The 113,211-nt window shown below is 34.5% G+C and overlaps 6 protein-coding genes across 6 annotated transcripts; all 6 read left to right on the forward strand.

Moving 5' to 3' along the window:
• Window positions 1-11,226: 11,226 nt before the first annotated feature.
• Window positions 11,227-11,717, forward strand: LOC101263986 (14 kDa proline-rich protein DC2.15-like). The gene has a single exon (XM_004235369.3). It carries the CDS (start codon window positions 11,285-11,287, stop codon window positions 11,612-11,614), a length of 330 nt encoding a protein of 109 aa, XP_004235417.1. The 5' UTR covers window positions 11,227-11,284; the 3' UTR covers window positions 11,615-11,717.
• A 16,255-nt stretch (window positions 11,718-27,972) lies between these two features.
• On the forward strand, window positions 27,973-28,563 carry LOC138347258 (14 kDa proline-rich protein DC2.15-like). The gene has a single exon (XM_069295094.1). The coding sequence runs from the start codon at window positions 28,050-28,052 to the stop codon at window positions 28,377-28,379; it is 330 nt and encodes a 109-aa protein (XP_069151195.1). The 5' UTR covers window positions 27,973-28,049; the 3' UTR covers window positions 28,380-28,563.
• An 11,524-nt stretch (window positions 28,564-40,087) lies between these two features.
• Window positions 40,088-40,678, forward strand: LOC138347259 (14 kDa proline-rich protein DC2.15-like). Its single transcript, XM_069295095.1, has one exon. It carries the CDS (start codon window positions 40,165-40,167, stop codon window positions 40,492-40,494), a length of 330 nt encoding a protein of 109 aa, XP_069151196.1. The 5' UTR covers window positions 40,088-40,164; the 3' UTR covers window positions 40,495-40,678.
• An 11,485-nt stretch (window positions 40,679-52,163) lies between these two features.
• Window positions 52,164-52,754, forward strand: LOC101256854 (14 kDa proline-rich protein DC2.15-like). The gene has a single exon (XM_004235103.4). The coding sequence runs from the start codon at window positions 52,241-52,243 to the stop codon at window positions 52,568-52,570; it is 330 nt and encodes a 109-aa protein (XP_004235151.1). The 5' UTR covers window positions 52,164-52,240; the 3' UTR covers window positions 52,571-52,754.
• Window positions 52,755-73,576: 20,822 nt separating this feature from the next.
• Window positions 73,577-74,166, forward strand: LOC112941086 (14 kDa proline-rich protein DC2.15-like). Its single transcript, XM_026029941.2, has one exon. It carries the CDS (start codon window positions 73,653-73,655, stop codon window positions 73,980-73,982), a length of 330 nt encoding a protein of 109 aa, XP_025885726.1. The 5' UTR covers window positions 73,577-73,652; the 3' UTR covers window positions 73,983-74,166.
• A 20,857-nt stretch (window positions 74,167-95,023) lies between these two features.
• Window positions 95,024-95,613, forward strand: LOC138347260 (14 kDa proline-rich protein DC2.15-like). Its single transcript, XM_069295096.1, has one exon. The coding sequence runs from the start codon at window positions 95,100-95,102 to the stop codon at window positions 95,427-95,429; it is 330 nt and encodes a 109-aa protein (XP_069151197.1). The 5' UTR covers window positions 95,024-95,099; the 3' UTR covers window positions 95,430-95,613.
• Window positions 95,614-113,211: the final 17,598 nt, after the last annotated feature.

Genomic DNA, 113,211 nt, shown 5'->3' on the forward strand with positions numbered 1-113,211 from the left:
CTTCCCCACACCGAAAAGAGGTGGAATCACCGGCCAAAGCGATTCAATAACATGCTAGCGTATATGGGAATTTAACCCCGCCAGATCCCTATAGTGGCAATATAGGTTCAAAGACTAGGAGATGTATGGAGACCCATACCCGGCAAGCCGGACAGTCTCATCTCATGAGAATTACGTGAACCTCCGCCCTTCCCGAAAGAAGGCATCACCACTCATAGCTAGCCTATCGGTGCTCGGTATAAAGTTCCATTACATGCAACTCATACATCATAGAAGTTTGCTTCTAGTATGAAGACATCATAGCTCAATAGATGATTTCTCATCTCATCATTAGTATTAAGTGTTTTAAACTCAATATTTTTATTAGAGTATTCATAGAGACTGGTCTCTTCATTATCTTACACTCTCATTGGTGAGTATGTATCGGTAACATTTACTTAAGCTCATTTAAGATTGCTCTCATCATATGCATTAACCTCACATCATGATTGTCACCACATTCTTCATTTCATTACGTATATCTTAGGTTCACTTATTCTTGAACGTATGTTAAACTTATATATCTATACATACAAGCCATGAGGCTTCATTTATAGTTCGTTAAGTGAATTCTTGTTTTTCTAAGATTATGTATTACAAGACTTATGTATCTTGTATATATGCCAAGATCTTTGATTTTTGATCTAAGTAGATGACATTATTCTTGAATATTTCACTCACGTATGACTTATGTATCAATACGGAGGTTTGGACACGAGAACCCAAATTTTGAATTATTTGGATATCATTTATATTTTTCATTGATTTTTGTTCTAATATTCATAAATTTAGAACTCTAAGTTAAGTCTCAACATTTTCGTGAAATAATAAATTTTCTATTTTAATTAGAATTCTAAATTAAATTTCAATCATTTACATGAAAGAATAATTTTCTAATTTAATTAGAATTCCAATTTAAATCTCAATATTTACATAAAAGAATTAATATTCTATTTTTAATTAAAATTCTAAATTAAATCTCAATGTTTACATAAGAGAATTAATTTTCCAACTTTAATTAGAATTTTAATTTACTATTATTATTATTTTTAATTAAATTCGCTTGAATAGGGAGGTTGTGGGTTCGAACCCCCACAGCCCCCTTATTTTTCCTCTCATTTTCGCTGAAGAGGAGGCTGTGAGGTGGTGGGTTCGAACCCCCACAGCCCCTCTATTTTTTTTATTTTTTTTTATTTAATAGGGGAGTGGCAGTGAGGTCGTGGGATCGAATCCCCACAGCCTCACGCTATTATTTGCGCCCTCCCTTCAGCGCTGAGGTCGTGGGATCGATTCCCACGCCTCGCGTTCCTTTTCTCCCTTTTAATTCGTTCCGCGCAAAGCTGGGGGTCGCGAGTTCGATCCCCGCCCCCAGCATTCCCTCTTTAATCCCTTTTTTTTTTCTTTTTCGCGAATGGGGGTCGCGGGTTCGATCCCCGCCCCCAACATTCCCTTTTTAAATCCTTTTTTTTGTTAAGGCAGCTGCAGGGAGGTCCTGGGTTCGATCCCTGCAGGCCTCAAAACGTTTTTTTTTAATTCTTTGACATTCAAAAATTTCCAGATTCTTTTTAAACCTATTTCTATGTTTTTGGAAATTTATTCCACTATTTTTCTGCACTTTTTCATCAAGTTTCACATTAGTTCTTAGGGAGATTTCATGGTTCATTCACTTCACTATACTTCATCAAAATGAACATCACATTGCACACCCATTTCACACATAAAACACATGATAAATAAACAACTTATATACCCCAAAACAATGCCTAAAACACTGCCCTATACACACCCATACATCAACTTTTTCCGGTCATATTTTGATGATCATTATCGCGATTTCCCGCACATAAACACATTCATATTTAATTTAAACACATCATTCATGCAAAAATATAGCAACACAACATACCCATCCTACAAATTCATTAGGGAGCTAAGGACAAGGACATACGAAGGGGAACAACCTTAGTTTCAAGAGTTTAAGAAACGTCCGAAAGAAAGTACTCTTGGAGAAAGAATTCCATGAGAGAAACTCATACCTTAATCGATGTTCAAACTTTAATGTTGCTGCCCGGAAAACTCCTCCAAACCACTCCCAATTCACTTCAAAGTATACCTCTCTCGACGAACCTCTCTTAGCCTTGACGTTTTGATTACTTTTTCTTTTGCTTAAAAAATTTTTTTGTGAGTTCTTCAAGCATGAAAATTATTGATATTTTGGCAGAAATAATGTGAGGAAGATGGAGAACGTGAGAGAGGGAGTTTAGAAGCGTGAGAGAGAGAGAGGGCTAATTGGATTAGGAGACTAATTCAAGAATTAGTCAAATAACATTAAAATAAATAAATACAAATCTGTTTTATTTATTTATTCATTTAAAACGTGAAAGGATAATTATGCCCTTAAATACCTATTTATTCTTATTTACATAATTCTCTTCTTTTTTTTTGAATCGTTACAGATGCATTTTATGTTTTGACTTGAAAGCGTTGGAGGATGGCTTCAATTTAATAAAAATGTATTATACTTGATGAAAGCGTGGGAATTAAGTTTATATGTGGCCTTGATAATTGGAATTTCTAATTAAATACTAGTTCGATGATGCAACTTTTGTCAGTCTTTAAAATACATACTCATGTGTACCTAACAATTTTAGAGATTATATGAACTTGAATTTAATTAGAACTTGAACTTGAACTCAGAATTTGAATATAACTAATCCTTGGATTAGATGTTTATATATAACTAAGTTTAGCAATTAGTTTGCACTTGAATTTTTTATTGAACTTGAACTTAGAACTCAAATATGACTAGCTAAGTTTTGAATTTGAAGTTTATGTATAAATAGCTTTAGAACTTTATAAAGTTGTGGGAGTTAGAAATTTTGAATAATTGTGGGATTTTAGAACTTTAAGTTGTGAACTTTAGAGAACTTGAAATTTTTTTTGTAACATTTTAGAACATTAGGTTGTGAAACATTAGTAATCTTGAATTATTGTAGAATTTTAGAACTTAAACTTGTTAATTTTAGAGAACTTGATTTTTTTTGTGAGATTTTAGAACTTTATGTTGTAAACTTTAGAGAACATGAATTTTTGTAGGTTTTTAAAGCTTTAGGTTGGGAACTTTAGAAATCTTGAATTATTGTAGGATTTTAGAATTTAAAATTGTGAACTTTCGAGAACTTGAATTTTTATAGGATATTAGATCTTTATAACACAATAGAATTATATTTCACTAAATTGTCTTCGATATATTAGTACTATTAAAGAATTATTAATTTATGATATTAATGAGACCATATATCTATATAGGGTTTACTGGAAATATATTATCTTATTATCTTATCGAAATTGATGATTCTTTTCACTGATCCAAGTCGAGACCGGAGAAAAATATTATTTTAGAGAGATTATTAATTTATCGAGTATTAAATTAGAGAGATTTTACTGTATATTGGTTGTGTCCCATATGTTTAAAAACATAGTTACGTGACTTTTGTGGGGGGAAATGAATGTTCTATGGATGTAACTATCATATATATGGATTAAAAATAGACCAAATTCATCGGTGACCTCCTAAAGTTGTCACTAAAATTCACTTAGACATCTTAACTATGATCTATTCATTTTACACACCTTATGAAGGGTCTCATTGTGACTTAGTGCCATTTTGACATTTATTTTACTATCACCCAAATATACAGTAGTGTGCAATACACTCGTTGATTACGTGTCAAAGTGACGAATCAAATAAAGATATGTGGTATATATAAAAGAAATATTTTTGTAATATCTATCATTTGTAATGACTACTTTACCCTTAATTTATCATGTTATGCCTATTTCAAGGTGGCAGGATATGAAAGTATTCAGCTTGCCTACTAGGTAATCCCCGAGGAAGCTGCATATAAACCTCATCATGGAGATCACTCTGAAGAAATGCATTATACACATCCAACTAGCGAACAAGCCAATTATGTTGTGCAGTGATGAAATAAAACAACTCTCACGGTGGAAATTTTGAACATTGGAGAGAGAATGTTTTATGGTAATCAAGACCCTCCTGTTGGTTGTAGACTTATTCCATCAACCTGGCCTTGAACCTCTCCACCTCACCAAAAGCTTTCACATTTACCTTATAAACTCATCTACACACAATAGCAGCCTATTTGGGGGTAAATGATCTAGGTCCCAAGTGTGAATAAGCTCAAGCGCTTTGTAAATTAGAATTCATGGCTTCAACCCATCTATTACGTTGAATAGCCTCCCGATAGGGCATTGGTTCTTGTATATTAGATAAGGAGCTGAGATATACTTGATGAGCAGGAGAAATAGATTATGAAAACGGTATTTATACATTTAATGGATAGGAAACATTAGTAGCAGACTGTTTAGTAATGTAATCAACATGCCAAAGAGGAGACTTTATCACTCTGTGTGATTTTCTTGGATGCGAAGGATCAGGAATAAATATGGGAACATAAATAGTGGTAGGTGACTGGTGAAGTACATCTTCAGAGGTTGCAGTAATTGGCACTAGACTCACAGGATCAGGTACCAACGGAACAGGAGGTTATGGAGTAGGAGGCTCATCCATTGGAGAATTGTAACTCGATAATAAAGGTTCAGTAGACCAGGAAAATTAATTATCCTGACATCCATATTAACATAAAATTTCTCCCTTGCAAGGTCAAACAATATGTAGCCCTTGGTGGTTGTAGAATAACCTATGAACACTGAGGGCACTGCTCTTGAAGCAATTTGTCCACTCTAGGAAAGGCACTGCCATAGCACAAGCATTCAAAAGTCTTGAGATGACTAAGAATAGGTTTCATTCCAAAGAACAACTCATAAGGAGATTTTCCACCAAGGACTGCTGAGGGCAATCTATTAATTACATAAGTTGCAGTAAGAATTCATTGATCTCCGAATTATAAGGGGATATGTCATTGAAATATGAGGAATCGAGCTACTTCAAGCAAATTTAGATGCTTCCTCTCAGCTACACCATTTTGCTGAGGGTATGAACACAACTTATCTGGTGCAAAATACCAAGTTCCTTGAAGAGAAACTTCATATCAGCATTCACAAATTCAACAACATTATCCGATCTATTTTTTTAACAACAGTCTGGAATTGAGAATGGATCATAATACTATTATACATCACTCCAAAACTTCAACAAAAAACTCCAAGTGATATGGGAGAAATCATCGACTATATTCCAAAAATGTTTATTCCCATCATATGTTTCTAAGTAGTATGGTCCCCAAACATCTAGGTGCGACAATTCAAACACCTTATTAAAAGTACTAGTCGAATGAGAAATAGAATGTCTAGAGTGCTTAGCTAAAGGACAATCAAGTACAATTGATTTATAGTCATCGCATTAGATGTTACTTTGAGTGCGAGTCATATCTATATTTAAGTATCTTTTAAAACTATAACACTAATATATGTGATCTTGAAAGAAGAACATAAGTTCACATGAACTCGGAACACCCCTAGGTATACCCATGTGTACTTGGTTCCTAGTGGTTAATGTATTCCATGTACTTTAAAGAAGAAAAAGATAGTAGGGACCACAATCCTTAACAAAAGCTATAATATTTTTTTCTCTTTCTCTTTCTACTCACTCAACAATAAAATGGAACCATTACGAAAACAAGTAATGACAATGGTTGTGGATTTATAGTTAAAGTCTGAGGTAAAAAATATATTGTTGATGTTGAAGAGTATCCATTTAATAATTTCGAGAAAAAAGATGAGCTCATTTTGTTCCAATTTACATGTTTTTTTCCATTTGATAATAAATAATTAAGATGAAACAGATAATCATCGGAGTACAATATCATGATGAAGTTTGTCTTGACATGCAACTATGTTTATAGAGTTCAAATTTTGAGATCTCAATTAAGATGATGCATTTTATGTTTTGACTTGAAAGAGTTGGAGGATGGCTTCAATTTAATAAAAATGTATTATACTTGATGATGGCGTGGGAATTAAGTTTATATGTGGCTTTGATAATTGAAATTTCTAATTAAATACTAGTTCCATGATGCAATTTTTGTGAGTCTTTAAAATACATACTCGTGTGTACCTAACAATTTTAGAGATTATATGAACTTGAATTTAATTAGAACTCGAACTTGAACTCAGAATTTTAAGATAACTAATTCTTGGATTAAAAGTTTATATACAACTAAGTTTAGCAATTAGTTTGCACTTGAATTTGTTACTTAACTTGAACTTAGAACTCGAATATGACTAGCTAAGTTTTGAATTTGAAGTTTATATATAAATAGCTTTAGAACTTTATAAAGTTGTGGGAGTTAGAAATTTTGAATTATTGTGGAATTTTAGAACTTTAAGTTGTGAACTTTAGAGAACTTGAAATTTTTTTGTAACATCTTAGAATATTAGGTTGTGAAACGTCAGTAATCTTGAATTATTGTAGAATTTTAGAACTTAAACTTGTTAATTTTAGAGAATAAACTTGTTAATTTTAGAGAACTTGATTTTTTTTTTGTGAGATTTTAGAACTTTAAGTTCTAAACTTTAGATAACTTGAATTTTTGTAGGTTTTTAAAGCTTTAGGTTGTGAACTTTAGAAATCTTGAATTATTGTAGGATTTTAGAATTTAAAATTGTGAACTTTCGCGAACTTGAATTTTTATAGGATTTTAGATCTTTATAAGGTTATGAGCATTAGAAATTTTGAATTATTGTACGATTTTAGAATTTTAAGTTGTGAACTTTAGAGAACTTGAAATTTTGTTTTGTAAGATTTTAGAACTTTAGGTTGTGAAATAATAGTAATCTTGAATTATTGTTGAATTTTAGAACTTGTGAATTTTGGAGAACTTGATATTTTGTGAAATTTTAGAACTTTAAGTTGTAAACTTTAAAGAACTTGAATTTTTTGTAGGCTTTTAGAGCTTAAGGTTGTGAACTTTAGAAATCTTGAATTATTGTAGGATTTTTTAATTTAAATTTGTGAACTTTAGATAACTTGAATATTATAGGATTTTAGAATTTTATAAGGTTGTGAGAGTTTAAAATCTTGAATTATTATAGGATTTTAGAACTTTAAGTTGTGATATTTAGAGAACTTGAAATTTTTTGGTGTAAGATTTTAGAACTTTAAGCTGTGAAACGTTAGTAATCTTGAATTATTGTGGAATTTTAGAACTTTCAGTTGTGAATTTTAGAGAACTTGATTTTTTGTGGGATTTTAGAACTTGAAGTTGTAAACTTTAGAGAACTTGAATTTTTGTAGGTCTTTAGAGCTTTAGGTTGTGAACTTTAGAAATCTTGAATTATTGTAGAATTCTAGAATTTGAATTTGTGAACTTTAGAGAATTTAAATTTTTATAGGATTTTAGAACTTAATAAGGTTTTGAGCGTTAGAAATCTTGAATTATTGTAGAAATCTAGAACTTTAAGTTGTGAACTTTAGAGAACTTGAATTTTTTTGTAGCAATTTAGAAAACTTTAGGTTGTAAAACTTTAGTAATCTTCAATTATTGCGAAATTTTAAAACTTAAGTTGTGAATTTTAGAACTAATTTGTCCTGACCCAAATCGAGCCGTGAGTGGCACCCACATTAATCCTCCTATGTGAGCGAACCAACCAGTCTAAACCCCATCATTTCAAACATAATGAACTAAATACATTGCGGAAGACTTAAAAACTCATTAACAAAATAAATCAAATAACTTCTAAAACTCAAACATTTATTATTATCCCCAAAATTTGGAAGTCATCATCACAAGAACATCTATCCTCAAATTACTAATCTAAAAAGTATCTAAGAAGCTGAAATACATAAAAAGCTAGTCCATGCCGGAACGTCAAGGCATCAAGACATGAAGAGGAAGATCCAGTCCAAGCTAGAAGCATTAGCTCACCCTGAAATCCGGAGTAATGAAGACTGGCTAGAGTTGCGGTTGAGTTGAAGACGACGGCACATTTGCTGCACTCCACAATTTAACAAAAAGAAACATACAAGTAGGGGTCAGTACAAAACACGGGTACTGAGTAGATATCATCGGCCAACTCAAAATAGAAAACAATATATATCAAGTAATAATATAAAATCAACTACATTACTCAACATGTAGCAACAACAAGTACTATGATCGTTAATAAGTACCGCCAAGTTCACACATGAAGACTCAAGCCTCAATACCATACTCATTTGGGAATTAGGTTCATTAGATTGAGTATATTAACATCTTTCAAGATTAGTCACCTTTATTCTTGTGTCGGTACATGACACTCCGCTCCCCTACTACTACGTGTCGGAACGTGACACTCCGATTCCCTAGTTCTACGTGTCGGTTCGTGACACCCGATCCCCTAATTCTACGTGTCGGTTCGTGACACCCGATTCCCTAATTCTACGTGTCGGTTCGTGACACCCGATCCCCTAATTCTACGTGTTGGTTCGTGACACCCGATCCCCTAATTCTACGTGTCGATTCGTGACACCCGATCCCCTAATCTCATTCTATTAATTCATCAAACCTTCTTTTATACCAAGGCATCATCAATATCATTACTTTAGTTCATCAAGCCTTCTTTTATACCAAGGCATCATCATTAACAAGGGGTTTTCAAGATTTGGGATTCAATAGCTTCATCATGCTTATTTCATCACAATTATATAATCACATTCATGCTAGCATACAATTAAGCATATAGGAAACCTTACAATACAACCCAACACATATCATTCGCTATTAAGAGTTAACTACGAATAGTATAAAAACCATAACCTACCTCCACCGAAGATTCGTGATCAAGCAAGCAATTTCCCAAGCCTTTTCGTTTTTCCTTTCGTTCCTCTCTCTCTCTCTCGATTCTCTTTCCCTCTCCTTGTTCTTTCTATTTTTCTTATTCAAACCCTCTTTCTTTTACCCTAATTAACATATGATTAAGTATAAAAGATGGTAAAAGTAGCCCACTAATTAATTTAAGGTTATCTCCTTTAACCCTCAAGAAATTGGATTATTAATATTAACCCACTAAATTTATAATTATAGCAGGAATAGTCCAAAACGCCCCTTAAAACATTTAAAGAAATCCGACCCAGCCTGGGATTACGCAGTCTGTGATGGGCCGTCGTGCCTGCGACGGTCCGTCCTGCTGAGTCGTCACAGAGTTCAGAGACTAGATTTTTACCAAGGATCTATGACGGCCCGTCACGCCTGTGACGGTCCGTCCTGCCACTCCGTCGCGAAGTTTAGAGAGTCGATTTCAGTACCCAAATTTCAGAATTCTAAGTGTTTTGGAATGAGACCCCCACGACGGTCCGTCGTGCCCATGACGGTTCGTCGTGGGATCCGTCGACTTAGCCAGTTTTTCCAGAAATAAAAGCTGCTGCTCAAAACGACTAAACAGGTCGTTACATAATTGAACTTAAAACTTGAAGGTTATATATAACTAATTGAAATTGTGATTTTAAGACTAGTTTGAATTTGAAATTATAACTTGAATTTACTATAAATTGAACTTAATTAGTAATATGAACTTGAAATGTTGTTGACTTTTAAATCCAAAAAGTTGAATTATGTTTGTTTAGCATAAGTAACAACACTAGTTGATCCTATTAATGACCAAGAAAAAATTAATTTTCTTGCAAGGTCGATTTGTGTCCAGTCGTCGACTATGTCAAGGGAGTCCACATTCTTCCGTGATGTTGTGTTCCTTAAGGTTGCCTCCGGAGTAATCTAACAAGTTAAATTATTGTGAAACTCAAATGGCACCAAATGACTCAACCATGGACAGAACCAATTTAAGGGAATACTATTCAATTGTTATCACTTACATTTTGCTCTCTTTTCACATTTGATTTAATTGCTTCTGAGATTAAATATCTTTCTGGACCAAATTATAAAAATAAAAACACATTAAACAAGAGATGTTCCAGCCTTAGGTTCCAAGGATATGACTTTAGATAAGAGGATATGTAGGACATGTATTCAGATAGAGGTTAGAAGGTATAGTGTAGGCCTTGCTTGGGATTGTTGTTGTTTGTCATTGTACTAGTGGCATTATTGTTGTTTAGCGTGTTTCGATTATCACACTATTATATTGTTGTTTTGAGTCTTTTTGGTACACTTTGCGCTACTTACATTTTACGTGCTATACATAGTTTCTTCACTAACTTCTTCTTTGTACATGAATTTGTTGCAGAGTGACTCATGGAAATAACCTTTCTACCTCCACAAATTAGTGGATTAGTGTATGGTCTGCGTATATGTATTTCATATAAGTGCTTTTCATAAAATTGTTTTGTTTCAATAAAACACCTTTTGCTGAAAATCTTGGTCAAACCTTACTCCTCAATTTTAGAATAAGGACTTTTGAAAGGGGAAATATATATCATTTCAATTTGTTTGACCTACTTTCCTATTTAATTTGTTTAAAAAAGAATGACTTCTTTCTTTTTCTTTTTTTCAACAACTCATTAATCTTAATTTTGAACTGACATTTTGATACAGACATATTGTTAATTTTTAACTATTTAATTCAGAAGTTCTTTTTCTTACTTTCATAAACTTCGTGTCAAATAAAAATAAAGCTAAAAGAAATCAAATGAAAACCTCCCCAAAAACTTAACAACCTTGAAGTTAGATAGATTGTTTCTATATATAAAACCCTTAATTCAAGTATATTTAAATGCATGTATACAAGGAGAATATATTAGTGAAGATAATAGAGAAAAAGAATCGCAGCAACTATAAATTTAGTTCGGATGATAAATTAATTAGGTGTCATGCGGAAACTAGCAAATCAAACCTCGAAATATCATGCAAATTATATGTTGACATTAAAACGTGGTAAAAAAAAATGTATAATTGCAGAAAGCTTGGGAATTAAGTTTAGTAAGAAATGTGACGGACAAAAGGGATCTTGTCCATGGGCAGAAGCTAAAGCGTTAAATGAAAACGTGAGTGGATGGCTTGAATTAAAAAAAGAATGTATATGTATAACTGGAATTTGTAATTAAATATATAAACACTAATTACATGCAAGTCTTCTATAATAGATGTAGCATGTGCAGGAAATATGTAATTAAGACACCAAGTATTAATTAAATCAAATCCTAAATATTTTAAAAGCCATGCATTACAAATAGGCAATATTCAACTAGCATAAATAGCCATCGTTACTAGCACATGAATTCAATCATCAATTAAACTGCGTGATTAATTAGGCCTAACCTTAGCTTGTTGACATGGCTTCCAAAAATCAGGCCTCTATTACCCTTTTCTTATCACTTAATCTCCTCTTCTTTGCTCTTGTAAGTGCAGACTGTTCAACTGATATTTTGAAATTTGGGGCATGTACTAATATACTTAATGATTTGGTGGGTGTAATTATCGGGACTACTCCAACTTCGTCATGCTGCAGTTTGATTGGGGGACTGGTGGACCTAGAGGCCGCGGTTTGCTTGTGCACAGCCATAAAAGCAGATATTCTGGGAATTCATTTGGACATACCAATCTCTCTAAACATTCTTCTCAACGTCTGTGGAAAGAATTATCCTACTGGTTACACTTGTTGATTGAAAAATTATTATCTGCTCGATGGACCTCTTGTTCAGAATTTCATGTATCTTTACCTTTTTGGACATGTCAATTCAATAAATGGAAAGTTGTTTTTATTCACATTGTTGTAGCCACTAATTCATTTTATACTTTTTCCGGATAAATTTACATAGAATGTTTACAGTTTTCTAGATACATTTAATCGCAAACAAAAATTGATTTAAAGACATATGACACTTGGGCCTAACTCAACCCCAAAAGCTAGTTCATAACGAGATATTATCCTTCATAGACAACTATGTACTTGATTATCACTCAAACTCCATTAACACTACTCATTGGAGAAACTTAAGCTATGAAGAGAAAAAGAGAGATTGATACAATGCGTGATGATCTTGATTGTCATTATCGTTATGCATAATTTATAGTAAACAGAATAATTAAGATTCCAGCACTAAAAGATAACAATTTCGTGATCGAAAAATATTTTTTTAATATAATAGGTGGGTATTAATGCTGATTTAATTTCTACTTAAAAATATAGTTATTATTTTAATTATTTTTGTAATCAATTCATATAATCAATTCATGTTAAATAAAAATGTAGCGATATGATTACTTTTATTTTTTACCAAAAGATATATCTTTGTGACCTAATATAATTCTTATAACAAATTTAATGCTCTGTACTATTTAAATTTGTACTTAAAACTGTTTGTTGTTAATTACATGTCAATACAATTCCTAAAAGTACACAATGTAAATAAAAAAATCATTTAAAAAAATTGTTTGCTAATTACATTCATAATAATTTGGTGAAAACATTTTGACATGTTATAGCAGTAATATAATATTAATTATTAAAAAATGTTTATTCCCATCAAGTGTTTCTACATAGTATGGTCCCCAAACATCTTGGTGCAACAATTCAAACACCTTATTAGAAGTACTAGTCGAATGAGAAATAGGACGTCTACAAAAGGACAATCATTACAATCAAGTACAACTTATTACGGTCATCGCATTAGATGTTACTTTGATTGTGGGTCATATCCATATTTAAGTATTTTTAAAAAAATATAACTCTATTATATATGATCTTAAAAGAAGAGCACAAATTCACATGAACTCGGGAACACCCCTAGGTACACCCTTGTGTACTTGGTTCCTAGTGGTTAATACATCCCATGTACTTTAAAGAAGAAAAAAATTGTAGTTGACCACAATCCTGATCAAAAACTATAATATTGTTTTTTTCTCTCTTTTTACACACTCATTACGGATGTGCACTATTTGGATTAAACTGAAAAAGCAAATTGAATCGAACCACACTTATTTGGATGGGTTTTTTGGTTTCTTGGTTTGGTTTTGGATTTATAATTTAATTTGTTTAGTTTTTTGTTTTGGTTTCGAATTTAGAAAAATAATAACCGAATATATATATATATATATATATATATATATATATATATATATATATATATATATATATATTTAAAAATACAAATATAACTTTGTTATGTTTCTAATTATTGACATAACCGATTAACTAAACCACAAAAAAAAAGAAGAGAAAAACCAAACCAAACCAAATTTATTTTGATTTGGATTAGGTTACACTTCTTCAAAACAAAAAACCAAAAACCCAAACCAAATAGTATAAAATCGAACCGATAACCGAATTCACACCCCTACTCAACTATAGAATGGAACCATTACGAAATCAAGTAATGACAATGGTTATGGATTTATAGTTAAGGTCTGAAGTAAAAAATAAATCGTTGATGTTGAAGAGAATCCATTTAATAATTTTGAGAAAAAAAGATGAGCTGATTAACTAAAAAAAAAATCTCAAATTGCCAACAATTTTTACTAACAACTTAAGTTTGTTAGTATTCTACAAACAAATTACCAAGATATTTCTAACCGAATAATATTTTAAAACTTAACAACGAAACTCTAACAGATTACCAACATAAATCTTACTAACTAAGTATTTTAGTTGGTAAATACGGCGGAAAAAAATGGTGCCAAATTTAGCAACCTTCTATCAATGGATTTCCAATAGAAATATTACTAACGCACACCTTTTGTTGGTAATATACCAATGAAGTATATATGGATTGATAATTATGACAAAAAATGTTTATATAATTTATTAACATATTAACAATGAATTATTAACCAAACATTTACCAACGACTAGATTGTGTTGCTAAATTTACCAACCAAATATAAATGTGTTGGTAAATTAGTAACGAAATGTAATTTGTTGGTAAAATTGTCAATCAATATCAAATTAGTTGGAAATTTTGCTGATGAAAGAAGATTGTTGTTAGTTAACATCATTAATATAGTTGGTAATATACCAACCGATCACTAATCCATAGGTAAATTCACCAACATATTAATTATTAGTTGGTAATATTATATGTTAATGTTTAGTTGAATGATACTTCTTCATCTTCTCTTTGTAGAGGGCTGAACTTTTTTCATATGCTTTTAGGCGAAACTAATCAGGCTCATTCAATCCATTAAGTCTCTGCTCCAGTGCTTCATTCCGATCCTTCTTCAGTTTCTTCATCGCCCACATGGCCTTGTGCTCTAACTCAACCGGTAGGTGAAAAGCCTTCCCATATACAAGCTGGTAATGGGACATACCTATGGGAGTCTTATATGCTGTCCGGTAAGCCCACAGAGCATCATCAAGCCTCTTTGACCAATCCGTTCTATTAGCATTTACCGTTTTCGACACGATCTGCTTGATTCTCTGTTGGACAACTCAACTTGCCCACTAGTTTGCGGATGGTACGGACTGACTAAATTGTGGCAAACCCCATATTTCTCTAGTAACCCTTTGAACACCTTGTTGCAAAAGTGGGATCGCCCATCACTAATAATGGCCCTAGGTGTGCCAAATCTAGAGAAGATGTTATTTTTCAAGAACACGGTGACACTCGTCCCTTCATTGTTGGCAAGTGCTATGGCTTCCACCCATTTTGACAATAATTCACCTCCACAAGAATATATTTCATCCCATGAGAACTTACAAACGGGCCCATAAAATCAATGCCCCATACATCAAATAACTCGATACTAGAATGGAATTTAAAGGGAGATCTTGCCTTCTCTAAATACCTCCATTTCTTTGGCACCTATCACATGCCTTGGTGAACTCATGAGAATCTTAGTGGATGGTTGACCAATAGTACCCACACTGCAAGATCTTATGGGCAGTCTGAATACCACTATGATGCCTATCCACATGAGAGGAATGACATGCCTCCAAAACACTTAACATCTCAACTTCTGGCACACGTCGGCGAATAAGACCATCAACACAACTCCGGTATAAGTAAGGATCATCCCAAAAGAACTTTTTCACATCATGCATGAACTTATTCCTACGATGAAAGGACAAGTTGATGGGATTATATCACTAGCCAGATAATTCGAAAAATCGGCGAACCATGGAATCAAGTCATGAGAAGCGGCCAATACGTGCTCATTAGGGAAGGTATCATCAATTTCAGCCTTTTCACCCAACTCTCGCATAGCTTCATCCTCTAATCTGGACAAGTGGTCAGCAACTTGATTTTCTGTCCCTTTTCAATCTTTCAATTCAAAATCAAACTCTTGCAATAGTAGTACCCATCTAATCAACCTTGGTTTCACATCCTTATTTGCTATCAAATATCTCAAAGCGGAGTGGTATGTATGCACTATGAATCTCGTGCCAAATAGGAGCAAAATTTTTCGAAAGCAATACCACCGCAAGGAGCTCTTGTTCAGTTACAGTGTACTTCTTTTGTGTTTCATTTAGGGTCTTACTAGCATAACAAATGAGGTGAATGATTTTATCACTTATTTTTCCCAAGGCTACACCAAGAGCAACCCCATTAGCAACACACATCACATCATTATTTGCTATCAAATATCTCAAAGCGGAGTGATCAGTATGCACTATGACTCTCGTGCCAAATAGGAGCAAAATTTTTCGAAACCAATACCACCGCAAGGAGCTCTTGTTAAGTTACAGTGTAGTTTTTTTGTGTTTCATTTAGGGTCTTACTAGCATAACAAATGAGGTGAAGGATTTTATCACTTATTTTTCCCAAGGCTACACCAAGAGCAACCCCACTAGCAGCATACATCACATCAAATGGCTTACTTCAATCCAGGGAAATAATTGTGGTCGCAGACACCAACTTCTCCTTCAACTCTCCAAATGCCTTCACACAAGATTCATCAAAATAAAATTTACATTCCTTCTAAAGTAATTTTCACAGAGGATGTGCAATTTTTGAGAAATCCATAATAAACCTCTAGTAGAAGCCCGCATGCCCAAGAAAACTTCTCACACCTTTTACACAGATGGGTGGAAGAAGTCTCTTTATAACTTCAACTTTGGCTCAATCAACCTCTACCCCCTTCTCTTAAATGCGATGGCCCCAATATAGTACCCTATTTTACCATGAAGTGACATTTTTCCCAATTTAGCACAAGATTGCAATCTTCACATCTTTTGAGAACCTCGGCCAAGTACCTAAAACAATGATCAAAAGAGTAGCCAACAACTGAAAAGGCATCCATAAATACCTCAATATTGTCCTCCACCATATCGGAAGATATCGACAACATACATCTCTGAAAAGTAGCAGGTACATTACACAAAACAAAAGGCATCCTCTTGAATGCGAATGTCCCATAAGGGCAAGCAAATGTGGTTTTCTCTTGATCCTCCAGTGCAATAGAGATTTGATTGTAACCCGAATAACCATCAAGAAAACAGTACCACCCTTTTCCTGCAAGCCTATCTAACATCTGGTCCATCAAGAAAATAGGAAAATGGTCCTTCTCAGTCCATGTATTCAACTTCTGGTAATCCATACAAACTTTTCATCCTGTCACCGGTCTCGTTGGAACAAGCTCATTCTTCTCATTAGGGACCACATTCATTCCCTCATTTTTAGTTACACGCTGAATAGGGCATACCCAACAACTATCTGCGATAGGATATATGACTCCGACATCCAACCACTTAATAATCTCCTTCTTAACTACCTCTTGCAAAGGTGGAATCAAACGTCTTTGGTGCTCAATATTTGGCTTGTGATCGGGCATGAGTTGGATTTTGTGAGAACAAATACTGGGTGGGATCCCAATAATGTTTGCAATAGTCCAACAAATGGCTCATTTGAACCTTTTTAACACTTCTACGAAACACTCTACTTGTTCCACATTCAAATCCGAAGCAATGATTACCGCCAAAGTTTCATCTCTTCCCAAGAATACATACCTCAGATGGAGTGGTAGAGACTTAAGCTCTAATTTTGGGGCCTCATCAATAGATGGTTTCGTGAGTGGAGACTCACGATGCTTCATATCTAACTCCAATTTGTTGGGTTTGAACCAAAAGTCACCTCTATCAAGTTCCACAACCAATGACCCATACTCCTTAATACCATCACTTTCAAAATTCATGATCACCGCCGCTAGTGCCTCAACACCAAAGCACTCTTCGATTTGTACCTCAGACGTACTCTCAACCCTGTAGGATATAGCAGATACGGTTTGGAGCTCACCACTCTAATTCATGGACCTACAAATGTTGAAAGTTGTTTCTTTATTGTTAACCTAAACTTTTTATGCCCTTTTCCATGTCAACCAAGGCGCGACCGGTAGCAAGGAACAACCTCCCAAGCATAATAGGCACCTCCAAATCCACCTCAGAGTCAAGAATCACAAAATTGGACGGAAATATAAATGACTCCACCTTCACTAACACATCATAGAGTATCCCAATAGGCCTCTTCACTGTTCGATCGGCCATCAATAACTGCATCGCAGTGCGGTTTGAGTCACCCAAACCCAACTTCTTGTAAATAGAGAAAGGCATGAGATTTATGCTTGCACCAAGATCACATAGTGCTTTAGAAAAGTGTAACAACCCGATGGTACATGTAATAGTGAAAGAGTCCGGATCTTCTTTCTTTTACACAAGAGATATTATAGCAATAGCACTACAGTGTTGCATTCCGTCATCATCCTTAAAACTTACCGATCTCTTCTTAGTAACCATATCTTTCATAAACTTTGCATAACAAGGCATCTGTTCAAGAGCTTCTATCAAAGGGACATTGATGGAAAGCTATTTCAAAATAGTAATAAAATGTTGGTATTTACCACCCTCAGTCTTCTTTACAATCTTTATGGAAATGGTGGTGGTGGTCTAGGAACAAGGATCACCTTTTGGGGTATCTCTGCTTCTTTCACCGCTTTATCTACCAACTCACCATTATCTTCTATCACCTAATCTTTTCTCACCTCATCTTCCACACTAGACGACATAGGTGGATCTATAATTTGCTTACCTCCTCGAGTAGTAACTGTCATGCAATGTCCATATTTTTCAAATTTTGGACAGTATTGCTAGGAAGAGTACCCGATTGACGTGGGTTCACAGTAGAAGACAATTGGACCATTTGCAACTCAAGATGCTTGATTGAGATTGCATGTGCACTTTCTCCCAATATTAGCCAAATCACCCTCAACTCTTTGGCGTGCTCATTACTAGCACCGAACCTCCTCATCATCTTTTGCAACATATCTTCAACTCGTGCCATAATACCTCTACCATCCCTGGGAGCAACTTTTCAATTTTGAGGTGTAACATAGTACCTACTCCGATCATTTCTATTACCACAGTTACCCCGATTGAAGTTGTTGTCGCAATTGTAGTTTCCATCTCTTTGTTGTAATTCCCATAGTTTCGACCTTGATTTCCTTGATGTTGGCACCAATTCTCCTGATTGAGACTTGGGCGTTCGGTCGAAAACCCCTTGTCTGATCATTCAGTGCATAAGAATCCTCTTCATAGTAGAATTCATCTGCTGGCGGTGGTGGTTTAGTCAAATAATTCACCGCATTTACTTTCTCCACACCTCCAGTGATATGTTTCAATACCAACCCGAACTTAGTTCTCATTTGAGATATCTCTTTAGGAATCTCATTTGAGGCCGAGTTGTGTTGCAAAGGTGTTTCTCCTAGTTTCCGACTTCTTAGTACTCCAAGCCTTATTGTTGCTAGAGATTTTCTCCAACTTCTCCGCGATCTCTACATATGTGAACTCACCATAAGAACAACTCTCAATAGTATCAAGTACTGCCTTATTATTATCATCTTTCCCTCTATAGAAGTACTCTTTTAACGATTCATCATTAATGCGGTGGTTTGGGACACTTCTCACAAATAAGGTGAACCTATCACAAGAGCTACTTACCGATTCCCCAGGCAATGCGACAAAGTTTTTCACTCTATATTTGTGCTTGAGATTTTTAGACACCGGGTAATACTGTGCTAGAACACATCCCTCAACTGCTCCTGGTATGGATCAAATTATAGGGCAACTCAGTAAATCAAATTGTGGCCTCTCCCATTAGTGAGAGAGGGAACACCCTTAATCCGATTACATTTATGTCCAAGTCTAGCCTCCCTACACAAATCTTACACACTGACCTCAGTTTGGTGATGTGAGCATGTGGATTCTCAAATGGTAGCCCCGAACGCAAACCTCTAGCGGTGAGCATCTGCATCAAGATACTAATTACCACGAATGTATGACCCTGTGGTAGATGAGGTAGGACAAAAGGCCCATCAGAGTCACTAATGTTTATGTTGCCCCTATAAAAATCTTGATGGCATGGGACAGGTGGTTGCCTCCTCATAGTACCATCACCAGGATTTTCCACAATCACTTGGTTGTGAGCCTCAACCGGCGGAGGAAGTAGACAGTTTATCCCACCACCAAGATTAGTAGGATTCTGTGGATCGTTTATTTTGCAGAGTGTACGCTTCAGTTCTGGATCAAATGAAAGTATTGATTCTCCTCGACTCCGTATACTTGGCATCCACTAGAGCTTGACTTGAAAGACACAAAAATAAAGACAAAAAGTAAAATTAGGAAATTGTTGACTAAAATTCAGTAATTGATTTTAAAGTTAATCTAAAAGCCACTTTCTCGGTAGCAGCGCCAAAATTTGATACACTCAAATTACACTTTCCTAAAGAAGGATAAGTGGTCATATCAAGTAAAGAACCAACATTAGGTTGGGGTCGATCCCACGAGAAAAATGATTCAGACTTAACTTTAACGTATGATTATCTCTATTTAGTCAAGTCCTTTTCCGAAAGCTAATAATTAAAGGGGGAATTTTGTAAAACAAAAGCGTTGCAATGTTTTAAAATCAAACAAGTAGCAAGAGTAAATTGTTAGTGTTCATCAAGTTGTGAGAGAAACTAGGGTGTAAGTGTTCCCCATAGGTTCATAACGCCATAATCCTAGCTTATAACAATTCTTTCTTAAGGTTTTTCATGCAAAGTCATAAATTTTGTATCTCTAAATCCCTTGTCCAACATTTAGAGAATTTCATCTCATACCTTGGTCCGGCTACGTGTGTTTAAGTTACTAACCCTTGGCTTTACTTCATATTAAGCATAATATTTGATGTTTGACTTAGTTATTACCTCTCACCAATCGAAACTAGCCTATTAGATAGCATCTATTAAATCCCTGTCAATAATTCTTTTCCTATTAACTACCCCCTTAATCCGGCGAAAATCAATAAGGAGAGTTCTAAAGCGTGCACTAGTTAAAAAGACTTCTAGACAAAAGAATTATCGATGCATGTAATAACCTAGTTCAGAATTGTTAATCAGTTAGGATTATTTTGTTAATTACCCATAATTCCCACAACTCTAGTTATGAATTTAGTTACCCATGCTTAGAAGAACACAATTAATATTTGCTGAATAATAAATCATGAACTTACTTTGACAAGTTTGGAGAAAATCCAGAAATTATACTTGAAACAACAAAATTCACATGAAAATCGATTCTGGAAACTTAAATTAATTGTCCAAGTTGCAAAGTTAATTCTCCAAGAACAAAAGCATGAAAAATAATAAAGAATCCAACCCAATAAACGAGGTTTTACACCCTATTTATAAAGACATTATCCTAAAATAAAAGGAAAACAATTAAAGAAAGTTTGTCCAAAAAATGTGGCTTCAATCGACGACCCCTCAGACGGTCCGTCGATAGAACGACAGACCGTCGACTGCCTCAGCCAGTCCAAACTTAGATTTTTCTTCAGCCCTCTCTTTTGCATCTTCTCTGATCCAATCGATGGACCAATAGCACGGTCCGTCAATGCTTCTCATCGTTCTATACTTAGATTTTTTCACCATCGGATACTAGGACATCTCTCTGATCTCATCAACGATTTGCCTTGACAGTCCGTAGATCAGTCGAGGACCGTCGATCCTTCTGTATCCCCACACTTAGTCAGAATTCCCCAAGTTGATTTAAGATGGTTGAACCTCCAGTCGATGATCACCACCTACAGTCCGTCGATGGAATAACAGGCCGTCGATGGAATGACGGTCCGTCGATGACTTTGTGGTCACTTCTGCACTGATTTATGCACATCCTTCTGCGTTTCTGTTTTGGACAACTTTCCTGCAAAACACAGATAAAAATACATTAAAATTACTACAAAAAGGCCCTAGACACACACTAAAATTAAGAAAAAAATCATTGAAAGTACCGTGAAACCACGGTACGTCACCTTCTATCATTGGATTACCAACAGAAGTATTACTAAGGCACACTTTTTGTTGGTAATATTACCAAAGAAGTATATATCGGTTGGTAATTATGACAAAAAAATGTTTATATAATTTATTAACATATTACCAATGATTTACTAACAAAACATTTACCAACGACAAGATTGTGTTGCTAAATTTACCAACCAAATATAAATGGGTTGGTAATTTAGTAACGAAATGTAATTTGTTGGTGAAATAACCAGCCAATATCAAATTAGTTAGAAATTTTGCCGGTGAAAAAAGATTGTAGTTACCTAACATCATTAAAATAGTTGGTAATATACTAAGCGATCACTAATCCATTGGTAAAATTCACCAACATATTAATTATTAGTTGGTAATATTACATATGAATGTTTAGTTGAATAGCAATTATTACCAACTCTAATAAAATTTATTGACAAATTATTACTAACTTATATTTTAATGGTTTGTAAATTACCAAATGAGGTTAAATGTTTTGTAAATAAACGTCTAGTGTTGAGGTTTTCATATTTAGTTTGTGTCATTAGGCGTTTTAACTTTAAAATTTTAACCAAAAATTGACTTTGTTCAATATTGGTAGACGTGCTCAGATTAGAACTCTGTCAATGTCATTCGCTTTGAAAAGTCATTTTTATCTAACGGGAATGTTGAATCATGTTTTGAAACTTTCATTTTTGTTTGTTCCGTTAGGTGTTTTAAATTTTATGTTTAGTCCAAAATCTGACTTTGGTCAATATTTTTGTGAACGTGCTCGATGAGAATTTCGTTAGCATAATTAATTCCAAAGGTAATTTTTTATCTAGTAGGATGGTTGATTTGAGTTTTGCGACTTTCATTTTTACTGTATGTCGTTAGGTGTTTTAACATATAAGTTTTTAGCAAAAATTTAACTTGGGTCATTATTTGATAACGTATAGAAATAAAAACAGTTAGATTGCAAAAGTCATTTTTGATGTAATAAGATAGAGGGTTTGGATTTTGAGGCTTCTGTTTTTAGTTTATGTTGTTAGACATTTTAGCTTTTAAGTTTTGTCCAAAATTTCACTTTAGTCAATATTTTTTGTAATCGTAATCGAATTAAAATTTTGTCACGCAGTTAGCAATATAAGTTAATCTTTGATCTCGTAGGATGGTTGGCTCAGGATTTGAGGCTTATTTTCAGTTTGTGTCATTAAGCGTTTTGACTTATAACTTTTGGCTAATATCTGAATTAGGTCAATTTTTTTAGGAAACATGCTCAAATTTGAATTTCGTCAGTGCGATTATCTATGGAAGGTCATTTTTGCCTTTATAGGTTGACTGGTTTGATTTTGAGGTTTTCATATTCAATTTGTACCTTTAGGCGATTTCACTTTAAACTTTTGGCAAAATTTTGATTTTGCTTAGTATTTTTTGTAAATGGATTCTGTCAGTTCGATTAGCTTCAAAAGGTCATTTTTATATCTAACAAGATGCTTGTGTCATGTTTTGAGACTTTCATTTCAAGTTTGTGTTGTTAGGCGTTTTAACTTTTGGCCAAAATTTAGACTTGGTCAATATTTTTGATAAACGTGCTCAAATTAAATTTTTTGATATAATGATATATAAAGATTAATTTAACTTGTTATCATAGCTTTTGCATTGTTTCATTCAAATATGATTTATAAAATTGATTAATATCTTTGGATTGATATTCGTGTTATTAAAATTTTAAATGCAATAAATTAATAAATATTTTACGATTGAATAATCATTCAGCTAATAATATTTTGAACATATTGTCAATTAGTTACTAAGCTAGCATTGAACTTGAATGATATATTACCAATAAACTAACAATCAATTAGTAAATTTATTAGAAAAATAAATAATCATACTAAGGTATTTAAAATTTATTACAAACAAGGGTTGTGGTGTAGTAGTAAGTACTTCTGCATCTTTAATCAAGAGGTCTCAGGTTCGATTTCCGTTGGGTACATAATAGCTTTGTTAGGGAGTTTTTTACCACCCAATGTGGCACTTTGCGGCGTAAATCCAGATTTAGTCGGGCTCCAGTGTGGGCACCGAAAACCGGATGGAAAACCAAAAAAAATTAAAAAGTATTTAAAATTTATTGGCTAATTATCAACACAATTTTTTTTACTAAAATTACCAACAAATAACCAATGTATAAATCGAAAAATGAAGAAAAAATGTACTAACTCCTTTTCAATTCGTTAGTAAAGGTACTAACGATATACTAAAAAAAAATTGGTTGGTAAATTACCAACGGAAATTTCAGTGCCATATTTCAAAATTTTGTAACAACATCTTTGGATGTTTACCAACTGATTTTTGGTTGGTAAGTTTACCAACAAATTAAAATAAGTTGGTAATATTTACCGAGTAGCTTTTTAGCAACGGACTAATATAAGTTGACATTTGGTTGGTAACTCAATTTGCCAACCGATTGTATCAATTTACCAACGATAATATTATTTTTTCTCTCTCTTTTTACACACTCAACTAGAAGTGTGCAACTATTTGGATTAAATTGAAAAACCAAACTGAATCAAACCAAATTCTAATTTGGATTGATTTTTTGGATTCTTGGTTTGGTTTTGGATTTATATTTATTTTGTTTTATTTTTTTATTTGGTTTCAGATTTAGAAAAATAAAAATAGAAAAAATTAATATATATATATATATATATATATATATATATATATATATATATATATAAATAACAAACAAAAAAGAGAAAAATCAAACCAAACCAAATTTATTTTGGTTTGGATTAGGTTACACTTCTTCAAAATCAAAAACCGAAAACCCAAAACAAATAGTATAAAATCAAAACGAAAAACCGAATGCACACCCCTACTCAACTATAGAATAGAACCATTACGAAAACAATGACAATGGTTGTGGAATTATAATTAAGGTCTGAAGTAAAAAATAAATCGTTGATGTTGAAGAGTATCCATTTAATCATTTTGAGAAAAAAGATGAGCTCATTTTGTTCCAATTTACATGTTTTTTCCATTTGATAATAAATAATTAAGATGAAACAGTTTATAATCGAAATACAATATCATGATGAAGTTTGTCTTGACATGCAGCTATGTTTATAGAGTTCAAATTTTGAGTTCTCAATTAAGATGAAGCATTTTATGTTTTGACTTGAAAGCGTTGGAGGATGGCTTTAATTAAATAAAAGTGTATGATACCATGCAAATTATATGTTATTAAATCGTGGGTGGATGGCACCATTTTTTTATTTTAAAAAAATGTGTACTTGCAGAAAGCTTGAGAATTAAGTTTAGTAAGAATGCACACAGCTTGCCCGAGTTACTTCCAGATGCTTGGACCTCCAGTCGACGATCACCACCTACGGAATCGTCAATGGGACGACGGGCCGTCGATGGCTTCTATGAGTCACCTCTTCTGCATAATCTTCTGCATTTTTGTTTTGGACAACTTTCCTGCAAAACACAAATAAAAACACATTAAAATTACTATAAGAAGGCCCTAGACACACACTAAACTTTGGAAAAAACATTGTAAGTACCGTGAAACCACGATACATCAATATTTCACCTCCCTTTCAAGTTATAAATAATTCCAGTAAATAATATTACGTAAATAACCAAATACAATCCCTTGAATTACGATCACAATTATGTTAAGCAAGTTTGAAAATATCACAATACTTTAACTTCCCAAAATGTGAATAAAATATATTGTAGTAATTAAGCAACGATAAATCGACATGCCACTTTTAATTAATATTTAGGGGTGTTACATGAAGGGAGCCCACATTCTGCCTTGATGTTACATTCCTTGAGGTTGCCACCGGAGCAATCTAACAAATTAAATTATTGCGAGACTAAAATGGCACCAAATGGATCAACCATTGATTGAACCAATTTAAAGAATATTATTCAATTGATATCGATTACTTTTTTCTCTTTTAATATAATGATAACTCACGTTTCTATGTGTTCATATTTGATTTAAGTACTTCTGAGATTGAATATCTTTCTGGATCAAAGATATATAAGAAACGGACATCATGGTTTAGCCCGTTGGTTTTTTGGGTTTTAATTTTTTTTAAAATCAAAAAAAGCGATGGACAACTTCGTTTAGTCTGTCACTTTTCTGAATCTGCAAAAAATAAAATTTTCATAAAAACGACGGACAGAATTCTTTTGTTCGTTGTTTTTTGGGGATTTTCAAAAATCAAATTTCACAAAAAGCAACGGACTGCGTCACATTATGAAAATTAAAAATAAAGAAAATTAAAATAAGCGACCGAGTCTGTCCCTTCTCCTTATTGTCGTAGTCTGTCGCTCCTTAGCAACACTCTCCATCGTTTTTAGAAAAGCATCGAGCTAAAAAGCGACAAACGTGATTACGTCACAGTCGCCGTTTCGTTTGGCCAAAAGCGACGGACAGCGACACTTTTGTCCGTCTCTTTTTGGAATTTTTTAGTAGTGATAAAGACCAGAAATTTCAACTTCAAATCGATAGGTCACTAAATTTCATTTAGACTCCTTAGTTGAGCTTTGTTAATTTTAGACAAGGTAGGGTCTTGTTGTTTTATTTTGACACTTTTAACTATCACCCACATATACAAGTGTGTGTAATACACTCGCTGATTACGTGTCAAAGTGACGAGTCAAATAAAGACATGTGGTATATATATATATATAAAAAAAATTCAAATAATGACTTTTCAGTAGAAAAAATGAACACAGATTTGATGACATGTGGCATTCTAAACGTAAACAATTATTTTTTCTAAAGAAAAACTCAGGTCGCCATATTGCCCACCCGTTCGTCTTCTTCACCCCAACCAACCCCGTTTTCTGTCCACCCTCACCCACCCCAACCCCAACTGCCCTCCACCCCCACCAACCACCAGATATTCCTCCACCCCTATCCACCCCAACCCCAAACCCAATCGCTCTTCCACCCCACCAGCCACAAGATCGTCCTCTCCTCACCCACCCACTCCAAACCTCGACCCCTTTTTCACCCGTATCAAATTTTCATGGAACACTTTTAAAAGAATTTAATTACTTTGGAAAACTTATTTTTCAAAAGTACGATTGTTTCTTCTTAGTTCTAAAAATTAGTTATTAAATAACAATGAACTTTTTTCTTATCTTTTTTTTTTGCAATTCTCGTTTGTGAAAATGATTCAATACACGCGCAGTAACTATGTATCACACTCACTATCTCAATTCTCATGTAAGATAGAAGTGTCAAAAGGGTATAGCGAGAACCGACAAAAGGTGTCTAAAATAAACAAAGCTCAATTAAAGTGTACAAGTAAAAATTGGTAACAACTTTAAGGGGCCAGTAATGAAAATAAAACCAAATTATAAAAATAAAACACATTAAACAAGAGATAACCCAACCTTAGATTCTGAGGACATGATTTTAGATGGGAGGATATACAGGACATGTACTTAGATAGAGGTTAGAAGGTATAGTGCTGGTCTTGCTTTGGGTGGTTGTTGTTTGTCATTGTACTAGTGATATATTGTTGTTTAGTGTGTTTCAATTATCACACTATTATATTGTTATTTTGAGTCTTTTCAGTAAACTTTGCACTACTTACATTATAATTGCTATATAGTTTCTTCACTAACTCCTTTGTACATGAATTTGTTGTCGAGTGTCTTATGGAAATATCCTTTCTACCTGTATAAATTAGTGGACTAGTGTATGGTCTGCGTATATGTATTTCACATAAGTGCTTTTCATAAAATTATTTTTTCAACAACAGACTTTTTGCTATTTTTCTCTAAAAACCTTGGTCAAATATCTCACTCCTAAATTGTAAAATATAGACTTTTGAAAGGGGAAATAAATATCGTTCCAATTTGTTTGGCCAACTTTCATATTTAATCCATTTAAAAAAGAATGACTCCTTCCTTTTTCTTCCAGCAACTCATTAATCTTAATTTTTTACTAACATTTTAAATTCATAAATATAAATAACATTTTGATACATTTGTCATATTGTTAATTTTTAATTAATAAATTCAAAAAAAAAATTCTTACTTTTATAAACTTCGTGTCAAGTAAAATAAAGCTAAAAGAAATGAAATGAAAACCTCCCAAAACCTTATCAAGCTTGAAGTTAGATAGTTTGTTTCCATAAAACCCATGATTCAAGTAAAATATTTAAATGCATGTATACAAGGAGAATATATTAGTGAAGATAATAGAGAAAAAGAATAGCAACAACTATAAATATAGTTCGGATGGTAAATTAATTAGGTGACATACGAAAGCTAGCAAATTAAACCTTCAAATATTATGTAAATTATATGTTATTAAAACGTGGGTGGATGGCACCATTTATTTTATTTTTTAAAAAAAAAAATGTGTACTTGCAGAAAGCTTGGGAATTAAGTTTAGTAAGAATGCACACAGGTCTAGAAATGTGACGGACAAAAGGGATCTTGTCCAGGGGCGGAAGCTAAAGCGTTAAATGAAAACTTGAGTAGATGGCTTGAATAAAAAAGAATGTATGAATTCAATCATCAATTAAACTACCTAATTAATAGATGTAGCATAACTGGAATTCGTAATTAAATATATAAATACTAATTACATGCAATTCTATAATATATGTAGCATGTGCAGGAAACATGTAATTAAGGTACTAAGTATTAATTAAATCAAATCCTAAATATTTTAAAAGCCATGCACTACCAATAGGCAATATTCAACTGTATAAATAGCCGTCGTTACTAGCACATGAATTCAATCATCAATTAAACTGCGTAATTAATTAGGCCTAACCTTAGCTTATTGACATGGCTTCCAAAAATCAGGCCTCTATTACCCTTTTCTTATCACTTAATCTCCTCTTCTTTGCTCTTGTAAGTGCAGACTGTTCAACTGATATTTTGAAATTTGGGGCATGTGCTAATATACTTAATGATTTGGTGGGTGTAATTATCGGGACTACTCCAACTTCGTCATGCTGCAGTTTGATTGACGGACTGGTGGACCTAGACGCCGCGGTTTGCTTGTGCACAGCCCTAAAAGCAGATGTGCTGGGAATTAATTTGGATATATCACTCTCTCTAAACATCCTTCTCAACGTCTGTGGAAAAAAATATCCTACTGGTTACACTTGTTGATTGAAAAATTATTATGTGTTTGTGAACCATCGATCTACCTCTTGTTCAGAATAAGTAAGCTTTGCATACATACATAAATGCAGCTTCATCACTTCACTTTACTTACTTACTAGTTCTGTCATGTTCATGTATCTTTACCTTTTTGGACATGTCAATTCAATAAATGGAATGTTGTTTCTATTCACTTTGTTCGTAACCACAAATTCATTTATACTTTTTCCAGCTAAATTTACATAGAATGTTTTCATTTCTCTAGATTCATTTATTCGCAAACAAAAATTAATTTAATGATATATCATACTTGGGCCTAACTCAACCCCAAAAGCTAGCTCATAACGAGAGATTATCCTTGATAGACGACTCTATACTTGATTATCACTCAAACTCCATTGACACTACTCATTGGAGAAAATCTAAAAAGAGAAAAGAGAGATTTATTGAGTGAATGAAGAAGACAAAATGAACGAGTATTGTTACATCACAATGTATTTATCATTGTTCGTGTCCGTTTCCAGCAATACTAACTAACTAATTGTAATATCTATCATTGCTAATGATTACTTTACCCCTTAAATCATTACATGTTATGCCTATTTCAAGCTGGCAGGTATATGAAAATATTCAGCTTGCCTACTAGGTTATCATGTTGTGGTCGTGACAATCCCTTGGTTGATATATCTGCTAATTGATCCTTGGTACCTGCATGTACTATCTTGATAAGCCCCTTTTGTATATTCTACCTGATGAAGTGACAATCTATCTCGATGTGTTTAGTACGCTCATGAAACACCAAATTTGCTGCAACTTGTAGTGCACCATTCAATTCCTTCAATAAATCAGTCAACCATACTACCTATGAAACTGCTTTGGCCATGCTGATGTATGTACACAGCTTCTGCTGAGCTTCGTAATACAACACTTCATTTCTTTGATTTCAAAGAAATCAATGAGCTTCATGTTGAATTAAGAATTCTAAAATTGACTTTCTAGTATTAGGACAAGAGGACCGTCTGTATCACAAAAAGGTGTTAATGAAGAACTTGGCTACTCAACAAAATCCTCAAATCTTTTTCTCGCTCTCTTGATAAATTTCATGACCCTTATTGTTATATCCCAATGTTATTTTCTAGGTAGTCCTAAGAACTGACAAGTGTTTGTACAAAATAGGTTAGATGAGACCTTGTTAATGTCAAATACAACATTTTGCCAATCAATCTTTGATATTTAATCTTATCTTCTAGCATATCATCATATACTTTCTGCATTAATTTTTCAAAATCCTACGTAGTTAGATTTGTGTTAACCTCCATAAGTGTCCATGCATGTATGGAAAATTCAATTCTCAGCTCTGAGATGATCTCAAGAGCATATTTCTTCCGATCCACTAGGATTTCCTTGAAAGATCAATTGAACTTCATTCCAAGAAAAACTTCAATATTCCTGAATCCTTGCTCTTGAAGGCTTTAAGTAGGGATGCCGTAGTTTACTCAATAACAAATATAATATTACTGGCTAATACTAGCATATAATCTACATAGACCGAAGTGATGATAATATCCTTTTTAAACAATGAGTGATCCAAGCAATTTTGAGTGAATCATACGTAGGCTTTAGACAATTTCAAATTCCATTGTCTGCTAGCTTGTTTTAACCCATATAAGAATTTAACAAGTCTACAAACTTTTATGCTAGACTTCCCGTGACTTGCTAATTCCTGAGGAAGCTGCATATAAACCTCATTATGGAGATCACTCTGAAGAAATGCATTGTACACATCCAAATAGTGAACATGCCAATTATATTGTGCAACCGATGATAAAATTAAACAACTCTCACAGTTACAATTTTGACCACTGGAGAGAGAATGTTTCATGGTAATCAAGACTCTCCTGTTGGTTGTAGACTTATTCCATCAACCTGGCCTTGAACCTCTCCACTTCACTAAAATCATTCAGTTTTACCTTATAAACTCATCCACACCCAATAGCAGCCTTATTTGGGGGTAAAGGTACTAGGTCCCAAGTATGATTAATCTCAAGAGCTTTGTAAATTAGAATTCATGACTTCAACCCATCTACTATGTTGAATAGTCTCCTCATATGTCATTGGTTTCTGTATATTAGATAAGGAGTTGAGATATACTTGATAAGCAAGAGAAATAGATTACGAAGAAAGTATATATCCATTGATTGGATAGGAAACATTTGTAGCATATTGTTTAGTAATGTAATCAACATGCAAAAAATGAGCCTTTATCACTCTGTGTGATTTTCTTGGCTGCGAAGGATCAGGAATAAATATAGGAACATAAAGAGTGGCAGGTGACTGGTGAAGTATATCTTTAGAAATTGTAGGAATTGGTTCTAGACTGACAAGATCAGGTACCAAAGGGCTAGGAGGATATGTAATAGGAGGCTCATCCATAGGAGAAATGTCACTAGATGATAAAAGTTCAGTAGACCAGGAAAATTAATCATCATTACATCTATTTTAATATAAAAATTTTCCCTTGCTAGCTCAAACAATATGTAGCCCTGGTGGTTGTAGAATAATCCATGAAATTGAGGGCACTACTCTTGAAGCAAATTGTCCACTCTACGAAAGACATTGCCATAACACAAACATTCAAAAGTCTTGAGATGACTAAGAATAGGTCTCATTCCAAATAACAACTCATAAGGAGATTTTTCACCAAGGACTGCTAAGGGCAATATGTTAATTAACATAAGTTGTAGTTAGAATTCATTGACCCCAGAATCTTAAAGATGAAAAAGATAGTAGAGACCACAATCCTGATCAAAAACTATAATATTATTCCCTCCCCCCCTCTTTTTACAAACTCAACTAGGGGTGTGCACTATTTGGATTAAACTGAAAAAGCAAACTGAATCGAACCGAATTCTAATTTGGAGTAGTTTTTTGGATTCTTGGTTTGGTTTTGGATTTATAAGTTACTTTGTTTGGATTTTTGGTTTGGTTTCGGATTTAGAAAAATAAAAACCAAAAATCTCTCTCTCTCTCTCTCTCTATATATATATATATATAATTGTTTTGAGAATGAAAATATAACTTTGTTATGTTTCTAATTATTGACATAAACGATTAACCAAATCGAAAACAAAAACAAAAAGAGAAAAACCAAACCAAGGAAAATTCATTTTGGTTTGGATTAGGTTATACTTCTTCAAAACAAAAAACAAAAAACAAAAAACCCAAACCAAATAGTATAAAACCGAACCGAAAAACCGAATGCACAACCTAACTCAACTATAGAATGGATCCATTACGAAAACAAGTAATGCCAATGGTTATGGATTTATAGTTAAGGTCTGAGTAAAAAATAAATCATTGATGTTGAAGAGTATCCATTTAATAATTTTGAAAAAAAGGATGAGCTCATTCACTACAAAAAAAACCTCAAATTGCCAACAGATTTTACTAACAACTTAAGTTGGTTAATATTCTACTAACAAATTGTTGGGATTTAGCAAGTGTGAATGGGAAAAGAAAAGAGAGAATATGAAAAGTGAGGGAACTACTTTGGAAGGAAAATGAAAAGTCATTTGCAAAGTGCAAATGAAAAGTCATTTCTCCCATATCGGCAAAAGAAAGGGAAATTGTTGTCCTTATAGAAGGAAACACTTCCATTACTTCTTAAAGAGCTAAGAAGAAGATGCCCCCTCGCGCCGTCGTCGTCGTTGCTCGCTCGGCTTCGACTTCGGCTTCGGCTTCGGCTTCGGATTTGGCAAATGATGTGATTGATTGATAAATTTTTTGGACAAAATTTATTTAATCAGTTTTTGTTAAATCAAATAAATCCTGTTAAAAATTATCTCTTATAAATTTGCAGGTAACGGTAACATTCCGAAAAGTTGTTACTCTTTCCGAAAAGTCGTTACTTTCCAAAAAGTCATTATTTTCCTAACAGACACAATTTTCGAGAAGTTGTTTTTTTTCCAGAAGTCACAACTTTCTGGATAAAATGGGTCTGAACAGATTTCACTGAACAGACATGTTCCTTGCTGAAAATGGCTATAAAAAGAAGTCAATTTTCGATTTTTAAAACACTGAAAAATTTTTCTTTCTCTGCATTTATTTTCTCTCAAATAAAAAATCAAAGTGTCGATTGACTAAGTCTGTGTGACTTGTTGTTGTTCTTAAGTTCGTTGAACTTAAAGAAGTTTTAGGTACCGCTATTTCTTTAACAGGTTTAATCCATTTTATCTTGGGAGAAATTAATCCATAACCTTGGGTACAATAAGGGGATTAAATTTCTTAAGGACACACAATAGTTTCTGTGGACTCGGATTAATTCTTGTATTTTATATTTTTTCTGCTTCATCTTATTTCTGTTTCTGTTTATTAACCTTATAAATACAGGTTATTGTAAGAATAACACAAATTACCAACATATTTCGAACCAAATAATATTTTAAACCATAACAACGAAATTCTAACAGATTACCAACATAAATCTTACTAAGTATTTTAGTTTGTAAATACAGCGGGAAAAATGGTGCCAAATTTAGAAACCTTCTATCAATGGATTACCAACAAAAACATCACTAACACACCTTTTGTTGGTAATATTACCAATGAAGTATATATCATTTTGTAATTATGACAAAAAATTATTTATATAATTTATTAACATATTAACAATAAATTACTAACCAAACATTTACCAACGACTAGATTGTGTTGCTAAATTTACCAACCAAATATAAATGTGTTGGTAAATTAGTAACGAAATGTAATTTGTTGGTAAAATTGCCAATCAATATCAAATTAGTTGGAAATTTTGCCGATGAAAAAAGATTGTAGTTAGTTAACATCATCAAAATAGTTGGTAATATACCAACCGATCACTAATCCATTGGTAAAATTCACCAACATATTAATTATTAGTTGGTAATATTACATATGAAAGTTGAATAGCAATTATTACCAACTCTAATAAAGTTTATTGACAAATTATTACTAACTTATATTTTAATGGTTTGTAAATTACCAATTGAGGTTAAATGTTTTATAAATAAACATCTAGTGTTGAGGCTTTCATATTTAGTTTGTGTGATTAGGCGTTTTAATTTTAAAATTTTAATCAAAACTTGACTTTGTTCAATATTGATAAACGTGCTCAGATTAGAGCTCTGTCAGTGTCATTCGCTTTGAAAAGTCATTTTTTATCTAACGGGAATGTTGATTCATGTTTTGAGGCTTTCATTTTTGTTTGTTCCTTTAGTTGTTTTAAATTTTATGTTTAGGCCAAAATTTGACTTTGGTCAATATTTTTGTGAACGTGCTCGATGAGAATTTCGTTAGCGTAATTAATTCCAAAGGTCATTTTTTATCTAGTAGAATGGTTGATTTGAGTTTTGCGACTTTCATTTTTATTGTGTGTCGTTAGGTATTTTAACATATAAGTTTTAGCAAAAATTTAACGTGGGTCATTATTTGATAACGTACCAAAATAAAAACAGTTAGATTGCAAAAGTCGTTTTCGATGTAATAAGATAGAGGGTTCGGATTTTGAGGCTTCTGTTTTTAGTTTATGTTGTTAGACATTTCAGCTTTTAAGTTTTGGCCAAAATTTCACTTTAGTCAATATTTTTGGTAATCGTGCTCGAATTGAAATTTGGTCACGCTGTTAGCCGTAGAAATTCACTTTTGATCTAATAGGATGGTTGACTCAGGATTTGAGGCTTATTTTCAGTTTGTATCATTAAGCGTTTTAACTTATAACTTTTGGCTAAAATGTGAATTAGGTCAATTTTTTTTGGGAAACATGCTCAAATTTAAATTTCGTCAGCGCGGTTATCTGTGGAAGGTCATTTTTCCCTTTATAGGATGACTGGTTTGATTTTGAGGTTTTCATATTCAGTTTGTACTGTTAAGCTATTTCACTTTTAACTTTTGGCAAAAATTTGATTTTGCTTAGTATTTTTTGTAAATGGATTTTGTCAGTTCGATTAGCTTCAAAAGGTCATTTTTATATCTAACAAGATGCTTGTTTCAGGTTTTGAGACTTTCATTTCCAATTTGTGTTGTTAGACGTTTTCACTTTTGGCCAAAATTTAGACTTGGTCAATATTTTTGGTAAACGTGCTCAAATTAATTTTTTTTGATATAATGATATATAAATATTAATTTAACTTGTTATCATTGCTTTTGCATTGTTTCATTCATATATGATTTATAAAATTGATTAATATTTTTGGATTGATATTCGTGATCTTAGAATTTTAAATGCAATAAATTAATAAATATTTTACTACTGAATAATCATTCAGTTAATAATATTTTGAACATATTGTCAGTTAGTTACTAAGCTAGCATTGAACTTGAATGATATATTACCAATAAACTAACAATTAGTTAGTAAATTTATTAGAAAAATAAATAATCATACTAAGGTATTTAAAATTTATTACAAACAAGGGTTGTGGTGTAGTAGTAAGTAGTTCTGCATCTTTAATCAAGAGGTCTCAGGTTCGATTTTCGTTGGGTACATAATAGATTTGTTAGAAAGTGTTTTACCACCCAATGTGGGACTTTGCGGCGTAAATCCAGATTTAGTTGGGCTCCAGTGTGGCACCGAACACCGGATGGAAAACCAAAAAAAGATTTAAAAAATTATTTAAAATTTATTGGAAAATTACCAACACAAATTTATTTTTACTAAAATTACAAACCAATTACTAATGTATAAATCGAAAAATGAAGAAAAAATTTACTAACTCCTTTTCAATTCGTTAGTAAAGGTACTAACGATATACTAACAAAAAATTGATTGGTAAATTACCAACGGAAATTTCAGGGCCATATCTTAAAATTTTGTAACAACATCTTTGGATGTCTACCAACTGATTTTTGGTTGGTAATATTTACCGAGTAGCTTTTTAGCAACGGACTAATATAAGTAGACATTTGGTTGGTAACTCAATTTGCCAAATGATTTGTTCAATTTACCAACGATAATATTTTTTTTCTCTTTTTACACACTCAACTAGAAGTGTGCACTATTTGGATTAAATTGAAAAACCAAACTGAATCAAACCAAATTCTAATTTGGATTGGTTTTTTGGATCCTTAGTTTGGTTTTGGATTTATATTTAATTTGTTTCATTTTTTTATTTGGTTTCGGATTCAGAAAAATAAAAATAGAAAAAATCTATATATATATATATATATATATATATATATATATAATTTTAAATTGCAAATTTTGTTATGTTTCTATTTATTGACATAACCGATTAACCAAATCGAAAAAAAATAACAAATCAAAAAGAGAAAAATCAAACCAAACCAAATTTATTTTGATTTGGATTGAGTTACACTTCTTCAAAGTCAAAAACCGAAAACCCAAACCAAATAGTATAAAATCAAAACGAAAAACCGAATGCACACCCCTACTCAACTATAGAATGGAACCATTACGAAAACAATGACAATGGTTGTGGATTTATAATTAAGGTCTGAAGTAAAAAATAAATCATTGATGTTGAAGAGTATCAATTTAATCATTTTGAGAATAAAGATGAGCTCATTTTGTTCCAATTTACATGTTTTTTCCATTTGATAATAAATAATTAAGATGAAACAGTTTATAATCGGAATACAATATCATGATGAAGTTTGTCTTAACATGCACCTATGTTTATAGAGTTCAAATTTTGAGTTCTCAATTAAGATGAAGCATTTTATGTTTTGACTTGAAAGCGTTGGAGGATGGCTTCAATTAAATAAAAGTGTATTATACTTGATGAAAGCGTGGGAATAAAGTTTATATATGGCTTTGATAACTGAAATTTCTAACTAAAAATACTAGTGCAGGCTCACATGCATTTCAATAGATCTAGCATTGAAAAATACTATGCAGGAATCAGTTAATTAAGGTACTTACTCTACCTTTACGTTTTCCTTTAGAAACGTGTCAATTCAAATGTTGTTTTTATTAATTCCCTTTATTGTAAGAGAAATTGATAAGTCGCATTTTAGAAAAAAACTAAAGTTATTATCTTTCTTGATAATTTATGTGACATTTTTATGGTTGTCTGCCATATGTTCAAGACGATGGTAATGTGACTTTTATAAACTTCGTGTCAAGTAAAAATAAAACTAAAAGAAATGAAATGAAACCCTCCCTAAAACCTTATCAACCTTTAAATTAGATAGATTGCTTCCATAAAATCCTTCAAGTAAAATATTTAAATACATGTATGCAAGGAGAATATATTAGTGGAAATAATAGAGAAAAAGAATAGCAGCAACTATAAATATAATTTGGATGTTAAATAATCAGGTGTCATTCGGAAGCTAGCGTATCAAACCTCGAAATACCATGCAAATTATATGTTATTAAAACGTGGGTGGATGGCACCATTTTTTTAATTTTAAAAAAATTGTGTACTTGCAGAAAGCTTGAGAATTAAGTTTAGTAAGAATGCACACAGCGTGCCCGAGTTGCTTCCAGATGCTTGGACCTCCAGTCGACGATCACCACCTACGGAACCGTCGATGGGACGACGGTACATCAATATTTCACCTCCCTTTCAAGTTATAAATAATTCCAGTTATAATATTACGTAAATAACCAAATACAATCCCTTAAATTACGATCACAATTATGTTAAGCAAGTTTGCAAATATCACAATACTTTAACTTCCCAAAATGTGAATAAAACATAGTATAGTAATTAAGCAACGATAAATCGACATGCCACTCTTAATTAATATTTAGGGGTGTTACATGAAGGGAGTCCACATTTTGCCTTGATGTTACATTCCTTGAGGTTGCCAATGGAGCAATCTAACAAATTAAATTATTGCGAGACTCAAATGGCACCAAATGGATCAACCATTGATGGAACCAATTTAAAGAATAATATTCAATGGATATCGATTACTTTTTTCTCTTTCAATATAATGAAAACTAACATTTCTGTGTGTTCATATTTGATTTAAGTACTTCTGAGATTGAATATCTTTCTGGATCAAAGATATATAAGCAACGAACATCGTGGTTTAGTCCGTCGGTTTTTTGGGTTTTAATTTTTTTTAAAATCCAAAAAAGCGATGGACAACTTCGTTTAGTCTGTCACTTTTTTGAATCTGCAGAAAATAAAATTTTCATAAAAACGACGGACAGAATTCTTTTGTTCGTTGTTTTTTGGGGATTTTCAAAAATCAAATTTCACAAAAAGCAACGGACTACGTCACATTATGAAAATTAAAAATAAAGAAAATTAAAATAAGCGACCGAGTCTGTCCCTTCTCCTTATTGTCGTAGTCTGTCGCTCCTTAGCAACACTGTCCATCGTTTTTAGAAAAGCATCGAGCTAAAAAGCGACAAACGTGATTACGTCACAGTCGCCGTTTCTTTTGGCCAAAAGCGACGGACAGCGACACTTTTGTCCGTCTCTTTTTGGAATTTTTTAGTAGTGATAAAGACCAGAAATTTCAACTTCAAATCGATAGGTCACTAAATTTCATTTAGACTCCTTAGTTGAGCTTTGTTAATTTTAGACAAGGTAGGGTCTTGTTGTTTTATTTTGACACTTTTAACTATCACCCACATATACAAGTGTGTGTAATACACTCGCTGATTATGTGTCAAAGTGACGAGTCAAATAAAGACATGTGGTATATATATATATAAAAAAAATTCAAATAATGACTTTTGAGTAAAAAAAAATGAACACAGATTTGATGACATGTGGCATTCTAAACGTAAACAATTATTTTTTCTAAAGAAAAACTCAGGTCGCCATATTGCCCACCCGTTCGTCTTCTTCACCCCAACCAACCCCGTTTTCTGTCCACCCTCACCCACCCCAACCCCAACTGCCCTCCACCCCCACCAACCACCAGATATTCCTCCACCCCTATCCACCCCAACCCCAAACCCAATCGCTCTTCCACCCCACCAGCCACAAGATCGTCCTCTCCTCACCCACCCACTCCAAACCTCGACCCCTTTTTCACCCATATCAAATTTTCATTGAACACTTTTAAACGAATTTAATTACTTTGAAAAACTTATTTTTCAAAAGTACGATTGTTTCTTCTTAGTTCTAAAAATTAGTTATTAAATAACAATGAACTTTTTTCTTATCTTTTTTTTTTTGCAATTCTCGTTTGTGAAAATGATTCAATACACGCGCAGTAACTATGTATCACACTCACTATCTCAATTCTCATGTAAGATAGAAGTGTCAAAAGGGTATAGCGAGAACCGACATAAGGTGTCTAAAATAAACAAAGCTCAATTAAAGTGTACAAGTAAAAATTGGTAACAACTTTAAGGGGCCATTAATGAAAATAAAACCAAATTATAAAAATAAAACACATTAAACAAGAGATAACCCAACCTTAGATTCTGAGGACATGATTTTAGATGGGAGGATATACAGGACATGTACTTAGATAGAGGTTAGAAGGTATAGTGCTGGTCTTGCTTTGGGTGGTTGTTGTTTGTCATTGTACTAGTGATATATTGTTGTTTAGTGTGTTTCAATTATCACACTATTATATTGTTATTTTGAGTCTTTTCAGTAAACTTTGCACTACTTACATTATAATTGCTATATAGTTTCTTCACTAACTCCTTTGTACATGAATTTGTTGTCGAGTGTCTTATGGAAATATCCTTTCTACCTGTATAAATTAGTGGACTAGTGTATGGTCTGCGTATATGTATTTCACATAAGTGCTTTTCATAAAATTATTTTTTCAACAACAGACTTTTTGCTATTTTTCTCTAAAAACCTTGGTCAAATACCTCCCTCCTAAATTGTAAAATATAGACTTTTGAAAGGGGAAATAAATATCGTTCCAATTTGTTTGGCCAACTTTCATATTTAATCCATTTAAAAAAGAATGACTCCTTCCTTTTTCTTCCAGCAACTCATTAATCTTAATTTTTTACTAACATTTTAAATTCATAAATATAAATAACATTTTGATACATTTGTCATATTGTTAATTTTTAATTAATAAATTCAAAAAAAAAATTCTTACTTTTATAAACTTCGTGTCAAGTAAAATAAAGCTAAAAGAAATGAAATGAAAACCTCCCAAAACCTTATCAAGCTTGAAGTTAGATAGTTTGTTTCCATAAAACCCATGATTCAAGTAAAATATTTAAATGCATGTATACAAGGAGAATATATTAGTGAAGATAATAGAGAAAAAGAATAGCAACAACTATAAATATAGTTCGGATGGTAAATTAATTAGGTGACATACGAAAGCTAGCAAATTAAACCTTCAAATATTATGTAAATTATATGTTATTAAAATGTGGGTGGATGGCACCATTTATTTTATTTTTTTTAAAAAAAATGTGTACTTGCAGAAAGCTTGGGAATTAAGTTTAGTAAGAATGCACACAGGTCTAGAAATGTGACGGACAAAAGGGATCTTGTCCAGGGGCGGAAGCTAAAGCGTTAAATGAAAACTTGAGTAGATGGCTTGAATAAAAAAGAATGTATGAATTCAATCATCAATTAAACTACCTAATTAATAGATGTAGCATAACTGGAATTCGTAATTAAATATATAAATACTAATTACATGCAATTCTATAATATATGTAGCATGTGCAGGAAACATGTAATTAAGGTACTAAGTATTAATTAAATCAAATCCTAAATATTTTAAAAGCCATGCACTACCAATAGGCAATATTCAACTGTATAAATAGCCGTCGTTACTAGCACATGAATTCAATCATCAATTAAACTGCGTAATTAATTAGGCCTAACCTTAGCTTATTGACATGGCTTCCAAAAATCAGGCCTCTATTACCCTTTTCTTATCACTTAATCTCCTCTTCTTTGCTCTTGTAAGTGCAGACTGTTCAACTGATATTTTGAAATTTGGGGCATGTGCTAATATACTTAATGATTTGGTGGGTGTAATTATCGGGACTACTCCAACTTCGTCATGCTGCAGTTTGATTGACGGACTGGTGGACCTAGACGCCGCGGTTTGCTTGTGCACAGCCCTAAAAGCAGATGTGCTGGGAATTAATTTGGATATATCACTCTCTCTAAACATCCTTCTCAACGTCTGTGGAAAAAAATATCCTACTGGTTACACTTGTTGATTGAAAAATTATTATGTGTTTGTGAACCATCGATCTACCTCTTGTTCAGAATAAGTAAGCTTTGCATACATACATAAATGCAGCTTCATCACTTCACTTTACTTACTTACTAGTTCTGTCATGTTCATGTATCTTTACCTTTTTGGACATGTCAATTCAATAAATGGAATGTTGTTTCTATTCACTTTGTTCGTAACCACAAATTCATTTATACTTTTTCCAGCTAAATTTACATAGAATGTTTTCATTTCTCTAGATTCATTTATTCGCAAACAAAAATTAATTTAATGATATATCATACTTGGGCCTAACTCAACCCCAAAAGCTAGCTCATAACGAGAGATTATCCTTGATAGACGACTCTATACTTGATTATCACTCAAACTCCATTGACACTACTCATTGGAGAAAATCTAAAAAGAGAAAAGAGAGATTTATTGAGTGAATGAAGAAGACAGAATGAACGAGTATTGTTACATCACAATGTATTTATCATTGTTCGTGTCCGTTTCCAGCAATACTAACTAACTAATTGTAATATCTATCATTGCTAATGATTACTTTACCCCTTAAATCATTACATGTTATGCCTATTTCAAGCTGGCAGGTATATGAAAATATTCAGCTTGCCTACTAGGTTATCATGTTGTGGTCGTGACAATCCCTTGGTTGATATATCTGCTAATTGATCCTTGGTACCTGCATGTACTATCTTGATAAGCCCCTTTTGTATATTCTACCTGATGAAGTGACAATCTATCTCGATGAGTTTAGTACGCTCATGAAACACCAAATTTGCTGCAACTTGTAGTGCACCATTCAATTCCTTCAATAAATCAGTCAACCATACTACCTATGAAATTGCTTTGGCCATGCTGATGTATGTACACAGCTTCTGCTGAGCTTCGTAATACAACACTTCATTTCTTTGATTTCAAAGAAATCAATGAGCTTCATGTTGAATTAAGAATTCTAAAATTGACTTTCTAGTATTAGGACAAGAGGACCGTCTGTATCACAAAAAGGTGTTAATGAAGAACTTGGCTACTCAACAAAATCCTCAAATCTTTTTCTCGCTCTCTTGATAAATTTCATGACCCTTATTGTTATATCCCAATGTGATTTTCTAGGTAGTCCTAAGAACTGACAAGTGTTTGTACAAAATAGGTTAGATGAGACCTTGTTAATGTCAAATACAACATTTTGCCAATCAATCTTTGATATTTAATCTTATCTTCTAGCATATCATCATATACTTTCTGCATTAATTTTTCAAAATCCTACGTAGTTAGATTTGTGTTAACCTCCATAAGTGTCCATGCATGTATGGAAAATTCAATTCTCAGCTCTGAGATGATCTCAAGAGCATATTTCTTCCGATCCACTAGGATTTCCTTGAAAGATCAATTGAACTTCATTCCAAGAAAAACTTCAATATTCCTGAATCCTTGCTCTTGAAGGCTTTAAGTAGGGATGCCGTAGTTTACTCAATAACAAATATAATATTACTGGCTAATACTAGCATATAATCTACATAGACCGAAGTGATGATAATATCCTTTTTAAACAATGAGTGATCCAAGCAATTTTGAGTGAATCATACGTAGGCTTTAGACAATTTCAAATTCCATTGTCTGCTAGCTTGTTTTAACCCATATAAGAATTTAACAAGTCTACAAACTTTTATGCTAGACTTCCCGTGACTTGCTAATTCCTGAGGAAGCTGCATATAAACCTCATTATGGAGATCACTCTGAAGAAATGCATTGTACACATCCAAATAGTGAACATGCCAATTATATTGTGCAACCGATGATAAAATTAAACAACTCTCACAGTTACAATTTTGACCACTGGAGAGAGAATGTTTCATGGTAATCAAGACTCTCCTGTTGGTTGTAGACTTATTCCATCAACCTGGCCTTGAACCTCTCCACTTCACTAAAATCATTCAGTTTTACCTTATAAACTCATCCACACCCAATAGCAGCCTTATTTGGGGGTAAAGGTACTAGGTCCCAAGTATGATTAATCTCAAGAGCTTTGTAAATTAGAATTCATGACTTCAACCCATCTACTATGTTGAATAGTCTCCTCATATGTCATTGGTTTCTGTATATTAGATAAGGAGTTGAGATATACTTGATAAGCAAGAGAAATAGATTACGAAGAAAGTATATATCCATTGATTGGATAGGAAACATTTGTAGCATATTGTTTAGTAATGTAATCAACATGCAAAAAATGAGCCTTTATCACTCTGTGTGATTTTCTTGGCTGCGAAGGATCAGGAATAAATATAGGAACATAAAGAGTGGCAGGTGACTGGTGAAGTATATCTTTAGAAATTGTAGGAATTGGTTCTAGACTGACAAGATCAGGTACCAAAGGGCTAGGAGGATATGTAATAGGAGGCTCATCCATAGGAGAAATGTCACTAGATGATAAAAGTTCAGTAGACCAGGAAAATTAATCATCATTACATCTATTTTAATATAAAAATTTTCCCTTGCTAGCTCAAACAATATGTAGCCCTGGTGGTTGTAGAATAATCCATGAAATTGAGGGCACTACTCTTGAAGCAAATTGTCCACTCTACGAAAGACATTGCCATAACACAAACATTCAAAAGTCTTGAGATGACTAAGAATAGGTCTCATTCCAAATAACAACTCATAAGGAGATTTTTCACCAAGGACTGCTAAGGGCAATATGTTAATTAACATAAGTTGTAGTTAGAATTCATTGACCCCAGAATCTTAAAGATGAAAAAGATAGTAGAGACCACAATCCTGATCAAAAACTATAATATTATTCCCTCCCCCCCTCTTTTTACAAACTCAACTAGGGGTGTGCACTATTTGGATTAAACTGAAAAAGCAAACTGAATCGAACCGAATTCTAATTTGGAGTAGTTTTTTGGATTCTTGGTTTGGTTTTGGATTTATAAGTTACTTTGTTTGGATTTTTGGTTTGGTTTCGGATTTAGAAAAATAAAAACCAAAAATCTCTCTCTCTCTCTCTCTCTATATATATATATATATAATTGTTTTGAGAATGAAAATATAACTTTGTTATGTTTCTAATTATTGACATAAACGATTAACCAAATCGAAAACAAAAACAAAAAGAGAAAAACCAAACCAAGGAAAATTCATTTTGGTTTGGATTAGGTTATACTTCTTCAAAACAAAAAACAAAAAACAAAAAACCCAAACCAAATAGTATAAAACCGAACCGAAAAACCGAATGCACAACCTAACTCAACTATAGAATGGATCCATTACGAAAACAAGTAATGCCAATGGTTATGGATTTATAGTTAAGGTCTGAGTAAAAAATAAATCATTGATGTTGAAGAGTATCCATTTAATAATTTTGAAAAAAAGGATGAGCTCATTCACTACAAAAAAAACCTCAAATTGCCAACAGATTTTACTAACAACTTAAGTTGGTTAATATTCTACTAACAAATTGTTGGGATTTAGCAAGTGTGAATGGGAAAAGAAAAGAGAGAATATGAAAAGTGAGGGAACTACTTTGGAAGGAAAATGAAAAGTCATTTGCAAAGTGCAAATGAAAAGTCATTTCTCCCATATCGGCAAAAGAAAGGGAAATTGTTGTCCTTATAGAAGGAAACACTTCCATTACTTCTTAAAGAGCTAAGAAGAAGATGCCCCCTCGCGCCGTCGTCGTCGTTGCTCGCTCGGCTTCGACTTCGGCTTCGGCTTCGGCTTCGGATTTGGCAAATGATGTGATTGATTGATAAATTTTTTGGACAAAATTTATTTAATCAGTTTTTGTTAAATCAAATAAATCCTGTTAAAAATTATCTCTTATAAATTTGCAGGTAACGGTAACATTCCGAAAAGTTGTTACTCTTTCCGAAAAGTCGTTACTTTCCAAAAAGTCATTATTTTCCTAACAGACACAATTTTCGAGAAGTTGTTTTTTTTCCAGAAGTCACAACTTTCTGGATAAAATGGGTCTGAACAGATTTCACTGAACAGACATGTTCCTTGCTGAAAATGGCTATAAAAAGAAGTCAATTTTCGATTTTTAAAACACTGAAAAAATTTTCTTTCTCTGCATTTATTTTCTCTCAAATAAAAAATCAAAGTGTCGATCGACTAAGTCTGTGTGACTTGTTGTTGTTCTTAAGTTCGTTGAAGTTAAAGAAGTTTTAGGTACCGCTATTTCTTTAACAGGTTTAATCCATTTTATCTTGGGAGAAATTAATCCATAACCTTGGGTACAATAAGGGGATTAAATTTCTTAAGGACACACAATAGTTTCTGTGGACTCGGATTAATTCTTGTATTTTATATTTTTTCTGCTTCATCTTATTTCTGTTTCTGTTTATTAACCTTATAAATACAGGTTATTGTAAGAATAACACAAATTACCAACATATTTCGAACCAAATAATATTTTAAACCATAACAACGAAATTCTAACAGATTACCAACCTAAATCTTACTAAGTATTTTAGTTTGTAAATACAGCGGGAAAAATGGTGCCAAATTTAGAAACCTTCTATCAATGGATTACCAACAAAAACATCACTAACACACCTTTTGTTGGTAATATTACCAATGAAGTATATATCATTTTGTAATTATGACAAAAAATTATTTATATAATTTATTAACATATTAACAATAAATTACTAACCAAACATTTACCAACGACTAGATTGTGTTGCTAAATTTACCAACCAAATATAAATGTGTTGGTAAATTAGTAACGAAATGTAATTTGTTGGTAAAATTGCCAATCAATATTAAATTAGTTGGAAATTTTGCCGATGAAAAAAGATTGTAGTTAGTTAACATCATCAAAATAGTTGGTAATATTACATATGAATTTTTAGTTGAATAGCAATTATTACCAACTCTAATAAAGTTTATTGACAAATTATTACTAACTTATATTTTAATGGTTTGTAAATTACCAATTGAGGTTAAATGTTTTATAAATAAACATCTAGTGTTGAGGCTTTCATATTTAGTTTGTGTGATTAGGCGTTTTAACTTTAAAATTTTAATCAAAACTTGACTTTGTTCAATATTGATAAACTTGCTCAGATTAGAACTCTGTCAGTGTCATTCGCTTTGAAAAGTCATTTTTTATCTAACGGGAATGTTGATTCATGTTTTGAGGCTTTCATTTTTGTTTGTTCCTTTAGTTGTTTTAAATTTTATGTTTAGGCCAAAATTTGACTTTGGTCAATATTTTTGTGAACGTGCTCGATGAGAATTTCGTTAGCGTAATTAATTCCAAAGGTCATTTTTTATCTAGTAGAATGGTTGATTTGAGTTTTGCGACTTTCATTTTTATTGTGTGTCGTTAGGTATTTTAACATATAAGTTTTAGCAAAAATTTAACGTGGGTCATTATTTGATAACGTACCAAAATAAAAACAGTTAGATTGCAAAAGTCGTTTTCGATGTAATAAGATAGAGGGTTCGGATTTTGAGGCTTCTGTTTTTAGTTTATGTTGTTAGACATTTCAGCTTTTAAGTTTTGGCCAAAATTTCACTTTAGTCAATATTTTTGGTAATCGTGCTCGAATTGAAATTTGGTCACGCTGTTAGCCGTAGAAATTCACTTTTGATCTAATAGGATGGTTGACTCAGGATTTGAGGCTTATTTTCAGTTTGTATCATTAAGCGTTTTAACTTATAACTTTTGGCTAAAATGTGAATTAGGTCAATTTTTTTTGGGAAACATGCTCAAATTTAAATTTCGTCAGCGCGGTTATCTGTGGAAGGTCATTTTTCCCTTTATAGGATGACTGGTTTGATTTTGAGGTTTTCATATTCAGTTTGTACTGTTAAGCTATTTCACTTTTAACTTTTGGCAAAAATTTGATTTTGCTTAGTATTTTTTGTAAATGGATTTTGTCAGTTCGATTAGCTTCAAAAGGTCATTTTTATATCTAACAAGATGCTTGTTTCAGGTTTTGAGACTTTCATTTCCAATTTGTGTTGTTAGACGTTTTCACTTTTGGCCAAAATTTAGACTTGGTCAATATTTTTGGTAAACGTGCTCAAATTAATTTTTTTTGATATAATGATATATAAATATTAATTTAACTTGTTATCATTGCTTTTGCATTGTTTCATTCATATATGATTTATAAAATTGATTAATATTTTTGGATTGATATTCGTGATCTTAGAATTTTAAATGCAATAAATTAATAAATATTTTACTACTGAATAATCATTCAGTTAATAATATTTTGAACATATTGTCAGTTAGTTACTAAGCTAGCATTGAACTTGAATGATATATTACCAATAAACTAACAATTAGTTAGTAAATTTATTAGAAAAATAAATAATCATACTAAGGTATTTAAAATTTATTACAAACAAGGGTTGTGGTGTAGTAGTAAGTAGTTCTGCATCTTTAATCAAGAGGTCTCAGGTTCGATTTTCGTTGGGTACATAATAGTTTTGTTAGAAAGTGTTTTACCACCCAATGTGGGACTTTGCGGCGTAAATCCAGATTTAGTTGGGCTCCAGTGTGGCACCGAACACCGGATGGAAAACCAAAAAAAGATTTAAAAAATTATTTAAAATTTATTGGAAAATTACCAACACAAATTTATTTTTACTAAAATTACAAACCAATTACTAATGTATAAATCGAAAAATGAAGAAAAAATTTACTAACTCCTTTTCAATTCGTTAGTAAAGGTACTAACGATATACTAACAAAAAATTGATTGGTAAATTACCAACGGAAATTTCAGGGCCATATCTTAAAATTTTGTAACAACATCTTTGGATGTCTACCAACTGATTTTTGGTTGGTAATATTTACCGAGTAGCTTTTTAGCAACGGACTAATATAAGTAGACATTTGGTTGGTAACTCAATTTGCCAAATGATTTGTTCAATTTACCAACGATAATATTTTTTTTCTCTTTTTACACACTCAACTAGAAGTGTGCACTATTTGGATTAAATTGAAAAACCAAACTGAATCAAACCAAATTCTAATTTGGATTGGTTTTTTGGATCCTTAGTTTGGTTTTGGATTTATATTTAATTTGTTTCATTTTTTTATTTGGTTTCGGATTTAGAAAAATAAAAATAGAAAAAATCTATATATATATATATATATATATATATATATATATATATATATATATATATAATTTTAAATTGCAAATTTTGTTATGTTTCTATTTATTGACATAACCGATTAACCAAATCGAAAAAAAATAACAAATCAAAAAGAGAAAAATCAAACCAAACCAAATTTATTTTGATTTGGATTGAGTTACACTTCTTCAAAGTCAAAAACCGAAAACCCAAACCAAATAGTATAAAATCAAAACGAAAAACCGAATGCACACCCCTACTCAACTATAGAATGGAACCATTACGAAAACAATGACAATGGTTGTGGATTTATAATTAAGGTCTGAAGTAAAAAATAAATCATTGATGTTGAAGAGTATCCATTTAATCATTTTGAGAATAAAGATGAGCTCATTTTGTTCCAATTTACATGTTTTTTCCATTTGATAATAAATAATTAAGATGAAACAGTTTATAATCGGAATACAATATCATGATGAAGTTTGTCTTAACATGCACCTATGTTTATAGAGTTCAAATTTTGAGTTCTCAATTAAGATGAAGCATTTTATGTTTTGACTTGAAAGCGTTGGAGGATGGCTTCAATTAAATAAAAGTGTATTATACTTGATGAAAGCGTGGGAATAAAGTTTATATATGGCTTTGATAACTGAAATTTCTAACTAAAAATACTAGTGCAGGCTCACATGCATTTCAATAGATCTAGCATTGAAAAATACTATGCAGGAATCAGTTAATTAAGGTACTTACTCTACCTTTACGTTTTCCTTTAGAAACGTGTCAATTCAAATGTTGTTTTTATTAATTCCCTTTATTGTAAGAGAAATTGATAAGTCGCATTTTAGAAAAAAACTAAAGTTATTATCTTTCTTGATAATTTATGTGACATTTTTATGGTTGTCTGCCATATGTTCAAGACGATGGTAATGTGACTTTTATAAACTTCGTGTCAAGTAAAAATAAAACTAAAAGAAATGAAATGAAACCCTCCCTAAAACCTTATCAACCTTTAAATTAGATAGATTGCTTCCATAAAATCCTTCAAGTAAAATATTTAAATACATGTATGCAAGGAGAATATATTAGTGGAAATAATAGAGAAAAAGAATAGCAGCAACTATAAATATAATTTGGATGTTAAATAATCAGGTGTCATTCGGAAGCTAGCGTATCAAACCTCGAAATACCATGCAAATTATATGTTATTAAAACGTGGGTGGATGGCACCATTTTTTTAATTTTAAAAAAATTGTGTACTTGCAGAAAGCTTGAGAATTAAGTTTAGTAAGAATGCACACAGCGTGCCCGAGTTGCTTCCAGATGCTTGGACCTCCAGTCGACGATCACCACCTACGGAACCGTCGATGGGACGACGGTACATCAATATTTCACCTCCCTTTCAAGTTATAAATAATTCCAGTTATAATATTACGTAAATAACCAAATACAATCCCTTAAATTACGATCACAATTATGTTAAGCAAGTTTGCAAATATCACAATACTTTAACTTCCCAAAATGTGAATAAAACATAGTATAGTAATTAAGCAACGATAAATCGACATGCCACTCTTAATTAATATTTAGGGGTGTTACATGAAGGGAGTCCACATTTTGCCTTGATGTTACATTCCTTGAGGTTGCCAATGGAGCAATCTAACAAATTAAATTATTGCGAGACTCAAATGGCACCAAATGGATCAACCATTGATGGAACCAATTTAAAGAATAATATTCAATGGATATCGATTACTTTTTTCTCTTTCAATATAATGAAAACTAACATTTCTGTGTGTTCATATTTGATTTAAGTACTTCTGAGATTGAATATCTTTCTGGATCAAAGATATATAAGCAACGAACATCGTGGTTTAGTCCGTCGGTTTTTTGGGTTTTAATTTTTTTTAAAATCCAAAAAAGCGATGGACAACTTCGTTTAGTCTGTCACTTTTTTGAATCTGCAGAAAATAAAATTTTCATAAAAACGACGGACAGAATTCTTTTGTTCGTTGTTTTTTGGGGATTTTCAAAAATCAAATTTCACAAAAAGCAACGGACTACGTCACATTATGAAAATTAAAAATAAAGAAAATTAAAATAAGCGACCGAGTCTGTCCCTTCTCCTTATTGTCGTAGTCTGTCGCTCCTTAGCAACACTGTCCATCGTTTTTAGAAAAGCATCGAGCTAAAAAGCGACAAACGTGATTACGTCACAGTCGCCGTTTCTTTTGGCCAAAAGCGACGGACAGCGACACTTTTGTCCGTCTCTTTTTGGAATTTTTTAGTAGTGATAAAGACCAGAAATTTCAACTTCAAATCGATAGGTCACTAAATTTCATTTAGACTCCTTAGTTGAGCTTTGTTAATTTTAGACAAGGTAGGGTCTTGTTGTTTTATTTTGACACTTTTAACTATCACCCACATATACAAGTGTGTGTAATACACTCGCTGATTATGTGTCAAAGTGACGAGTCAAATAAAGACATGTGGTATATATATATATAAAAAAAATTCAAATAATGACTTTTGAGTAAAAAAAAATGAACACAGATTTGATGACATGTGGCATTCTAAACGTAAACAATTATTTTTTCTAAAGAAAAACTCAGGTCGCCATATTGCCCACCCGTTCGTCTTCTTCACCCCAACCAACCCCGTTTTCTGTCCACCCTCACCCACCCCAACCCCAACTGCCCTCCACCCCCACCAACCACCAGATATTCCTCCACCCCTATCCACCCCAACCCCAAACCCAATCGCTCTTCCACCCCACCAGCCACAAGATCGTCCTCTCCTCACCCACCCACTCCAAACCTCGACCCCTTTTTCACCCATATCAAATTTTCATGGAACACTTTTAAAAGAATTTAATTACTTTGAAAAACTTATTTTTCAAAAGTACGATTGTTTCTTCTTAGTTCTAAAAATTAGTTATTAAATAACAATGAACTTTTTTCTTATCTTTTTTTTTTTGCAATTCTCGTTTGTGAAAATGATTCAATACACGCGCAGTAACTATGTATCACACTCACTATCTCAATTCTCATGTAAGATAGAAGTGTCAAAAGGGTATAGCGAGAACCGACATAAGGTGTCTAAAATAAACAAAGCTCAATTAAAGTGTACAAGTAAAAATTGGTAACAACTTTAAGGGGCCATTAATGAAAATAAAACCAAATTATAAAAATAAAACACATTAAACAAGAGATAACCCAACCTTAGATTCTGAGGACATGATTTTAGATGGGAGGATATACAGGACATGTACTTAGATAGAGGTTAGAAGGTATAGTGCTGGTCTTGCTTTGGGTGGTTGTTGTTTGTCATTGTACTAGTGATATATTGTTGTTTAGTGTGTTTCAATTATCACACTATTGTATTGTTATTTTGAGTCTTTTCAGTAAACTTTGCACTACTTACATTATAATTGCTATATAGTTTCTTCACTAACTCCTTTGTACATGAATTTGTTGTCGAGTGTCTTATGGAAATATCCTTTCTACCTGTATAAATTAGTGGACTAGTGTATGGTCTGCGTATATGTATTTCACATAAGTGCTTTTCATAAAATTATTTTTTCAACAACAGACTTTTTGCTATTTTTCTCTAAAAACCTTGGTCAAATACCTCACTCCTAAATTGTAAAATATAGACTTTTGAAAGGGGAAATAAATATCGTTCCAATTTGTTTGGCCAACTTTCATATTTAATCCATTTAAAAAAGAATGACTCCTTCCTTTTTCTTCCAGCAACTCATTAATCTTAATTTTTTACTAACATTTTAAATTCATAAATATAAATAACATTTTGATACATTTGTCATATTGTTAATTTTTAATTAATAAATTCAAAAAAAAAATTCTTACTTTTATAAACTTCGTGTCAAGTAAAATAAAGCTAAAAGAAATGAAATGAAAACCTCCCAAAACCTTATCAAGCTTGAAGTTAGATAGTTTGTTTCCATAAAACCCATGATTCAAGTAAAATATTTAAATGCATGTATACAAGGAGAATATATTAGTGAAGATAATAGAGAAAAAGAATAGCAACAACTATAAATATAGTTCGGATGGTAAATTAATTAGGTGACATACGAAAGCTAGCAAATTAAACCTTCAAATATTATGTAAATTATATGTTATTAAAATGTGGGTGGATGGCACCATTTATTTTATTTTTTTTAAAAAAAAAATGTGTACTTGCAGAAAGCTTGGGAATTAAGTTTAGTAAGAATGCACACAGGTCTAGAAATGTGACGGACAAAAGGGATCTTGTCCAGGGGCGGAAGCTAAAGCGTTAAATGAAAACTTGAGTAGATGGCTTGAATAAAAAAGAATGTATGAATTCAATCATCAATTAAACTACCTAATTAATAGATGTAGCATAACTGGAATTCGTAATTAAATATATAAATACTAATTACATGCAATTCTATAATATATGTAGCATGTGCAGGAAACATGTAATTAAGGTACTAAGTATTAATTAAATCAAATCCTAAATATTTTAAAAGCCATGCACTACCAATAGGCAATATTCAACTGTATAAATAGCCGTCGTTACTAGCACATGAATTCAATCATCAATTAAACTGCGTAATTAATTAGGCCTAACCTTAGCTTATTGACATGGCTTCCAAAAATCAGGCCTCTATTACCCTTTTCTTATCACTTAATCTCCTCTTCTTTGCTCTTGTAAGTGCAGACTGTTCAACTGATATTTTGAAATTTGGGGCATGTGCTAATATACTTAATGATTTGGTGGGTGTAATTATCGGGACTACTCCAACTTCGTCATGCTGCAGTTTGATTGACGGACTGGTGGACCTAGACGCCGCGGTTTGCTTGTGCACAGCCCTAAAAGCAGATGTGCTGGGAATTAATTTGGATATATCACTCTCTCTAAACATCCTTCTCAACGTCTGTGGAAAAAAATATCCTACTGGTTACACTTGTTGATTGAAAAATTATTATGTGTTTGTGAACCATCGATCTACCTCTTGTTCAGAATAAGTAAGCTTTGCATACATACATAAATGCAGCTTCATCACTTCACTTTACTTACTTACTAGTTCTGTCATGTTCATGTATCTTTACCTTTTTGGACATGTCAATTCAATAAATGGAATGTTGTTTCTATTCACTTTGTTCGTAACCACAAATTCATTTATACTTTTTCCAGCTAAATTTACATAGAATGTTTTCATTTCTCTAGATTCATTTATTCGCAAACAAAAATTAATTTAATGATATATCATACTTGGGCCTAACTCAACCCCAAAAGCTAGCTCATAACGAGAGATTATCCTTGATAGACGACTCTATACTTGATTATCACTCAAACTCCATTGACACTACTCATTGGAGAAAATCTAAAAAGAGAAAAGAGAGATTTATTGAGTGAATGAAGAAGACAGAATGAACGAGTATTGTTACATCACAATGTATTTATCATTGTTCGTGTCCGTTTCCAGCAATACTAACTAACTAATTGTAATATCTATCATTGCTAATGATTACTTTACCCCTTAAATCATTACATGTTATGCCTATTTCAAGCTGGCAGGTATATGAAAATATTCAGCTTGCCTACTAGGTTATCATGTTGTGGTCGTGACAATCCCTTGGTTGATATATCTGCTAATTGATCCTTGGTACCTGCATGTACTATCTTGATAAGCCCTTTTTGTATATTCTACCTGATGAAGTGACAATCTATCTCGATGTGTTTAGTACGCTCATGAAACACCAAATTTGCTGCAACTTGTAGTGCACCATTCAATTCCTTCAATAAATCAGTCAACCATACTACCTATGAAACTGCTTTGGCCATGCTGATGTATGTACACAGCTTCTGCTGAGCTTCGTAATACAACACTTCATTTCTTTGATTTCAAAGAAATCAATGAGCTTCATGTTGAATTAAGAATTCTAAAATTGACTTTCTAGTATTAGGACAAGAGGACCGTCTGTATCACAAAAAGGTGTTAATGAAGAACTTGGCTACTCAACAAAATCCTCAGATCTTTTTCTCGCTCTCTTGATAAATTTCATGACCCTTATTGTTATATCCCAATGTGATTTTCTAGGTAGTCCTAAGAACTGACAAGTGTTTGTACAAAATAGGTTAGATGAGACCTTGTTAATGTCAAATACAACATTTTCCCAATCAATCTTTGATATTTAATCTTATCTTCTAGCATATCATCATATACTTTCTGCATTAATTTTTCAAAATCCTACGTAGTTAGATTTGTGTTAACCTCCATAAGTGTCCATGCATGTATGGAAAATTCAATTCTCAGCTCTGAGATGATCTCAAGAGCATATTTCTTCCGATCCACTAGGATTCCCTTGAAAGATCAATTGAACTTCATTCCAAGAAAAACTTCAATATTCCTGAATCCTTGCTCTTGAAGGCTTTAAGTAGGGATGCCGTAGTTTACTCAATAACAAATATAATATTACTGGCTAATACTAGCATATAATCTACATAGACCGAAGTGATGATAATATCCTTTTTAAACAATGAGTGATCCAAGCAATTTTGAGTGAATCATACGTAGGCTTTAGACAATTTCAAATTCCATTGTCTGCTAGCTTGTTTTAACCCATATAAGAATTTAACAAGTCTACAAACTTTTATGCTAGACTTCCCGTGACTTGCTAATTCCTGAAGAAGCTGCATATAAACCTCATTATGGAGATCACTCTGAAGAAATGCATTGTACACATCCAAATAGTGAACATGCCAATTATATTGTGCAACCGATGATAAAATTAAACAACTCTCACAGTGACAATTTTGACCACTGGAGAGAGAATGTTTCATGGTAATCAAGACTCTCCTGTTGGTTGTAGACTTATTCCATCAACCTGGCCTTGAACCTCTCCACTTCACTAAAATCATTCAGTTTTACCTTATAAACTCATCCACACCCAATAGCAGCCTTATTTGGGGGTAAAGGTACTAGGTCCCAAGTGTGATTAATCTCAAGAGCTTTGTAAATTAGAATTCATGACTTCAACCCATCTACTATGTTGAATAGTCTCCTCATATGTCATTGGTTTCTGTATATTAGATAAGGAGTTGAGATATACTTGATAAGCAAGAGAAATAGATTACGAAGAAAGTATATATCCATTGATTGGATAGGAAACATTTGTAGCATATTGTTTAGTAATGTAATCAACATGCAAAAAATGAGCCTTTATCACTCTGTGTGATTTTCTTGGCTGCGAAGGATCAGGAATAAATATAGGAACATAAAGAGTGGCAGGTGACTGGTGAAGTATATCTTTAGAAATTGTAGGAATTGGTTCTAGACTGACAAGATCAGGTACCAAAGGGCTAGGAGGATATGTAATAGGAGGCTCATCCATAGGAGAAATGTCACTAGATGATAAAAGTTCAGTAGACCAGGAAAATTAATCATCATTACATCTATTTTAATATAAAAATTTTCCCTTGCTAGCTCAAACAATATGTAGCCCTGGTGGTTGTAGAATAATCCATGAAATTGAGGGCACTACTCTTGAAGCAAATTGTCCACTCTACGAAAGACATTGCCATAACACAAACATTCAAAAGTCTTGAGATGACTAAGAATAGGTCTCATTCCAAATAACAACTCATAAGGAGATTTTTCACCAAGGACTGCTAAGGGCAATATGTTAATTAACATAAGTTGTAGTTAGAATTCATTGACCCCAGAATCTTAAAGATGAAAAAGATAGTAGAGACCACAATCCTGATCAAAAACTATAATATTATTCCCTCCCCCCCTCTTTTTACAAACTCAACTAGGGGTGTGCACTATTTGGATTAAACTGAAAAAGCAAACTGAATCGAACCGAATTCTAATTTGGAGTAGTTTTTTGGATTCTTGGTTTGGTTTTGGATTTATAAGTTACTTTGTTTGGATTTTTGGTTTGGTTTCGGATTTAGAAAAATAAAAACCAAAAATCTCTCTTTCTCTCTCTCTCTCTCTCTCTATATATATATATATATATAATTGTTTTGAGAATGAAAATATAACTTTGTTATGTTTCTAATTATTGACATAAACGATTAACCAAATCGAAAACAAAAACAAAAAGAGAAAAACCAAACCAAGGAAAATTCATTTTGGTTTGGATTAGGTTATACTTCTTCAAAAAAAAAAACAAAAAACCCAAACCAAATATTATAAAACCGAACCGAAAAACCGAATGCACAACCTAACTCAACTATAGAATGGATCCATTACGAAAACAAGTGATGCCAATGGTTATGGATTTATAGTTAAGGTCTGAGTAAATAATAAATCATTGATGTTGAAGAGTATCCATTTAATAATTTTGAAAAAAAGGATGAGCTCATTCACTACAAAAAAAACCTCAAATTGCCAACAGATTTTACTAACAACTTAAGTTGGTTAATATTCTACTAACAAATTGTTGGGATTTAGCAAGTGTGAATGGGAAAAGAAAAGAGAGAATATGAAAAGTGAGGGAACTACTTTGGAAGGAAAATGAAAAGTCATTTGCAAAGTGCAAATGAAAAGTCATTTCTCCCATATCGGCAAAAGAAAGGGAAATTGTTGTCCTTATAGAAGGAAACACTTCCATTACTTCTTAAAGAGCTAAGAAGAAGATGCCCCCTCGCGCCGTCGTCGTCGTTGCTCGCTCGGCTTCGACTTCGGCTTCGGCTTCGGATTTGGCAAATGATGTGATTGATTGATAAATTTTTTGGACAAAATTTATTTAATCAGTTTTTTGTTAAATCAAATAAATCCTGTTAAAAATTATCTCTTATAAATTTTCAGGTAACGGTAACATTCCGAAAAGTCGTTACTTTCCAAAAAGTCGTTATTTTCCTAACAGACACAATTTTCAAGAAGTTGTTTTTTTTTCCAGAAGTCACAACTTTCTGGATAAAATGGATCTGAACAGATTTCACTGAACAGACATGTTCCTTGCTGAAAATGGCTATAAAAAGAAGTCAATTTTCGATTTTTAAAACACTGAAAATTTTTTCTTTCTCTGCATTTATTTTCTCTCAAATAAAAAATCAAAGTGTCGATCGACTGAGTCTGTGTGACTTGTTGTTGTTCTTAAGTTCGTTGAAGTTAAAGAAGTTTTAGGTACCGCTATTTCTTTAACAGGTTTAATCCATTTTATCTTGGGAGAAATTAATTCATAACCTTGGGTACAATAAGAGGATTAAATTTCTTAAGGACACATAATAGTTTCTGTGGACTCGGATTAATTCTTGTATTTTATATTTTTTCTGCTTCATCTTATTTCTGTTTCTGTTTATTAACCTTATAAATACAGGTTATTGTAAGAATAACACAAATTACCAACATATTTCGAACCAAATAATATTTTAAACCATAACAACGAAATTCTAACAGATTACCAACCTAAATCTTACTAAGTATTTTAGTTTGTAAATACAGCGGGAAAAATGGTGCCAAATTTATAAACCTTCTATCAATGGATTACCAACAAAAACATCACTAACACACCTTTTGTTGGTAATATTACCAATGAAGTATATATCATTTTGTAATTATGACAAAAAATTATTTATATAATTTATTAACATATTAACAATAAATTAAAACCAAACATTTACCAACGACTAGATTGTGTTGCTAAATTTACCAACCAAATATAAATGTGTTGGTAAATTAGTAACGAAATGTAATTTGTTGGTAAAATTGCCAATCAATATCAAATTAGTTGGAAATTTTGCCGATGAAAAAAGATTGTAGTTAGTTAACATCATCAAAATAGTTGGTAATATACCAACCGATCACTAATCCATTGGTAAAATTCACCAACATATTAATTATTAGTTGGTAATATTACATATGAATTTTTAGTTGAATAGCAATTATTACCAACTCTAATAAAGTTTATTGACAAATTATTACTAACTTATATTTTAATGGTTTGTAAATTACCAATTGAGGTTAAATGTTTTATAAATAAACATCTAGTGTTGAGGCTTTCATATTTAGTTTGTGTGATTAGGCGTTTTAACTTTAAAATTTTAATCAAAACTTGACTTTGTTCAATATTGATAAACTTGCTCAGATTAGAACTCTGTCAGTGTCATTCGCTTTGAAAAGTCATTTTTTATCTAACGGGAATGTTGATTCATGTTTTGAGGCTTTCATTTTTGTTTGTTCCTTTAGTTGTTTTAAATTTTATGTTTAGGCCAAAATTTGACTTTGGTCAATATTTTTGTGAACGTGCTCGATGAGAATTTCGTTAGCGTAATTAATTCCAAAGGTCATTTTTTATCTAGTAGAATGGTTGATTTGAGTTTTGCGACTTTCATTTTTACTGTGTGTCGTTAGGTATTTTAACATATAAGTTTTAGCAAAAATTTAACGTGGGTCATTATTTGATAACGTACCAAAATAAAAACAGTTAGATTGCAAAAGTCGTTTTCGATGTAATAAGATAGAGGGTTCGGATTTTGAGGCTTCTGTTTTTAGTTTATGTTGTTAGACATTTCAGCTTTTAAGTTTTGGCCAAAATTTCACTTTAGTCATTATTTTTGGTAATAAACCCGATAGGCCGTGATTAGTGCCCGTTTTGGACACCCACATACAAACCTGCTAAGTATGACCAACTGAAACTAAGACAATATGGAATTTAATCAAATCAAGCCAACCCCAACGTCATATATATATATAAGAGGACCTGTCTCATAAGGAGTCATAACCATTCAACCATAACAGCATACGCGAGCTGACAAGGCCGCCACTATTCAAAGCATAATGATGCACGCAGCCGACAAGGGTGCCCCTGTACAAGCGGACATCCCAAACAAACCATGTCCAGACCATTATCCAAAACATATATATACAACCCACATAATGTCCACAGACCTCTAAGAGTACATTAGTGAAACTCGACGGGACAGGGCCCCGCCATACCCATAGACGAGCAAAAGACTACACAAAAGTTATGTACCAAAACGACTGGGCTCCGGAACAGTGGAGCTCTCCCAATCAGCAGAGTAGATATCCTAGGTGGGAGGATCACCGAACTGCGCGTCTACACCTACGGGCATGAAACGCAGCCCCCCGAGGAAAGGGGGGTCAGTACGGACAATGTACTGAGTATGTAAAGCATAAGGTAAAGATGACAGGATACCAATGTGGCAAGTTGAAACAAAATATCGCTACACATATACTTTTTAAGTGAAAATCATGCATATATTTAACATTTAAGGTGCCCAGCTTCCCTAGTAAGGGGCTCGGCAAAATAATCATCACGTCATCTCCGTCATCATCATCATCATAACCATCCTCATCACCAATCATATATATAATATACATACCCGGCCCTCTAGTGAGGAACTCGGTGACATATGCAAGAAACTCCGCACGAACATTACCCGGCCCGGGACTCGGTGAAATGATAAATGACTCTATGCACGAGCAGAATATTATGAGCAACCATATGCAATTAAAATTATTTCTTATAACTCAATAGAACAATCAACGTGAACAAGCAAGGAGTATTACCAAAGATTAATGTTTTATCAAGATTATGAACCTTTAATACGATATGGAAACGTAAAATTTCAATGACTCTAAGAAGCATTACCATAGATATTAGAGATCATCATAGCCTTAGACATAACCGATATATAGAGGAATAATTGTGGAATCAAGAATATACATCACCTAGACGCTTTAGAGGTAAGTATCAAATCTGTCCGTTATTCGCTTATTTTTAAAAGTCATGCCAAGCAAAGAAAGAAGGGACAACGTTACATACCGTATAATTGAGCCGCACGTCCAATATTTACTGCTCAAGCTATTAATCTATAACAAGCAACAATCTTGCCGCAATTAAATAAACATCGTGCTTTACTTTCTTGTAAGCTAGCTAATAATCTAACGAAAATTCGGCAGCACCTCCCCTATTTTCCTTACTTCGATCCAATCCGACAACAATCCAAATTATCCACAGCAATACCAATAACACATATAACCCAAAGAATCATATAAACAGCCCAAGCACCAACATGACACCACTAATAATCCGATTATGGTTTCCATTCATACTTAGCACATTCAATAACTAAAACAAACTTCCTAAGCTACTGGTCACGCCCCCTTCTTAAAATTAATGGATAATTAACAAGGGTATTCTAAAGAATTAACACACCAAACAAGCAGATTACTAACCAAATTATTTGCAGCTGCTGGCCAAGAGTTGCAGGGTTGATTTCTCCATTTCCATGGCTGCCTAAGACAAGTGGTGAACAAGAAGATGATATGCAACAATGCATTTCACCACTTTATATAGCATGGAGTGGATTTCTCCACCTCATTTAATAGTATGAAGTGGAGGCAGCCCCCCTCTACACCTGTCCACTAAGGCCACCCCACAATCTGATCCCTTTTTAATTTTTGCCTTGAGTGGTGGGGCCCATTGGATTAAATCAATCCAAATTAGCCACTAATTAATCCCTCACTTAAAGTTAATGGCACTTACATTAACCAACTCATACTTAATATCACATTTGGAAATAACATCCTTGCCTAATATTTCTTTACGTCTTCTAGATCACGATGCGCACTACGTATAAAAAAAATACGAGGCATAACATCCTTCCCCCCTTAGGAACATTCGTCCTCGAATGTTAAGTTAGCGTCTTGCAAAAACAAATTCCAGCGAGGTCTCTCTAAAAGTTATACCTATCAACCTGCATTCCGTAACTTACAGATGCCTCACAGCTACATAATCTCATTATCTATCAATATAGTCAAGCTAGGAATTGAATTACCTGCAGGTACGGGGAACAAGTAAGGATACTTATTCTTTATTTCGTCTTCCGCTTCCCAAGTCATCTCCTCCCTATTGTTATTTTGCCACAACACTTTGACGGAAGCCACATCCTTAGTACGTAACCTTCTAACCTGACGATCAAGTATAGCCACGGGTTTCTCCTCATATGACAACTCCTCTGTTACCTGAATATTATCTACAGGGAATACTCTAGAAGGATCACCAATACATTTACGTAGCATCGATACATGGAAGACTGGATGTACCGCCTCCAAATCAGATGGTAGATCCAACTCATAGGCAACCTTGCCTATCCAACGAACAATCTGATAAGGCCCAATGTATCTCGGACTGAGCTTCCCCTTCCTGCCGAATCTCATCACACCTCTCATGGGTGATACCTTCAGAAATACCCAGTCACCAATCTGAAAGTCCAAATCTCGACGCCGATTATCTGCATATGACTTCTGTCGACTCTGGGCTGCTAATAATCTTTCTTGAATAAGCTTCACCTTGTCAACAGCTTGCTGAATCACATCCGGGCCTATTAACTTAGTCTCGCCAACATCAAACCAACCAATAGGTGATCTGCACTTCCTCCCATATAAGGCCTCGTACGGTGCCATCTGGATACTAGAATGGTAGCTATTATTATAGGCAAACTCAATGAGCGGCAAGTGGTCATCCCAGCTGCCTTTGAAGTCAATAATACAGGCCCGCAACATATCTTCTAGTGTCTGAATAGTACGCTCAGCCTGCCCATAAGTCTGAGGGTGAAATGCTGTGCTAAGGTTCACCTGTGTCCCCAATCCCTTCTGAAACGATCTCCAAAAGTTGGCTGTAAATTGAGCTCCTCTGTCTGATATAATGGACGTGGGAACCCCATGAAGTCTCACTATCTCCCTGACATATAACCTCGCATAATCTTCAGCCGAATAAGTAGTCCTGACTGGAAGAAAATGGGCCGATTTCGTCAGCCTATCTACAATAACCCATATAGAGTCATACTTCCGTTGAGTGCGAGGTAAGCCTGTAATGAAGTCCATATTAATCATCTCCCATTTCCAAGTCGGGATCTCTATCTCCTGTAATAATCCACCAGGCTTTTGATGTTCGATCTTGACTTGTTGACAATTTGGGCACTGAGCAACAAACTCTGCTATGTCCTTTTTCATGCCATCCCACCAATATAAGCATCTGAGGTCATGATACATTTTTGTTGACCCTGGGTGAATAGAATAACGGGCAGAGTGTGCCTCTCCCATAACTTGCCGTCGTAGCCCCGCAGTATCGGGTACACACAATCTGCCTTCATATCGTAACACTCCATCAGGTGTAACCTTAAATGGGGTCTTTTCCTTTTGAAGAGCTGCATCTCTATACTGTGCCAGAATAGGGTCCTTGTATTGGTTTCTCTTTACCTCATCTATGATTGACGACTCAGCAACCTCTCGAATAGAAACTCCACTATCTTCCGAATTAGCTAGACGGACTCCAAGGCTGGATAGCCGCTGAATCTCCCGAACCATATCCCTCCCTTCTGGTTGTACATCTGTCAAGCTACCCATGGACTTATGGCTAAGAGCAACTGCTACAACATTCGCTTTCCCTGGATGATATAAAATATCAACATCATAATCCTTTAGCAACTCTAACCACCGCCTCTGTCGTAAGTTCAGCTCCTTCTGTTTAAAGATATATTGGAGACTCTTATGATCTGTATAGATGTCCACATGGACACCATATAAATAATGTCTCCATATCTTCAAGGCATGAACCACGACCGCTAACTCCAGATCGTGAGTAGGATAGTTCTTTTCATGCTTCCTAAGTTGTCGGGAGGCATAGGCTATAACTTTGCCATGCTGCATCAATACACATCCTAGCCCAACACCCGAAGCATCACAATAAATAACATAGCCGTTTGGTCCCTCTGGAAGAGTTAGGACTGGAGCTGTAGTCAATTTGTCTTTCAATAGCTGGAAGCTTCGCTCACAAGCATCTGTCCACTGGAACTTGGCTGCCTTTTGAGTTAGCCTTGTCAAAGGCACTGAAATTGAGGCAAACTTTTCTACGAATCTCCTGTAATATCCTGCCAACCCCAAAAAGCAGCGTACCTCAGTAGGTGTCGTAGGTCTGGGCCAAGTCTTTACTACCTCAATCTTCTGCGTATCTACCCGAATACCATCAGCTCCAATAATATGCCCCAAGAATGCCACTGAAGTCAACCAGAACTCGCACTTAGAAAATTTAGCATACAACTTCTGGTGCTGAAGCACTCTAAGTACCGTTCTTAAATGATCTGCATGCTCCTCTTCTGAACGTGAATAGACCAGAATATCGTCTATAAATACAATAACAAACATATCAAGGAATGGTTTAAATACTCAATTCATTAAATCCATGAATACCGCTGGAGCATTAGTCAGCCCAAAAGACAGCACTCTAAACTCATAATGCCCATATCGGGTCCGGAATGCTGTCTTTGGAATATCTGCCTCCCTTATCCGCACCTGATGATAACCTGACCGCAAGTCTATCTTTGAAAAACACTTTGCACCGGCAACTGGTCAAATAGATCGTCAATCCTTGGGAGGGGATACCTGTTCTTTATTGTTACTTTGTTCAACTGTCTATAATTAATGCACATCCGCAGCGACCCATCCTTCTTCCTCACAAACAGTACTGGTGCTCCCCAAGGTGACGTACTAGGCCTGATGAAGCCCTTTTCTAGCAAATCCCTCAATTGCTCTTTCAATTCTTTCAACTCAGCAGGTGCCATTCTATAAGGAGGTATAGATATAGGCTGGGTATCTGGCAGTACATCTATAGTAAACTCTATCTCCCGTTCTGGAGGAAGGCCTGGAAGTTCCTCGGGGAATACATCAGGAAATTCATTAACTACCGGGACTGATTGAAGAGTCGGTGCCTCTGCCTTTATGTCATACACCCGAATCAGATGGTAAATATAGCCTTTTCTAACCATCTTCCCGGCCTTGAGGTATGAAATGAACTTACCTTTCGGCGATACTGTACTTCCCTTCCACTCTATAATCGGTCCCCTGGAAATTGAAATCGAACTATCTTTTCTTTGCAATCAACATTAGCATAACAAGCAGCCAACCAATCCATGCCCATGATAATATCAAACTCAATCATATTTAACTCTATTAGATCTGCTACGGTATGACGACTATATATAGCTACTGAACAATTCCTATATACTCGCGTAGCTATGACAAAATCTCCTACAGGTGTAGCTACCTCAAATGGTTCTATCAACTCAGACTCTATTCCGATCCTACTAGCAACAAATGGAGATATATATGATAAGGTGGAACCTGGGTCTATCAATGCATACACACTTCGGGAGAATAGTGATAATATACCTGTGATCACATTAGGTGACGCCTCTTGATCTTGCCTATTAGTCAAAGCATATATACGGTTTGAGGGACCGCTAGAACTAGAAGCTCCACCACGTCCTCTACCACGGCCTGCTGGTGCCTGAATACCCTGCCCCGTAGGGCGCATAGCCACAGAAGAAGATGAACCAGCAACGGACCCTGTAGGCTGTGCCATACCACCTGCACTACCTCTAAGGTGACACTCTCTCATAGTATGGCCCTGACGGCCGCAAGAAAAACACGCACCTGTAGCCCAATGACATTCCCCAGGATGGGACTTACCACAACGAGAACACCGAGGCAAAGGTGGCCTCGACTGGCTCAAACCCCTGCCCATCTGTGACCCTGACGCCCTAGAGATCTGACCAGGTTCCGAATATCCCATACGATCGAACCCCCTACCCATGAAACGTGGGGGTGCACTCTGTGCTGGCTGGGAAGAAAATCTAACATGCTGCTGAGACTGCCCGCTTTGAAACTCGTCAGGATAACCTGCTGATCTAGCCCTCTTATGCTGGCCTCTATTATAATCTCTATCTGGCTGACGTCCCCGGTGCCGATCCTCTACCCCCTGTGCATATGCCTGCACCCGAGCAATGTCCATACCTGGCTGAAGAGTCACTGCCATACAACCGTCAATCTGATAACGATCCAATCCCATCATATAACGATGTACCCTGTCTGCCATATCAGCCACAATAGTAGGCGCATGCCTAGCCAATGAATCAAACTCGAGGCTATAATCTCGAACGTTCCTGCCATTTTGCTTCAAACGCAAGAATTTATCGACTCTAGCTCGCTTCATCTCTGGAGGCAGGAAGTGGCCCTGGAAAGCCTCCACAAATTCATCCCATACCGCTGGAGGGGCACCCTCACCCCTAGATAACTCTCAAGACTCATACCAATTAATAGCTACATCCCGCAAACGATACGTAGCCAACTCAACAGTCTCGGTCTCCGAAGCCTTGATTATCCTCAATGTACGCTGCATCTGACGAATAAACTCTTACGGATCATCCTGTGGCCTTGACCCAAAGAACTCTGGAGGATTACAACTTAAGAAGTCACGAGCCCTTAAGCTATCAGATCTGTCCGCATGATCAACTCCTAGTCCATGCCTGCGAGCCTGATCTGCCACTAATCTAGTCAGCAATTGAACCGCATCTCTCATGGCCCTATCCTCCGCCCCTGACTGAGGAGCTGGAGGTTCAGATGTTGGGGCCTCGGGGGCTGGTGGTGTCCCCCGAACTGGAGCTGCTGCTGCTCTAAGCTCTTCTGGCGGTGGGGGTGTAGCAGAGCTCTCCGACTGGAGCATAATACCAGGCACGGGCCCTAGTAACTCTCCGGGTCTGACTAGTACCTTCTACTACCGATTTTCCCTTCTGGGCGGCTGTCGCTTTCTTTGGAGGCATAGCTGAAAACACATGGATTCGTTAGAGAGGGATTATCCTGTTAATATAGCTCTATCGCACGATCTAGAATAAAAAAAAGAATGACATCCTAAATGTCCTGTAGCTTCCTGTTTATAGATGTGGTGCACAACACACCGATAAACAAGACTCTACTAGACACGGTCTGTAGACACTTCCGAGGAAGAACCGCTCTGATACCACTCTTTGTCACGACCCAACCCGATAGGCCGTGATTAGTGCCCGTTTTGGACACCCACATACAAACCTGCTAAGTATGACCAACTGAAACTAAGACAATATGGAATTTAATCAAATCAAGCAAACCCCAACGTCATATATATATATAAGAGGACCTGTCTCATAAGGAGTCATAACCATTCAACCATAACAGCATACGCGAGCTGACAAGGCCGCCACTATTCAAAGCATAATGATGCACGCAGCCGACAAGGGTGCCCCTGTACAAGCGGACATCCCAAACAAACCATGTCCAGACCATTATCCAAAACATATATATACAACCCACATAATGTCCACAGACCTCTAAGAGTACATTAGTGAAACTCGACGGGACAGGGCCCCGCCATACCCATAGACGAGCAAAAGACTACACAAAAGTTATGTACCAAAACGACTGGGCTCCGGAACAGTGGAGCTCTCCCAATCAGCAGAGTAGATATCCTAGGCGGGAGGATCACCGAACTGCGCGTCTACACCTGCGGGCATGAAACGCAGCCCCCCGAGGAAAGGGGGGTCAGTACGGACAATGTACTGAGTATGTAAAGCATAAGGTAAAGATGACAGGATACCAATGTGGCAAGTTGAAACAAAATATCGCTACACATATACTTTTTAAGTGAAAATCATGCATATATTTAACATTTAAGATGCCCAGCTTCCCTAGTAAGGGGCTCGGCAAAATAATCATCACGTCATCTCCGTCATCATCATCATCATAACCATCCTCATCACCAATCATATATATAATATACATACCCGGCCCTCTAGTGAGGAACTCGGTGACATATGCAAGAAACTCCGCACGAACATTACCCGGCCCGGGACTCGGTGAAATGATAAATGACTCTATGCACGAGCAGAATATTATGAGAAACCATATGCAATTAAAATCATTTCTTATAACTCAATAGAACAATCAACGTGAACCAGCAAGGAGTATTACCAAAGATTAATTTTTTATCAAGATTATGAACCTTTAATACGATATGGAAACGTAAAATTTCAATGACTCTAAGAAGCATTACCATAGATATTAGAGATCATCATAGCCATAGACATAACCGATATATAGAGGAATAATTGTGGAAGCAAGAATATACATCACCTAGACGCTTTAGAGGTAAGTATCAAATCTGTCCGTTATTCGCTTATTTTTAAAAGTCATGCCAAGCAAAGAAAGAAGGGACAGCGTTACATACCGTATAATTGAGCCGCACGTCCAATATTTACTGCTCAAGCTATTAATCTATAACAAGCAACAATCGTGCCGCAATTAGATAAACATCGTGCTTTACTTTCTTGTAAGCTAGCTAATAATCTAACGAAAATTCGGCAGCACCTCCCCTATTTTCCTTACTTCGTCCCAATCCGACAACAATCCAAATTATCCACAGCAATACCAATAACACATATAACCCAAAGAATCATATAAACAGCCCAAGCACCAACATGACACCACTAATAATCCGATTATGGTTTCCATTCATACTTAGCACATTCAATAACTAAAACAAACTTCCTAAGCTACTGGTCACGCCCCCTTCTTAAAATTAATGGATAATTAACAAGGGTATTCTAAAGAATTAACACACCAAACAAGGAGATTACTAACCAAATTATTTGCAGCTGCTTGCCAAGAGTTGCAGGGTTGGTTTCTCCATTTCCATGGCTGCCTAAAACAAGTGGTGAACAAGAAGATGATATGCAGCAATGCATTTCACCACTTTATATAGCATGGAGTGGATTTCTCCACCTCATTTAATAGTATGAAGTGGAAGCAGCCCCCCTCTACACCTGTCCACTAAGGCCACCCCACAATCTGATCCCTTTTTAATTTTTGCCTTGAGTGGTGGGGCCCATTGGATTAAATCAATCCAAATTAGCCACTAATTAATCCCTCACTTAAAGTTAATGGCACTTACATTAACCAACTCATACTTAATATCACATTTGGAAATAACATCCTTGCCTAATATTTCTTTACGTCTTCTAGATCACGATGCGCACTACGTATAAAAAAAATACGAGGCATAAATTTGATCACGCTGTTAGCCATAGAAATTCACTTTTGATCTAATAGGATGGTTGACTCAGGATTTGAGGCTTATTTTCAGTTTGTATCATTAAGCGTTTTAACTTATAACTTTTGGCTAAAATGTGAATTAGGTCAATTTTTTTGGGAAACATGCTCAAATTTAAATTTCGTCAGCGCGGTTATCTGTGGAAGGTCATTTTTCCCTTTATAGGATGACTGGTTTGATTTTGAGGTTTTCATATTCAGTTTGTACTGTTAAGCTATTTCACTTTTAACTTTTGGCAAAAATTTGATTTTGCTTAGTATTTTTTGTAAATGGATTTTGTCAGTTCGATTAGCTTCAAAAGGTCATTTTTATATCTAACAAGATGCTTGTTTCAGGTTTTGAGACTTTCATTTCCAATTTGTATTGTTAGACGTTTTCACTTTTGGCCAAAATTTAGACTTGGTCAATATTTTTGGTAAAACGTGCTCAAATTAATTTTTTTTGATATAATGATATATAAATATTAATTTAACTTGTTATCATTGCTTTTGCATTGTTTCATTCATATATGATTTATAAAATTGATTAATATTTTTGGATTGATATTCGTGATCTTAGAATTTTAAATGCAATAAATTAATAAATATTTTACTACTGAATAATCATTCAGTTAATAATATTTTGAACATATTGTCAGTTAGTTACTAAGCTAGCATTGAACTTGAATGATATATTACTAATAAACTAACAATTAGTTAGTAAATTTATTAGAAAAATAAATAATCATACTAAGGTATTTAAAATTTATTACAAACAAGGGTTGTGGTGTAGTAGTAAGTAGTTCTGCATCTTTAATCAAGAGGTCTCAGGTTCGATTTTCGTTGGGTACATAATAGCTTTGTTAGAAAGTGTTTTACCACCCAATGTGGGACTTTGCGGCGTAAATCCAGATTTAGTTGGGCTCCAGTGTGGCACCGAACACCGGATGGAAAACCAAAAAAAGATTTAAAAAATTATTTAAAATTTATTGGAAAATTACCAACACAAATTTATTTTTACTAAAATTACAAACCAATTACTAATGTATAAATCGAAAAATGAAGAAAAAATTTACTAACTCCTTTTCAATTCGTTAGTAAAGGTACTAACGATATACTAACAAAAAATTGATTGGTAAATTACCAACGGAAATTTCAGGGCCATATCTTAAAATTTTGTAACAACATCTTTGGATGTCTACCAACTGATTTTTGGTTGGTAATATTTACCGAGTAGTTTTTTAGCAACGGACTAATATAAGTTGACATTTGGTTGGTAACTCAATTTGCCAAATGATTTGTTCAATTTACCAACGATAATATTTTTTTTCTCTTTTTACACACTCAACTAGAAGTGTGCACTATTTGGATTAAATTGAAAAACCAAACTGAATCAAACCAAATTCTAATTTGGATTGGTTTTTTGGATCCTTAGTTTGGTTTTGGATTTATATTTAATTTGTTTCATTTTTTTATTTGGTTTCGGATTCAGAAAAATAAAAATAGAAAAAATCTATATATATATATATATATATATATATATATAATTTTAAATTGCAAATTTTGTTATGTTTCTATTTATTGACATAACCGATTAACCAAATCGAAAAAAAATAACAAATCAAAAAGAGAAAAATCAAACCAAACCAAATTTATTTTGATTTGGATTGAGTTACACTTCTTCAAAGTCAAAAACCGAAAACCCAAACCAAATAGTATAAAATCAAAACGAAAAACCGAATGCACACCCCTTCTCAACTATAGAATGGAACCATTACGAAAACAATGACAATGGTTGTGGATTTATAATTAAGGTCTGAAGTAAAAAATAAATCATTGATGTTGAAGAGTATCCATTTAATCATTTTGAGAATAAAGATGAGCTCATTTTGTTCCAATTTACATGTTTTTTCCATTTGATAATAAATAATTAAGATGAAACAGTTTATAATCGGAATACAATATCATGATGAAGTTTGTCTTAACATGCACCTATGTTTATAGAGTTCAAATTTTGAGTTCTCAATTAAGATGAAGCATTTTATGTTTTGACTTGAAAGCGTTGGAGGATGGCTTCAATTAAATAAAAGTGTATTATACTTGATGAAAGCGAGGGAATAAAGTTTATATATGGCTTTGATAACTGAAGTTTCTAACTAAAAATACTAGTGCAGGCTCACATGCATTTCAATAGATCTAGCATTGAAAAATACTATGCAGGAATCAGTTAATTAAGGTACTTACTCTACCTTTACGTTTTCCTTTAGAAACGTGTCAATTCAAATGTTGTTTTTATTAATTCCCTTTATTGTAAGAGAAATTGATAAGTCGCATTGTAGAAAAAAACTAAAGTTATTATCTTTCTTGATAATTTATGTGACATTTTTATGGTTGTCTGCCATATGTTCAAGAAGATGGTAATGTGACTTTTATAAACTTCGTGTCAAGTAAAAATAAAACTAAAAGAAATGAAATGAAACCCTCCCTAAAACCTTATCAACCTTGAAATTAGATAGATTGCTTCCATAAAATCCTTCAAGTAAAATATTTAAATACATGTATGCAAGGAGAATATATTAGTGGAAATAATAGAGAAAAAGAATAGCAGCAACTATAAATATAATTTGGATGTTAAATAATCAGGTGTCATGCGGAAGCTAGCGTATCAAACCTCGAAATACCATGCAAATTATATGTTATTAAAACGTGGGTGGATGGCACCATTTTTTTAATTTTAAAAAAATTGTGTACTTGCAGAAAGCTTGAGAATTAAGTTTAGTAAGAATGCACACAGCGTGCCCGAGTTGCTTCCAGATGCTTGGACCTCCAGTCGACGATCACCACCTACGGAACCGTCGATGGGACGACGGTACATCAATATTTCACCTCCCTTTCAAGTTATAAATAATTCCAGTTATAATATTACGTAAATAACCAAATACAATCCCTTAAATTACGATCACAATTATGTTAAGCAAGTTTGCAAATATCACAATACTTTAACTTCCCAAAATGTGAATAAAACATAGTGTAGTAATTAAGCAACGATAAATCGACATGCCACTCTTAATTAATATTTAGGGGTGTTACATGAAGGGAGTCCACATTCTGCCTTGATGTTACATTCCTTGAGGTTGCCAATGGAGCAATCTAACAAATTAAATTATTGCGAGACTCAAATGGCACCAAATGGATCAACCATTGATGGAACCAATTTAAAGAATAATATTCAATGGATATCGATTACTTTTTTCTCTTTCAATATAATGAAAACTAACATTTCTGTGTGTTCATATTTGATTTAAGTACTTCTGAGATTGAATATCTTTCTGGATCAAAGATATATAAGCAACGAACATCGTGGTTTAGTCCGTCGGTTTTTTCGGTTTTAATTTTTTTTAAAATCCAAAAAAGCGATGGACAACTTCGTTTAGTCTGTCACTTTTTTGAATCTGCAGAAAATAAAATTTTCATAAAAACGACGGACAGAATTCTTTTGTTCGTTGTTTTTTGGGGATTTTCAAAAATCAAATTTCACAAAAAGCAACGGACTACGTCACATTATGAAAATTAAAAATAAAGAAAATTAAATAAGCGACCGAGTCTGTCCCTTCTCCTTATTGTCGTAGTCTGTCGCTCCTTAGCAACACTGTCCATCGTTTTTAGAAAAGCATCGAGCTAAAAAGCGACAAACGTGATTACGTCACAGTCGCCGTTTCTTTTGGCCAAAAGCGACGGACAGCGACACTTTTGTCCGTCTCTTTTTGGAATTTTTTAGTAGTGATAAAGACCAGAAATTTCAACTTCAAATCGATAGGTCACTAAATTTCATTTAGACTCCTTAGTTGAGCTTTGTTAATTTTAGACAAGGTAGGGTCTTGTTGTTTTATTTTGACACTTTTAACTATCACCCACATATACAAGTGTGTGTAATACACTCGCTGATTACGTGTCAAAGTGACGAGTCAAATAAAGACACGTGGTATATATATATATAAAAAATTCAAATAATGACTTTTCAGTAAAAAAAAATTAACACGGATTTGATGACATGTGGCATTCTAAACGTAAACAATTATTTTTTCTAAAGAAAAACTCAGGTCGCCATATTGCCCACCCGTTCGTCTTCTTCACCCCAACCAACCCCGTTTTCTGTCCACCCTCACCCACCCCAACCCCAACTGCCCTCCACCCCCACCAACCACCAGATATTCCTCCACCCATATCCACCCCAACCCCAAACCCAATCGCTCTTCCACCCCACCAGCCACAAGATCGTCCTCTCCTCACCCACCCACTCCAAACCTCGACCCCTTTTTCACCCATATCAAATTTTCATGGAACACTTTTAAAAGAATTTAATTACTTTGAAAAACTTATTTTTCAAAAGTACGATTGTTTCTTCTTAGTTCTAAAAATTAGTTATTAAATAACAATGAACTTTTTTCTTATCTTTTTTTTTTTGCAATTCTCGTTTGTGAAAATGATTCAATACACGCGCAGTAACTATGTATCACACTCACTATCTCAATTCTCATGTAAGATAGAAGTGTCAAAAGGGTATAGCGAGAACCGACATAAGGTGTCTAAAATAAACAAAGCTCAATTAAAGTGTACAAGTAAAAATTGGTAACAACTTTAAGGGGCCATTAATGAAAATAAAACCAAATTATAAAAATAAAACACATTAAACAAGAGATAACCCAACCTTAGATTCTGAGGACATGATTTTAGATGGGAGGATATACAGGACATGTACTTAGATAGAGGTTAGAAGGTATAGTGCTGGTCTTGCTTTGGGTGGTTGTTGTTTGTCATTGTACTAGTGATATATTGTTGTTTAGTGTGTTTCAATTATCACACTATTGTATTGTTATTTTGAGTCTTTTCAGTAAACTTTGCACTACTTACATTATAATTGCTATATAGTTTCTTCACTAACTCCTTTGTACATGAATTTGTTGTCGAGTGTCTTATGGAAATATCCTTTCTACCTGTATAAATTAGTGGACTAGTGTATGGTCTGCGTATATGTATTTCACATAAGTGCTTTTCATAAAATTATTTTTTCAACAACAGACTTTTTGCTATTTTTCTCTAAAAACCTTGGTCAAATACCTCACTCCTAAATTGTAAAATATAGACTTTTGAAAGGGGAAATAAATATCGTTCCAATTTGTTTGGCCAACTTTCATATTTAATCCATTTAAAAAAGAATGACTCCTTCCTTTTTCTTCCAGCAACTCATTAATCTTAATTTTTTACTAACATTTTAAATTCATAAATATAAATAACATTTTGATACATTTGTCATATTGTTAATTTTTAATTAATAAATTCAAAAAAAAAATTCTTACTTTTATAAACTTCGTGTCAAGTAAAATAAAGCTAAAAGAAATGAAATGAAAACCTCCCAAAACCTTATCAAGCTTGAAGTTAGATAGTTTGTTTCCATAAAACCCATGATTCAAGTAAAATATTTAAATGCATGTATACAAGGAGAATATATTAGTGAAGATAATAGAGAAAAAGAATAGCAACAACTATAAATATAGTTCGGATGGTAAATTAATTAGGTGACATACGAAAGCTAGCAAATTAAACCTTCAAATATTATGTAAATTATATGTTATTAAAATGTGGGTGGATGGCACCATTTATTTTATTTTTTTTAAAAAAAAAATGTGTACTTGCAGAAAGCTTGGGAATTAAGTTTAGTAAGAATGCACACAGGTCTAGAAATGTGACGGACAAAAGGGATCTTGTCCAGGGGCGGAAGCTAAAGCGTTAAATGAAAACTTGAGTAGATGGCTTGAATAAAAAAGAATGTATGAATTCAATCATCAATTAAACTACCTAATTAATAGATGTAGCATAACTGGAATTCGTAATTAAATATATAAATACTAATTACATGCAATTCTATAATATATGTAGCATGTGCAGGAAACATGTAATTAAGGTACTAAGTATTAATTAAATCAAATCCTAAATATTTTAAAAGCCATGCACTACCAATAGGCAATATTCAACTGTATAAATAGCCGTCGTTACTAGCACATGAATTCAATCATCAATTAAACTGCGTAATTAATTAGGCCTAACCTTAGCTTATTGACATGGCTTCCAAAAATCAGGCCTCTATTACCCTTTTCTTATCACTTAATCTCCTCTTCTTTGCTCTTGTAAGTGCAGACTGTTCAACTGATATTTTGAAATTTGGGGCATGTGCTAATATACTTAATGATTTGGTGGGTGTAATTATCGGGACTACTCCAACTTCGTCATGCTGCAGTTTGATTGACGGACTGGTGGACCTAGACGCCGCGGTTTGCTTGTGCACAGCCCTAAAAGCAGATGTGCTGGGAATTAATTTGGATATATCACTCTCTCTAAACATCCTTCTCAACGTCTGTGGAAAAAAATATCCTACTGGTTACACTTGTTGATTGAAAAATTATTATGTGTTTGTGAACCATCGATCTACCTCTTGTTCAGAATAAGTAAGCTTTGCATACATACATAAATGCAGCTTCATCACTTCACTTTACTTACTTACTAGTTCTGTCATGTTCATGTATCTTTACCTTTTTGGACATGTCAATTCAATAAATGGAATGTTGTTTCTATTCACTTTGTTCGTAACCACAAATTCATTTATACTTTTTCCAGCTAAATTTACATAGAATGTTTTCATTTCTCTAGATTCATTTATTCGCAAACAAAAATTAATTTAATGATATATCATACTTGGGCCTAACTCAACCCCAAAAGCTAGCTCATAACGAGAGATTATCCTTGATAGACGACTCTATACTTGATTATCACTCAAACTCCATTGACACTACTCATTGGAGAAAATCTAAAAAGAGAAAAGAGAGATTTATTGAGTGAATGAAGAAGACAGAATGAACGAGTATTGTTACATCACAATGTATTTATCATTGTTCGTGTCCGTTTCCAGCAATACTAACTAACTAATTGTAATATCTATCATTGCTAATGATTACTTTACCCCTTAAATCATTACATGTTATGCCTATTTCAAGCTGGCAGGTATATGAAAATATTCAGCTTGCCTACTAGGTTATCATGTTGTGGTCGTGACAATCCCTTGGTTGATATATCTGCTAATTGATCCTTGGTACCTGCATGTACTATCTTGATAAGCCCTTTTTGTATATTCTACCTGATGAAGTGACAATCTATCTCGATGTGTTTAGTACGCTCATGAAACACCAAATTTGCTGCAACTTGTAGTGCACCATTCAATTCCTTCAATAAATCAGTCAACCATACTACCTATGAAACTGCTTTGGCCATGCTGATGTATGTACACAGCTTCTGCTGAGCTTCGTAATACAACACTTCATTTCTTTGATTTCAAAGAAATCAATGAGCTTCATGTTGAATTAAGAATTCTAAAATTGACTTTCTAGTATTAGGACAAGAGGACCGTCTGTATCACAAAAAGGTGTTAATGAAGAACTTGGCTACTCAACAAAATCCTCAGATCTTTTTCTCGCTCTCTTGATAAATTTCATGACCCTTATTGTTATATCCCAATGTGATTTTCTAGGTAGTCCTAAGAACTGACAAGTGTTTGTACAAAATAGGTTAGATGAGACCTTGTTAATGTCAAATACAACATTTTCCCAATCAATCTTTGATATTTAATCTTATCTTCTAGCATATCATCATATACTTTCTGCATTAATTTTTCAAAATCCTACGTAGTTAGATTTTTGTTAACCTCCATAAGTGTCCATGCATGTATGGAAAATTCAATTCTCAGCTCTGAGATGATCTCAAGAGCATATTTCTTCCGATCCACTAGGATTCCCTTGAAAGATCAATTGAACTTCATTCCAAGAAAAACTTCAATATTCCTGAATCCTTGCTCTTGAAGGCTTTAAGTAGGGATGCCGTAGTTTACTCAATAACAAATATAATATTACTGGCTAATACTAGCATGTAATCTACATAGACCGAAGTGATGATAATATCCTTTTTAAACAATGAGTGATCCAAGCAATTTTGAGTGAATCATACGTAGGCTTTAGACAATTTCAAATTCCATTGTCTGCTAGCTTGTTTTAACCCATATAAGAATTTAACAAGTCTACAAACTTTTATGCTAGACTTCCCGTGACTTGCTAATTCCTGAGGAAGCTGCATATAAACCTCATTATGGAGATCACTCTGAAGAAATGCATTGTACACATCCAAATAGTGAACATGCCAATTATATTGTGCAACCGATGATAAAATTAAACAACTCTCACAGTGACAATTTTGACCACTGGAGAGAGAATGTTTCATGGTAATCAAGACTCTCCTGTTGGTTGTAGACTTATTCCATCAACCTGGCCTTGAACCTCTCCACTTCACTAAAATCATTCAGTTTTACCTTATAAACTCATCCACACCCAATAGCAGCCTTATTTGGGGGTAAAGGTACTAGGTCCCAAGTGTGATTAATCTCAAGAGCTTTGTAAATTAGAATTCATGACTTCAACCCATCTACTATGTTGAATAGTCTCCTCATATGTCATTGGTTTCTGTATATTAGATAAGGAGTTGAGATATACTTGATAAGCAAGAGAAATAGATTACGAAGAAAGTATATATCCATTGATTGGATAGGAAACATTTGTAGCATATTGTTTAGTAATGTAATCAACATGCAAAAAATGAGCCTTTATCACTCTGTGTGATTTTCTTGGCTGCGAAGGATCAGGAATAAATATAGGAACATAAAGAGTGGCAGGTGACTGGTGAAGTATATCTTTAGAAATTGTAGGAATTGGTTCTAGACTGACAAGATCAGGTACCAAAGGGCTAGGAGGATATGTAATAGGAGGCTCATCCATAGGAGAAATGTCACTAGATGATAAAAGTTCAGTAGACCAGGAAAATTAATCATCATTACATCTATTTTAATATAAAAATTTTCCCTTGCTAGCTCAAACAATATGTAGCCCTGGTGGTTGTAGAATAATCCATGAAATTGAGGGCACTACTCTTGAAGCAAATTGTCCACTCTACGAAAGACATTGCCATAACACAAACATTCAAAAGTCTTGAGATGACTAAGAATAGGTCTCATTCCAAATAACAACTCATAAGGAGATTTTTCACCAAGGACTGCTAAGGGCAATATGTTAATTAACATAAGTTGTAGTTAGAATTCATTGACCCCAGAATCTTAAAGATGAAAAAGATAGTAGAGACCACAATCCTGATCAAAAACTATAATATTATTCCCTCCCCCCCCCCCCCTCTTTTTACAAACTCAACTAGGGGTGTGCACTATTTGGATTAAACTGAAAAAGCAAACTGAATCGAACCGAATTCTAATTTGGAGTAGTTTTTTGGATTCTTGGTTTGGTTTTGGATTTATAAGTTACTTTGTTTGGATTTTTGGTTTGGTTTCGGATTTAGAAAAATAAAAACCAAAAATCTCTCTTTCTCTCTCTCTCTCTCTCTATATATATATATATATATAATTGTTTTGAGAATGAAAATATAACTTTGTTATGTTTCTAATTATTGACATAAACGATTAACCAAATCGAAAACAAAAACAAAAAGAGAAAAACCAAACCAAGGAAAATTCATTTTGGTTTGGATTAGGTTATACTTCTTCAAAAAAAAAAACAAAAAACCCAAACCAAATATTATAAAACCGAACCGAAAAACCGAATGCACAACCTAACTCAACTATAGAATGGATCCATTACGAAAACAAGTGATGCCAATGGTTATGGATTTATAGTTAAGGTCTGAGTAAATAATAAATCATTGATGTTGAAGAGTATCCATTTAATAATTTTGAAAAAAAGGATGAGCTCATTCACTACAAAAAAAACCTCAAATTGCCAACAGATTTTACTAACAACTTAAGTTGGTTAATATTCTACTAACAAATTGTTGGGATTTAGCAAGTGTGAATGGGAAAAGAAAAGAGAGAATATGAAAAGTGAGGGAACTACTTTGGAAGGAAAATGAAAAGTCATTTGCAAAGTGCAAATGAAAAGTCATTTCTCCCATATCGGCAAAAGAAAGGGAAATTGTTGTCCTTATAGAAGGAAACACTTCCATTACTTCTTAAAGAGCTAAGAAGAAGATGCCCCCTCGCGCCGTCGTCGTCGTTGCTCGCTCGGCTTCGACTTCGGCTTCGGCTTCGGATTTGGCAAATGATGTGATTGATTGATAAATTTTTTGGACAAAATTTATTTAATCAGTTTTTGTTAAATCAAATAAATCCTGTTAAAAATTATCTCTTATAAATTTTCAGGTAACGGTAACATTCCGAAAAGTTGTTACTCTTTCCGAAAAGTCGTTACTTTCCAAAAAGTCGTTATTTTCCTAACAGACACAATTTTCAAGAAGTTGTTTTTTTTTCCAGAAGTCACAACTTTCTGGATAAAATGGATCTGAACAGATTTCACTGAACAGACATGTTCCTTGCTGAAAATGGCTATAAAAAGAAGTCAATTTTCGATTTTTAAAACACTGAAAATTTTTTCTTTCTCTGCATTTATTTTCTCTCAAATAAAAAATCAAAGTGTCGATCGACTGAGTCTGTGTGACTTGTTGTTGTTCTTAAGTTCGTTGAAGTTAAAGAAGTTTTAGGTACCGCTATTTCTTTAACAGGTTTAATCCATTTTATCTTGGGAGAAATTAATTCATAACCTTGGGTACAATAAGAGGATTAAATTTCTTAAGGACACATAATAGTTTCTGTGGACTCGGATTAATTCTTGTATTTTATATTTTTTCTGCTTCATCTTATTTCTGTTTCTGTTTATTAACCTTATAAATACAGGTTACTGTAAGAATAACACAAATTACCAACATATTTCGAACCAAATAATATTTTAAACCATAACAACGAAATTCTAACAGATTACCAACCTAAATCTTACTAAGTATTTTAGTTTGTAAATACAGCGGGAAAAATGGTGCCAAATTTAGAAACCTTCTATCAATGGATTACCAACAAAAACATCACTAACACACCTTTTGTTGGTAATATTACCAATGAAGTATATATCATTTTGTAATTATGACAAAAAATTATTTATATAATTTATTAACATATTAACAATAAATTAAAACCAAACATTTACCAACGACTAGATTGTGTTGCTAAATTTACCAACCAAATATAAATGTGTTGGTAAATTAGTAACGAAATGTAATTTGTTGGTAAAATTGCCAATCAATATCAAATTAGTTGGAAATTTTGCCGATGAAAAAAGATTGTAGTTAGTTAACATCATCAAAATAGTTGGTAATATACCAACCGATCACTAATCCATTGGTAAAATTCACCAACATATTAATTATTAGTTGGTAATATTACATATGAATTTTTAGTTGAATAGCAATTATTACCAACTCTAATAAAGTTTATTGACAAATTATTACTAACTTATATTTTAATGGTTTGTAAATTACCAATTGAGGTTAAATGTTTTATAAATAAACATCTAGTGTTGAGGCTTTCATATTTAGTTTGTGTGATTAGGCGTTTTAACTTTAAAATTTTAATCAAAACTTGACTTTGTTCAATATTGATAAACTTGCTCAGATTAGAACTCTGTCAGTGTCATTCGCTTTGAAAAGTCATTTTTTATCTAACGGGAATGTTGATTCATGTTTTGAGGCTTTCATTTTTGTTTGTTCCTTTAGTTGTTTTAAATTTTATGTTTAGGCCAAAATTTGACTTTGGTCAATATTTTTGTGAACGTGCTCGATGAGAATTTCGTTAGCGTAATTAATTCCAAAGGTCATTTTTTATCTAGTAGAATGGTTGATTTGAGTTTTGCGACTTTCATTTTTACTGTGTGTCGTTAGGTATTTTAACATATAAGTTTTAGCAAAAATTTAACGTGGGTCATTATTTGATAACGTACCAAAATAAAAACAGTTAGATTGCAAAAGTCGTTTTCGATGTAATAAGATAGAGGGTTCGGATTTTGAGGCTTCTGTTTTTAGTTTATGTTGTTAGACATTTCAGCTTTTAAGTTTTGGCCAAAATTTCACTTTAGTCATTATTTTTGGTAATAAACCCGATAGGCCGTGATTAGTGCCCGTTTTGGACACCCACATACAAACCTGCTAAGTATGACCAACTGAAACTAAGACAATATGGAATTTAATCAAATCAAGCCAACCCCAACGTCATATATATATATAAGAGGACCTGTCTCATAAGGAGTCATAACCATTCAACCATAACAGCATACGCGAGCTGACAAGGCCGCCACTATTCAAAGCATAATGATGCACGCAGCCGACAAGGGTGCCCCTGTACAAGCGGACATCCCAAACAAACCATGTCCAGACCATTATCCAAAACATATATATACAACCCACATAATGTCCACAGACCTCTAAGAGTACATTAGTGAAACTCGACGGGACAGGGCCCCGCCATACCCATAGACGAGCAAAAGACTACACAAAAGTTATGTACCAAAACGACTGGGCTCCGGAACAGTGGAGCTCTCCCAATCAGCAGAGTAGATATCCTAGGTGGGAGGATCACCGAACTGCGCGTCTACACCTACGGGCATGAAACGCAGCCCCCCGTGGAAAGGGGGGTCAGTACGGACAATGTACTGAGTATGTAAAGCATAAGGTAAAGATGACAGGATACCAATGTGGCAAGTTGAAACAAAATATCGCTACACATATACTTTTTAAGTGAAAATCATGCATATATTTAACATTTAAGGTGCCCAGCTTCCCTAGTAAGGGGCTCGGCAAAATAATCATCACGTCATCTCCGTCATCATCATCATCATAACCATCCTCATCACCAATCATATATATAATATACATACCCGGCCCTCTAGTGAGGAACTCGGTGACATATGCAAGAAACTCCGCACGAACATTACCCGGCCCGGGACTCGGTGAAATGATAAATGACTCTATGCACGAGCAGAATATTATGAGCAACCATATGCAATTAAAATTATTTCTTATAACTCAATAGAACAATCAACGTGAACCAGCAAGGAGTATTACCAAAGATTAATGTTTTATCAAGATTATGAACCTTTAATACGATATGGAAACGTAAAATTTCAATGACTCTAAGAAGCATTACCATAGATATTAGAGATCATCATAGCCTTAGACATAACCGATATATAGAGGAATAATTGTGGAATCAAGAATATACATCACCTAGACGCTTTAGAGGTAAGTATCAAATCTGTCCGTTATTCGCTTATTTTTAAAAGTCATGCCAAGCAAAGAAAGAAGGGACAACGTTACATACCGTATAATTGAGCCGCACGTCCAATATTTACTGCTCAAGCTATTAATCTATAACAAGCAACAATCTTGCCGCAATTAAATAAACATCGTGCTTTACTTTCTTGTAAGCTAGCTAATAATCTAACGAAAATTCGACAGCACCTCCCCTATTTTCCTTACTTCGATCCAATCCGACAACAATCCAAATTATCCACAGCAATACCAATAACACATATAACCCAAAGAATCATATAAACAGCCCAAGCACCAACATGACACCACTAATAATCCGATTATGGTTTCCATTCATACTTAGCACATTCAATAACTAAAACAAACTTCCTAAGCTACTGGTCACGCCCCCTTCTTAAAATTAATGGATAATTAACAAGGGTATTCTAAAGAATTAACACACCAAACAAGCAGATTACTAACCAAATTATTTGCAGCTGCTGGCCAAGAGTTGCAGGGTTGATTTCTCCATTTCCATGGCTGCCTAAGACAAGTGGTGAACAAGAAGATGATATGCAACAATGCATTTCACCACTTTATATAGCATGGAGTGGATTTCTCCACCTCATTTAATAGTATGAAGTGGAGGCAGCCCCCCTCTACACCTGTCCACTAAGGCCAGCCCACAATCTGATCCCTTTTTAATTTTTGCCTTGAGTGGTGGGGCCCATTGGATTAAATCAATCCAAATTAGCCACTAATTAATCCCTCACTTAAAGTTAATGGCACTTACATTAACCAACTCATACTTAATATCACATTTGGAAATAACATCCTTGCCTAATATTTCTTTACGTCTTCTAGATCACGATGCGCACTACGTATAAAAAAAATACGAGGCATAACATCCTTCCCCCCTTAGGAACATTCGTCCTCGAATGTTAAGTTAGCGTCTTGCAAAAACAAATTCCAGCGAGGTCTCTCTAAAAGTTATACCTATCAACCTGCATTCCGTAACTTACAGATGCCTCACAGCTACATAATCTCATTATCTATCAATATAGTCAAGCTAGGAATTGAATTACCTGCAGGTACGGGGAACAAGTAAGGATACTTATTCTTCATTTCGTCTTCCGCTTCCCAAGTCATCTCCTCCCTATTGTTATTTTGCCACAACACTTTGACGGAAGCCACATCCTTAGTACGTAACCTTCTAACCTGACGATCAAGTATAGCCACGGGTTTCTCCTCATATGACAACTCCTCTGTTACCTGAATATTATCTACAGGGAATACTCTAGAAGGATCACCAATACATTTACGTAGCATCGATACATGGAAGACTGGATGTACCGCCTCCAAATCAGATGGTAGATCCAACTCATAGGCAACCTTGCCTATCCAACGAACAATCTGATAAGGCCCAATGTATCTCGGACTGAGCTTCCCCTTCCTGCCGAATCTCATCACACCCCTCATGGGTGATACCTTCAGAAATACCCAGTCACCAATCTGAAAGTCCAAATCTCGACGCCGATTATCTGCATATGACTTCTGTCGACTCTGGGCTGCTAATAATCTTTCTTGAATAAGCTTCACCTTGTCAACAGCTTGCTGAATCACATCCGAGCCTATTAACTTAGTCTCGCCAACATCAAACCAACCAATAGGTGATCTGCACTTCCTCCCATATAAGGCCTCGTACGGTGCCATCTGGATACTAGAATGGTAGCTATTATTATAGGCAAACTCAATGAGCGGCAAGTGGTCATCCCAGCTGCCTTTGAAGTCAATAATACAGGCCCGCAACATATCTTCTAGTGTTTGAATAGTACGCTCAGCCTGCCCATAAGTCTGAGGGTGAAATGCTGTGCTAAGGTTCACCTGTGTCCCCAATCCCTTCTGAAACGATCTCCAAAAGTTGGCTGTAAATTGAGCTCCTCTGTCTGATATAATGGACGTAGGAACCCCATGAAGTCTCACTATCTCCCTGACATATAACCTCGCATAATCTTCAGCCGAATAAGTAGTCCTGACTGGAAGAAAATGGGCCGATTTCGTCAGCCTATCTACAATAACCTATATAGAGTCATACTTCCGTTGAGTGCGAGGTAAGCCTGTAATGAAGTCCATATTAATCATCTCCCATTTCCAAGTCGGGATCTCTATCTCCTGTAATAATCCACCAGGCTTTTGATGTTCGATCTTGACTTGTTGACAATTTGGGCACTGAGCAACAAACTCTGCTATGTCCTTTTTCATGCCATCCCACCAATATAAGCATCTGAGGTCATGATACATTTTTGTTGACCCTGGGTGAATAGAATAACGGCCAGAGTGTGCCTCTCCCATAACTTGCCGTCGTAGCCCCGCAGTATCGGGTACACACAATCTGCCTTCATATCGTAACACTCCATCAGGTGTAACCTTAAATGGGGTCTTTTCCTTTTGAAGAGCTGCATCTCTATACTGTGCCAGAATAGGGTCCTTGTATTGGTGTCTCTTTACCTCATCTATGATTGACGACTCAGCAACCTCTCGAATAGAAACTCCACTATCTTCCGAATTAGCTAGACGGACTCCAAGGCTGGATAGCCGCTGAATCTCCCGAACCATATCCCTCCCTTCTGGTTGTACATCTGTCAAGCTACCCATGGACTTATGGCTAAGAGCATCTGCTACAACATTCGCTTTCCCTGGATGATATAAAATATCAACATCATAATCCTTTAGCAACTCTAACCACCGCCTCTGTCGTAAGTTCAGCTCCTTCTGTTTAAAGATATATTGGAGACTCTTATGATCTGTATAGATGTCCACATGGACACCATATAAATAATGTCTCCATATCTTCAAGGCATGAACCACGACCGCTAACTCCAGATCGTGAGTAGGATAGTTCTTTTCATGCTTCCTAAGTTGTCGGGAGGCATAGGCTATAACTTTGCCATGCTGCATCAATACACATCCTAGCCCAACACCCGAAGCATCACAATAAATAACATAGCCGTCTGGTCCCTCTGGAAGAGTTAGGACTGGAGCTGTAGTCAATTTGTCTTTCAATAGCTGGAAGCTTCGCTCACAAGCATCTGTCCACTGGAACTTGGCTGCCTTTTGAGTTAGCCTTGTCAAAGGCACTGAAATTGAGGCAAACTTTTCTACGAATCTCCTGTAATATCCTGCTAACCCCAAAAAGCAGCGTACCTCAGTAGGTGTCGTAGGTCTGGGCCAAGTCTTTACTGCCTCAATCTTCTGCGTATCTACCCGAATACCATCAGCTCCAATAATATGCCCTAAGAATGCCACTGAAGTCAACCAGAACTCGCACTTAGAAAATTTAGCATACAACTTCTGGTGCTGAAGCACTCTAAGTACCGTTCTTAAATGATCTGCATGCTCCTCTTCTGAACGTGAATAGACCAGAATATCGTCTATAAATACAATAACAAACATATCAAGGAATGGTTTAAATACTCGATTCATTAAATCCATGAATACCGCTGGAGCATTAGTCAGCCCAAAAGACAGCACTCTAAACTCATAATGCCCATATCGGGTCCGGAATGCTGTCTTTGGAATATCTGCCTCCCTTATCCGCACCTGATGATAACCTGACCGCAAGTCTATCTTTGAAAAACACTTTGCACCGGCAACTGGTCAAATAGATCGTCAATCCTTGGGAGGGGATACCTGTTCTTTATTGTTACTTTGTTCAACTGTCTATAATTAATGCACATCCGCAGCGACCCATCCTTCTTCCTCACAAACAGTACTGGTGCTCCCCAAGGTGACGTACTAGGCCTGATGAAGCCCTTTTCTAGCAAATCCCTAAATTGCTCTTTCAATTCTTTCAACTCAGCAGGTGCCATTCTATAAGGAGGTATAGATATAGGCTGGGTATCTGGCAGTACATCTATAGTAAACTCTATCTCCCGTTCTGGAGGAAGGCCTGGAAGTTCCTCGGGGAATACATCAGGAAATTCATTAACTACCGGGACTGATTGAAGAGTCGGTGCCTCTGCCTTTATGTCATACACCCGAATCAGATGGTAAATATAGCCTTTTCTAACCATCTTCCCGGCCTTGAGGTATGAAATGAACTTACCTTTCGGCGATACTGTACTTCCCTTCCACTCTATAATCGGTTCCCCTGGAAATTGAAATCGAACTATCTTTTCTTTGCAATCAACATTAGCATAACAAGCAGCCAACCAATCCATGCCCATGATAATATCAAACTCAATCATATTTAACTCTATTAGATCTGCTACGGTATGACGACTATATATAGCTACTGAACAATTCCTATATACTCGCGTAGCTATGACAAAATCTCCTACAGGTGTAGCTACCTCAAATGGTTCTATCAACTCAGACTCTATTCCGATCCTACTAGCAACAAATGGAGATATATATGATAAGGTGGAACCTGGGTCTATCAATGCATACACACTTCGGGAGAATAGTGATAATATACCTGTGATCACATTAGGTGACGCCTCTTGATCTTGCCTATTAGTCAAAGCATATATACGGTTTGAGGGACCGCTAGAACTAGAAGCTCCACCACGTCCTCTACCACGGCCTGCTGGTGCCTGAATACCCTGCCCCGTAGGGCGCATAGCCACAGAAGAAGATGAACCAGCAACGGACCCTGTAGGCTGTGCCATACCACCTGCACTACCTCTAAGGTGACACTCTCTCATAGTATGGCCCTGACGGCCGCAAGAAAAACACGCACCTGTAGCCCAATGACATTCCCCAGGATGGGACTTACCACAACGAGAACACCGAGGCAAAGGTGGCCTCGACTGGCTCAAACCCCTGCCCATCTGTGACCCTGACGCCCTAGAGATCTGACCAGGTTCCGAATATCCCATACGATCGAACCCCCTACCCATGAAACGTGGGGGTGCACTCTGTGCTGGCTGGGAAGAAAATCTAACATGCTGCTGAGACTGCCCGCTTTGAAACTCGTCAGGATAACCTGCTGATCTAGCCCTCTTATGCTGGCCTCTATTATAATCTCTATCTGGCTGACGTCCCCGGTGCCGATCCTCTACCCCCTGTGCATATGCCTGCACCCGAGCAATGTCCATACCTGGCTGAAGAGTCACTGCCATACAACCGTCAATCTGATAACGATCCAATCCCATCATATAACGATGTACCCTGTCTGCCATATCAGCCACAATAGTAGGCGCATGCCTAGCCAATGAATCAAACTCGAGGCTATAATCTCGAACGTTCCTGCCATTTTGCTTCAAACGCAAGAATTTATCGACTCTAGCTCGCTTCATCTCTGGAGGCAGGAAGTGGCCCTGGAAAGCCTCCACAAATTCATCCCATACCGCTGGAGGGGCACCCTCACCCCTAGATAACTCCCAAGACTCATACCAATTAATAGCTACATCCCGCAAACGATACGTAGCCAACTCAACAGTCTCGGTCTCCGAAGCCTTGATTATCCTCAATGTACGCTGCATCTGACGAATAAACTCTTGCGGATCATCCTGTGGCCTTGACCCAAAGAACTCTGGAGGATTACAACTTAAGAAGTCACGAGCCCTTAAGCTATCAGATCTGTCCGCATGATCAACTCCTAGTCCATGCCTGCGAGCCTGATCTGCCACTAATCTAGTCAGCAATTGAACCGCATCTCTCATGGCCCTATCCTCCGCCCCTGACTGAGGAGCTGGAGGTTCAGATGTTGGGGCCTCGGGGGCTGGTGGTGTCCCCCGAACTGGAGCTGCTGCTGCTCTAAGCTCTTCTGGCGGTGGGGGTGTAGCAGAGCTCTCCGACTGGAGCATAATACCAGGCACGGGCCCTAGTAACTCTCCGGGTCTGACTAGTACCTTCTACTACCGATTTTCCCTTCTGGGCGGCTGTCGCTTTCTTTGGAGGCATAGCTGAAAACACATGGATTCGTTAGAGAGGGATTATCCTGTTAATATAGCTCTATCGCACGATCTAGAATAAAAAAAAGAATGACATCCTAAATGTCCTGTAGCTTCCTGTTTATAGATGTGGTGCACAACACACCGATAAACAAGACTCTACTAGACACGGTCTGTAGACACTTCCGAGGAAGAACCGCTCTGATACCACTCTTTGTCACGACCCAACCCGATAGGCCGTGATTAGTGCCCGTTTTGGACACCCACATACAAACCTGCTAAGTATGACCAACTGAAACTAAGACAATATGGAATTTAATCAAATCAAGCCAACCCCAACGTCATATATATATATAAGAGGACCTGTCTCATAAGGAGTCATAACCATTCAACCATAACAGCATACGCGAGCTGACAAGGCCGCCACTATTCAAAGCATAATGATGCACGCAGCAAACAAGGGTGCCCCTGTACAAGCGGACATCCCAAACAAACCATGTCCAGACCATTATCCAAAACATATATATACAACCCACATAATGTCCACAGACCTCTAAGAGTACATTAGTGAAACTCGACGGGACAGGGCCCCGCCATACCCATAGACGAGCAAAAGACTACACAAAAGTTATGTACCAAAACGACTGGGCTCCGGAACAGTGGATCTCTCCCAATCAGCAGAGTAGATATCCTAGGCGGGAGGATCACCGAACTGCGCGTCTACACCTGCGGGCATGAAACGCAGCCCCCCGAGGAAAGGGGGGTCAGTACGGACAATGTACTGAGTATGTAAAGCATAAGGTAAAGATGACAGGATACCAATGTGGCAAGTTGAAACAAAATATCGCTACACATATACTTTTTAAGTGAAAATCATGCATATATTTAACATTTAAGATGCCCAGCTTCCCTAGTAAGGGGCTCGGCAAAATAATCATCACGTCATCTCCGTCATCATCATCATCATAACCATCCTCATCACCAATCATATATATAATATACATACCCGGCCCTCTAGTGAGGAACTCGGTGACATATGCAAGAAACTCCGCACGAACATTACCCGGCCCGGGACTCGGTGAAATGATAAATGACTCTATGCACGAGCAGAATATTATGAGAAACCATATGCAATTAAAATCATTTCTTATAACTCAATAGAACAATCAACGTGAACCAGCAAGGAGTATTACCAAAGATTAATTTTTTATCAAGATTATGAACCTTTAATACGATATGGAAACGTAAAATTTCAATGACTCTAAGAAGCATTACCATAGATATTAGAGATCATCATAGCCTTAGACATAACCGATATATAGAGGAATAATTGTGGAAGCAAGAATATACATCACCTAGACGCTTTAGAGGTAAGTATCAAATCTGTCCGTTATTCGCTTATTTTTAAAAGTCATGCCAAGCAAAGAAAGAAGGAACAGCGTTACATACCGTATAATTGAGCCGCACGTCCAATATTTACTGCTCAAGCTATTAATCTATAACAAGCAACAATCGTGCCGCAATTAGATAAACATCGTGCTTTACTTTCTTGTAAGCTAGCTAATAATCTAACGAAAATTCGGCAGCACCTCCCCTATTTTCCTTACTTCGTCCCAATCCGACAACAATCCAAATTATCCACAGCAATACCAATAACACATATAACCCAAAGAATCATATAAACAGCCCAAGCACCAACATGACACCACTAATAATCCGATTATGGTTTCCATTCATACTTAGCACATTCAATAACTAAAACAAACTTCCTAAGCTACTGGTCACGCCCCCTTCTTAAAATTAATGGATAATTAACAAGGGTATTCTAAAGAATTAACACACCAAACAAGGAGATTACTAACCAAATTATTTGCAGCTGCTTGCCAAGAGTTGCAGGGTTGGTTTCTCCATTTCCATGGCTGCCTAAAACAAGTGGTGAACAAGAAGATGATATGCAGCAATGCATTTCACCACTTTATATAGCATGGAGTGGATTTCTCCACCTCATTTAATAGTATGAAGTGGAAGCAGCCCCCCTCTACACATGTCCACTAAGGCCACCCCACAATCTGATCCCTTTTTAATTTTTGCCTTGAGTGGTGGGGCCCATTGGATTAAATCAATCCAAATTAGCCACTAATTAATCCCTCACTTAAAGTTAATGGCACTTACATTAACCAACTCATACTTAATATCACATTTGGAAATAACATCCTTGCCTAATATTTCTTTACGTCTTCTAGATCACGATGCGCACTACGTATAAAAAAAATACGAGGCATAAATTTGATCACGCTGTTAGCCATAGAAATTCACTTTTGATCTAATAGGATGGTTGACTCAGGATTTGAGGCTTATTTTCAGTTTGTATCATTAAGCGTTTTAACTTATAACTTTTGGCTAAAATGTGAATTAGGTCAATTTTTTTGGGAAACATGCTCAAATTTAAATTTCGTCAGCGCGGTTATCTGTGGAAGGTCATTTTTCCCTTTATAGGATGACTGGTTTGATTTTGAGGTTTTCATATTCAGTTTGTACTGTTAAGCTATTTCACTTTTAACTTTTGGCAAAAATTTGATTTTGCTTAGTATTTTTTGTAAATGGATTTTGTCAGTTCGATTAGCTTCAAAAGGTCATTTTTATATCTAACAAGATGCTTGTTTCAGGTTTTGAGACTTTCATTTCCAATTTGTATTGTTAGACGTTTTCACTTTTGGCCAAAATTTAGACTTGGTCAATATTTTTGGTAAAACGTGCTCAAATTAATTTTTTTGATATAATGATATATAAATATTAATTTAACTTGTTATCATTGCTTTTGCATTGTTTCATTCATATATGATTTATAAAATTGATTAATATTTTTGGATTGATATTCGTGATCTTAGAATTTTAAATGCAATAAATTAATAAATATTTTACTACTGAATAATCATTCAGTTAATAATATTTTGAACATATTGTCAGTTAGTTACTAAGCTAGCATTGAACTTGAATGATATATTACTAATAAACTAACAATTAGTTAGTAAATTTATTAGAAAAATAAATAATCATACTAAGGTATTTAAAATTTATTACAAACAAGGGTTGTGGTGTAGTAGTAAGTAGTTCTGCATCTTTAATCAAGAGGTCTCAGGTTCGATTTTCGTTGGGTACATAATAGCTTTGTTAGAAAGTGTTTTACCACCCAATGTGGGACTTTGCGGCGTAAATCCAGATTTAGTTGGGCTCCAGTGTGGCACCGAACACCGGATGGAAAACCAAAAAAAGATTTAAAAAATTATTTAAAATTTATTGGAAAATTACCAACACAAATTTATTTTTACTAAAATTACAAACCAATTACTAATGTATAAATCGAAAAATGAAGAAAAAATTTACTAACTCCTTTTCAATTCGTTAGTAAAGGTACTAACGATATACTAACAAAAAATTGATTGGTAAATTACCAACGGAAATTTCAGGGCCATATCTTAAAATTTTGTAACAACATCTTTGGATGTCTACCAACTGATTTTTGGTTGGTAATATTTACCGAGTAGTTTTTTAGCAACGGACTAATATAAGTTGACATTTGGTTGGTAACTCAATTTGCCAAATGATTTGTTCAATTTACCAACGATAATATTTTTTTTCTCTTTTTACACACTCAACTAGAAGTGTGCACTATTTGGATTAAATTGAAAAACCAAACTGAATCAAACCAAATTCTAATTTGGATTGGTTTTTTGGATCCTTAGTTTGGTTTTGGATTTATATTTAATTTGTTTCATTTTTTTATTTGGTTTCGGATTCAGAAAAATAAAAATAGAAAAAATCTATATATATATATATATATATATATATATATATATATATATATATAATTTTAAATTGCAAATTTTGTTATGTTTCTATTTATTGACATAACCGATTAACCAAATCGAAAAAAAATAACAAATCAAAAAGAGAAAAATCAAACCAAACCAAATTTATTTTGATTTGGATTGAGTTACACTTCTTCAAAGTCAAAAACCGAAAACCCAAACCAAATAGTATAAAATCAAAACGAAAAACCGAATGCACACCCCTTCTCAACTATAGAATGGAACCATTACGAAAACAATGACAATGGTTGTGGATTTATAATTAAGGTCTGAAGTAAAAAATAAATCATTGATGTTGAAGAGTATCCATTTAATCATTTTGAGAATAAAGATGAGCTCATTTTGTTCCAATTTACATGTTTTTTCCATTTGATAATAAATAATTAAGATGAAACAGTTTATAATCGGAATACAATATCATGATGAAGTTTGTCTTAACATGCACCTATGTTTATAGAGTTCAAATTTTGAGTTCTCAATTAAGATGAAGCATTTTATGTTTTGACTTGAAAGCGTTGGAGGATGGCTTCAATTAAATAAAAGTGTATTATACTTGATGAAAGCGAGGGAATAAAGTTTATATATGGCTTTGATAACTGAAGTTTCTAACTAAAAATACTAGTGCAGGCTCACATGCATTTCAATAGATCTAGCATTGAAAAATACTATGCAGGAATCAGTTAATTAAGGTACTTACTCTACCTTTACGTTTTCCTTTAGAAACGTGTCAATTCAAATGTTGTTTTTATTAATTCCCTTTATTGTAAGAGAAATTGATAAGTCGCATTTTAGATAAAAACTAAAGTTATTATCTTTCTTGATAATTTATGTGACATTTTTATGGTTGTCTGCCATATGTTCAAGACGATGGTAATGTGACTTTTATAAACTTCGTGTCAAGTAAAAATAAAACTAAAAGAAATGAAATGAAACCCTCCCTAAAACCTTATCAACCTTGAAATTAGATAGATTGCTTCCATAAAATCCTTTAAGTAAAATATTTAAATACATGTATGCAAGGAGAATATATTAGTGGAAATAATAGAGAAAAAGAATAGCAGCAACTATAAATATAATTTGGATGTTAAATAATCAGGTGTCATGCGGAAGCTAGCGTATCAAACCTCGAAATACCATGCAAATTATATGTTATTAAAACGTGGGTGGATGGCACCATTTTTTTAATTTTAAAAAAATTGTGTACTTGCAGAAAGCTTGAGAATTAAGTTTAGTAAGAATGCACACAGCGTGCCCGAGTTGCTTCCAGATGCTTGGACCTCCAGTCGACGATCACCACCTACGGAACCGTCGATGGGACGACGGTACATCAATATTTCACCTCCCTTTCAAGTTATAAATAATTCCAGTTATAATATTACGTAAATAACCAAATACAATCCCTTAAATTACGATCACAATTATGTTAAGCAAGTTTGCAAATATCACAATACTTTAACTTCCCAAAATGTGAATAAAACATAGTGTAGTAATTAAGCAACGATAAATCGACATGCCACTCTTAATTAATATTTAGGGGTGTTACATGAAGGGAGTCCACATTCTGCCTTGATGTTACATTCCTTGAGGTTGCCAATGGAGCAATTTAACAAATTAAATTATTGCGAGACTCAAATGGCACCAAATGGATCAACCATTGATGGAACCAATTTAAAGAATAATATTCAATGGATATCGATTACTTTTTTCTCTTTCAATATAATGAAAACTAACATTTCTGTGTGTTCATATTTGATTTAAGTACTTCTGAGATTGAATATCTTTCTGGATCAAAGATATATAAGCAACGAACATCGTGGTTTAGTCCGTCGGTTTTTTCGGTTTTAATTTTTTTTAAAATCCAAAAAAGCGATGGACAACTTCGTTTAGTCTGTCACTTTTTTGAATCTGCAGAAAATAAAATTTTCATAAAAACGACGGACAGAATTCTTTTGTTCGTTGTTTTTTGGGGATTTTCAAAAATCAAATTTCACAAAAAGCAACGGACTACGTCACATTATGAAAATTAAAAATAAAGAAAATTAAATAAGCGACCGAGTCTGTCCCTTCTCCTTATTGTCGTAGTCTGTCGCTCCTTAGCAACACTGTCCATCGTTTTTAGAAAAGCATCGAGCTAAAAAGCGACAAACGTGATTACGTCACAGTCGCCGTTTCTTTTGGCCAAAAGCGACGGACAGCGACACTTTTGTCCGTCTCTTTTTGGAATTTTTTAGTAGTGATAAAGACCAGAAATTTCAACTTCAAATCGATAGGTCACTAAATTTCATTTAGACTCCTTAGTTGAGCTTTGTTAATTTTAGACAAGGTAGGGTCTTGTTGTTTTATTTTGACACTTTTAACTATCACCCACATATACAAGTGTGTGTAATACACTCGCTGATTACGTGTCAAAGTGACGAGTCAAATAAAGACACGTGGTATATATATATATAAAAAATTCAAATAATGACTTTTCAGTAAAAAAAATGAACACGGATTTGATGACATGTGGCATTCTAAACGTAAACAATTATTTTTTCTAAAGAAAAACTCAGGTCGCCATATTGCCCACCCGTTCGTCTTCTTCACCCCAACCAACCCCGTTTTCTGTCCACCCTCACCCACCCCAACCCCAACTGCCCTCCACCCCCACCAACCACCAGATATTCCTCCACCCATATCCACCCCAACCCCAAACCCAATCGCTCTTCCACCCCACCAGCCACAAGATCGTCCTCTCCTCACCCACCCACTCCAAACCTCGACCCCTTTTTCACCCATATCAAATTTTCATGGAACACTTTTAAAAGAATTTAATTACTTTGAAAAACTTATTTTTCAAAAGTACGATTGTTTCTTCTTAGTTCTAAAAATTAGTTATTAAATAACAATGAACTTTTTTCTTATCTTTTTTTTTTTGCAATTCTCGTTTGTGAAAATGATTCAATACACGCGCAGTAACTATGTATCACACTCACTATCTCAATTCTCATGTAAGATAGAAGTGTCAAAAGGGTATAGCGAGAACCGACGTAAGGTGTCTAAAATAAACAAAGCTCAATTAAAGTGTACAAGTAAAAATTGGTAACAACTTTAAGGGGCCAGTAATGAAAATAAAACCAAATTATAAAAATAAAACACATTAAACAAGAGATAACCCAACCTTAGATTCTGAGGACATGATTTTAGATGGGAGGATATACAGGACATGTACTTAGATAGAGGTTAGAAGGTATAGTGTTGGTCTTGCTTTGGGTGGTTGTTGTTTGTCATTGTACTAGTGATATATTGTTGTTTAGTGTGTTTCAATTATCACACTATTATATTGTTATTTTGAGTCTTTTCAGTAAACTTTGCACTACTTACATTATAATTGCTATATAGTTTCTTCACTAACTCCTTTGTACATGAATTTGTTGTCGAGTGTCTTATGGAAATATCCTTTCTACCTGTATAAATTAGTGGACTAGTGTATGGTCTGCGTATATGTATTTCACATAAGTGCTTTTCATAAAATTATTTTTTCAATAACAGACTTTTTGCTATTTTTCTCTAAAAACCTTGGTCAAATACCTCACTCCTAAATTGTAAAATATAGACTTTTGAAAGGGGAAATAAATATCGTTCCAATTTGTTTGGCCAACTTTCATATTTAATCCATTTAAAAAAGAATGACTCCTTCCTTTTTCTTCCAGCAACTTATTAATCTTAATTTTTTACTAACATTTTAAATTCATAAATATAAATAACATTTTGATACATTTGTCATATTGTTAATTTTTAATTAATAAATTCAAAAAAAAAATTCTTACTTTTATAAACTTCGTGTCAAGTAAAATAAAGCTAAAAGAAATGAAATGAAAACCTCCCAAAACCTTATCAAGCTTGAAGTTAGATAGTTTGTTTCCATAAAACCCATGATTCAAGTAAAATATTTAAATGCATGTATACAAGGAGAATATATTAGTGAAGATAATAGAGAAAAAGAATAGCAACAACTATAAATATAGTTCGGATGGTAAATTAATTAGGTGACATACGAAAGCTAGCAAATTAAACATTCAAATATTATGTAAATTATATGTTATTAAAACGTGGGTGGATGGCACCATTTATTTTATTTTTTTTAAAAAAAAATGTGTACTTGCAGAAAGCTTGGGAATTAAGTTTAGTAAGAATGCACACAGGTCTAGAAATGTGACGGACAAAAGGGATCTTGTCCAGGGGCGGAAGCTAAAGCGTTAAATGAAAACTTGAGTAGATGGCTTGAATAAAAAAGAATGTATGAATTCAATCATCAATTAAACTACCTAATTAATAGATGTAGCATAACTGGAATTCGTAATTAAATATATAAATACTAATTACATGCAATTCTATAATATATGTAGCATGTGCAGGAAACATGTAATTAAGGTACTAAGTATTAATTAAATCAAATCCTAAATATTTTAAAAGCCATGCACTACCAATAGGCAATATTCAACTGTATAAATAGCCGTCGTTACTAGCACATGAATTCAATCATCAATTAAACTGCGTAATTAATTAGGCCTAACCTTAGCTTATTGACATGGCTTCCAAAAATCAGGCCTCTATTACCCTTTTCTTATCACTTAATCTCCTCTTCTTTGCTCTTGTAAGTGCAGACTGTTCAACTGATATTTTGAAATTTGGGGCATGTGCTAATATACTTAATGATTTGGTGGGTGTAATTATCGGGACTACTCCAACTTCGTCATGCTGCAGTTTGATTGACGGACTGGTGGACCTAGACGCCGCGGTTTGCTTGTGCACAGCCCTAAAAGCAGATGTGCTGGGAATTAATTTGGATATATCACTCTCTCTAAACATCCTTCTCAACGTCTGTGGAAAAAAATATCCTACTGGTTACACTTGTTGATTGAAAAATTATTATGTGTTTGTGAACCATCGATCTACCTCTTGTTCAGAATAAGTAAGCTTTGCATACATACATAAATGCAGCTTCATCACTTCACTTTACTTACTTACTAGTTCTGTCATGTTCATGTATCTTTACCTTTTTGGACATGTCAATTCAATAAATGGAATGTTGTTTCTATTCACTTTGTTCGTAACCACAAATTCATTTATACTTTTTCCAGCTAAATTTACATAGAATGTTTTCATTTCTCTAGATTCATTTATTCGCAAACAAAAATTAATTTAATGATATATCATACTTGGGCCTAACTCAACCCCAAAAGCTAGCTCATAACGAGAGATTATCCTTGATAGACGACTCTATACTTGATTATCACTCAAACTCCATTGACACTACTCATTGGAGAAAATCTAAAAAGAGAAAAGAGAGATTTATTGAGTGAATGAAGAAGACAGAATGAACGAGTATTGTTACATCACAATGTATTTATCATTGTTCGTGTCCGTTTCCAGCAATACTAACTAACTAATTGTTTGGCCAAAATTTCACTTTAGCCAATATTTTTGGTAATCGTGCTCAAATTGAAATTTGGTCACCGCAGATAGTCATTTATGTTTAGTTTTGATCTCATAGGATGGTTAGTTCAGGACTTGAGGCTTATTTTTCAGTTTGTGTCGTTAAGCGTTTTAACTTAAAACTTTTGACTAAAATGTGAATCAGGTCAATTTTTTGGGAAACATGCTCAAATTTGAATTTCGTAAGCGCGGTTATCTAGGAAGGTCATTTTTCGCTTTATAGGATTGCTAGTGATTTTGAGGTTTTCATATTCAGTTTGTACCATTAGGCAATTTTACTTTTAACTTTTGACAAAATTTTGATTTTTCTTAGTATTTTTTGTAAACGGATTATGTCTGTTCGATTAGCTTGAAAAGGTCATTTTTATATCTAACAAGATGCTTCTTTCAGGTTTTGAGACTTTCATTTTCAGTTTGTTTTGTTAGGCATTTTAACTTTTGGCCAAAATTTAGACTTGGCCAATATTGTTGGTAAACGTGCTCAAATTACATTTTTTTATATAATATATATAAAGCTTAATTTAACTTGTTATCATAGATTTTGCATTGCTTCATTCAAATATGATATATAAAATTGATTAATATTTTTGGATTTATATTCGTGTTCTTAGATTTTAAAATGCAATAAATAAACAAATATTTTACTATTGAATAATCATTCAATTAATAATATTTTGAACATATTGTCAATTAGTTTCTAAGCTAACATTGAACTTGAATGATGTATTACCAATAAACTAACAATCAACTAGTAAATTTATTAGAAAAATAAATAATCATACTAATGTATTTAAAATTTATTACAAACAAGGGTTATGGTGTAGTGGTAAGTACTCATGCATCTTTAACCAAGAGGTCTTAGATTGGATTCCCGTTGGGTACATTATATCTTTGTTTGGGAGTGCTTTACCACCCAATGTGGGAATTCTCGGCGTAAATCCACACAAACTTTTTTTTACTAAAATTACCAACCAATTACCAATGTATGAATCAAAAAATGAAGAAAAAAATTTACTAACTACTTTTCAATTCATTAGTAAAGTTACTAACGATATACTAACCAAAAATTAGTTGGTAAATTTACCAACGGAAATTTCAGGATCATATTTCAAAATTTTTAACATCTTTGGATGCTTTACCAACTTATTTTTGGTTGGTAAGTTTACTAACAAATTAAAATCAGTTTATAATATATATATATATATATATATATATATATATATATATATATATATATATGTATATGTATATGTATTACTACTACTAATAATAATAATAACAATTATAATAATAATAATAATAATAATAATCATAATAATAATAATACTAATTACAGTAATAATAATACTTATAATAGTAATAATAATACTAATAATAATAATCATAATAATGATAATGATCAGATTGTAGAGAAGATTTCAGTTCTTTATTCTAAAAGTTTGTTTTAAGTAAAAGTTTGGAAGCTTTTGGGGTTTCCCGAAAGGGAAACTTCACTCTGTTCTAAATAATGTAAGTTTTCATATTTAAGTTTCTAGTAAACTTCCCATATATGTAAATTATGTATGTTTATAAAATGTTAATTATTTGATAAATTCATGTAAATTTATGAATATCATCATGAATCTATATTACTTAGTATATGGTTAGTCTATTAGCTTCTTAAAAGTATCGATGGATTAACCTGTAAATTCCTAGGACATTGTTAGGTTAAATGTTCTAAGAAAAGAACTATGAATAACCAAATCCGAGGTGTGGTTAAAGAAGATTACTTTTAAGAACAAAGGCTAAGAGAAAGAGATGAACAGTAATAATAGATTCATGAATGGACCGAGTCCATAAAAAAAAAGAAAAATCAAAGTAAACCAAATTTACTTTAGTTTGTATTGGATTACACTTCTTCAACACCAAAAACCAAAAACTCAAACTAAATAGTATAAAACCGAAAGGAAAAACCGAATGCACACCCCTACTCAACTATAGAATGAAACCATTATGAAAACAAGTAACGACAATGGTTATGGATTTATAATTATGGTCTGAAGTAAAAAATAAATCGTTATGTTGAAGAGTGTCCATTTAATAATTTTGAGAAAAAAGATGAGCTCATTTTGTTCCAATTTACATGTTTTTTCCATTTGATAATAAATAATTAAGATGAAACAGTTTATCATCGGAATACAATATCATGATGAAGTTTGTCTTGACATGCAGCTATGTTTATAGAGTTCAAATTTTGAGTTCTCAATTAAGATGAAGCATTTTATGTTTTGACTTGAAAGCATTGGAGGATGGCTTCAATTAAATAAAAGTGTATTATACTTGATGAAAGCGTGGGAATAAGTTTATGTATGGCTTTGATAACTGAAATTTCTAATTAAAAATACTAGTTCAGGATCACATGCAATTCAACAGATCCAGCATATGCAAGAATCAGTTAATTAAGGTACTTACTACTACCTTTCCTTTAGAAACTGAAAGTCAAGAGAGAGGGGTGGGGGGAATTAAAATTCCCTTAAGTCGACTTCTTGTTCTGGTCAGTCGACTCACCTGCATGTTAGTAAAACAGATAAATAGTAATGATATAATTTCCTTAAGTTGACTTCCTACTCTGGTCAGTCGATTCACCTGCACGTTAGTAAAACAGATAAACAATAATAATAACTTGCAGTAAGTAAATAACACAGAGTATTTTTATACTGGTTTGGATCACCGATGTGGTGCCTAGTCCAGTCCCCTTGGGTGACAAGGGTTTCCTTAAGAGCTTGTTGAAAACTTGAGTGTTACAAAATGTTATGATTAAGAGCCCTGACTGATATTCAAATCAGACCTTCTTCTCTAACACAACTTCGACCTGTATAACCTACACTCAGATTGTTTCTTTTTATTTTCCTTACAATTGTTCACTCAAAGGTGTACAGAGTTTTATGAAAGATAAGAGAAGATTACTATATAAGTTCAAGTGAAGTGTGTAATTCACATCTAAGACTTAGATAGGTTAAAATAGCTGTGAAAGATGATGCTCTATTTCGGAAACACAAGGGAATTGTAAATCAACAAATTCTTAGATGATTCCTTGATTTATTTGAATTGATTTGCTGAATCATGTCCATATCAGATATGAGCATGATTAAATCAATTTCTTCCTTTGTTAGATGAACTCCTTGAATCTTGGCTGATCTTCAATATCTTTCTTGAATCTTTGCTGATCTTTAATCTTCTGATCTTCAATCTCTTCCTTGAATCTTGACTGATTGATTTACAAATATTTCATTTCCTAAATCTAGGTTGATTGGTTTACAACAATATCTTTCTTGAATCATTGGCTGATCTTTCAATCCTTGATCATCATTATCGTTCTTGAATCTTGGTTGATTGATTTACAAATATTTCTTTTCCTTAGTCTTGGTTGACTGATTTACAAATATTTCTTTCCCTTCTTTAGGCTCCTACCTTTCCTGTTTTGCTTCTTTAGTCTCCAGCCTTTCCTGTTTTGCTTCTTTAATCAATACTAGGATTCTATTTCGGCTTTGTGTTGTTTTCCGTAATGTTGCCATGACTTCCATGTTGCTCGTATTATTCCTTGTTAATTCCTGCAAGTTGTCATTAATCAGAATATCATAATTTAACAATCTCCCCTTTTTTGATCATGACAACTACAACTAATACAAGTTTAAATTTAACTTCCCTGTTAGATGTATCATGGATTGGCCGACATCCTTGTGCTCCCCCTTTCTATATGTCGTGTCTAGATCCCCCCCCCCCCCTTTTGGCATAATCAAATAGGAAAATAGACAAAAACAAAAGAACACGATAGGTCAACTACGAAATCACCAAGAAAGTATTTCAGAGAGGTCAACACATTCCTCATGCTTGTGAAAGTATGAGTGTCATAAGGAAAACCGGTGAGCTTAATAGATAAGAACAGTAATACCAAGACATTCTCGAGGGAAACAAAATCCTTTTTCAAGTAAAGATTTTGTAAAACATCAGCTAATTGCTTTTTAGAAATAACAAATTTAAGCAGAAAATCATCATTTTCAACAAGATCACAATATATTTAGATAGACTAATAATACTGGTATTATCGCAAAAATAGGTACTCCCTCAAAGGATAAATCATTGACGAGGAGTTGATGCATCATCTAAAGTAGTTAAGTGCCACAACTTCCAGCCGCTAAATAATTATGAAATAAGATATTTTCTCAAAAACTGGCATGTCACACTGGTGCTTTTGCTGTCAATTTTATCACTGCAAAGTCAACATCTGAATATCCAAAAAAAAATAAAAAAGGATACGATAACCCCATTTCAAAGGTTCCAATGAGATATGAGAGCTAATGAAGTTGGTTTCTTGAACCAGAATCTCGTCTAGATTTTGTAATCTGATTTTTCCAAAATGAAGTTTTCAGGTAAGCTAGCGTTATGTTTCCATTCCCTGGGAATGTTTATTTTATCGACTGGATTAGTCGACTCTACTTCTGCAATAGCTGACTCTTTAGTGAAATTTTCGTGGACACTTTTGGAATCTCGTCTGCTAGTTTAGATGTATCAATTTCATCCTCACCTGCTTCACTTTCCTGCATTCTTTGTCACTTCTTGGATCATATTTTCCAAGATAGTTCTTACCATTATTATGGACGAAGCATCTGCATCCAAAAGGATGGAAATAGCTGATGTTAGGTTTCTTTTTTTCTTTTGCTTCTGCCTAAGAATGATCAGGAAGACTATGATCGAGGAGCATTGTTCTTGATGTAATAATCAATTTTTCTTTTTTGCCACTCCATTTTGTTGATGTGATCTGCTTCTTTGTATGTCCAAGCCATATCCAAGGATAGATCCCATGATGGTGATAGTTCCAACTCCAATTACTTCTCATTTTCCATTATTTCCAAATATTACAAATCCTCAAGCAATGTTTTTAATAGTTTAAAATTTTCTCTCTTTCCATACATGTGTCTGGAGCATCTGTCAATCTCTTCCTTGAATCTTGACTAATTGATTTACAAATATTTCTTTTCCTAAATTTTGGCTAAATCTTGGCTGATTGATTTACAACAATATCTTTTTTGGATCTTTGGCTGATCTTTTAATCTTTTGATCTTCACTGTCTTTCTTGAATCTTGGTTGATTGATTTAAAAATATTACTTTTCCTTAGTCTTGGATGATTGATTTACAAATATTTCTTTCCCTTCTTTAGCCCCCTGCCTTTCCTGTTTTGCTTCTTTAGCCTCCTGCCTTTCCTGTTTTGCTTCTTTAATCCATACTAGGATTCTGTTTCGGCTTTGTGTTGTTTTCTGTAATGTTGTCATGACTTCCATGCTGCTCGTATTATTTCTTGCAAGTTGTCATTAATCAAAATATCATAATTTAACAGAAACGTGTCAATTCAAATGTTATTTTTTTTAATTCGCTTTATTGTAAGAGAAATTGATAAGTCACATTTTAGAAAACTAAAGTTATTATCCTTCTTGATAATTTAGAAAAATGTGTACTTGCAGAAAGCTTGGGAATTAAGTTTAGTAAGAATGTACACAGGTCTAGAAATGTGATGGACAAAAGGGACCTTGTCCAGGGGCGGAAGCTAAAGCGTTAAATGAAAAGGTGATTGGATGGCTTGAATAAAAAATAATATATATATGTTATACTTGCTGGAAGCGTGGGAAGTTATGGCTTTGATCATAACTGGAATTTGAAATTAAATATATAAACACTAATTACATGCAATTCTATAATAGATGTAGCATGTGCAGGAAACATGTAATTAAGGTACTAAGTATTAACTAAATCAAATCCTAAATATTTTAAAAGCCATGCACTACCAATAGGCAATATTCAACTAGTATAAATAGCCATCGTTGCTAGCACATGAATTCAATCATCAATTAAACTGCGTGATTAATTAGGCCTAACCTTAGCTTGTTGACATGGCTTCAAAAAATCAGGCCTCTATTACCCTTTTCTTATCACTTAATCTCCTCTTCTTTGCTCTTGTAGTGCAGATTGTTCAACTGATATTTTGAAATTTGGGGTATGTACTAATCTACATAATGATTTGGTGGGTGTAATTATCGGGACTACTCCAACTTCGTCATGCTGCAGTTTGATTGGGGGACTGGTGGACCTAGAGGCCGCGGTTTGCTTGTGCACAGCCATGAAAGCAGATATTCTGGGAATTCATTTGGATATACCAATCTCTCTAAACATCCTTCTCAACGTCTGTGGAAAGAATTATCCTACTGGTTACACTTGTTGATTGAAAAATTATTATCTGCTCCATGGAACTCTTGTTCAGAATAAGTAAGCTTTGCATATATATAAATGCAGCTTCATCATTTCACTTTACTTACTAGTTCTATCATGTTCATATATCTTTACCTTTTTGGACATGTCAACTCAATAAATAGAATGTTGTTTTTATCCACATTGTTCGTAGCCACAAATTCATTTTATACTTTTTCCGGCTTGTTATGCGGAATTCGAGATAATACGAGAAAATATAAATGCGAAAAACAAGACAACAAATTTACGTGGTTCACCAATAAATTGGCTACGTCCACGGGAAGAGGGAGAGCAGTTTTATTATGGAGAGGCAAGAACAGAATTACAGAATAGGGTTTGTCATAGCGTCTATATATAGTGCTAAGCTACGCCCTAACAGGCTTGGGCCCAAAATACAGAATTGACAGATAATTAAGGGCCCAATTCAAGGCATTCAACAAATCTCCACCTTGACTTGAATTCTCCAAACAGATTCTTCAGACGCACTATGATAGTGCCAGGCCTCCCTCTTCCTCAGAATTGCCCCGCAGGGCAATTAACAGCTTCTGATGTTGAGCAAGTCCAAACAGTGTTGAAACTTGCTCTGTGGAACCGGCTTTGTGAACATATCAGCAGGATTATCAGCAGTTCCTACTTTCTTCACCTTGATTCTCTTCTCATTTCTCAGAAAATGATACCTCACGTCAATATGCTTGGTTCTCTCATAATGGACTTGATCCTTGGCTAGACAAATTGCGCTCAAACTGTCACAATACACCGTAGCCTGATCATGATGTAGACCAAGATCACTAACCAGCCCTTTCAGCCAAATCCCTTCTTTTGCAGCCTCTGTCAAGGCCATGTACTCCGCTTCCATAGTAGACAAAGTCACTGTAGGTTGCAAAGTTGCCTTCCAACTGACGACAGATCCTCCAAGGGTAAACACATAGCCAGTCATCGATCTTCTTGTGTCAACATCTCCAGCATAGTTAGAATCAGAATAGCCAGTAACCAAGCACTGAGTATCACCTCCATAAATGAGACCAACGTCAGATGTACCTCTAAGGTACCGGAAAATTCTCTTCACAGCCTGCCAATGTTCTTTCCCTGGTTGTCCCATGAATCTGCTCACTACACTGACTGCATGTACTAAATCTGGCCTTGTACAGACCATAGCATACATCAAACTTCCTACGGCACTGGCATAAGGGACTCGTGACATATACTCCTTCTCTTCTTCTGACTGTGGAGCGAACATGGCAGTGAGATGGATATTGGCAGCACTGGGGGTATCAATAAGCTTAGATGAAGACATGCCAAACCTCGCCAAGATCTTCTGAATGTAGATTCTTTGTGACAAGAAAAGTTTCCTTCTCTCTCTGTCTCTAATGATCTCCATCCCTAGAATCTTCCAAGCGGCTCCCAGATCCTTCATCTCAAACTCAGCACTAAGTAAACCCTTCAGCTTCTGAATGTCATACTTCTTCTTTGCAGCTATCAGCATATCATCTACATAAAGCACCAGATAGATGAATGAATCATCCTTGAGCCTATTGTAGTAGACACAACAATCATATGAGCTCCGAGTATAGCCCAACTTCACCATATAGCTGTCAAACCTTTTGTACCACTGCCTTGGAGACTGCTTAAGTCCATATAAGGACTTCTTCAACTTGCAGACGTGATTTTCCTTCCCTAGAACTTGGAAACCATTCGGCTGAGTCATGTACATCGCTTCCTCCAACTCTCCATGTAGAAACGTTGTCTTCACATCAAGTTGTTCAAGCTCCAGATTCTGATGTGTAACTATCGCTAGTAACACTCGGATGGAAGTATGTCTGACCACTGGTGAGAAGATCTCATTGTAGTCCACTCCCTCTCTTTGGTTGAAACCTCTGGCAACAACCCTGGATTTATAGTTGACTCCTTCTGCTGGTGATATCCCTTCCTTCTTCTTGAAAACCCATTTGCAAGTAATAATCTTTCTCCCCGAAGGCTGTATGACCAAATCCCATGTCTGATTCTTGTGTAGGGACTCCATCTCATCTCCCATAGCAGCAAACCATTTTTCAGAATCAGGACTTAAAATGGCTTCTTTGTAAGTAGACGGCTCAGATGTATCTACCTCTTCAGCAACCTGCAGTGCATAACCCACCATGTCCTCAAAACCATACCTTGTAGGTGGCCGAACTCCAACCCTCCTTGGCTGATCTTGAGCTATACTCTGATGGATATCTGATGGCATAGATTCTGGAATATTAGTTTCTGACTGTGGCTCTTGATCCTCCTCTTCAGGTTCTTTCAAATCGCTCTCGTTCTGAATGACTTGAAACTCCACCTGTTTATCAAGACTCCCAGTTTCTGACGTAGTTGTAGGCTTCACAATGGTTCTAAGCAGAGAACTTTCATCAAAGACAACGTTCCTGCTCATAATGACCCTCTTTTCTGCTGGAGACCAGATTCTGAAACCTTTCACTCCATCTCCGTAGCCCACAAATACTCCCTTTTTAGCTCTTGGTTCTAACTTACCTTCACTGACGTGATAGTAAGCCGTACAACCAAAAGCTTTCAGATTTGAATAATCAGCAGCTTTTCCTGACCACATCTTCATAGGTGTCTTGCACTGTATGCCTGTATGTGGTCCGCGGTTAACCAAGTAGCAAGCTGTATTAACCGCTTCTGCCCAGAATCTTCTATCTAGCCCAGCATTAGAGAGCATGCACCATGCTCTCTCCAGAAGTGTTTGATTCATCCACTCAGCTACACCGTTCTGCTGTGGTGTATTTCTGACTGTACGATGTCGAGCAATCCCTTCACCCTTACAGAATTGATCAAATTCAGACCAGCAGAATTCCAGCCCATTATCAGTTCGCAACCTCTTGATCTTCTTCCCTGTTTGATTTTCCATCAAAATTTTCCACTCCTTGAACTTCTGGAAAGCTTCACTTTTATGTTTCATCATGTACACCTAAGTCATCCTTGAGTAGTCATCAATAATGGACACAAAAAATCTGCAGCCTCCCAAAGACTCAACACGGCATGGACCCCAACAATCAGAATGGATATAATCAAGTGTGCCTTTTGTTCAGTGAGTGGCCTTTGGAAACTTGTTGCGATGTAGTTTTCCAAAGACACAATGTTCACAAAACCTAGGCTCTTAACCTTATGACCAGAAAGAAGATCCTACTTTGACAGAATTTGCATCCCTCTTTCACCCATATGACCAAGTCTCATGTGCCATAACTTAGTCATATCCTTCTGGTGAACTTCTGACGATGCAACATGGGCTGAACCTGTAACCGTGGAACCTTGTAGAAAATACAAAGTACCACGCATGACACCTTTCAGAATCAGATTTGAACCCTTCCAGACCCGCAAGACTCCATCTTTTCCCGACCAGCTGAATCCCTTGCTGCCAAAAGACTGAGAGATATCAGATTTTTCGTCATCAATGGAACGTGCCTGGCATCGTTCAATGTGCAGAAGCTACCATCATGTGTCTTTATCTTGATCGAGCCTGTCCCAACCACCTTGCAGACAGAACTGTTGGCCATCGAGATGCTGCCTCCGTCTACCTGGTCATAAGTCGTGAACCACTCTCTCCTAGGACAGATGTGATAGGATGCCCCAGAATCGAGAACCCACACATCTGAATGATGAGTGTGCTCATCCGCAACTACGGCAATGTCTTCTTCAGAATTGGTGTCTTCTTCAGCAACAGCAGCAGAAACTGATTTTTTTCCCGATTGCTTCTTCTTCTTCGGACAATCAAATTTCCAATGTCCCTTCTCCTTGCAGTAATTACAAACATCATCCGGCTTTGCACCCTTCGACATCGGCTTATTTTTCTTTCCGCTATTTTTCCTTCCCTTTCCGCTACTGGTGAACAGACCGGAAAGTTGTATGTCCGTACTTGTGCCGTTAGCCTTATGCCGTAATTCCCTGTTATGAAGGGCTGATCTGACTTCTTCCAGCGACACAGTATCTTTTCCAACAATGAACGATTGAACAAAATTCTCAAACGACATTGGGAGAGATACTAACAGAATCAGGGCAGCATCTTCATCCTCGATCTTCACATCGATATTACGCAATTCTAATAACAAAGTATTCAATTGCTCTAAATGTTTCCTGAGTTGTGTACCTTCAGCCATTCGTAAACCGAATAGACGTTGTTTCAGAAGCAGTTTGTTGGTTAGAGATTTTGTCATGTACAAACTCTCCAGCTTCAACCATAGACCAGCAGCAGTCTCTTCATCCGAGACCTCTGTGATGACGTCATCCGTGAGACACAGCATGATCGTCGAGTGCGCCTTTTCCTCCAGAATCGCCATCTCAGGAGTAACGACGGCGTTCTTGTCTTTCGACAACGGCGTCCAGAAGCTTTGTTGTTTCAACAAAGCCCGCATCTTGATCTGCCATAAACTGAAACTGTTCCTCCCTGTGAATTTGTCGATTTTCACGTTCAAAGCAGACATCTCGAATTCTCCAAGAACACCGATTAACCGAGAGGCTCTGATACCAATTTGTTATGCGGAATTCGAGATAATACGAGAAAATATAAGTGCGAAAAACAAGACAACAGATTTACGTGGTTCACCAATAAATTGGCTACGTCCACGGGAAGAGGGGGAACAGTTTTATTATGGAGAGGCAATAACAGAATTACAGAATAGGATTTGTCATAGCGTCTATATATAGTGCTAAGCTACGCCCTAACAGGCTTGGGCCCAAAATACAGAATTGACAGATAATTAAGGGCCCAATTCAAGGCATTCAACACGGCTAAATTTACATAGAACGTTTTCATTTCTCACATTGTATTTATCACTGTTTGTGTCCATTTCCAGAAGTTTTGACCAAAGTAAGTCATTATTAAAATTAATTTATCAAAATAATATATTTTTTTGAAATTTTACAAACTAGTATAAATGTAGTTCTCAATAACGTTTTAGGTAATATTTTATTCAAAAAAATTCAATAACTAAAAGACAAAAATCTGATAGAGTATTGTTAGTAACGTTTTATATTTCGTTATTCTGGGACATGTTTTATTGTTAATACGTAACTCACATTAATGTTTCTCAGGAATGATTAAAAATTAAAATTCAATATCGTACATGAACCATTCAACTTTATTAAACTTTTCAATATATATATATGTAATTTCTCTTATCTTCTCTTTTTATACATAGATAATACTTTTTCAAGAAAAAATAGAGCGGGGAGGGATTTCCTATGATAACAATTAATTTCTTCTTTTAATAGTTGTCTTGCTTACTTATTGCATCAATATTAATGCAATAACTTCTTTATTGATAGTCTAATATTTAATAATCATAAGAAATCGATTGGTCAAATATTTGGAAAGGATGGTCACCTAGGCTAGAAAAGGATCTCTCATATGATTTATTCACAAATTTTGAAATTGAAATAATACAAGTGTAACGATTCAAAATTTTTTTTTTTATAAATAAGAATAAATAAGTATTTAAGGGCGTAATTGTCCTTTCACGTTTTAAATGAATAAATAAATAAATAAATCAAAAAAAACAGATTTGTATTTATTTATTTTAAGTGTTATTTGACTAATTCTTGAATTAGTCTCCTAATCCAAATAGTCCTCTCTCTCTCTCACGCTTCTTAACTCCCTCTCTCACTTTCTCCATCTTCCTCACATTATTTCTGCCAAAATATCAACAGTTTTCATGTTTGAAGAACTCACAAAAATTTTTAAGCAAAAGAAAAAGTAATCAAAACGTCAAGGCTAAGAGAGGTTCTTCGAGAGAGGTATACTTTGAAGTGAATTGGGAGTGGTTTGGAGGAGTTTTCCGGGCAGCAACATTAAAGTTTGAACATCGATTAAGGTATGGGTTTCTCTCATGGAATTCTTTCTCCAAGAGTACTTTCTTTCGGACGTTTCTTAAACTCTTGAAACTAAGGTTGTTCCCCTTCGTATGTCCTTGTCCTTAGCTCCCTAATGAATTTGTAGGATGGGTATGTTGTGCTGCTAGATTTTTGCATGAATGATGTGTTTAAATTAAATATGAATGTGTTTATGTGCGGGAAATCGCGATAATGATCATCAAAATATGACCGGAAAAAGTTGATGTATGGGTGTGTATAGGGCAGTGTTTTAGGCATTGTTTTGGGGTATATAAGTTGTTTATTTATCATGTATTTTATGTGTGAAATGGGTGTGCAATGTGATGTTCATTTTGATGAAGCATAGTGAAGTGAATGAACCATGAAATCTCCCTAAGAACTAATGTGAAACTTGATGAAAAAGTGCAGAAAAAATAGTGGAATAAATTTCCAAAAACTTAGAAATAGGTTTAAAAAGAATCTGGAAATTTTTGGATGTCAAAGAATTAAAAAAAAAACGTTTTGAGGCCTGCAGGGATCGAACCCAGGACCTCCCTGCAGCTGCCTTAACAAAAAAAAAGAGATTTAAAAAGGGAATGTTGGGGGCGGGGATCGAACCCGCGACCCCCATTCGCGAAAAAGAAAAAAAAACAGAAAAGGGATGCTGGGGGCGGGGATCGAACCCACGACCCCCGTTCGCAACAAAAAAAAATATAAAAAGGGGGATGCAAGGCTTGGGGATCGAACCCACGACCTCAGGGCTGAAGGGGGGATAAAAATATTAAGGGAATAAAGGTGAGGCTGTGGGGGTTCGAACCCACCACCTCACAGCCTCCATTCCCAGCGAAATTAAGAGGAAAATAAGGGGGGCTGTGGGGGTTCGAACCCACAACCTCCCTATTCAAGCGAATGTAATTAAAAATAATAATAATAGTAAACTAAAATTCTAATTAAAGTTGGAAAATTAATTCTCTTATGTAAACATTGAGATTTAATTTAGAATTTTAATTAAAAATAGAATATTAATTCTTTTATGTAAATATTGAGATTTAAATTGGAATTCTAATTAAATTAGAAAATTATTCTTTCATGTAAATGATTGAAATTTAATTTAGAATTCTAATTAAAATAGAAAATTTATTATTTCACGAAAATGTTGAGACTTAACTTAGAGTTCTAAATTTATGAATATTAGAACTAAAATCAATGAAAAATATAAATGATATCCAAATAATTCAAAATTTGGGTTCTCGTGTCCAAACCTCCGTATTGATACATAAGTCATACGTGAGTGAAATATTCAAGAATAATGTCATCTACTTAGATCAAAAATCAAAGATCTTGGCATATATACAAGATACATAAGTCTTGTAATACATAATCTTAGAAAAACAAGAATTCACTTAACGAACTATAAATGAAGCCTCATGGCTTGTATGTATAGATATATAAGTTTAACATACGTTCAAGAATAAGTGAACCTAAGATATACGTAATGAAATGAAGAATGTGGTGACAATCATGATGTGAGGTTAATGCATATGATGAGAGCAATCTTAAATGAGCCTAAGTAAATGTTACCGATACATACTCACCAATGAGAGTGTAAGATAATGAAGAGACCAGTCTCTATGAATACTCTAATAAAAATATTGAGTTTAAAACACTTAATACTAATGATGAGATGAGAAATCATCTATTGAGCTATGATGTCTTCATACTAGAAGCAAATTTCTATGATGTATGAGTTGAATGTAATGGAACTTTATACCGAGCACCGATAGGCTAGCTATGAGTGGTGATGCCTTCTTTCGGGAAGGGCGGAGGTTCACGTAATTCTCATGAGATGAGACTGTCCGGCTTGCCGGGTATGGGTCTCCATACATCTCCTAGTCTTTGAACCTATATTGCCACTATAGGGATCTGGCGGGGTTAAATTCCCATATACGCTAGCATGTTATTGAATCGCTTTGGCTGGTGATTCCACCTCTTTTCGGTGTGGGGAAGACACTAGATTTCATGATGCTCACATGATCTATGTCGGTTAAAGTTAAAGTTCCCAATGAATGAATGAGGCCAGCCTCAAATGAATCATATAAAGAAATGAATGATACCGAAGGTGTTAGGATAGGATAATCAAGAGGTGAGCTAGATTCAGGTAATGACATTAGGTCATTCCTGATCATTGCACAGCAAACCCGATGAAAGTCTTAAACTACATCCTAGGTATAGCTGGTGTTCGCACTGGCCTATGAATGAATTGAAATGAAATACGAATGAATGAGTGAAGCAGACTCTGTGTTTGCTAAAGAAGGCTCCCTAGTTGAGGTCCCATATGTTGAGCCCTCATTTTGGAAAGTCTTAAAGTTAAGTCTATGATAATAAGGTCTCATGGTATACGAATGAATAATATGAAAGAAAGTATGTGTTATATGTTATGTGTTATATGAATATGTTATGTTTTGTGTGCCATACGATAATTATAATGATGCATGTCACTCTCATGGCATAACTTTCCCAATCTCAATTTGGCAAGTCCACTGACTTGACTTCCAAAAATCATGTTGTTAGGAAAGAGCTATTCTTTCTCATGCATGTCCCTGGTGTGTACTTGCATATACTCATACTTAGTACAAGTGTGTACTAATTCCATACGAACATCTACTTTTAGGTGCAGGCACAGGTGGACGCTAGAGCTACAGGTTCGTTGTCGCAGCTATCCGGACATCAGTATTCATCCGGAGTTTGGTAGGTCCTCATGCTTTCGAGGATGCTACTGTTTTACATTCTAGCGTAGTTTTAGAGTTGAGCTAGTGGAGCATGTTCCACTAGCGTTTCTTTCCTGTTTTGGTTCAAACTTTGTATTGGTGCTATTTTGGCCGATATACAATTAATACTTAATGAATTATTTCTTTCAGTTGCTTATCTCTTAAATGTTAGATGGTTGATGATGAACGATTACGAAATGTTAAGAATGTTCAGCAAGTATGATTAAAGAATAAAAAAATTTCAAATTTTCCGCTAAAATTAATCTATGTAAAGTAAGAATGACGTAAGTAGGCTTGTCTGCGACCTCTGAGAGGTCAACGACGCCGGTCTCATCTGGGGTCTAGATTCCGATCATGACAACAAGAAAAGCTCCAATTTGTTCAAAGACTTCCTCGCGTTCTTTTTTCTTTTGCTTAAAAAGGTATTGTCTATGTATAAAAGAGAAAGAAAAGAGAAAATCATATATATTTCAAGTGAAAGTATGTACTATATGTTCAACCATTTCAGAGACTGTGAGTCGCGTTTTTGCTGTAAAACGTGCTTCAAAGTAACAAATTATAAAATGTTATTGACAATAACGTTTTGTCTCTATTACTCTGACAATTTTTTGTCTTTTTGTTATTGAATTTTTTTGAATAAAATATTACCTAAAATCTTACTGAGAACTACGTTTATACTAGTTTTATAAAATTTCAAAAAGATATATTATCTTCGCAAATTGATTTTAATAATGACCTACTTTGAATAAACTTTCCATTTCCAGCAATACTAACTAATTGTAATATCTATCATTGCTAATGACTACTTTACCCCTTAACTCATAATCATGTTATGCCTATTTCATTTTCCCGACCCACTCAAGCTGGCAAGTATATAAAAATATTCAACTTGCCTACTAGTTACTCATGTTGTGTTCGTGACAATCCCTTGGTTAATATATCTGCAAATTGATACTTGGTACCTACATGTACTGTCTTGATATGCCCCTCTTATATATTCTACCTGATGAAATGACAGTCTATCTCGATGTGTTTAGTATGCTCATGAAACACCGAATTTTCTGCAACTTGAAGTGAACCATTCAATTCCTTCACTAAACCAGTCAACCATACTACCTATGAATCTGCTTTGGCCATGCTGATGTATGTGCACAACTTATGCGAGCTTCTTGATACTACACTTTGTTTCTTTGATTTCCAAGAAATGAATGAGCTTCCATGTTTAACTAAGAACTCTAAAACTTACTTTCTAGTATTAGGACAAGAGGACCGTATGTATGACAAAAAAGTGTAATGAATTGGAGTCCTACATGCTACTCAATAAATCCTCAGTTCTCTCTTAATATATTTCTCTTAACTGCTACACCCTAATGTGGTTGTTTAGGTAGTTCTAAGAAGTGACAAGTGTTTGTATAACATAGGCTATATCACACCTGGTTACATTAATATCAAATACAACATTTTTCTAATAATCGCGTTAATGTCAAATACAACATTTACCAATAATCTTTGGTATTTAATATTTTCTTCTAGCATATCATCATCTATTTTCTGCATTAATTCATCAAAATCTTGTGTAGTTAGCTCTGTATTAACCTCTAGAGGTGTACATCCAAGTAGGTTTCACAAATCCAATTCTCTGGTCGGAGATGATCTTAAGAGCATAGTTCCTCTGATTCACTAGGATTCCCTTGGAAGATATACGACAAATGTTAATTTCATTTCTCAAGTCGAACCAAGATTTTTTTGAATGAAGCTCTCATTGATGAACATTAGATCAAGACCAAGAAAGAGGAACTAGACCAGAAACTCAATGAATCTGGAGAAGTAATTCGAAAAAGACTCGATTAGTGGCACAAGGTTACTCTCAACATCAAGGAGTCGACTATGATGAAACTTTTGTTCATTTAGTAAGGTTAGAATTTATTCGCTTACTTTTGGCATTTGCTGCTCACAAAGGTTTTAAATTATTTTAAATGGATGTAAAAAGTGCTTTCTTAAATGATTTTATTGAAGAAGAAATCTTTGCAAAGCAACCTCTAGGTTTTAAAAACTCAAATTTTCCCTATCACGTTTTCAAACTCTCAAATTCTCTTTATGGTCCTAAACAAGCACCACATGCACGGTATGATCGTCTAAGCGATTTCTTAATCATTCATGGGTTCGCTAAAGAAAAGTATTGATACAATTCTTTTTATACATATTCAAGTATTTCATCTATTTTCTAACAAAAACAAGTCTCATTGCATCCACCACTAGAGATTATATCTCCATTTAATAATGTTAGGATTCTGTGAAAACCCTTTATGCAC

This window comes from Solanum lycopersicum, chromosome 3 (genome assembly GCF_036512215.1).
Source record: "Solanum lycopersicum chromosome 3, SLM_r2.1".
NCBI lineage: Eukaryota > Viridiplantae > Streptophyta > Magnoliopsida > Solanales > Solanaceae > Solanum > Solanum lycopersicum.

What these genes read in the sequence shown, in the direction of transcription:
- LOC101263986 (XM_004235369.3), top strand. Translation starts at nt 11,285, where the DNA reads ATGGCTTCCAAAAATCAGGCCTCTATTACCCTTTTCTTATCACTTAAT.
- LOC138347258 (XM_069295094.1), top strand. Translation starts at nt 28,050, where the DNA reads ATGGCTTCCAAAAATCAGGCCTCTATTACCCTTTTCTTATCACTTAAT.
- LOC138347259 (XM_069295095.1), top strand. Translation starts at nt 40,165, where the DNA reads ATGGCTTCCAAAAATCAGGCCTCTATTACCCTTTTCTTATCACTTAAT.
- LOC101256854 (XM_004235103.4), top strand. Translation starts at nt 52,241, where the DNA reads ATGGCTTCCAAAAATCAGGCCTCTATTACCCTTTTCTTATCACTTAAT.
- LOC112941086 (XM_026029941.2), top strand. Translation starts at nt 73,653, where the DNA reads ATGGCTTCCAAAAATCAGGCCTCTATTACCCTTTTCTTATCACTTAAT.
- LOC138347260 (XM_069295096.1), top strand. Translation starts at nt 95,100, where the DNA reads ATGGCTTCCAAAAATCAGGCCTCTATTACCCTTTTCTTATCACTTAAT.